Source organism: Syngnathus floridae, chromosome 4, assembly GCF_059516105.1.
Source record: "Syngnathus floridae isolate MCC-2025c chromosome 4, RoL_Sflo_1.0, whole genome shotgun sequence".
Lineage (NCBI taxonomy): Eukaryota > Metazoa > Chordata > Actinopteri > Syngnathiformes > Syngnathidae > Syngnathus > Syngnathus floridae.
The window spans coordinates 92,848-237,026 of record NC_142416.1 but is presented as its reverse complement, the minus strand read 5'-3'; positions in this window follow the sequence as shown (position 1 = coordinate 237,026).

Genomic DNA, 144,179 nt, shown 5'->3' with positions numbered 1-144,179 from the left:
AACATACTCTGTAACAGATTAGGCAGTATAATCACATATGTTAACTTGAGAGTGCCCACACTCAATCTACTTATCGTGATGTGTTAAATCAATTACTGTTAGACATTATTTGTCTGATAATCTACCAAATCTTTGAATTGAAGAATTTGTGATTTAATTAATAGCTTGTTCAGGGTAATCAGACTTGTATATAATTCTAATGGCCTTCTTTTGAAAACTATTCTGAATTACAACTTTGGATCTTATATTACTTTGCAACAATCTACTCGGTGACAGATTAGGCAGTATAATCACATATGTTAACTTCAGTGCCCACACTGTATTTATTTATGGTTATTTGTTAAATCAAGTACTGTTAGACATGAAATAGGAAGTGTTTAACATAAATGTTATGGCTACTCACCATTGTAGCTCGCTCCTGGTCAATGATATGAGCCTCTTCTTGCAGTGGAAACCTTGCAGCCAACAAACACCGTGGAACCTAAAGGAATGAAATTAAACATTAACATTTCGCCTGGACCAACATTCACACGTACAACGCAACGCGGCTACACTTCTGCTATTACAAACGTAAATCTCCTTAAACACAACGAGTGTTACTTACCGTGTACGCTCTAGGCAAAATTGGATGTGATGCAATTCCAAATCTAGCTGAAACGGCAGTTAAAAGTAGAGTTACATCAAGTTTTCTTTTTTAATCAACACAATCATTTACAACCGTTGACCAGAAAGAATCGTCGAAATTCGACGTCCCCCACAAACGCCACGCTCACTCGCTTTTCAGGGCAACAAAAGTACTTCTTTTTAAAAACGATGAGTTGTACTTACCGTGTACGCTCTGGACGGTCCAGTTGCAAGCAGAAAATAAAAATATTTCTCTTGTTAGTCGTATGTTACCATCCGCTGTGTCTTTGTCAACATCGCCGCCATTTTCCTACTTCCTGCTGCGAGCCACGCCCACGGATTTAAATTTGGGCGGAAGCTCTTTCCATTGGCGTCGTTTTCGCGTATAGCAAATCCGATTGGTTGGGAAGGGGGCACGGTTATGCAGCCGAGGGGTCCTGTGATCGGTGGGATGTAAAGTAGGCGTCGACGTCACATCCGCGTCACGTGACCACGACGTGGCAAACGTCATATAGCAACCGCTGTTTTGTTTAGTAGACTTACAGTTGTTATGCATTGACATAATGGCGCACACACCAAATAGATTTAAATAAATTAAATAATTCTTCTGCCCACTCTCTTTTAAACAAGTTAACTCTCCCCGCGGATTTGAATTCTGGCGAAAGTTACGCCCATCGACGTCACGTATGTCACGTGACCACGACGTGGCAGATGTCATATAGCAACCGCTGGTTTGTTTAGTAGATTTACAGTTGTTATGCATTGGCATAATGGTGTGCACTCAAAATAGATTTAAATAAATTAAATATTTCTTCTGCCCACTCCCTTTTAAACAAGTTAACTCTGCCCACGTCCATTGACGTCTTGTCTGCGTCACGTGACCACGACGTAGCGACGTCATATAGTAACCGCTGTTTTGATCAGTAGACTTAGTTATTATGCGTTGACATAATGGCGCATAGTGAGCTGAAGTGCATGGCGCTGAAGATTTGAATCTTTGAAATGCGCTGAGGTCTGACATATCAGGCAGAATGGTTTGCCATCACGTTCAACAAAAAATAGAAACTTTCCCACTCTGATTAAAACGTCCTGTGTTCATCTACGTATTTTCGTTTTGCTGTGCATCTTTTCCCTGCCATTTCGAGAGCCCAATTGACACTCATAGTTTAAAGAAATGTGTTTGCCCATCCTACTTTGTGGAATTTCACCACATGCGCTTTTGACCAAAATACCAAATTGAACTCAAGTGAAGCCAACACGCACAACCCCCCCCCCCCCCCCCCCCCCCACACACACACACACACACACACACACAAATGTTGATATGAACATAAAAGAGCCGCATGCGGTTCGGGAGTTGCGGCTTGGCCAAACCTGTACTATACAACTTTATTTGTATAAAATTTTCACAACAGCTGTCACACAAACAAAGCGGGAAAAACCGAAGACGTGCGTGTTCCGCCCACGCTGGATTTATTTGCACCTTTGAAAAGACACCGTATTGCCGCAGATGTGGCAAAGAGTACTTTTGGGCATCTGAGACGGAAGGATGTCCAAAGCATCACGTCACCTGCTCTGGTAGGCATGGTGGTGGGACGTTGAGGTCAACCGCTTTGGGGTTGGCTGAATCTTTGATCGCAGGATGCAAAACACTTGAAGACAGAAGCAGAAAAGCAGAGCTAAATGCAAAATGTACTCACCGGTGACTCCAATTTTTTTCCCCCCTGAAGAAACAGCTGGACGGGTGGCCCCGGCTGGCCAGTGGGACTCTTGTTATTCTGACCCTTTTTAGTGCGCGTTTGGGGCAACAACCGTTTTTTGTGGCGCTCTTTTCTGGTTCAAAAGTGCCCTGCATGTGAATTTGCTTTTCCTGCCTTCTGATTGGATGAGCGCCGGTGTGACGCGGTGCCTCTGTCACCGTGGCGGGGGGTATACGTTGGCATCGGAGCGTCTGCCAACGTCTGAGACCGGCTGGCAGTGTATCGGAGGTGTCGAGTGCGGTGCCGATGGAGCTCACTCACCAGCTGGTGTTAGGGCCACAGAATGAAGGCCAAGGAGAAGAATAGAAAGAGAAACAGAAACTTCTCCTCCAATTGTTTGATTTGTCTCTTCTGAGCTTCAATGAATTCTTTCAGCTCTTTGTAAGCGTGCAAGTAAGTGCCGGGCTGGCTTTGGGCCCTTACCTGTTGCGCGCTGTGCAGCAGATCCATTCTCTCTTGGAGGATGCAAGCGTCGCGCTCCCTCAACTCGCACATCAGGGCTCGCTTCCATTGGTCCACGGCGCTCCTAAGCTCTTCTCTCTGATCCGCCGTCAGCACGTCATTCACGCCAGCGTGGCTGGCTTTTTCGCCGTCCGTGGCGGGGCAGTCCCGCTGCGGTAGCGCCTCGTACAACATGGCCTCCAGCTCCAGGATCCTCTGGGCCGCAATCCTCGTCCATCAGTGGTCCGGCGGGAGATTTGAGGGAGGCTTACCTTATGAGCCTGGTCCATGGAACACTTCCTGAAGTCCAACTCTTCATCCAGGTAGCCCTTCTGCTTGCAGAACATAGAAGAGCCCAAAGGCACAGCGTCAACAAGCTTCTTTCAGCGCAAAGCCTTCCAAAAGTCACATTTGAGCCGCCGAGTCTCGTGGAGTGCGAACATAAGGAGTTCGACATACACTTACGGCGTTATAGCCCAGGATGTCCATCTTCTTCATCAGATCACTGATGTTGATGTCCGGGGGAAAGGCGCAAGGAGCAATGTAAGGTGTTCTGGGACCTCGGGTTAAGGTTAGGGTTGCGAGGGACGCCTTACGTACGCTCACGCCCTCGGCCTCGCAGTAGATCTGCAAAGGGCTGAGGCCGTCTGGGAAACGGACTTGCAGAAACTTCAAGACGGGGGAGCGCCACTCCCTCTCCTGAAAGGCAGAGGCATGCATCCGTCCGTCCGTCCGTCCGTCACATCTCTGGCCTCAACACGCTTGTGCGAGTCTTCCCACCTCCAGCTCCAGGATGCGGAACTCAAGCAGTTCGTTTTGGTCTCGGATATCCTGGATGTGCTCTTTCAGACGCGCTTCTTCCGCCTCCATCCGCCTGACCTGAAAAGACAGTCAGACCTCATCTGCGGGGCTTCCCGACGGGTGTGACGCCAAGCGACTCCGCCCAGCGCCTTTCTTTCCGTCACCTTTTCGGCCAACTGCTGATTGCTCTGACGCAGCAGCTGCTTCTCCTCCACCCACTTGACATTCTAGAAGAGACAAACGCGTGGACAGCTTTGGAATGTTGTGTCATTTTCATCCACAAATTCTTTGGTTGACTGGAAAATGACATTTGCTTTTCTCCGCATTTTCCCAGCCACATTCGGGGGGGGGGTTGGTCCAGTAATGCCAGACGAATGAGTGACTGAAGAATGTAGCTATTTTGTCTGAGAAAAAGGTGTGCTCATTGATGAGCTTACCTGTCCTTGTTGCTTCAGCGCTGACTCCAGATCTGCTACTCTGCTTTGATAGTGACCCATTTCTACCATCAGCTTTTCTCTGGTCTGAAAGGAGGAGGAGGGAGGCTCCTCCTCCTCCTTTCAGACCAGAGAACACCCGAGGCTGGGTGAGAACGGGGAGGCTGCGACCCGGCCGGGGGTTGCGGGAAGGGGCGCCACCTTGATCTCCTTCTCGGCGTCGTAGTCCCCTTCGCTGGTCTGGGCTAGCAGAGCGTAGGCTCGTTGCAGCGCTTGATATTCTTGCGTCAGCTGGCGGTAGCGAAGCTCCGCCTCTTCATGCACACACCAATGCAACACAGCACTAGTACCAGAATCAGTCAGACCGGCGACAAAGCACCCGCGACGCAAAGACGAGTCCGATTCCAGGCTGAAGAGGAATGTTTGGTGCCAATACGCTGGCAGAAATGGCGGGCTACCTCTTCGGGTTCCGTGTCGGGGGTTCTGTCGGTGTGAAAAGACAAGGACGATCCGTCCGAGTCCACCAACACGTCTTCGTCGTAGCCGTAAAATGTTTCGATGACCTGCGGGCGCGGAAGCAAACATCTCTCTGAACAAACTGAAGCGACACCTCACGATGAATCGACGATAGGAACGATAGCGAGAAAAAGGCCATTTCATCTTGCGCAACACCAAGCAGCCGCAAACAAACAGACTCACCTTGCAGGACCTCACGCTTTGTTCCTCCTCAGAGATTCTCGACGTCGGTATCGTAGCAGCAAATCTCTCTCCTGTCGACACAAATAATCCGCCTTTGAGATTCTTTGGATGCAAAGGGAACGAACGGCTCCGGCGCAGAAACAAACGCGACTCACAATGACATTTCTGACATGAGCTCCTGTCTCCAGAGCCTGAAAAACACGTCACCGGCGATGATTGGAGGGACGCTCGTCTTTTCCAAAAGTGACAACTACAGGGTGTGTCAGGGTTTTCCAGATTATCTTTATCGTATCATTATGTTGCTTTGACTTTGACTGCAACCTGTAATAAATAATATTATTTATCCCTTATTTATCCCTATCGCTTATCCCTTCCTACACAAAGTCGTAAAACACCCCTTGCTATGTTTTGACTAGAGGTCAAGGGCTTCCTCTATTCAATCCACTCTTACACCCACCCTGTTTCTCTTAATTGAAATGCTCGTGCAGGAGCCGAGAGTCAGACTTCATTCGTACAACGGATGGACTCTCCACCTGCAGGTGTCCAAAAGAACTTACTTGTCTCCCGTGTGGTTCTTGCAAAATAAGTTGGAGCGAGCGCAACTCTAACAGGGTGCATTTTGCCACTAGCTGCCTACAGACAATGATGTCGCGCTCGCGGCTCATGGTTGACGGGCTGAGCAGCCGGGCAAGTCCGTCGTTTTCAGCGCACAGCGAGTGGCAAAGGCGCTGACAAAACGGGAGCTTTGAGCTGCTGAAAACGGCAAAACAAGTCTAAAGCGTGTTCAAACGCGTGCGCACAATGCTCCTGCTTGAAAGGTCGGAATTTAAGGGGCCAATTTTTTGGATGGCGGCCGCCGGCCAAGCTTTGGACGGAAAAGGTTTCCTGGCGACAGCGAGCGAGCGTGGCGCTGCCGTACGTGCACCGAGTCGCCTGCCTGAAGACGTTGGACAAGTCGTCGATGATGTGCCGCTGCTCCACAACTTGAAGGAACTCCATTTCACCGTCCTGCTGGCCGCAACCGCGGTCCAGGTCATTGAGCGAACTAGGCCTTCTCTGTGGAACACAAATGCAGTGGACTCTGTTGGCACGCCGCCGTTGTCCGCGTCGACTTACCAAGCTTGCCATCTCCTCGTTCTCCTGGGTGACAAAGCGCACTTTGTTTTCAAGGCGACACAGCACCAGCGAGAGTTCTTCATTCTTCCTGCTCAGGCGTTTGTTTTTGTACAGGAGTGGCAGAAACTGGCTTTCTGTTTCTCTCAGTCGCTTTAGCTGCAAGCATGAAGTGCGGGATGTGAAAGACGCACAACACGCGGGCCAGAACGTATCCATTCCTTTTGCATCGGTTTGAACGGAATCGTGGCTTTGGCTCCCAATAAAAGACATCTACCAGGCAACCGACTCGACGCGCCGCTCAACTAATAAGCAAGCGCAATGGGTGCCTCGCTGGATGGCGCGCATCAAACGTAGCGCAAACCTTCAAGCGTGCCGTCAATAAATTACCAGTTCATTGCGCTCTTCAGAAAGCAGGGCGTTTCGATCCTCCAGGTTCCTGATGACTGCGCTGAGCTCAGCGATTTTCAGATGAAACCGTCGCGTGTCCCGATCCTCCTGAGACTGAAAACGCCCCGCAACACACACACACAAGCACTCGTTCAAAGTTCAAAACTGTTTTTGTGCTACCTTCCTCCAGCAACGAACTAAGTCATGCGTACTGCAAGTGTGTGATGAGGTGGCTTACGCAATGAAGAGGATTGCTAGTAGCGGCGTTGACCCCACTTCCAGGGTAGTTTAGGCCCGCCCTTTGGGAATCCCTCAGGGCAGCGATCTGCTGCTCGGCAGCCTGAGTCTGCAGCTGAAGGCGGTGGACGTGGCCGGCCCCAGGGCTTCATCCAAAACACTAACCGCTCTGTCTTTCAGCTTGATCTCATCCGTCTGGATGTACAAACGGGGAGCGCTCAGGCAGGCGGGCAAACTCATTTGCCAGAATTGTGACAAAAACAAAGAGAGCAACCGGCCAATTTTTTTTCTTGAATCGACTAGAACACCTTTGCTGTGACAAAAGCGAAGCGAGCAACCGGACATTTTCTTCTTGTGAAATAGAATAGAATAGAATGCCTTAGGTGTCATTGCACTGCAGGTATACAACGAAATTGGGAACATAGCCACGCACCGCGCATCTGATCAGTCCTACCAGTCGGCGGATCTCCCTCTCGCAGTCTCTCTTGGTTCGGCTCAGCTCCTCCCGATGCTGGTGATGAGCCGATCGGAGCTCGGCCGCTCGGGACTGCCAGGCCTGCTGGGCCGCTGCCAGGGCTTCTTCCGCGCTCCTGGTGGAGGCGACACCGCTCGGTCTCCCGACACCGCCGCGTCTCCTCCACCTCCGCCAGCAAAGCGCCCCCCCTCCTCACCTGAGCAGACATTGCGCCACACCGGGCCGTTGAGACCGCAACGGAGCGCCGCGACGCTTACTGGGGACAAGCTACACAATACGGTAGCGGCCGCATCGAAGCCCGACGTGGCGTGCGGATAGTCAGACACGGATAGAGCGGATCACCTTGTCCATGGAGCCGTCCCTCAGGCTGAGGACCAAGGCATTCAGTTGCTGGATCTCTCCATCTTTGATTTTGATCACTCTCATCAGCTCCATTTCATGCTGCCGCAGTAATGTCTCCCTGGTAATGGCTAACTCTTTCTGCTTCTCCTCATGGAGTTTGCTTTTGAGTTCCGTCATGGCGGCGGTGGCACGGTGGTGCTCCGCCCGCAGGTCCTGACTTCTCTCTCTCTCCAGACAGCTGACCTGACATGACTTAGACTTAGACTTAGACAAACTTTATTGTCATCTTGTCTGCACATGGTGCATACAAAACGAAATTCCGTTGCATACGTCTTACAACAAAGTAGTGATATTGCAGTTGAATAGAAGTAACATATCCTATGAAAATATATATATATACATATACTATATATATATATATATATATTAAAAATAAGTATAAAGTGCAGCAGTGATAATTATGCAATAGTGCAAGTAGGCAAAACAGTATTCAAGAGTGTGCAGAGGAATGCTAAACCATGTATTAAACTTCTATTTAAAGGGTTTATACAAGTTCAGTAAAGTTGGTAGTGCGAGATAGTGCAAGATAGAGGTCCGTAGTGTCATAAAGTACAGTTCTGTGAATGTGTGATGCAGAGTTCAGTTTAGAGCTCAACAGTTCTAGTGTTCAACAGTCTGATGACAGCAGGGAAAAAGCTGTTGCAGAACCTGGTGGACCTGCAGCGGATGCTGCAAACCTCTTCCCAGAGGGCAGCAGGGAGAACAGTCCATGGTGGGGGTGTGATGGGTCATTGATGATGTTACGGGCACGGGACATGCAGCGCTGAGATGAAATGTCCTGAATGGAGGGAAGAGGAGCCCCTATGATCCTCTCTGCTGTCCTCACCACTCTCCTCACGTTCTTCCAATCGGAGGCGGTGCAGCCTCCACACCACACAGAGAGACAGCTTGTCAGAATGCTCTCTATGGTGCTCCTGTAGAACGTCCTCATGATGGGTGGGGGCAGGTGGGCTCTCCTCATCCTCCGCTGTAAGTACAAGCGCTTCTGTGCCCTCTTGACCAGTGCCGTAGTGTTCATAGTCCAGGTGAGGTCTTCTGTGATGTGGACCCCCAGGAATTTGGTGGTGCTGACCACCTCCACAGCTGAGCTGTTGATGATCAGTGGAGCGTGGTGAGGCTGTTTTTTCCTGAAGTCGACGATGATCTCCTTCATCTTCTCCTCATTCAGGATCAGGCTGTTTTCTCTGCACCAGCCCACCAGCTGCTCCACCTCCTCTCTGTAGTCCAGGTCGTTGTTGTCTCTGATGAGCCCCACCACCGTTGTGTCGTCTGCTGACTTCACGATGTGATTGGTGGTGAACCTGAGGACGCAGTCGTGTGTCATCAGGGTGAACAGCAGGGGGCTCAGGACGCAGCCCTGAAGGGAGCCTGTGCTGAGGGTGATGACATCAGAGGTGTTCTGTCCGACCCGGACTGACTGAGGTCTGTTGCTGAGGAAGTCTAGCAGCCAGTTGCGAAGGGGGGTGTTGAAGCCCAGGTGTTCCAATTTTCCTACCAGATGCTGTGGGATGATGGTGTTAAACGCTGAGCTGAAGTCCAGGAACAGCCTCCGCACATGGGTGTTCTTCTCCTCCAGGTGAGCCAGGCTCAGGTGAAGAACGGAGGAGATGGCGTCCTGAGTGGAGCGGTTTTGCCGGTCGGCAAACTGGAACGGGTCAAATAATAGGGGGAGTCTGGAAACGATGTGACCTTTAAGCAGCCTTTCGAAGCACTTCATCATAACCGGAGTCAGTGCAACAGGCCGGTAATCATTAAATGAGGTGATTTGAGGTTTCTTCGGCACCGGAATGATGGAGGCAGTCTTAAAGCACGCCGGCACTGTGGCTTGGCCCAGCGAGGTGTTAAAAATGTCTGTGATGACCCCAGCCAGATGACTTGCACATTCCCTGAACACACGCCCAGGAATGTTGTCGGGGCCAGGGGCCTTACAGGGGTTGACTCTCCTCAGGGTCTTCAACACATCGGCGGAGTCAAGGCAGAGTACCTCCTCTTCCTGATGGGGGACAGTTTTAACTGCTGGAGTGCCGTTTAGTGCCTCGAACCTCCCAAAGAAGTTATTTAGACCATTTAGAAAGTCAGCATCAACTACACCCACCGGGGGGGGGGGAGAGTGAGTTGTAGTCTGTAATCGCCCGTATGCCTTGCCACATACTCCTGATGTTTTTGACGTCGTGGAAACGATCCTGAAATTTTCGACTGCGGTCTCGCTTCGCTATCCTGATGGCACGGTTCAAGTTGGCTCTCGCTGTCCTCAGTGTCTCCTTGTCGCCAGACTTGAAGGCAGAGTTCCGCGCTCGTAGCGTTTGACGTACCTCCTCAGTCATCCAGGGTCGTTGGTTGCCCCGGGTGATGATATTCTTAGTGGTGCTGACGTCCTCGGTGCATTTGTTGATGTAGGCTGACACAGTCATGGCACACGCATGTCTAATCTACATCGGGAAAACTGGGAGGGAGGGAGGGAGGGAGGCAGGCAGGGAGGCAGGCAGGGAGGCAGGCAGTGTCTGTCTGTTGAGGTTTTCACCTTGTTCTTCTCCTGCTGAAGTTCTAACTGGACGTCCATCAGTTTGGTTCTCAGCTCGTCATTGGCGGCCTGAAGGGCGTCCGTTCGCTCCGCCTTGGCCCGCCCTGCCGGAGCTCGTTTGGACATCTCTTACTCGAGTCTCGCCCGGTCGTCAGTCAGAGATCACAACATTTGTACCTGGAGAGCACAAACGCAGCGCTGTTTTCCACTGGCTTCGAACTCAACTTCAATCGGTACCGTAACTTACAACATCATAAACATAGAACTAGCTTGACTTATTCATTGAATAAATGCATTTGGTTCTTCAAAACTGCATCACGCAACATAGCGTGACCGAGACGGCCGTTATCCACCTGCGTGAAGTTATTTGGTGAAATGAATGAGATGTTTAAGACACCATCGTTCTGTCTCTATGTAGATGAAGGGAAATAATCGATTGCTGAAGGTCCAAAGGTGTTGTGATAAACAAATAAACATATTAGTGATTAGTGACATATTTGTGATAAACATATTAGGCAGGATAATCACATATGTTAACGTGACTGCCCACACTGTATTTATTTATGGTTATTTGTTAAATCGAGTACTGTTAGACATGAAATAGGAAGTGTTTAACATAAATGGAAGACGAAAGGGGTACTCACCATTGTAGCTCCTGCTGGTCAATGATACGAGCCTCTTCTTGCAGTGGAAAACATACAGCCAACAAACACCGTGGAACCTAAAGGAATGAAATTAAACATTAACATTTAGCCTCAACCAACATTCACAGATACAACGCAACGCAAACTACACAAACGTAAATCTTTTTAAACACAATGAGTTGTACTTACCGTGTACGCTCTAGACGGTCCACTTGCAAGCAGAAAATAAAGATATTTCTGTTGATAATCGTCGTGTTTGTATCCGGTGTCTCGCTCAAGGCCATTGCGCCCACAGATTTGAATTTTGGCGAGAGTTCAGCCTATTGACGTCATTTCCGCGGTGTAATACCCGCATATCTGAAACGGCAAAGTTAAGAGTAGAGTTAAATAAAGTTTTTAGTCAACGCAATAATTTACAACCGTTGACCAGTCGAAATAATCGTCGAAATTTGGCGTCTGTGGCTGGAAGCAGACGCCGAGTTCGACATTCCTCCCAAACGCCACACTCCCTCGCTTTTCAGGGCTAAAAAAAAACAGTTGTAATTACCTTGTACGCTCTAGACGGTCAAGTTGCAAGCTGAAAACAAAAATATTTGCCTTGTTAGTCATCGTGTTACTAACCGCTGTGTCTTGTTTGCCAGAATTGCCGCTTTCCTACTTCCTGTTGCAAGCCACGCCCACGGATTATAATTTTGCCGTGAGTTCCGCCTATTGACGTCATGTCCGCGCCACATGACTGCGACGTAATATTATCTAAAACTGTTTGTGCGGTATTGTGTTGTTCTGTGCGGTATTGTTATTCTGTGCGGCGTCGTGTTGTTCTGTGCGGCGTCGTGTTGTTCAGTGCGACGTCGTGTTGTTCAGTGCGGCATGGTGTTGTTCAGTGCGGCATGGTGTTGTTCAGTGCGGCATGGTGTTGTTCAGTGCGGCATGGTGTTGTTCAGTGCGGAATGGTGTTGTTCAGTGCAGCATGGTGTTGTTCAGTCCGGGATGGTGTTGTTCAATGCGGGATGGTGTTGTTCAGTGCGGGGTGGTGTTGTTCAGTGCGGGATGGTGTTGTTCAGTGCGGCATGGTGTTGTTCAATGCGGCATGGTGTTGTTCAGTGCGGGATGGTGTTGTTCATTGCGGCATGGTGTTGTTCAGTGCGGCATGGTGTTGTTCAGTGCGGCATGGTGTTGTTCAGTGCGGCATGGTGTTGTTCAGTGCGGCATAATGTTGTTCAGTGCGGCATGGTGTTGTTCAGTGCAGGATGGTGTTGTTCAGTGCGGCATGGTGTTGTTCAATGCAGGATCGTGTTGTTCAGTGCAGCATAATGTTGTTCAGTGCAGCATGGTGTTGTTCAGTGCGGCATGGTGTTGTTCAATGCGGCATGGTGTTGTTCACTGCGGGATGGTGTTGTTCAATGCGGGATCGTGTTGTTCAGTGCGGCATAATGTTGTTCAGTGCGGCATGGTGTTGTTCAGTGCGGCATGGTGTTGTTCAGTGCGACATAATGTTGTTTAGTGCGGCATAATGTTGTTCAGTGCGGCATAATGTTGTTCAGTGCGGCATGGTGTTGTTCAGTGCGGCATGGTGTTGTTCAGTGCGGCATGGTGTTGTTCAGTGCAGGATGGTGTTGTTCAGTGCGGCATGGTGTTGTTCAATGCGGCATGGTGTTGTGCAGTGCGGGATGGTGTTGTTCAGTGCGGGATGGTGTTGTTCAGTGCGGCATGGTGTTGTTCAGTGCGGAATGGTGTTGTTCAGTGCGGCATGGTGTTGTTCAGTGCGGCATGGTGTTGTTCAGTGCAGGATGGTGTTGTTCAATGCGGGATCGTGTTGTTCAGTGCGGCATGGTGTTGTTCAGTGCGGCATGGTGTTGTTCAGTGCGGCATAATGTTGTTCAGTGCGGCATGGTGTTGTTCAGTGCGGCATGGTGTTGTTCAGTGCGGCATGGTGTTGTTCAGTGCGGCATGGTGTTGTTCAGTGCGCCATAATGTTGTTCAGTGCGGCATGGTGTTGTTCAGTGCGGGATGGTGTTGTTCAGTGCGGCATGGTGTTGTTCAATGCGGCATAGTGTTGTTCAGTGCGGGATGGTGTTGTTCAGTGCAGGATGGTGTTGTTCAGTGCGGCATGGTGTTGTTCAATGCGTCAGTGCGGCATAATGTTGTTCAGTGCGGCATGGTGTTGTTCAGTGCGGCATGGTGTTGTTCAGTGCGGCATGGTGTTGTTCAGTGCAGGATGGTGTTGTTCAGTGCGGCATGGTGTTGTTCAATGCGGCATGGTGTTGTTCAGTGCGGGATGGTGTTGTTCAGTGCAGGATGGTGTTGTTCAGTGCGGCATGGTGTTGTTCAGTGCGGAATGGTGCTGTTCAGTGCGGCATGGTGTTGTTCAGTGCGGCATGGTGTTGTTCAGTGCAGGATGGTGTTGTTCAATGCGGGATCGTGTTGTTCAGTGCGGCATGGTGTTGTTCAGTGCGGCATGATGTTGTTCAGTGCGGCATAATGTTGTTCAGTGCGGCATGGTGTTGTTCAGTGCGGCATGGTGTTGTTCAGTGCGGCATGGTGTTGTTCAGTGCGGCATGGTGTTGTTCAGTGCGGCATAATGTTGTCCAGTGCGCCATAATGTTGTTCAGTGCGGCATGGTGTTGTTCAGTGCGGGATGGTGTTGTTCAGTGCGGCATGGTGTTGTTCAATGCGGCATGGTGTTGTTCAGTGCGGGATGGTGTTGTTCAGTGCGGGATAGTGTTGTTCAGTGCGGCATGGTGTTGTTCAATGCGGCATGGTGTTGTTCAGTGCGGGATGGTGTTGTTCAGTGCGGCATGGTGTTGTTCAGTGCGGCATGGTGTTGTTCAGTGCGGCATGGTGTTGTTCAGTGCGGCATGGTGTTGTTCAGTGCGGCATGGTGTTGTTCAGTGCGGCATGGTGTTGTTCAGTGCGGAATGGTGTTGTTCAGTGCGGCATGGTGTTGTTCAGTGCGGGATGGTGTTGTTCAATGCGGGATCGTGTGTTCAGTGCGGGGTGGTGTTGTTCAGTGCAGGATGGTGTTGTTCAGTGCAGGATGGTGTTGTTCAGTGCGGCATGGTGTTGTTCAATGCAGGATCGTGTTGTTCAGTGCAGCATAATGTTGTTCAGTGCAGCATGGTGTTGTTCAGTGCGGCATGGTGTTGTTCAATGCGGCATGGTGTTGTTCAGTGCGGGATGGTGTTGTTCAGTGCGGCATGGTGTTTTTCAGTGCGGCATAATGTTGTTCAGTGCAGCATGGTGTTGTTCAGTGCGGCATGGTGTTGTTCAGTGCGACATAATGTTGTTCAGTGCGGCATAATGTTGTTCAGTGCGGCATGGTGTTGTTCAGTGCGGCATGGTGTTGTTCAGTGCGGCATGGTGTTGTTCAGTGCGGCATGGTGTTGTTCAGTGCAGGATGGTGTTGTTCAGTGCAGGATGGTGTTGTTCAATGCGGCATGGTGTTGTTCAGTGCGGGATGGTGTTGTTCAGTGCGGGATGGTGTTGTTCATTGCGGCATGGTGTTGTTCAGTGCGGCATGGTGTTGTTCAGTGCGGCATGGTGTTGTTCAGTGCGGCATAATGTTGTTCAGTGCGGCATAATGTTGTTCAGTGCGGCATGGTGTTGTTCAGTGCGGGATGGTGTTGTTCAGTGCAGGATGGTGTTGTTCAGTGCGGCATGGTGTTGTTCAATGCGGGATCGTGTTGTTCAGTGCGGCATGGTGTTGTTCAGTGCGGCATGGTGTTGTTCAGTGCGGCATGGTGTTGTTCAGTGCGGCATGGTGTTGTTCAGTGCGGCATAATGTTGTTCAGTGCGGCATAATGTTGTTCAGTGCGGCATAATGTTGTTCAGTGCGGCATAATGTTGTTCAGTGCGGCATAATGTTGTTCAGTGCGGCATAATGTTGTTCAGTGCGGGATGGTGTTGTTCATTGAGGCATGGTGTTGTTCAGTGCGGCATGGTGTTGTTCAGTGCGGCATGGTGTTGTTCAGTGCGGGATGGTGTTGTTCAGTGCAGGATGGTGTTGTTCAGTGCGGCATGGTGTTGTTCAATGCGGCATGGTGTTGTTCAGTTCGGGATGGTGTTGTTCAGTGCGGCATGGTGTTGTTCAGTGCGGCATAATGTTTTTCAGTGCGGCATGGTGTTGTTCAGTGCGGCATGGTGTTGTTCAGTGCAGCATAATGTTGTTCAGTGCGGCATGGTGTTGTTCAGTGCGGAATGGTGTTGTTCAGTGCGGCATGGTGTTGTTCAGTGCGGCATGGTGTTGTTCAGTGCGGCATGGTGTTGTTCAGTGCGGCATGGTGTTGTTCAGTGCGGGATGGTGTTCAATGCGGGATCGTGTTGTTCAGTGCGGCATGGTGTTGTTCAGTGCGGCATGGTGTTGTTCAGTGCGGCATGGTGTTGTTCAGTGCGGCATGGTGTTGTTCATTTCGGCATAATGTTGTTCAGTGCGGCATATTGTTGTTTAGTGCGGCATGGTGTTGTTCAGTGCGGGATGGTGTTGTTCAGTGCGTTACAATGTTGTTCAGTGCGGCATGGTGTTGTTCAGTGCGGCATGGTGTTGTTCAGTGCGGCATGGTGTTGTTCAGTGCGGCATAATGTTGTTCAGTGCGGCATAATGTTGTTCAGTGCGGCATGGTGTTGTTCAGTGCGGGATGATGTTGTTCAGTGCGGGATGGTGTTGTTCAGTGCGGCATGGTGTTCAATGCGGAATGGTGTTGTTCAGTGCAGGATGGTGTTGTTCAGTGCGGCATGGTGTTGTTCAGTGCGGCATAATGTTGTTCAGTGCGGCATGGTGTTGTTCAGTGCGGCATGGTGTTGTTCAGTGCGGCATGGTGTTGTTCAGTGCGGCATGGTGTTGTTCAGTGCGGCATAATGTTGTTCAGTGCGGCATGGTGTTGTTCAGTGCGGCATGGTGTTGTTCAGTGCGGCATAATGTTCAGTGCGGCATAATGTTGTTCAGTGCGGCATGGTGTTGTTCAGTGCGGGATGGTGTTGTTCAGTGCAGGATGGTGTTGTTCAGTGCGGCATGGTGTTCAGTGCGGGATGGTGTCTTTCAGTGCGGCATGGTGTCGTTCAGTGCGGCATGGTGTCTTTCAGTGCGGCATGGTGTCGTTCAGTGAGGCATGGTGTTGTTCAGTGCGGCATGGTGTTATTTAGTGCGGCATGGTGTTGTTCAGTGCGGGATGGTGTTGTTCAGTGTGGCATGGTGTTCAGTGCGGCATGGTGTTGTTCAGTGCGGTATCGTGTTGTTCAGTGCGGTATCGTGTTTCTCAGTGCGGTATCGTGTTGTTCAGTGCAGTATCGTTGTGTTGTTCGTATTGTGTTGTGTTGTTCGTAATGTGTTGTGTTGTTCGTATTGTGTTGTGTTGTTCATATTGTGTTGTTCATATTGTGTTGAGTTATTCGTATTGTGTTGTGTTGTTCGTATTGTGTTGCCTTTAACACTTAGCCTCTAACACTTAGCCTCTAACACTTAGCCTCTAACACTTAGCCTCTAGCATCTAGAAGGTAAATAAATAGGAAGGAAGGACTCACCAGTGACGTCTTCGCCCACGTCCAAGCGTTGTACTTTGTATTTTCATCCTTCTGACAGTGGAAAACATAGCCAACAAACACCGTGGAACCTAAACGAATGAAAGAAAACTATCATTTGGCCACAACCAACATTCACAGATACAACACAATGTGACGTGCGGGGTTGAGGTTAAAGGTTGAGTGAAGGGCCCTCGTTTTAAACTACTTTTTTGAAAAGGATTGGGAACAAGTAAGACGTATTTAATTTATTTAATGGGAAGTAGTAAGAGCTATTGAATTTAATCTATGTATTATATTCTATTGTATTGTATTCTGTTGTATTCTTTTGGATTGTATTCACACTAACCCCACTAAAACTTCAGCCCACAAAAACTCGCCTCTGGCGCCTAGCCTCTGGCACTTAGCCTCTAACACTTAGCCTTTAACACTTAGCCTTTAACACTTAGCCTTTAACACTTAGCCTAGAAGGTGAATAAATAGGGTTAAAGGTTGAGTGAAGGGACCTCGTTTTAAACTACTTTTTTGAAAAGGAGTGGGAACAAGTAAGACGTATTTAATTTATTTAATGGGAAGTAGTAAGACTTATTAAATTTATTTAATCTACTTTTCTTCCCAGGCAAAATTTGATGTGCTGCAATTCCAAATTTCCAAAGTGAATGAAGGAATGAAGTCCTTTAAATTATGATTTTGTATAAATACTAGGCATTAACACAAAATCGACGGCACAAAATGGGCAGACTTTACTTGTTTGAAAAGGACTGGTTACAAGACAGACTTTTTTAATTTATTTAATGGGAAGAAGACTTATTTAGTTTAATTGATCTATTTTTGTTCCCTGGCAAAATTCGATTTGCTGCAATTCCAAATTTCCAAAGTGAATGAAGGAAAGAAGTCGTTTAAATTATGATTTTGTTTAAATACTAGGCATAGACACAAAATCTACGGCACAAAATGGGCAGACTTTACTTGTTTGAAGAGGACTGGTTACAAGACAGACTTTTCTGATTTATTTAATGGGAAGAAGACTTATTTAGTTTATTTAATCTATTTTTGTTCCCTGGCAAAATTGGATTTGCTGAAATTGTATTTTGCCAAATCTTGCCTTGAGACCTGATAGGAAGTATTAAACGCTTAGTTAAATCAATACAAGTTGGTAATAAGAGCGAGTAATGTTGGTTGAACCGATGAATGAAGGTTGAAAGCAATTTAAATTATGACTTTGTATAAATACTAGATATTAACAGAACATCTACTGCGCGAAATGGGCAGAGTTTACTTGTTTGAGAAGGAGTGGCTTATTCAAAACTAAGATTTATTTAATCTGTTTGTTCCCAGGCAAAATTGGATGTGATGCAATTCCAAATTTCACCACATGATGGTGCCCAATTTTGACTTCATAGGACATATTAAACACTTAGCTTGTTATTATGTTCAAGGTAATCAGATTTGTTTATTATTATAATGGCCTCTTCAAAACTATTCTGGATTACTACTTTGGATCTATTCTACATTACTTGGCAACAACATACTCTGTAACAGATTAGGCAGTATAATCATATATGTTAACTTGAGAGTGTCCACACTCAATCTACTTATCGTGATGTGTTAAATCAATTACTGTTAGACATTATTTGTCTGATAATCTACCAAATCTTTGAATTGAAGAATTTGTGATTTAATTAATAGCTTGTTGTTATGTTCAGGGTAATCAGACTTGTATATAATTCTAATGGCCTTCTTTTGAAAACTATTCTGAATTACAACTTTGGATCTTATATTACTTTGCAACAATCTACTCGGTGACAGATTAGGCAGTATAATCACATATGTTAACTTCAGTGCCCACACTGTATTTATTTATGGTTATTTGTTAAATCAAGTACTGTTACACATGAAATAGGAAGTGTTTAACATAAATGTTATGGCTACTCACCATTGTAGCTCGCTCCTGGTCAATGATACGAGCCTCTTCTTGCAGTGGAAAACTTGCAGCCAACAAACACCGTGGAACCTAAAGGAATGAAATTAAACATTAACATTTCGCCTCGACCAATTTTCACACGTACAACGCAACGCGGCTACACTTCTGCTATTACAAACGTAAATCTCCTTAAACACAATGAGTGTTACTTACCGTGTACGCTCTAGACGGTCCAGTTGCAAGCAGAAAATAAAGATATTTCCGTTGATAATCGTCGCTGCTCAGTGGCTCACGGCCATCGCGCCAACAGATTTGAATTTTGGCGGAGGTTCGGGCAATTACGTCATATCCGCGGCACATGACTGCGACGTAATACCCGCTTATCTGAAACGGCAGTTAAAAGTAGAGTTACATCAAGTTTTCTTGGAACCTAAACGAATGAAAGAAAACTATCATTTGGCCACAACCAACATTCACAGATACAACACAACGTGCGGGGTTGAGGTTAAAGATTGAGTGAAGGGCCCTCGTTTTAAACTACTGTTTTGAAAAGGAGTGGAAACAAGTAAGACGTATTTAATTTATTTAATGGGAAGTAGTAAGACTTATTAGATTTATTTAATCTACTTTTCTTCCCAGGCAAAATTTGATGTGCTGCAATTCCAAATTTCCAAAGTGAATGAAGGAATGAAGTCCTTTAAATTATGATTTTGTATAAATACTAGGCATAAACACAAAATCGACGGCACAAAATGGGCAGACTTTACTTGTTTGAAAAGGACTGGTTACAAGACAGACTTTTTTAATTTATTTAATGGGAAGAAGACTTATTTAGTTTAATTGATCTATTTTTGTTCCCTGGCAAAATTCGATTTGCTGCAATTCCAAATTTCCAAAGTGAATGAAGGAAAGAAGTCGTTTAAATTATGATTTTGTTTAAATACTAGGCATAGACACAAAATCTACGGCACAAAATGGGCAGACTTTACTTGTTTGAAGAGGACTGGTTACAAGACAGACTTTTCTGATTTATTTAATGGGAAGAGGACTTATTTAGTTTATTTAATCTATTTTTGTTCCCTGGCAAAATTGGATTTGCTGAAATTGTATTTTGCCAAATCTCGATTTGAGACCTGATAGGAAGTGTTAAACGCTTAGTTAAATCAATACAAGTTGGTAATAAGAGCGAGTAATGTTGGTTGAACCGATGAATGAAGGTTGAAAGCAATTTAAATTATGACTTTGTATAAATACTAGATATTAAAAGAACATCTACTGCGCAAAATGGGCAGAGTTTACTTGTTTGAGAAGGAGTGGCTTATTCAAAACTAAGATTTATTTAATCTGTTTGTTCCCAGGCAAAATTGGATGTGATGCAATTCCAAATTTCACCATATGATGGTGCCCAATTTTGACTTCATAGGACATATTAAACACTTAGCTTGTTATTATGTTCAAGGTAATCAGATTTGTTTATCATTCTAATGGCCTCTTCAAAACTATTCTGGATTACTACTTTGGATCTATTCTACATTACTTGGCAACAACATACTCTGTAACAGATTAGGCAGTATAATCACATATGTTAACTTGAGAGTGCCCACACTCAATCTACTTATCGTGATGTGTTAAATCAATTACTGTTAGACATTATTTGTCTGATAATCTACCAAATCTTTGAATTGAAGAATTTGTGATTTAATTAATAGCTTGTTCAGGGTAATCAGACTTGTATATAATTCTAATGGCCTTCTTTTGAAAACTATTCTGAATTACAACTTTGGATCTTATATTACTTTGCAACAATCTACTCGGTGACAGATTAGGCAGTATAATCACATATGTTAACTTCAGTGCCCACACTGTATTTATTTATGGTTATTTGTTAAATCAAGTACTGTTAGACATGAAATAGGAAGTGTTTAACATAAATGTTATGGCTACTCACCATTGTAGCTCGCTCCTGGTCAATGATATGAGCCTCTTCTTGCAGTGGAAACCTTGCAGCCAACAAACACCGTGGAACCTAAAGGAATGAAATTAAACATTAACATTTCGCCTGGACCAACATTCACACGTACAACGCAACGCGGCTACACTTCTGCTATTACAAACGTAAATCGCCTTAAACACAACGAGTGTTACTTACCGTGTACGCTCTAGGCAAAATTGGATGTGATGCAATTCCAAATCTAGCTGAAACGGCAGTTAAAAGTAGAGTTACATCAAGTTTTCTTTTTTAATCAACACAATCATTTACAACCGTTGACCAGAAAGAATCGTCGAAATTCGACGTCCCCCACAAACGCCACGCTCACTCGCTTTTCAGGGCAACAAAAGTACTTCTTTTTAAAAACGATGAGTTGTACTTACCGTGTACGCTCTGGACGGTCCAGTTGCAAGCAGAAAATAAAAATATTTCTCTTGTTAGTCGTATGTTACCATCCGCTGTGTCTTTGTCAACATCGCCGCCATTTTCCTACTTCCTGCTGCGAGCCACGCCCACGGATTTAAATTTGGGCGGAAGCTCTTTCCATTGGCGTCGTTTTCGCGTATAGCAAATCCGATTGGTTGGGAAGGGGGCACGGTTATGCAGCCGAGGGGTCCTGTGATCGGTGGGATGTAAAGTAGGCGTCGACGTCACGTCCGCGTCACGTGACCACGACGTGGCAAACGTCATATAGCAACCGCTGTTTTGTTTAGTAGACTTACAGTTGTTATGCATTGACATAATGGCGCACACACCAAATAGATTTAAATAAATTAAATAATTCTTCTGCCCACTCTCTTTTAAACAAGTTAACTCTCCCCGCGGATTTGAATTCTGGCGAAAGTTACGCCCATCGACGTCACGTATGTCACGTGACCACGACGTGGCAGATGTCATATAGCAACCGCTGGTTTGTTTAGTAGATTTACAGTTGTTATGCATTGGCATAATGGTGTGCACTCAAAATAGATTTAAATAAATTAAATATTTCTTCTGCCCACTCCCTTTTAAACAAGTTAACTCTGCCCACGTCCATTGACGTCTTGTCTGCGTCACGTGACCACGACGTAGCGACGTCATATAGTAACCGCTGTTTTGATCAGTAGACTTAGTTATTATGCGTTGACATAATGGCGCATAGTGAGCTGAAGTGCATGGCGCTGAAGATTTGAATCTTTGAAATGCGCTGAGGTCTGACATATCAGGCAGAATGGTTTGCCATCACGTTCAACAAAAAATAGAAACTTTCCCACTCTGATTAAAACGTCCTGTGTTCATCTACGTATTTTCGTTTTGCTGTGCATCTTTTCCCTGCCATTTCGAGAGCCCAATTGACACTCATAGTTTAAAGAAATGTGTTTGCCCATCCTACTTTGTGGAATTTCACCACATGCGCTTTTGACCAAAATACCAAATTGAACTCAAGTGAAGCCAACACGCACAACCCCACCCCCCCCCCCCCCCCCACACACACACACACACACACACACAAATGTTGATATGAACATAAAAGAGCCGCATGCGGTTCGGGAGTTGCGGCTTGGCCAAACCTGTACTATACAACTTTATTTGTATAAAATTTTCACAACAGCTGTCACACAAACAAAGCGGGAAAAACCGAAGACGTGCGTGTTCCGCCCACGCTGGATTTATTTGCACCTTTGAAAAGACACCGTATTGCCGCAGATGTGGCAAAGAGTACTTTTGGGCATCTGAGACGGAAGGATGTCCAAAGCATCACGTCACCTGCTCTGGTAGGCATGGTGGTGGGACGTTGAGGTCAACCGCTTTGGGGTTGGCTGAATCTTTGATCGCAGGATGCAAAACACTTGAAGACAGAAGCAGAAAAGCAGAGCTAAATGCAAAATGTACTCACCGGTGACTCCAATTTTTTTCCCCCCTGAAGAAACAGCTGGACGGGTGGCCCCGGCTGGCCAGTGGGACTCTTGTTATTCTGACCCTTTTTAGTGCGCGTTTGGGGCAACAACCGTTTTTTGTGGCGCTCTTTTCTGGTTCAAAAGTGCCCTGCATGTGAATTTGCTTTTCCTGCCTTCTGATTGGATGAGCGCCGGTGTGACGCGGTGCCTCTGTCACCGTGGCGGGGGGTATACGTTGGCATCGGAGCGTCTGCCAACGTCTGAGACCGGCTGGCAGTGTATCGGAGGTGTCGAGTGCGGTGCCGATGGAGCTCACTCACCAGCTGGTGTTAGGGCCACAGAATGAAGGCCAAGGAGAAGAATAGAAAGAGAAACAGAAACTTCTCCTCCAATTGTTTGATTTGTCTCTTCTGAGCTTCAATGAATTCTTTCAGCTCTTTGTAAGCGTGCAAGTAAGTGCCGGGCTGGCTTTGGGCCCTTACCTGTTGCGCGCTGTGCAGCAGATCCATTCTCTCTTGGAGGATGCAAGCGTCGCGCTCCCTCAACTCGCACATCAGGGCTCGCTTCCATTGGTCCACGGCGCTCCTAAGCTCTTCTCTCTGATCCGCCGTCAGCACGTCATTCACGCCAGCGTGGCTGGCTTTTTCGCCGTCCGTGGCGGGGCAGTCCCGCTGCGGTAGCGCCTCGTACAACATGGCCTCCAGCTCCAGGATCCTCTGGGCCGCAATCCTCGTCCATCAGTGGTCCGGCGGGAGATTTGAGGGAGGCTTACCTTATGAGCCTGGTCCATGGAACACTTCCTGAAGTCCAACTCTTCATCCAGGTAGCCCTTCTGCTTGCAGAACATAGAAGAGCCCAAAGGCACAGCGTCAACAAGCTTCTTTCAGCGCAAAGCCTTCCAAAAGTCACATTTGAGCCGCCGAGTCTCGTGGAGTGCGAACATAAGGAGTTCGACATACACTTACGGCGTTATAGCCCAGGATGTCCATCTTCTTCATCAGATCACTGATGTTGATGTCCGGGGGAAAGGCGCAAGGAGCAATGTAAGGTGTTCTGGGACCTCGGGTTAAGGTTAGGGTTGCGAGGGACGCCTTACGTACGCTCACGCCCTCGGCCTCGCAGTAGATCTGCAAAGGGCTGAGGCCGTCTGGGAAACGGACTTGCAGAAACTTCAAGACGGGGGAGCGCCACTCCCTCTCCTGAAAGGCAGAGGCATGCATCCGTCCGTCCGTCCGTCCGTCACATCTCTGGCCTCAACACGCTTGTGCGAGTCTTCCCACCTCCAGCTCCAGGATGCGGAACTCAAGCAGTTCGTTTTGGTCTCGGATATCCTGGATGTGCTCTTTCAGACGCGCTTCTTCCGCCTCCATCCGCCTGACCTGAAAAGACAGTCAGACCTCATCTGCGGGGCTTCCCGACGGGTGTGACGCCAAGCGACTCCGCCCAGCGCCTTTCTTTCCGTCACCTTTTCGGCCAACTGCTGATTGCTCTGACGCAGCAGCTGCTTCTCCTCCACCCACTTGACATTCTAGAAGAGACAAACGCGTGGACAGCTTTGGAATGTTGTGTCATTTTCATCCACAAATTCTTTGGTTGACTGGAAAATGACATTTGCTTTTCTCCGCATTTTCCCAGCCACATTCGGGGGGGGGGTTGGTCCAGTAATGCCAGACGAATGAGTGACTGAAGAATGTAGCTATTTTGTCTGAGAAAAAGGTGTGCTCATTGATGAGCTTACCTGTCCTTGTTGCTTCAGCGCTGACTCCAGATCTGCTACTCTGCTTTGATAGTGACCCATTTCTACCATCAGCTTTTCTCTGGTCTGAAAGGAGGAGGAGGGAGGCTCCTCCTCCTCCTTTCAGACCAGAGAACACCCGAGGCTGGGTGAGAACGGGGAGGCTGCGACCCGGCCGGGGGTTGCGGGAAGGGGCGCCACCTTGATCTCCTTCTCGGCGTCGTAGTCCCCTTCGCTGGTCTGGGCTAGCAGAGCGTAGGCTCGTTGCAGCGCTTGATATTCTTGCGTCAGCTGGCGGTAGCGAAGCTCCGCCTCTTCATGCACACACCAATGCAACACAGCACTAGTACCAGAATCAGTCAGACCGGCGACAAAGCACCCGCGACGCAAAGACGAGTCCGATTCCAGGCTGAAGAGGAATGTTTGGTGCCAATACGCTGGCAGAAATGGCGGGCTACCTCTTCGGGTTCCGTGTCGGGGGTTCTGTCGGTGTGAAAAGACAAGGACGATCCGTCCGAGTCCACCAACACGTCTTCGTCGTAGCCGTAAAATGTTTCGATGACCTGCGGGCGCGGAAGCAAACATCTCTCTGAACAAACTGAAGCGACACCTCACGATGAATCGACGATAGGAACGATAGCGAGAAAAAGGCCATTTCATCTTGCGCAACACCAAGCAGCCGCAAACAAACAGACTCACCTTGCAGGACCTCACGCTTTGTTCCTCCTCAGAGATTCTCGACGTCGGTATCGTAGCAGCAAATCTCTCTCCTGTCGACACAAATAATCCGCCTTTGAGATTCTTTGGATGCAAAGGGAACGAACGGCTCCGGCGCAGAAACAAACGCGACTCACAATGACATTTCTGACATGAGCTCCTGTCTCCAGAGCCTGAAAAACACGTCACCGGCGATGATTGGAGGGACGCTCGTCTTTTCCAAAAGTGACAACTACAGGGTGTGTCAGGGTTTTCCAGATTATCTTTATCGTATCATTATGTTGCTTTGACTTTGACTGCAACCTGTAATAAATAATATTATTTATCCCTTATTTATCCCTATCGCTTATCCCTTCCTACACAAAGTCGTAAAACACCCCTTGCTATGTTTTGACTAGAGGTCAAGGGCTTCCTCTATTCAATCCACTCTTACACCCACCCTGTTTCTCTTAATTGAAATGCTCGTGCAGGAGCCGAGAGTCAGACTTCATTCGTACAACGGATGGACTCTCCACCTGCAGGTGTCCAAAAGAACTTACTTGTCTCCCGTGTGGTTCTTGCAAAATAAGTTGGAGCGAGCGCAACTCTAACAGGGTGCATTTTGCCACTAGCTGCCTACAGACAATGATGTCGCGCTCGCGGCTCATGGTTGACGGGCTGAGCAGCCGGGCAAGTCCGTCGTTTTCAGCGCACAGCGAGTGGCAAAGGCGCTGACAAAACGGGAGCTTTGAGCTGCTGAAAACGGCAAAACAAGTCTAAAGCGTGTTCAAACGCGTGCGCACAATGCTCCTGCTTGAAAGGTCGGAATTTAAGGGGCCAATTTTTTGGATGGCGGCCGCCGGCCAAGCTTTGGACGGAAAAGGTTTCCTGGCGACAGCGAGCGAGCGTGGCGCTGCCGTACGTGCACCGAGTCGCCTGCCTGAAGACGTTGGACAAGTCGTCGATGATGTGCCGCTGCTCCACAACTTGAAGGAACTCCATTTCACCGTCCTGCTGGCCGCAACCGCGGTCCAGGTCATTGAGCGAACTAGGCCTTCTCTGTGGAACACAAATGCAGTGGACTCTGTTGGCACGCCGCCGTTGTCCGCGTCGACTTACCAAGCTTGCCATCTCCTCGTTCTCCTGGGTGACAAAGCGCACTTTGTTTTCAAGGCGACACAGCACCAGCGAGAGTTCTTCATTCTTCCTGCTCAGGCGTTTGTTTTTGTACAGGAGTGGCAGAAACTGGCTTTCTGTTTCTCTCAGTCGCTTTAGCTGCAAGCATGAAGTGCGGGATGTGAAAGACGCACAACACGCGGGCCAGAACGTATCCATTCCTTTTGCATCGGTTTGAACGGAATCGTGGCTTTGGCTCCCAATAAAAGACATCTACCAGGCAACCGACTCGACGCGCCGCTCAACTAATAAGCAAGCGCAATGGGTGCCTCGCTGGATGGCGCGCATCAAACGTAGCGCAAACCTTCAAGCGTGCCGTCAATAAATTACCAGTTCATTGCGCTCTTCAGAAAGCAGGGCGTTTCGATCCTCCAGGTTCCTGATGACTGCGCTGAGCTCAGCGATTTTCAGATGAAACCGTCGCGTGTCCCGATCCTCCTGAGACTGAAAACGCCCCGCAACACACACACACAAGCACTCGTTCAAAGTTCAAAACTGTTTTTGTGCTACCTTCCTCCAGCAACGAACTAAGTCATGCGTACTGCAAGTGTGTGATGAGGTGGCTTACGCAATGAAGAGGATTGCTAGTAGCGGCGTTGACCCCACTTCCAGGGTAGTTTAGGCCCGCCCTTTGGGAATCCCTCAGGGCAGCGATCTGCTGCTCGGCAGCCTGAGTCTGCAGCTGAAGGCGGTGGACGTGGCCGGCCCCAGGGCTTCATCCAAAACACTAACCGCTCTGTCTTTCAGCTTGATCTCATCCGTCTGGATGTACAAACGGGGAGCGCTCAGGCAGGCGGGCAAACTCATTTGCCAGAATTGTGACAAAAACAAAGAGAGCAACCGGCCAATTTTTTTTCTTGAATCGACTAGAACACCTTTGCTGTGACAAAAGCGAAGCGAGCAACCGGACATTTTCTTCTTGTGAAATAGAATAGAATAGAATGCCTTAGGTGTCATTGCACTGCAGGTATACAACGAAATTGGGAACATAGCCACGCACCGCGCATCTGATCAGTCCTACCAGTCGGCGGATCTCCCTCTCGCAGTCTCTCTTGGTTCGGCTCAGCTCCTCCCGATGCTGGTGATGAGCCGATCGGAGCTCGGCCGCTCGGGACTGCCAGGCCTGCTGGGCCGCTGCCAGGGCTTCTTCCGCGCTCCTGGTGGAGGCGACACCGCTCGGTCTCCCGACACCGCCGCGTCTCCTCCACCTCCGCCAGCAAAGCGCCCCCCCTCCTCACCTGAGCAGACATTGCGCCACACCGGGCCGTTGAGACCGCAACGGAGCGCCGCGACGCTTACTGGGGACAAGCTACACAATACGGTAGCGGCCGCATCGAAGCCCGACGTGGCGTGCGGATAGTCAGACACGGATAGAGCGGATCACCTTGTCCATGGAGCCGTCCCTCAGGCTGAGGACCAAGGCATTCAGTTGCTGGATCTCTCCATCTTTGATTTTGATCACTCTCATCAGCTCCATTTCATGCTGCCGCAGTAATGTCTCCCTGGTAATGGCTAACTCTTTCTGCTTCTCCTCATGGAGTTTGCTTTTGAGTTCCGTCATGGCGGCGGTGGCACGGTGGTGCTCCGCCCGCAGGTCCTGACTTCTCTCTCTCTCCAGACAGCTGACCTGACATGACTTAGACTTAGACTTAGACAAACTTTATTGTCATCTTGTCTGCACATGGTGCATACAAAACGAAATTCCGTTGCATACGTCTTACAACAAAGTAGTGATATTGCAGTTGAATAGAAGTAACATATCCTATGAAAATATATATATATACATATACTATATATATATATATATATATTAAAAATAAGTATAAAGTGCAGCAGTGATAATTATGCAATAGTGCAAGTAGGCAAAACAGTATTCAAGAGTGTGCAGAGGAATGCTAAACCATGTATTAAACTTCTATTTAAAGGGTTTATACAAGTTCAGTAAAGTTGGTAGTGCGAGATAGTGCAAGATAGAGGTCCGTAGTGTCATAAAGTACAGTTCTGTGAATGTGTGATGCAGAGTTCAGTTTAGAGCTCAACAGTTCTAGTGTTCAACAGTCTGATGACAGCAGGGAAAAAGCTGTTGCAGAACCTGGTGGACCTGCAGCGGATGCTGCAAACCTCTTCCCAGAGGGCAGCAGGGAGAACAGTCCATGGTGGGGGTGTGATGGGTCATTGATGATGTTACGGGCACGGGACATGCAGCGCTGAGATGAAATGTCCTGAATGGAGGGAAGAGGAGCCCCTATGATCCTCTCTGCTGTCCTCACCACTCTCCTCACGTTCTTCCAATCGGAGGCGGTGCAGCCTCCACACCACACAGAGAGACAGCTTGTCAGAATGCTCTCTATGGTGCTCCTGTAGAACGTCCTCATGATGGGTGGGGGCAGGTGGGCTCTCCTCATCCTCCGCTGTAAGTACAAGCGCTTCTGTGCCCTCTTGACCAGTGCCGTAGTGTTCATAGTCCAGGTGAGGTCTTCTGTGATGTGGACCCCCAGGAATTTGGTGGTGCTGACCACCTCCACAGCTGAGCTGTTGATGATCAGTGGAGCGTGGTGAGGCTGTTTTTTCCTGAAGTCGACGATGATCTCCTTCATCTTCTCCTCATTCAGGATCAGGCTGTTTTCTCTGCACCAGCCCACCAGCTGCTCCACCTCCTCTCTGTAGTCCAGGTCGTTGTTGTCTCTGATGAGCCCCACCACCGTTGTGTCGTCTGCTGACTTCACGATGTGATTGGTGGTGAACCTGAGGACGCAGTCGTGTGTCATCAGGGTGAACAGCAGGGGGCTCAGGACGCAGCCCTGAAGGGAGCCTGTGCTGAGGGTGATGACATCAGAGGTGTTCTGTCCGACCCGGACTGACTGAGGTCTGTTGCTGAGGAAGTCTAGCAGCCAGTTGCGAAGGGGGGTGTTGAAGCCCAGGTGTTCCAATTTTCCTACCAGATGCTGTGGGATGATGGTGTTAAACGCTGAGCTGAAGTCCAGGAACAGCCTCCGCACATGGGTGTTCTTCTCCTCCAGGTGAGCCAGGCTCAGGTGAAGAACGGAGGAGATGGCGTCCTGAGTGGAGCGGTTTTGCCGGTCGGCAAACTGGAACGGGTCAAATAATAGGGGGAGTCTGGAAACGATGTGACCTTTAAGCAGCCTTTCGAAGCACTTCATCATAACCGGAGTCAGTGCAACAGGCCGGTAATCATTAAATGAGGTGATTTGAGGTTTCTTCGGCACCGGAATGATGGAGGCAGTCTTAAAGCACGCCGGCACTGTGGCTTGGCCCAGCGAGGTGTTAAAAATGTCTGTGATGACCCCAGCCAGATGACTTGCACATTCCCTGAACACACGCCCAGGAATGTTGTCGGGGCCAGGGGCCTTACAGGGGTTGACTCTCCTCAGGGTCTTCAACACATCGGCGGAGTCAAGGCAGAGTACCTCCTCTTCCTGATGGGGGACAGTTTTAACTGCTGGAGTGCCGTTTAGTGCCTCGAACCTCCCAAAGAAGTTATTTAGACCATTTAGAAAGTCAGCATCAACTACACCCACCGGGGGGGGGGGAGAGTGAGTTGTAGTCTGTAATCGCCCGTATGCCTTGCCACATACTCCTGATGTTTTTGACGTCGTGGAAACGATCCTGAAATTTTCGACTGCGGTCTCGCTTCGCTATCCTGATGGCACGGTTCAAGTTGGCTCTCGCTGTCCTCAGTGTCTCCTTGTCGCCAGACTTGAAGGCAGAGTTCCGCGCTCGTAGCGTTTGACGTACCTCCTCAGTCATCCAGGGTCGTTGGTTGCCCCGGGTGATGATATTCTTAGTGGTGCTGACGTCCTCGGTGCATTTGTTGATGTAGGCTGACACAGTCATGGCACACGCATGTCTAATCTACATCGGGAAAACTGGGAGGGAGGGAGGGAGGGAGGCAGGCAGGGAGGCAGGCAGGGAGGCAGGCAGTGTCTGTCTGTTGAGGTTTTCACCTTGTTCTTCTCCTGCTGAAGTTCTAACTGGACGTCCATCAGTTTGGTTCTCAGCTCGTCATTGGCGGCCTGAAGGGCGTCCGTTCGCTCCGCCTTGGCCCGCCCTGCCGGAGCTCGTTTGGACATCTCTTACTCGAGTCTCGCCCGGTCGTCAGTCAGAGATCACAACATTTGTACCTGGAGAGCACAAACGCAGCGCTGTTTTCCACTGGCTTCGAACTCAACTTCAATCGGTACCGTAACTTACAACATCATAAACATAGAACTAGCTTGACTTATTCATTGAATAAATGCATTTGGTTCTTCAAAACTGCATCACGCAACATAGCGTGACCGAGACGGCCGTTATCCACCTGCGTGAAGTTATTTGGTGAAATGAATGAGATGTTTAAGACACCATCGTTCTGTCTCTATGTAGATGAAGGGAAATAATCGATTGCTGAAGGTCCAAAGGTGTTGTGATAAACAAATAAACATATTAGTGATTAGTGACATATTTGTGATAAACATATTAGGCAGGATAATCACATATGTTAACGTGACTGCCCACACTGTATTTATTTATGGTTATTTGTTAAATCGAGTACTGTTAGACATGAAATAGGAAGTGTTTAACATAAATGGAAGACGAAAGGGGTACTCACCATTGTAGCTCCTGCTGGTCAATGATACGAGCCTCTTCTTGCAGTGGAAAACATACAGCCAACAAACACCGTGGAACCTAAAGGAATGAAATTAAACATTAACATTTAGCCTCAACCAACATTCACAGATACAACGCAACGCAAACTACACAAACGTAAATCTTTTTAAACACAATGAGTTGTACTTACCGTGTACGCTCTAGACGGTCCACTTGCAAGCAGAAAATAAAGATATTTCTGTTGATAATCGTCGTGTTTGTATCCGGTGTCTCGCTCAAGGCCATTGCGCCCACAGATTTGAATTTTGGCGAGAGTTCAGCCTATTGACGTCATTTCCGCGGTGTAATACCCGCATATCTGAAACGGCAAAGTTAAGAGTAGAGTTAAATAAAGTTTTTAGTCAACGCAATAATTTACAACCGTTGACCAGTCGAAATAATCGTCGAAATTTGGCGTCTGTGGCTGGAAGCAGACGCCGAGTTCGACATTCCTCCCAAACGCCACACTCCCTCGCTTTTCAGGGCTAAAAAAAAACAGTTGTAATTACCTTGTACGCTCTAGACGGTCAAGTTGCAAGCTGAAAACAAAAATATTTGCCTTGTTAGTCATCGTGTTACTAACCGCTGTGTCTTGTTTGCCAGAATTGCCGCTTTCCTACTTCCTGTTGCAAGCCACGCCCACGGATTATAATTTTGCCGTGAGTTCCGCCTATTGACGTCATGTCCGCGCCACATGACTGCGACGTAATATTATCTAAAACTGTTTGTGCGGTATTGTGTTGTTCTGTGCGGTATTGTTATTCTGTGCGGCGTCGTGTTGTTCTGTGCGGCGTCGTGTTGTTCAGTGCGACGTCGTGTTGTTCAGTGCGGCATGGTGTTGTTCAGTGCGGCATGGTGTTGTTCAGTGCGGCATGGTGTTGTTCAGTGCGGCATGGTGTTGTTCAGTGCGGAATGGTGTTGTTCAGTGCAGCATGGTGTTGTTCAGTCCGGGATGGTGTTGTTCAATGCGGGATGGTGTTGTTCAGTGCGGGGTGGTGTTGTTCAGTGCGGGATGGTGTTGTTCAGTGCGGCATGGTGTTGTTCAATGCGGCATGGTGTTGTTCAGTGCGGGATGGTGTTGTTCATTGCGGCATGGTGTTGTTCAGTGCGGCATGGTGTTGTTCAGTGCGGCATGGTGTTGTTCAGTGCGGCATGGTGTTGTTCAGTGCGGCATAATGTTGTTCAGTGCGGCATGGTGTTGTTCAGTGCAGGATGGTGTTGTTCAGTGCGGCATGGTGTTGTTCAATGCAGGATCGTGTTGTTCAGTGCAGCATAATGTTGTTCAGTGCAGCATGGTGTTGTTCAGTGCGGCATGGTGTTGTTCAATGCGGCATGGTGTTGTTCACTGCGGGATGGTGTTGTTCAATGCGGGATCGTGTTGTTCAGTGCGGCATAATGTTGTTCAGTGCGGCATGGTGTTGTTCAGTGCGGCATGGTGTTGTTCAGTGCGACATAATGTTGTTTAGTGCGGCATAATGTTGTTCAGTGCGGCATAATGTTGTTCAGTGCGGCATGGTGTTGTTCAGTGCGGCATGGTGTTGTTCAGTGCGGCATGGTGTTGTTCAGTGCAGGATGGTGTTGTTCAGTGCGGCATGGTGTTGTTCAATGCGGCATGGTGTTGTGCAGTGCGGGATGGTGTTGTTCAGTGCGGGATGGTGTTGTTCAGTGCGGCATGGTGTTGTTCAGTGCGGAATGGTGTTGTTCAGTGCGGCATGGTGTTGTTCAGTGCGGCATGGTGTTGTTCAGTGCAGGATGGTGTTGTTCAATGCGGGATCGTGTTGTTCAGTGCGGCATGGTGTTGTTCAGTGCGGCATGGTGTTGTTCAGTGCGGCATAATGTTGTTCAGTGCGGCATGGTGTTGTTCAGTGCGGCATGGTGTTGTTCAGTGCGGCATGGTGTTGTTCAGTGCGGCATGGTGTTGTTCAGTGCGCCATAATGTTGTTCAGTGCGGCATGGTGTTGTTCAGTGCGGGATGGTGTTGTTCAGTGCGGCATGGTGTTGTTCAATGCGGCATAGTGTTGTTCAGTGCGGGATGGTGTTGTTCAGTGCAGGATGGTGTTGTTCAGTGCGGCATGGTGTTGTTCAATGCGTCAGTGCGGCATAATGTTGTTCAGTGCGGCATGGTGTTGTTCAGTGCGGCATGGTGTTGTTCAGTGCGGCATGGTGTTGTTCAGTGCAGGATGGTGTTGTTCAGTGCGGCATGGTGTTGTTCAATGCGGCATGGTGTTGTTCAGTGCGGGATGGTGTTGTTCAGTGCAGGATGGTGTTGTTCAGTGCGGCATGGTGTTGTTCAGTGCGGAATGGTGCTGTTCAGTGCGGCATGGTGTTGTTCAGTGCGGCATGGTGTTGTTCAGTGCAGGATGGTGTTGTTCAATGCGGGATCGTGTTGTTCAGTGCGGCATGGTGTTGTTCAGTGCGGCATGATGTTGTTCAGTGCGGCATAATGTTGTTCAGTGCGGCATGGTGTTGTTCAGTGCGGCATGGTGTTGTTCAGTGCGGCATGGTGTTGTTCAGTGCGGCATGGTGTTGTTCAGTGCGGCATAATGTTGTCCAGTGCGCCATAATGTTGTTCAGTGCGGCATGGTGTTGTTCAGTGCGGGATGGTGTTGTTCAGTGCGGCATGGTGTTGTTCAATGCGGCATGGTGTTGTTCAGTGCGGGATGGTGTTGTTCAGTGCGGGATAGTGTTGTTCAGTGCGGCATGGTGTTGTTCAATGCGGCATGGTGTTGTTCAGTGCGGGATGGTGTTGTTCAGTGCGGCATGGTGTTGTTCAGTGCGGCATGGTGTTGTTCAGTGCGGCATGGTGTTGTTCAGTGCGGCATGGTGTTGTTCAGTGCGGCATGGTGTTGTTCAGTGCGGCATGGTGTTGTTCAGTGCGGAATGGTGTTGTTCAGTGCGGCATGGTGTTGTTCAGTGCGGGATGGTGTTGTTCAATGCGGGATCGTGTGTTCAGTGCGGGGTGGTGTTGTTCAGTGCAGGATGGTGTTGTTCAGTGCAGGATGGTGTTGTTCAGTGCGGCATGGTGTTGTTCAATGCAGGATCGTGTTGTTCAGTGCAGCATAATGTTGTTCAGTGCAGCATGGTGTTGTTCAGTGCGGCATGGTGTTGTTCAATGCGGCATGGTGTTGTTCAGTGCGGGATGGTGTTGTTCAGTGCGGCATGGTGTTTTTCAGTGCGGCATAATGTTGTTCAGTGCAGCATGGTGTTGTTCAGTGCGGCATGGTGTTGTTCAGTGCGACATAATGTTGTTCAGTGCGGCATAATGTTGTTCAGTGCGGCATGGTGTTGTTCAGTGCGGCATGGTGTTGTTCAGTGCGGCATGGTGTTGTTCAGTGCGGCATGGTGTTGTTCAGTGCAGGATGGTGTTGTTCAGTGCAGGATGGTGTTGTTCAATGCGGCATGGTGTTGTTCAGTGCGGGATGGTGTTGTTCAGTGCGGGATGGTGTTGTTCATTGCGGCATGGTGTTGTTCAGTGCGGCATGGTGTTGTTCAGTGCGGCATGGTGTTGTTCAGTGCGGCATAATGTTGTTCAGTGCGGCATAATGTTGTTCAGTGCGGCATGGTGTTGTTCAGTGCGGGATGGTGTTGTTCAGTGCAGGATGGTGTTGTTCAGTGCGGCATGGTGTTGTTCAATGCGGGATCGTGTTGTTCAGTGCGGCATGGTGTTGTTCAGTGCGGCATGGTGTTGTTCAGTGCGGCATGGTGTTGTTCAGTGCGGCATGGTGTTGTTCAGTGCGGCATAATGTTGTTCAGTGCGGCATAATGTTGTTCAGTGCGGCATAATGTTGTTCAGTGCGGCATAATGTTGTTCAGTGCGGCATAATGTTGTTCAGTGCGGCATAATGTTGTTCAGTGCGGGATGGTGTTGTTCATTGAGGCATGGTGTTGTTCAGTGCGGCATGGTGTTGTTCAGTGCGGCATGGTGTTGTTCAGTGCGGGATGGTGTTGTTCAGTGCAGGATGGTGTTGTTCAGTGCGGCATGGTGTTGTTCAATGCGGCATGGTGTTGTTCAGTTCGGGATGGTGTTGTTCAGTGCGGCATGGTGTTGTTCAGTGCGGCATAATGTTTTTCAGTGCGGCATGGTGTTGTTCAGTGCGGCATGGTGTTGTTCAGTGCAGCATAATGTTGTTCAGTGCGGCATGGTGTTGTTCAGTGCGGAATGGTGTTGTTCAGTGCGGCATGGTGTTGTTCAGTGCGGCATGGTGTTGTTCAGTGCGGCATGGTGTTGTTCAGTGCGGCATGGTGTTGTTCAGTGCGGGATGGTGTTCAATGCGGGATCGTGTTGTTCAGTGCGGCATGGTGTTGTTCAGTGCGGCATGGTGTTGTTCAGTGCGGCATGGTGTTGTTCAGTGCGGCATGGTGTTGTTCATTTCGGCATAATGTTGTTCAGTGCGGCATAATGTTGTTTAGTGCGGCATGGTGTTGTTCAGTGCGGGATGGTGTTGTTCAGTGCGTTACAATGTTGTTCAGTGCGGCATGGTGTTGTTCAGTGCGGCATGGTGTTGTTCAGTGCGGCATGGTGTTGTTCAGTGCGGCATAATGTTGTTCAGTGCGGCATAATGTTGTTCAGTGCGGCATGGTGTTGTTCAGTGCGGGATGATGTTGTTCAGTGCGGGATGGTGTTGTTCAGTGCGGCATGGTGTTCAATGCGGAATGGTGTTGTTCAGTGCAGGATGGTGTTGTTCAGTGCGGCATGGTGTTGTTCAGTGCGGCATAATGTTGTTCAGTGCGGCATGGTGTTGTTCAGTGCGGCATGGTGTTGTTCAGTGCGGCATGGTGTTGTTCAGTGCGGCATGGTGTTGTTCAGTGCGGCATAATGTTGTTCAGTGCGGCATGGTGTTGTTCAGTGCGGCATGGTGTTGTTCAGTGCGGCATAATGTTCAGTGCGGCATAATGTTGTTCAGTGCGGCATGGTGTTGTTCAGTGCGGGATGGTGTTGTTCAGTGCAGGATGGTGTTGTTCAGTGCGGCATGGTGTTCAGTGCGGGATGGTGTCTTTCAGTGCGGCATGGTGTCGTTCAGTGCGGCATGGTGTCTTTCAGTGCGGCATGGTGTCGTTCAGTGAGGCATGGTGTTGTTCAGTGCGGCATGGTGTTATTTAGTGCGGCATGGTGTTGTTCAGTGCGGGATGGTGTTGTTCAGTGTGGCATGGTGTTCAGTGCGGCATGGTGTTGTTCAGTGCGGTATCGTGTTGTTCAGTGCGGTATCGTGTTTCTCAGTGCGGTATCGTGTTGTTCAGTGCAGTATCGTTGTGTTGTTCGTATTGTGTTGTGTTGTTCGTAATGTGTTGTGTTGTTCGTATTGTGTTGTGTTGTTCATATTGTGTTGTTCATATTGTGTTGAGTTATTCGTATTGTGTTGTGTTGTTCGTATTGTGTTGCCTTTAACACTTAGCCTCTAACACTTAGCCTCTAACACTTAGCCTCTAACACTTAGCCTCTAGCATCTAGAAGGTAAATAAATAGGAAGGAAGGACTCACCAGTGACGTCTTCGCCCACGTCCAAGCGTTGTACTTTGTATTTTCATCCTTCTGACAGTGGAAAACATAGCCAACAAACACCGTGGAACCTAAACGAATGAAAGAAAACTATCATTTGGCCACAACCAACATTCACAGATACAACACAATGTGACGTGCGGGGTTGAGGTTAAAGGTTGAGTGAAGGGCCCTCGTTTTAAACTACTTTTTTGAAAAGGATTGGGAACAAGTAAGACGTATTTAATTTATTTAATGGGAAGTAGTAAGAGCTATTGAATTTAATCTATGTATTATATTCTATTGTATTGTATTCTGTTGTATTCTTTTGGATTGTATTCACACTAACCCCACTAAAACTTCAGCCCACAAAAACTCGCCTCTGGCGCCTAGCCTCTGGCACTTAGCCTCTAACACTTAGCCTTTAACACTTAGCCTTTAACACTTAGCCTTTAACACTTAGCCTAGAAGGTGAATAAATAGGGTTAAAGGTTGAGTGAAGGGACCTCGTTTTAAACTACTTTTTTGAAAAGGAGTGGGAACAAGTAAGACGTATTTAATTTATTTAATGGGAAGTAGTAAGACTTATTAAATTTATTTAATCTACTTTTCTTCCCAGGCAAAATTTGATGTGCTGCAATTCCAAATTTCCAAAGTGAATGAAGGAATGAAGTCCTTTAAATTATGATTTTGTATAAATACTAGGCATTAACACAAAATCGACGGCACAAAATGGGCAGACTTTACTTGTTTGAAAAGGACTGGTTACAAGACAGACTTTTTTAATTTATTTAATGGGAAGAAGACTTATTTAGTTTAATTGATCTATTTTTGTTCCCTGGCAAAATTCGATTTGCTGCAATTCCAAATTTCCAAAGTGAATGAAGGAAAGAAGTCGTTTAAATTATGATTTTGTTTAAATACTAGGCATAGACACAAAATCTACGGCACAAAATGGGCAGACTTTACTTGTTTGAAGAGGACTGGTTACAAGACAGACTTTTCTGATTTATTTAATGGGAAGAAGACTTATTTAGTTTATTTAATCTATTTTTGTTCCCTGGCAAAATTGGATTTGCTGAAATTGTATTTTGCCAAATCTTGCCTTGAGACCTGATAGGAAGTATTAAACGCTTAGTTAAATCAATACAAGTTGGTAATAAGAGCGAGTAATGTTGGTTGAACCGATGAATGAAGGTTGAAAGCAATTTAAATTATGACTTTGTATAAATACTAGATATTAACAGAACATCTACTGCGCGAAATGGGCAGAGTTTACTTGTTTGAGAAGGAGTGGCTTATTCAAAACTAAGATTTATTTAATCTGTTTGTTCCCAGGCAAAATTGGATGTGATGCAATTCCAAATTTCACCACATGATGGTGCCCAATTTTGACTTCATAGGACATATTAAACACTTAGCTTGTTATTATGTTCAAGGTAATCAGATTTGTTTATTATTATAATGGCCTCTTCAAAACTATTCTGGATTACTACTTTGGATCTATTCTACATTACTTGGCAACAACATACTCTGTAACAGATTAGGCAGTATAATCATATATGTTAACTTGAGAGTGTCCACACTCAATCTACTTATCGTGATGTGTTAAATCAATTACTGTTAGACATTATTTGTCTGATAATCTACCAAATCTTTGAATTGAAGAATTTGTGATTTAATTAATAGCTTGTTGTTATGTTCAGGGTAATCAGACTTGTATATAATTCTAATGGCCTTCTTTTGAAAACTATTCTGAATTACAACTTTGGATCTTATATTACTTTGCAACAATCTACTCGGTGACAGATTAGGCAGTATAATCACATATGTTAACTTCAGTGCCCACACTGTATTTATTTATGGTTATTTGTTAAATCAAGTACTGTTACACATGAAATAGGAAGTGTTTAACATAAATGTTATGGCTACTCACCATTGTAGCTCGCTCCTGGTCAATGATACGAGCCTCTTCTTGCAGTGGAAAACTTGCAGCCAACAAACACCGTGGAACCTAAAGGAATGAAATTAAACATTAACATTTCGCCTCGACCAATTTTCACACGTACAACGCAACGCGGCTACACTTCTGCTATTACAAACGTAAATCTCCTTAAACACAATGAGTGTTACTTACCGTGTACGCTCTAGACGGTCCAGTTGCAAGCAGAAAATAAAGATATTTCCGTTGATAATCGTCGCTGCTCAGTGGCTCACGGCCATCGCGCCAACAGATTTGAATTTTGGCGGAGGTTCGGGCAATTACGTCATATCCGCGGCACATGACTGCGACGTAATACCCGCTTATCTGAAACGGCAGTTAAAAGTAGAGTTACATCAAGTTTTCTTGGAACCTAAACGAATGAAAGAAAACTATCATTTGGCCACAACCAACATTCACAGATACAACACAACGTGCGGGGTTGAGGTTAAAGATTGAGTGAAGGGCCCTCGTTTTAAACTACTGTTTTGAAAAGGAGTGGAAACAAGTAAGACGTATTTAATTTATTTAATGGGAAGTAGTAAGACTTATTAGATTTATTTAATCTACTTTTCTTCCCAGGCAAAATTTGATGTGCTGCAATTCCAAATTTCCAAAGTGAATGAAGGAATGAAGTCCTTTAAATTATGATTTTGTATAAATACTAGGCATAAACACAAAATCGACGGCACAAAATGGGCAGACTTTACTTGTTTGAAAAGGACTGGTTACAAGACAGACTTTTTTAATTTATTTAATGGGAAGAAGACTTATTTAGTTTAATTGATCTATTTTTGTTCCCTGGCAAAATTCGATTTGCTGCAATTCCAAATTTCCAAAGTGAATGAAGGAAAGAAGTCGTTTAAATTATGATTTTGTTTAAATACTAGGCATAGACACAAAATCTACGGCACAAAATGGGCAGACTTTACTTGTTTGAAGAGGACTGGTTACAAGACAGACTTTTCTGATTTATTTAATGGGAAGAGGACTTATTTAGTTTATTTAATCTATTTTTGTTCCCTGGCAAAATTGGATTTGCTGAAATTGTATTTTGCCAAATCTCGATTTGAGACCTGATAGGAAGTATTAAACGCTTAGTTAAATCAATACAAGTTGGTAATAAGAGCGAGTAATGTTGGTTGAACCGATGAATGAAGGTTGAAAGCAATTTAAATTATGACTTTGTATAAATACTAGATATTAAAAGAACATCTACTGCGCAAAATGGGCAGAGTTTACTTGTTTGAGAAGGAGTGGCTTATTCAAAACTAAGATTTATGTAATCTGTTTGTTCCCAGGCAAAATTGGATGTGATGCAATTCCAAATTTCACCATATGATGGTGCCCAATTTTGACTTCATAGGACATATTAAACACTTAGCTTGTTATTATGTTCAAGGTAATCAGATTTGTTTATCATTCTAATGGCCTCTTCAAAACTATTCTGGATTACTACTTTGGATCTATTCTACATTACTTGGCAACAACATACTCTGTAACAGATTAGGCAGTATAATCACATATGTTAACTTGAGAGTGCCCACACTCAATCTACTTATCGTGATGTGTTAAATCAATTACTGTTAGACATTATTTGTCTGATAATCTACCAAATCTTTGAATTGAAGAATTTGTGATTTAATTAATAGCTTGTTCAGGGTAATCAGACTTGTATATAATTCTAATGGCCTTCTTTTGAAAACTATTCTGAATTACAACTTTGGATCTTATATTACTTTGCAACAATCTACTCGGTGACAGATTAGGCAGTATAATCACATATGTTAACTTCAGTGCCCACACTGTATTTATTTATGGTTATTTGTTAAATCAAGTACTGTTAGACATGAAATAGGAAGTGTTTAACATAAATGTTATGGCTACTCACCATTGTAGCTCGCTCCTGGTCAATGATATGAGCCTCTTCTTGCAGTGGAAACCTTGCAGCCAACAAACACCGTGGAACCTAAAGGAATGAAATTAAACATTAACATTTCGCCTGGACCAACATTCACACGTACAACGCAACGCGGCTACACTTCTGCTATTACAAACGTAAATCTCCTTTAACACAACGAGTGTTACTTACCGTGTACGCTCTAGGCAAAATTGGATGTGATGCAATTCCAAATCTAGCTGAAACGGCAGTTAAAAGTAGAGTTACATCAAGTTTTCTTTTTTAATCAACACAATCATTTACAACCGTTGACCAGAAAGAATCGTCGAAATTCGACGTCCCCCACAAACGCCACGCTCACTCGCTTTTCAGGGCAACAAAAGTACTTCTTTTTAAAAACGATGAGTTGTACTTACCGTGTACGCTCTGGACGGTCCAGTTGCAAGCAGAAAAGAAAAATATTTCTCTTGTTAGTCGTATGTTACCATCCGCTGTGTCTTTGTCAACATCGCCGCCATTTTCCTACTTCCTGCTGCGAGCCACGCCCACGGATTTAAATTTGGGCGGAAGCTCTTTCCATTGGCGTCGTTTTCGCGTATAGCAAATCCGATTGGTTGGGAAGGGGGCACGGTTATGCAGCCGAGGGGTCCTGTGATCGGTGGGATGTAAAGTAGGCGTCGACGTCACATCCGCGTCACGTGACCACGACGTGGCAAACGTCATATAGCAACCGCTGTTTTGTTTAGTAGACTTACAGTTGTTATGCATTGACATAATGGCGCACACACCAAATAGATTTAAATAAATTAAATAATTCTTCTGCCCACTCTCTTTTAAACAAGTTAACTCTCCCCGCGGATTTGAATTCTGGCGAAAGTTACGCCCATCGACGTCACGTATGTCACGTGACCACGACGTGGCAGATGTCATATAGCAACCGCTGGTTTGTTTAGTAGATTTACAGTTGTTATGCATTGGCATAATGGTGTGCACTCAAAATAGATTTAAATAAATTAAATATTTCTTCTGCCCACTCCCTTTTAAACAAGTTAACTCTGCCCACGTCCATTGACGTCTTGTCTGCGTCACGTGACCACGACGTAGCGACGTCATATAGTAACCGCTGTTTTGATCAGTAGACTTAGTTATTATGCGTTGACATAATGGCGCATAGTGAGCTGAAGTGCATGGCGCTGAAGATTTGAATCTTTGAAATGCGCTGAGGTCTGACATATCAGGCAGAATGGTTTGCCATCACGTTCAACAAAAAATAGAAACTTTCCCACTCTGATTAAAACGTCCTGTGTTCATCTACGTATTTTCGTTTTGCTGTGCATCTTTTCCCTGCCATTTCGAGAGCCCAATTGACACTCATAGTTTAAAGAAATGTGTTTGCCCATCCTACTTTGTGGAATTTCACCACATGCGCTTTTGACCAAAATACCAAATTGAACTCAAGTGAAGCCAACACGCACAACCCCCCCCCCCCCCCCCCCCCCACACACACACACACACACACACACACACACAAATGTTGATATGAACATAAAAGAGCCGCATGCGGTTCGGGAGTTGCGGCTTGGCCAAACCTGTACTATACAACTTTATTTGTATAAAATTTTCACAACAGCTGTCACACAAACAAAGCGGGAAAAACCGAAGACGTGCGTGTTCCGCCCACGCTGGATTTATTTGCACCTTTGAAAAGACACCGTATTGCCGCAGATGTGGCAAAGAGTACTTTTGGGCATCTGAGACGGAAGGATGTCCAAAGCATCACGTCACCTGCTCTGGTAGGCATGGTGGTGGGACGTTGAGGTCAACCGCTTTGGGGTTGGCTGAATCTTTGATCGCAGGATGCAAAACACTTGAAGACAGAAGCAGAAAAGCAGAGCTAAATGCAAAATGTACTCACCGGTGACTCCAATTTTTTTCCCCCCTGAAGAAACAGCTGGACGGGTGGCCCCGGCTGGCCAGTGGGACTCTTGTTATTCTGACCCTTTTTAGTGCGCGTTTGGGGCAACAACCGTTTTTTGTGGCGCTCTTTTCTGGTTCAAAAGTGCCCTGCATGTGAATTTGCTTTTCCTGCCTTCTGATTGGATGAGCGCCGGTGTGACGCGGTGCCTCTGTCACCGTGGCGGGGGGTATACGTTGGCATCGGAGCGTCTGCCAACGTCTGAGACCGGCTGGCAGTGTATCGGAGGTGTCGAGTGCGGTGCCGATGGAGCTCACTCACCAGCTGGTGTTAGGGCCACAGAATGAAGGCCAAGGAGAAGAATAGAAAGAGAAACAGAAACTTCTCCTCCAATTGTTTGATTTGTCTCTTCTGAGCTTCAATGAATTCTTTCAGCTCTTTGTAAGCGTGCAAGTAAGTGCCGGGCTGGCTTTGGGCCCTTACCTGTTGCGCGCTGTGCAGCAGATCCATTCTCTCTTGGAGGATGCAAGCGTCGCGCTCCCTCAACTCGCACATCAGGGCTCGCTTCCATTGGTCCACGGCGCTCCTAAGCTCTTCTCTCTGATCCGCCGTCAGCACGTCATTCACGCCAGCGTGGCTGGCTTTTTCGCCGTCCGTGGCGGGGCAGTCCCGCTGCGGTAGCGCCTCGTACAACATGGCCTCCAGCTCCAGGATCCTCTGGGCCGCAATCCTCGTCCATCAGTGGTCCGGCGGGAGATTTGAGGGAGGCTTACCTTATGAGCCTGGTCCATGGAACACTTCCTGAAGTCCAACTCTTCATCCAGGTAGCCCTTCTGCTTGCAGAACATAGAAGAGCCCAAAGGCACAGCGTCAACAAGCTTCTTTCAGCGCAAAGCCTTCCAAAAGTCACATTTGAGCCGCCGAGTCTCGTGGAGTGCGAACATAAGGAGTTCGACATACACTTACGGCGTTATAGCCCAGGATGTCCATCTTCTTCATCAGATCACTGATGTTGATGTCCGGGGGAAAGGCGCAAGGAGCAATGTAAGGTGTTCTGGGACCTCGGGTTAAGGTTAGGGTTGCGAGGGACGCCTTACGTACGCTCACGCCCTCGGCCTCGCAGTAGATCTGCAAAGGGCTGAGGCCGTCTGGGAAACGGACTTGCAGAAACTTCAAGACGGGGGAGCGCCACTCCCTCTCCTGAAAGGCAGAGGCATGCATCCGTCCGTCCGTCCGTCCGTCACATCTCTGGCCTCAACACGCTTGTGCGAGTCTTCCCACCTCCAGCTCCAGGATGCGGAACTCAAGCAGTTCGTTTTGGTCTCGGATATCCTGGATGTGCTCTTTCAGACGCGCTTCTTCCGCCTCCATCCGCCTGACCTGAAAAGACAGTCAGACCTCATCTGCGGGGCTTCCCGACGGGTGTGACGCCAAGCGACTCCGCCCAGCGCCTTTCTTTCCGTCACCTTTTCGGCCAACTGCTGATTGCTCTGACGCAGCAGCTGCTTCTCCTCCACCCACTTGACATTCTAGAAGAGACAAACGCGTGGACAGCTTTGGAATGTTGTGTCATTTTCATCCACAAATTCTTTGGTTGACTGGAAAATGACATTTGCTTTTCTCCGCATTTTCCCAGCCACATTCGGGGGGGGGGTTGGTCCAGTAATGCCAGACGAATGAGTGACTGAAGAATGTAGCTATTTTGTCTGAGAAAAAGGTGTGCTCATTGATGAGCTTACCTGTCCTTGTTGCTTCAGCGCTGACTCCAGATCTGCTACTCTGCTTTGATAGTGACCCATTTCTACCATCAGCTTTTCTCTGGTCTGAAAGGAGGAGGAGGGAGGCTCCTCCTCCTCCTTTCAGACCAGAGAACACCCGAGGCTGGGTGAGAACGGGGAGGCTGCGACCCGGCCGGGGGTTGCGGGAAGGGGCGCCACCTTGATCTCCTTCTCGGCGTCGTAGTCCCCTTCGCTGGTCTGGGCTAGCAGAGCGTAGGCTCGTTGCAGCGCTTGATATTCTTGCGTCAGCTGGCGGTAGCGAAGCTCCGCCTCTTCATGCACACACCAATGCAACACAGCACTAGTACCAGAATCAGTCAGACCGGCGACAAAGCACCCGCGACGCAAAGACGAGTCCGATTCCAGGCTGAAGAGGAATGTTTGGTGCCAATACGCTGGCAGAAATGGCGGGCTACCTCTTCGGGTTCCGTGTCGGGGGTTCTGTCGGTGTGAAAAGACAAGGACGATCCGTCCGAGTCCACCAACACGTCTTCGTCGTAGCCGTAAAATGTTTCGATGACCTGCGGGCGCGGAAGCAAACATCTCTCTGAACAAACTGAAGCGACACCTCACGATGAATCGACGATAGGAACGATAGCGAGAAAAAGGCCATTTCATCTTGCGCAACACCAAGCAGCCGCAAACAAACAGACTCACCTTGCAGGACCTCACGCTTTGTTCCTCCTCAGAGATTCTCGACGTCGGTATCGTAGCAGCAAATCTCTCTCCTGTCGACACAAATAATCCGCCTTTGAGATTCTTTGGATGCAAAGGGAACGAACGGCTCCGGCGCAGAAACAAACGCGACTCACAATGACATTTCTGACATGAGCTCCTGTCTCCAGAGCCTGAAAAACACGTCACCGGCGATGATTGGAGGGACGCTCGTCTTTTCCAAAAGTGACAACTACAGGGTGTGTCAGGGTTTTCCAGATTATCTTTATCGTATCATTATGTTGCTTTGACTTTGACTGCAACCTGTAATAAATAATATTATTTATCCCTTATTTATCCCTATCGCTTATCCCTTCCTACACAAAGTCGTAAAACACCCCTTGCTATGTTTTGACTAGAGGTCAAGGGCTTCCTCTATTCAATCCACTCTTACACCCACCCTGTTTCTCTTAATTGAAATGCTCGTGCAGGAGCCGAGAGTCAGACTTCATTCGTACAACGGATGGACTCTCCACCTGCAGGTGTCCAAAAGAACTTACTTGTCTCCCGTGTGGTTCTTGCAAAATAAGTTGGAGCGAGCGCAACTCTAACAGGGTGCATTTTGCCACTAGCTGCCTACAGACAATGATGTCGCGCTCGCGGCTCATGGTTGACGGGCTGAGCAGCCGGGCAAGTCCGTCGTTTTCAGCGCACAGCGAGTGGCAAAGGCGCTGACAAAACGGGAGCTTTGAGCTGCTGAAAACGGCAAAACAAGTCTAAAGCGTGTTCAAACGCGTGCGCACAATGCTCCTGCTTGAAAGGTCGGAATTTAAGGGGCCAATTTTTTGGATGGCGGCCGCCGGCCAAGCTTTGGACGGAAAAGGTTTCCTGGCGACAGCGAGCGAGCGTGGCGCTGCCGTACGTGCACCGAGTCGCCTGCCTGAAGACGTTGGACAAGTCGTCGATGATGTGCCGCTGCTCCACAACTTGAAGGAACTCCATTTCACCGTCCTGCTGGCCGCAACCGCGGTCCAGGTCATTGAGCGAACTAGGCCTTCTCTGTGGAACACAAATGCAGTGGACTCTGTTGGCACGCCGCCGTTGTCCGCGTCGACTTACCAAGCTTGCCATCTCCTCGTTCTCCTGGGTGACAAAGCGCACTTTGTTTTCAAGGCGACACAGCACCAGCGAGAGTTCTTCATTCTTCCTGCTCAGGCGTTTGTTTTTGTACAGGAGTGGCAGAAACTGGCTTTCTGTTTCTCTCAGTCGCTTTAGCTGCAAGCATGAAGTGCGGGATGTGAAAGACGCACAACACGCGGGCCAGAACGTATCCATTCCTTTTGCATCGGTTTGAACGGAATCGTGGCTTTGGCTCCCAATAAAAGACATCTACCAGGCAACCGACTCGACGCGCCGCTCAACTAATAAGCAAGCGCAATGGGTGCCTCGCTGGATGGCGCGCATCAAACGTAGCGCAAACCTTCAAGCGTGCCGTCAATAAATTACCAGTTCATTGCGCTCTTCAGAAAGCAGGGCGTTTCGATCCTCCAGGTTCCTGATGACTGCGCTGAGCTCAGCGATTTTCAGATGAAACCGTCGCGTGTCCCGATCCTCCTGAGACTGAAAACGCCCCGCAACACACACACACAAGCACTCGTTCAAAGTTCAAAACTGTTTTTGTGCTACCTTCCTCCAGCAACGAACTAAGTCATGCGTACTGCAAGTGTGTGATGAGGTGGCTTACGCAATGAAGAGGATTGCTAGTAGCGGCGTTGACCCCACTTCCAGGGTAGTTTAGGCCCGCCCTTTGGGAATCCCTCAGGGCAGCGATCTGCTGCTCGGCAGCCTGAGTCTGCAGCTGAAGGCGGTGGACGTGGCCGGCCCCAGGGCTTCATCCAAAACACTAACCGCTCTGTCTTTCAGCTTGATCTCATCCGTCTGGATGTACAAACGGGGAGCGCTCAGGCAGGCGGGCAAACTCATTTGCCAGAATTGTGACAAAAACAAAGAGAGCAACCGGCCAATTTTTTTTCTTGAATCGACTAGAACACCTTTGCTGTGACAAAAGCGAAGCGAGCAACCGGACATTTTCTTCTTGTGAAATAGAATAGAATAGAATGCCTTAGGTGTCATTGCACTGCAGGTATACAACGAAATTGGGAACATAGCCACGCACCGCGCATCTGATCAGTCCTACCAGTCGGCGGATCTCCCTCTCGCAGTCTCTCTTGGTTCGGCTCAGCTCCTCCCGATGCTGGTGATGAGCCGATCGGAGCTCGGCCGCTCGGGACTGCCAGGCCTGCTGGGCCGCTGCCAGGGCTTCTTCCGCGCTCCTGGTGGAGGCGACACCGCTCGGTCTCCCGACACCGCCGCGTCTCCTCCACCTCCGCCAGCAAAGCGCCCCCCCTCCTCACCTGAGCAGACATTGCGCCACACCGGGCCGTTGAGACCGCAACGGAGCGCCGCGACGCTTACTGGGGACAAGCTACACAATACGGTAGCGGCCGCATCGAAGCCCGACGTGGCGTGCGGATAGTCAGACACGGATAGAGCGGATCACCTTGTCCATGGAGCCGTCCCTCAGGCTGAGGACCAAGGCATTCAGTTGCTGGATCTCTCCATCTTTGATTTTGATCACTCTCATCAGCTCCATTTCATGCTGCCGCAGTAATGTCTCCCTGGTAATGGCTAACTCTTTCTGCTTCTCCTCATGGAGTTTGCTTTTGAGTTCCGTCATGGCGGCGGTGGCACGGTGGTGCTCCGCCCGCAGGTCCTGACTTCTCTCTCTCTCCAGACAGCTGACCTGACATGACTTAGACTTAGACTTAGACAAACTTTATTGTCATCTTGTCTGCACATGGTGCATACAAAACGAAATTCCGTTGCATACGTCTTACAACAAAGTAGTGATATTGCAGTTGAATAGAAGTAACATATCCTATGAAAATATATATATATACATATACTATATATATATATATATATATATTAAAAATAAGTATAAAGTGCAGCAGTGATAATTATGCAATAGTGCAAGTAGGCAAAACAGTATTCAAGAGTGTGCAGAGGAATGCTAAACCATGTATTAAACTTCTATTTAAAGGGTTTATACAAGTTCAGTAAAGTTGGTAGTGTGAGATAGTGCAAGATAGAGGTCCGTAGTGTCATAAAGTACAGTTCTGTGAATGTGTGATGCAGAGTTCAGTTTAGAGCTCAACAGTTCTAGTGTTCAACAGTCTGATGACAGCAGGGAAAAAGCTGTTGCAGAACCTGGTGGACCTGCAGCGGATGCTGCAAACCTCTTCCCAGAGGGCAGCAGGGAGAACAGTCCATGGTGGGGGTGTGATGGGTCATTGATGATGTTACGGGCACGGGACATGCAGCGCTGAGATGAAATGTCCTGAATGGAGGGAAGAGGAGCCCCTATGATCCTCTCTGCTGTCCTCACCACTCTCCTCACGTTCTTCCAATCGGAGGCGGTGCAGCCTCCACACCACACAGAGAGACAGCTTGTCAGAATGCTCTCTATGGTGCTCCTGTAGAACGTCCTCATGATGGGTGGGGGCAGGTGGGCTCTCCTCATCCTCCGCTGTAAGTACAAGCGCTTCTGTGCCCTCTTGACCAGTGCCGTAGTGTTCATAGTCCAGGTGAGGTCTTCTGTGATGTGGACCCCCAGGAATTTGGTGGTGCTGACCACCTCCACAGCTGAGCTGTTGATGATCAGTGGAGCGTGGTGAGGCTGTTTTTTCCTGAAGTCGACGATGATCTCCTTCATCTTCTCCTCATTCAGGATCAGGCTGTTTTCTCTGCACCAGCCCACCAGCTGCTCCACCTCCTCTCTGTAGTCCAGGTCGTTGTTGTCTCTGATGAGCCCCACCACCGTTGTGTCGTCTGCTGACTTCACGATGTGATTGGTGGTGAACCTGAGGACGCAGTCGTGTGTCATCAGGGTGAACAGCAGGGGGCTCAGGACGCAGCCCTGAAGGGAGCCTGTGCTGAGGGTGATGACATCAGAGGTGTTCTGTCCGACCCGGACTGACTGAGGTCTGTTGCTGAGGAAGTCTAGCAGCCAGTTGCGAAGGGGGGTGTTGAAGCCCAGGTGTTCCAATTTTCCTACCAGATGCTGTGGGATGATGGTGTTAAACGCTGAGCTGAAGTCCAGGAACAGCCTCCGCACATGGGTGTTCTTCTCCTCCAGGTGAGCCAGGCTCAGGTGAAGAACGGAGGAGATGGCGTCCTGAGTGGAGCGGTTTTGCCGGTCGGCAAACTGGAACGGGTCAAATAATAGGGGGAGTCTGGAAACGATGTGACCTTTAAGCAGCCTTTCGAAGCACTTCATCATAACCGGAGTCAGTGCAACAGGCCGGTAATCATTAAATGAGGTGATTTGAGGTTTCTTCGGCACCGGAATGATGGAGGCAGTCTTAAAGCACGCCGGCACTGTGGCTTGGCCCAGCGAGGTGTTAAAAATGTCTGTGATGACCCCAGCCAGATGACTTGCACATTCCCTGAACACACGCCCAGGAATGTTGTCGGGGCCAGGGGCCTTACAGGGGTTGACTCTCCTCAGGGTCTTCAACACATCGGCGGAGTCAAGGCAGAGTACCTCCTCTTCCTGATGGGGGACAGTTTTAACTGCTGGAGTGCCGTTTAGTGCCTCGAACCTCCCAAAGAAGTTATTTAGACCATTTAGAAAGTCAGCATCAACTACACCCACCGGGGGGGGGGGAGAGTGAGTTGTAGTCTGTAATCGCCCGTATGCCTTGCCACATACTCCTGATGTTTTTGACGTCGTGGAAACGATCCTGAAATTTTCGACTGCGGTCTCGCTTCGCTATCCTGATGGCACGGTTCAAGTTGGCTCTCGCTGTCCTCAGTGTCTCCTTGTCGCCAGACTTGAAGGCAGAGTTCCGCGCTCGTAGCGTTTGACGTACCTCCTCAGTCATCCAGGGTCGTTGGTTGCCCCGGGTGATGATATTCTTAGTGGTGCTGACGTCCTCGGTGCATTTGTTGATGTAGGCTGACACAGTCATGGCACACGCATGTCTAATCTACATCGGGAAAACTGGGAGGGAGGGAGGGAGGCAGGCAGGGAGGCAGGCAGGGAGGCAGGCAGTGTCTGTCTGTTGAGGTTTTCACCTTGTTCTTCTCCTGCTGAAGTTCTAACTGGACGTCCATCAGTTTGGTTCTCAGCTCGTCATTGGCGGCCTGAAGGGCGTCCGTTCGCTCCGCCTTGGCCCGCCCTGCCGGAGCTCGTTTGGACATCTCTTACTCGAGTCTCGCCCGGTCGTCAGTCAGAGATCACAACATTTGTACCTGGAGAGCACAAACGCAGCGCTGTTTTCCACTGGCTTCGAACTCAACTTCAATCGGTACCGTAACTTACAACATCATAAACATAGAACTAGCTTGACTTATTCATTGAATAAATGCATTTGGTTCTTCAAAACTGCATCACGCAACATAGCGTGACCGAGACGGCCGTTATCCACCTGCGTGAAGTTATTTGGTGAAATGAATGAGATGTTTAAGACACCATCGTTCTGTCTCTATGTAGATGAAGGGAAATAATCGATTGCTGAAGGTCCAAAGGTGTTGTGATAAACAAATAAACATATTAGTGATTAGTGACATATTTGTGATAAACATATTAGGCAGGATAATCACATATGTTAACGTGACTGCCCACACTGTATTTATTTATGGTTATTTGTTAAATCGAGTACTGTTAGACATGAAATAGGAAGTGTTTAACATAAAAGGAAGACGAAAGGGGTACTCACCATTGTAGCTCCTGCTGGTCAATGATACGAGCCTCTTCTTGCAGTGGAAAACATACAGCCAACAAACACCGTGGAACCTAAAGGAATGAAATTAAACATTAACATTTAGCCTCAACCAACATTCACAGATACAACGCAACGCAAACTACACAAACGTAAATCTTTTTAAACACAATGAGTTGTACTTACCGTGTACGCTCTAGACGGTCCACTTGCAAGCAGAAAATAAAGATATTTCTGTTGATAATCGTCGTGTTTGTATCCGGTGTCTCGCTCAAGGCCATTGCGCCCACAGATTTGAATTTTGGCGAGAGTTCAGCCTATTGACGTCATTTCCGCGGTGTAATACCCGCATATCTGAAACGGCAAAGTTAAGAGTAGAGTTAAATAAAGTTTTTAGTCAACGCAATAATTTACAACCGTTGACCAGTCGAAATAATCGTCGAAATTTGGCGTCTGTGGCTGGAAGCAGACGCCGAGTTCGACATTCCTCCCAAACGCCACACTCCCTCGCTTTTCAGGGCTAAAAAAAAACAGTTGTAATTACCTTGTACGCTCTAGACGGTCAAGTTGCAAGCTGAAAACAAAAATATTTGCCTTGTTAGTCATCGTGTTACTAACCGCTGTGTCTTGTTTGCCAGAATTGCCGCTTTCCTACTTCCTGTTGCAAGCCACGCCCACGGATTATAATTTTGCCGTGAGTTCCGCCTATTGACGTCATGTCCGCGCCACATGACTGCGACGTAATATTATCTAAAACTGTTTGTGCGGTATTGTGTTGTTCTGTGCGGTATTGTTATTCTGTGCGGCGTCGTGTTGTTCTGTGCGGCGTCGTGTTGTTCAGTGCGACGTCGTGTTGTTCAGTGCGGCATGGTGTTGTTCAGTGCGGCATGGTGTTGTTCAGTGCGGCATGGTGTTGTTCAGTGCGGCATGGTGTTGTTCAGTGCGGAATGGTGTTGTTCAGTGCAGCATGGTGTTGTTCAGTCCGGGATGGTGTTGTTCAATGCGGGATGGTGTTGTTCAGTGCGGGGTGGTGTTGTTCAGTGCGGGATGGTGTTGTTCAGTGCGGCATGGTGTTGTTCAATGCGGCATGGTGTTGTTCAGTGCGGGATGGTGTTGTTCATTGCGGCATGGTGTTGTTCAGTGCGGCATGGTGTTGTTCAGTGCGGCATGGTGTTGTTCAGTGCGGCATGGTGTTGTTCAGTGCGGCATAATGTTGTTCAGTGCGGCATGGTGTTGTTCAGTGCAGGATGGTGTTGTTCAGTGCGGCATGGTGTTGTTCAATGCAGGATCGTGTTGTTCAGTGCAGCATAATGTTGTTCAGTGCAGCATGGTGTTGTTCAGTGCGGCATGGTGTTGTTCAATGCGGCATGGTGTTGTTCACTGCGGGATGGTGTTGTTCAATGCGGGATCGTGTTGTTCAGTGCGGCATAATGTTGTTCAGTGCGGCATGGTGTTGTTCAGTGCGGCATGGTGTTGTTCAGTGCGACATAATGTTGTTTAGTGCGGCATAATGTTGTTCAGTGCGGCATAATGTTGTTCAGTGCGGCATGGTGTTGTTCAGTGCGGCATGGTGTTGTTCAGTGCGGCATGGTGTTGTTCAGTGCAGGATGGTGTTGTTCAGTGCGGCATGGTGTTGTTCAATGCGGCATGGTGTTGTGCAGTGCGGGATGGTGTTGTTCAGTGCGGGGTGGTGTTGTTCAGTGCGGCATGGTGTTGTTCAGTGCGGAATGGTGTTGTTCAGTGCGGCATGGTGTTGTTCAGTGCGGCATGGTGTTGTTCAGTGCAGGATGGTGTTGTTCAATGCGGGATCGTGTTGTTCAGTGCGGCATGGTGTTGTTCAGTGCGGCATGGTGTTGTTCAGTGCGGCATAATGTTGTTCAGTGCGGCATGGTGTTGTTCAGTGCGGCATGGTGTTGTTCAGTGCGGCATGGTGTTGTTCAGTGCGGCATGGTGTTGTTCAGTGCGCCATAATGTTGTTCAGTGCGGCATGGTGTTGTTCAGTGCGGGATGGTGTTGTTCAGTGCGGCATGGTGTTGTTCAATGCGGCATAGTGTTGTTCAGTGCGGGATGGTGTTGTTCAGTGCAGGATGGTGTTGTTCAGTGCGGCATGGTGTTGTTCAATGCGTCAGTGCGGCATAATGTTGTTCAGTGCGGCATGGTGTTGTTCAGTGCGGCATGGTGTTGTTCAGTGCGGCATGGTGTTGTTCAGTGCAGGATGGTGTTGTTCAGTGCGGCATGGTGTTGTTCAATGCGGCATGGTGTTGTTCAGTGCGGGATGGTGTTGTTCAGTGCAGGATGGTGTTGTTCAGTGCGGCATGGTGTTGTTCAGTGCGGAATGGTGCTGTTAAGTGCGGCATGGTGTTGTTCAGTGCGGCATGGTGTTGTTCAGTGCAGGATGGTGTTGTTCAATGCGGGATCGTGTTGTTCAGTGCGGCATGGTGTTGTTCAGTGCGGCATGATGTTGTTCAGTGCGGCATAATGTTGTTCAGTGCGGCATGGTGTTGTTCAGTGCGGCATGGTGTTGTTCAGTGCGGCATGGTGTTGTTCAGTGCGGCATGGTGTTGTTCAGTGCGGCATAATGTTGTCCAGTGCGCCATAATGTTGTTCAGTGCGGCATGGTGTTGTTCAGTGCGGGATGGTGTTGTTCAGTGCGGCATGGTGTTGTTCAATGCGGCATGGTGTTGTTCAGTGCGGGATGGTGTTGTTCAGTGCGGGATAGTGTTGTTCAGTGCGGCATGGTGTTGTTCAATGCGGCATGGTGTTGTTCAGTGCGGGATGGTGTTGTTCAGTGCGGCATGGTGTTGTTCAGTGCGGCATGGTGTTGTTCAGTGCGGCATGGTGTTGTTCAGTGCGGCATGGTGTTGTTCAGTGCGGCATGGTGTTGTTCAGTGCGGCATGGTGTTGTTCAGTGCGGAATGGTGTTGTTCAGTGCGGCATGGTGTTGTTCAGTGCGGGATGGTGTTGTTCAATGCGGGATCGTGTGTTCAGTGCGGGGTGGTGTTGTTCAGTGCAGGATGGTGTTGTTCAGTGCAGGATGGTGTTGTTCAGTGCGGCATGGTGTTGTTCAATGCAGGATCGTGTTGTTCAGTGCAGCATAATGTTGTTCAGTGCAGCATGGTGTTGTTCAGTGCGGCATGGTGTTGTTCAATGCGGCATGGTGTTGTTCAGTGCGGGATGGTGTTGTTCAGTGCGGCATGGTGTTTTTCAGTGCGGCATAATGTTGTTCAGTGCAGCATGGTGTTGTTCAGTGCGGCATGGTGTTGTTCAGTGCGACATAATGTTGTTCAGTGCGGCATAATGTTGTTCAGTGCGGCATGGTGTTGTTCAGTGCGGCATGGTGTTGTTCAGTGCGGCATGGTGTTGTTCAGTGCGGCATGGTGTTGTTCAGTGCAGGATGGTGTTGTTCAGTGCAGGATGGTGTTGTTCAATGCGGCATGGTGTTGTTCAGTGCGGGATGGTGTTGTTCAGTGCGGGATGGTGTTGTTCATTGCGGCATGGTGTTGTTCAGTGCGGCATGGTGTTGTTCAGTGCGGCATGGTGTTGTTCAGTGCGGCATAATGTTGTTCAGTGCGGCATAATGTTGTTCAGTGCGGCATGGTGTTGTTCAGTGCGGGATGGTGTTGTTCAGTGCAGGATGGTGTTGTTCAGTGCGGCATGGTGTTGTTCAATGCGGGATCGTGTTGTTCAGTGCGGCATGGTGTTGTTCAGTGCGGCATGGTGTTGTTCAGTGCGGCATGGTGTTGTTCAGTGCGGCATGGTGTTGTTCAGTGCGGCATAATGTTGTTCAGTGCGGCATAATGTTGTTCAGTGCGGCATAATGTTGTTCAGTGCGGCATAATGTTGTTCAGTGCGGCATAATGTTGTTCAGTGCGGCATAATGTTGTTCAGTGCGGGATGGTGTTGTTCATTGAGGCATGGTGTTGTTCAGTGCGGCATGGTGTTGTTCAGTGCGGCATGGTGTTGTTCAGTGCGGGATGGTGTTGTTCAGTGCAGGATGGTGTTGTTCAGTGCGGCATGGTGTTGTTCAATGCGGCATGGTGTTGTTCAGTTCGGGATGGTGTTGTTCAGTGCGGCATGGTGTTGTTCAGTGCGGCATAATGTTTTTCAGTGCGGCATGGTGTTGTTCAGTGCGGCATGGTGTTGTTCAGTGCAGCATAATGTTGTTCAGTGCGGCATGGTGTTGTTCAGTGCGGAATGGTGTTGTTCAGTGCGGCATGGTGTTGTTCAGTGCGGCATGGTGTTGTTCAGTGCGGCATGGTGTTGTTCAGTGCGGCATGGTGTTGTTCAGTGCGGGATGGTGTTCAATGCGGGATCGTGTTGTTCAGTGCGGCATGGTGTTGTTCAGTGCGGCATGGTGTTGTTCAGTGCGGCATGGTGTTGTTCAGTGCGGCATGGTGTTGTTCAGTGCGGCATGGTGTTGTTCATTTCGGCATAATGTTGTTCAGTGCGGCATAATGTTGTTTAGTGCGGCATGGTGTTGTTCAGTGCGGGATGGTGTTGTTCAGTGCGTTACAATGTTGTTCAGTGCGGCATGGTGTTGTTCAGTGCGGCATGGTGTTGTTCAGTGCGGCATGGTGTTGTTCAGTGCGGCATAATGTTGTTCAGTGCGGCATAATGTTGTTCAGTGCGGCATGGTGTTGTTCAGTGCGGGATGATGTTGTTCAGTGCGGGATGGTGTTGTTCAGTGCGGCATGGTGTTCAATGCGGAATGGTGTTGTTCAGTGCAGGATGGTGTTGTTCAGTGCGGCATGGTGTTGTTCAGTGCGGCATAATGTTGTTCAGTGCGGCATGGTGTTGTTCAGTGCGGCATGGTGTTGTTCAGTGCGGCATGGTGTTGTTCAGTGCGGCATGGTGTTGTTCAGTGCGGCATAATGTTGTTCAGTGCGGCATGGTGTTGTTCAGTGCGGCATGGTGTTGTTCAGTGCGGCATAATGTTCAGTGCGGCATAATGTTGTTCAGTGCGGCATGGTGTTGTTCAGTGCGGGATGGTGTTGTTCAGTGCAGGATGGTGTTGTTCAGTGCGGCATGGTGTTCAGTGCGGGATGGTGTCTTTCAGTGCGGCATGGTGTCGTTCAGTGCGGCATGGTGTCTTTCAGTGCGGCATGGTGGCGTTCAGTGAGGCATGGTGTTGTTCAGTGCGGCATGGTGTTATTTAGTGCGGCATGGTGTTGTTCAGTGCGGGATGGTGTTGTTCAGTGTGGCATGGTGTTCAGTGCGGCATGGTGTTGTTCAGTGCGGTATCGTGTTGTTCAGTGCGGTATCGTGTTTCTCAGTGCGGTATCGTGTTGTTCAGTGCAGTATCGTTGTGTTGTTCGTATTGTGTTGTGTTGTTCGTAATGTGTTGTGTTGTTCGTATTGTGTTGTGTTGTTCATATTGTGTTGTTCATATTGTGTTGAGTTATTCGTATTGTGTTGTGTTGTTCGTATTGTGTTGCCTTTAACACTTAGCCTCTAACACTTAGCCTCTAACACTTAGCCTCTAACACTTAGCCTCTAGCATCTAGAAGGTAAATAAATAGGAAGGAAGGACTCACCAGTGACGTCTTCGCCCACGTCCAAGCGTTGTACTTTGTATTTTCATCCTTCTGACAGTGGAAAACATAGCCAACAAACACCGTGGAACCTAAACGAATGAAAGAAAACTATCATTTGGCCACAACCAACATTCACAGATACAACACAATGTGACGTGCGGGGTTGAGGTTAAAGGTTGAGTGAAGGGCCCTCGTTTTAAACTACTTTTTTGAAAAGGATTGGGAACAAGTAAGACGTATTTAATTTATTTAATGGGAAGTAGTAAGAGCTATTGAATTTAATCTATGTATTATATTCTATTGTATTGTATTCTGTTGTATTCTTTTGGATTGTATTCACACTAACCCCACTAAAACTTCAGCCCACAAAAACTCGCCTCTGGCGCCTAGCCTCTGGCACTTAGCCTCTAACACTTAGCCTTTAACACTTAGCCTTTAACACTTAGCCTTTAACACTTAGCCTAGAAGGTGAATAAATAGGGTTAAAGGTTGAGTGAAGGGACCTCGTTTTAAACTACTTTTTTGAAAAGGAGTGGGAACAAGTAAGACGTATTTAATTTATTTAATGGGAAGTAGTAAGACTTATTAAATTTATTTAATCTACTTTTCTTCCCAGGCAAAATTTGATGTGCTGCAATTCCAAATTTCCAAAGTGAATGAAGGAATGAAGTCCTTTAAATTATGATTTTGTATAAATACTAGGCATTAACACAAAATCGACGGCACAAAATGGGCAGACTTTACTTGTTTGAAAAGGACTGGTTACAAGACAGACTTTTTTAATTTATTTAATGGGAAGAAGACTTATTTAGTTTAATTGATCTATTTTTGTTCCCTGGCAAAATTCGATTTGCTGCAATTCCAAATTTCCAAAGTGAATGAAGGAAAGAAGTCGTTTAAATTATGATTTTGTTTAAATACTAGGCATAGACACAAAATCTACGGCACAAAATGGGCAGACTTTACTTGTTTGAAGAGGACTGGTTACAAGACAGACTTTTCTGATTTATTTAATGGGAAGAAGACTTATTTAGTTTATTTAATCTATTTTTGTTCCCTGGCAAAATTGGATTTGCTGAAATTGTATTTTGCCAAATCTTGCCTTGAGACCTGATAGGAAGTATTAAACGCTTAGTTAAATCAATACAAGTTGGTAATAAGAGCGAGTAATGTTGGTTGAACCGATGAATGAAGGTTGAAAGCAATTTAAATTATGACTTTGTATAAATACTAGATATTAACAGAACATCTACTGCGCGAAATGGGCAGAGTTTACTTGTTTGAGAAGGAGTGGCTTATTCAAAACTAAGATTTATTTAATCTGTTTGTTCCCAGGCAAAATTGGATGTGATGCAATTCCAAATTTCACCACATGATGGTGCCCAATTTTGACTTCATAGGACATATTAAACACTTAGCTTGTTATTATGTTCAAGGTAATCAGATTTGTTTATTATTCTAATGGCCTCTTCAAAACTATTCTGGATTACTACTTTGGATCTATTCTACATTACTTGGCAACAACATACTCTGTAACAGATTAGGCAGTATAATCATATATGTTAACTTGAGAGTGTCCACACTCAATCTACTTATCGTGATGTGTTAAATCAATTACTGTTAGACATTATTTGTCTGATAATCTACCAAATCTTTGAATTGAAGAATTTGTGATTTAATTAATAGCTTGTTGTTATGTTCAGGGTAATCAGACTTGTATATAATTCTAATGGCCTTCTTTTGAAAACTATTCTGAATTACAACTTTGGATCTTATATTACTTTGCAACAATCTACTCGGTGACAGATTAGGCAGTATAATCACGTATGTTAACTTCAGTGCCCACACCGTATTTATTTATGGTTATTTGTTAAATCAAGTACTGTTAGACATGAAATAGGAAGTGTTTAACATAAATGTTATGGCTACTCACCATTGTAGCTCGCTCCTGGTCAATGATACGAGCCTCTTCTTGCAGTGGAAAACTTGCAGCCAACAAACACCGTGGAACCTAAAGGAATGAAATTAAACATTAACATTTCGCCTCGACCAATTTTCACACGTACAACGCAACGCGGCTACACTTCTGCTATTACAAACGTAAATCTCCTTAAACACAATGAGTGTTACTTACCGTGTACGCTCTAGACGGTCCAGTTGCAAGCAGAAAATAAAGATATTTCCGTTGATAATCGTCGCTGCTCAGTGGCTCACGGCCATCGCGCCAACAGATTTGAATTTTGGCGGAGGTTCGGGCAATTACGTCATATCCGCGGCACATGACTGCGACGTAATACCCGCTTATCTGAAACGGCAGTTAAAAGTAGAGTTACATCAAGTTTTCTTGGAACCTAAACGAATGAAAGAAAACTATCATTTGGCCACAACCAACATTCACAGATACAACACAACGTGCGGGGTTGAGGTTAAAGATTGAGTGAAGGGCCCTCGTTTTAAACTACTGTTTTGAAAAGGAGTGGGAACAAGTAAGACGTATTTAATTTATTTAATGGGAAGTAGTAAGACTTATTAAATTTATTTAATCTACTTTTCTTCCCAGGCAAAATTTGATGTGCTGCAATTCCAAATTTCCAAAGTGAATGAAGGAATGAAGTCCTTTAAATTATGATTTTGTATAAATACTAGGCATTAACACAAAATCGACGGCACAAAATGGGCAGACTTTACTTGTTTGAAAAGGACTGGTTACAAGACAGACTTTTTTAATTTATTTAATGGGAAGAAGACTTATTTAGTTTAATTGATCTATTTTTGTTCCCTGGCAAAATTCGATTTGCTGCAATTCCAAATTTCCAAAGTGAATGAAGGAAAGAAGTCGTTTAAATTATGATTTTGTTTAAATACTAGGCATAGACACAAAATCTACGGCACAAAATGGGCAGACTTTACTTGTTTGAAGAGGACTGGTTACAAGACAGACTTTTCTGATTTATTTAATGGGAAGAAGACTTATTTAGTTTATTTAATCTATTTTTGTTCCCTGGCAAAATTGGATTTGCTGAAACTGTATTTTGCCAAATCTTGCCTTGAGACCTGATAGGAAGTATTAAACGCTTAGTTAAATCAATACAAGTTGGTAATAAGAGCGAGTAATGTTGGTTGAACCGATGAATGAAGGTTGAAAGCAATTTAAATTATGACTTTGTATAAATACTAGATATTAACAGAACATCTACTGCGCGAAATGGGCAGAGTTTACTTGTTTGAGAAGGAGTGGCTTATTCAAAACTAAGATTTATTTAATCTGTTTGTTCCCAGGCAAAATTGGATGTGATGCAATTCCAAATTTCACCACATGATGGTGCCCAATTTTGACTTCATAGGACATATTAAACACTTAGCTTGTTATTATGTTCAAGGTAATCAGATTTGTTTATTATTCTAATGGCCTCTTCAAAACTATTCTGGATTACTACTTTGGATCTATTCTACATTACTTGGCAACAACATACTCTGTAACAGATTAGGCAGTATAATCATATATGTTAACTTGAGAGTGCCCACACTCAATCTACTTATCGTGATGTGTTAAATCAATTACTGTTAGACATTATTTGTCTGATAATCTACCAAATCTTTGAATTGAAGAATTTGTGATTTAATTAATAGCTTGTTCAGGGTAATCAGACTTGTATATAATTCTAATGGCCTTCTTTTGAAAACTATTCTGAATTACAACTTTGGATCTTATATTACTTTGCAACAATCTACTCGGTGACAGATTAGGCAGTATAATCACATATGTTAACTTCAGTGCCCACACTGTATTTATTTATGGTTATTTGTTAAATCAAGTACTGTTACACATGAAATAGGAAGTGTTTAACATAAATGTTATGGCTACTCACCATTGTAGCTCGCTCCTGGTCAATGATACGAGCCTCTTCTTGCAGTGGAAAACTTGCAGCCAACAAACACCGTGGAACCTAAAGGAATGAAATTAAACATTAACATTTCGCCTCGACCAATTTTCACACGTACAACGCAACGCGGCTACACTTCTGCTATTACAAACGTAAATCTCCTTAAACACAATGAGTGTTACTTACCGTGTACGCTCTAGACGGTCCAGTTGCAAGCAGAAAATAAAGATATTTCCGTTGATAATCGTCGCTGCTCAGTGGCTCACGGCCATCGCGCCAACAGATTTGAATTTTGGCGGAGGTTCGGGCAATTACGTCATATCCGCGGCACATGACTGCGACGTAATACCCGCTTATCTGAAACGGCAGTTAAAAGTAGAGTTACATCAAGTTTTCTTGGAACCTAAACGAATGAAAGAAAACTATCATTTGGCCACAACCAACATTCACAGATACAACACAACGTGCGGGGTTGAGGTTAAAGATTGAGTGAAGGGCCCTCGTTTTAAACTACTGTTTTGAAAAGGAGTGGAAACAAGTAAGACGTATTTAATTTATTTAATGGGAAGTAGTAAGACTTATTAAATTTATTTAATCTACTTTTCTTCCCAGGCAAAATTTGATGTGCTGCAATTCCAAATTTCCAAAGTGAATGAAGGAATGAAGTCCTTTAAATTATGATTTTGTATAAATACTAGGCATAAACACAAAATCGACGGCACAAAATGGGCAGACTTTACTTGTTTGAAAAGGACTGGTTACAAGACAGACTTTTTTAATTTATTTAATGGGAAGAAGACTTATTTAGTTTAATTGATCTATTTTTGTTCCCTGGCAAAATTCGATTTGCTGCAATTCCAAATTTCCAAAGTGAATGAAGGAAAGAAGTCGTTTAAATTATGATTTTGTTTAAATACTAGGCATAGACACAAAATCTACGGCACAAAATGGGCAGACTTTACTTGTTTGAAGAGGACTGGTTACAAGACAGACTTTTCTGATTTATTTAATGGGAAGAGGACTTATTTAGTTTATTTAATCTATTTTTGTTCCCTGGCAAAATTGGATTTGCTGAAATTGTATTTTGCCAAATCTCGATTTGAGACCTGATAGGAAGTATTAAACGCTTAGTTAAATCAATACAAGTTGGTAATAAGAGCGAGTAATGTTGGTTGAACCGATGAATGAAGGTTGAAAGCAATTTAAATTATGACTTTGTATAAATACTAGATATTAAAAGAACATCTACTGCGCAAAATGGGCAGAGTTTACTTGTTTGAGAAGGAGTGGCTTATTCAAAACTAAGATTTATGTAATCTGTTTGTTCCCAGGCAAAATTGGATGTGATGCAATTCCAAATTTCACCATATGATGGTGCCCAATTTTGACTTCATAGGACATATTAAACACTTAGCTTGTTATTATGTTCAAGGTAATCAGATTTGTTTATCATTCTAATGGCCTCTTCAAAACTATTCTGGATTACTACTTTGGATCTATTCTACATTACTTGGCAACAACATACTCTGTAACAGATTAGGCAGTATAATCACATATGTTAACTTGAGAGTGCCCACACTCAATCTACTTATCGTGATGTGTTAAATCAATTACTGTTAGACATTATTTGTCTGATAATCTACCAAATCTGTGAATTGAAGAATTTGTGATTTAATTAATAGCTTGTTCAGGGTAATCAGACTTGTATATAATTCTAATGGCCTTCTTTTGAAAACTATTCTGAATTACAACTTTGGATCTTATATTACTTTGCAACAATCTACTCGGTGACAGATTAGGCAGTATAATCACATATGTTAACTTCAGTGCCCACACTGTATTTATTTATGGTTATTTGTTAAATCAAGTACCGTTAGACATGCAATAGGAAGTGTTTAACATAAATGTTATGGCTACTCACCATTGTAGCTCGCTCCTGGTCAATGATATGAGCCTCTTCTTGCAGTGGAAACCTTGCAGCCAACAAACACCGTGGAACCTAAAGGAATGAAATTAAACATTAACATTTCGCCTGGACCAACATTCACACGTACAACGCAACGCGGCTACACTTCTGCTATTACAAACGTAAATCTCCTTAAACACAACGAGTGTTACTTACCGTGTACGCTCTAGGCAAAATTGGATGTGATGCAATTCCAAATCTAGCTGAAACGGCAGTTAAAAGTAGAGTTACATCAAGTTTTCTTTTTTAATCAACACAATCATTTACAACCGTTGACCAGAAAGAATCGTCGAAATTCGACGTCCCCCACAAACGCCACGCTCACTCGCTTTTCAGGGCAACAAAAGTACTTCTTTTTAAAAACGATGAGTTGTACTTACCGTGTACGCTCTGGACGGTCCAGTTGCAAGCAGAAAATAAAAACATTTCTCTTGTTAGTCGTATGTTACCATCCGCTGTGTCTTTGTCAACATCGCCGCCATTTTCCTACTTCCTGCTGCGAGCCACGCCCACGGATTTAAATTTGGGCGGAAGCTCTTTCCATTGGCGTCGTTTTCGCGTATAGCAAATCCGATTGGTTGGGAAGGGGGCACGGTTATGCAGCCGAGGGGTCCTGTGATCGGTGGGATGTAAAGTAGGCGTCGACGTCACGTCCGCGTCACGTGACCACGACGTGGCAAACGTCATATAGCAACCGCTGTTTTGTTTAGTAGACTTACAGTTGTTATGCATTGACATAATGGCGCACACACCAAATAGATTTAAATAAATTAAATAATTCTTCTGCCCACTCTCTTTTAAACAAGTTAACTCTCCCCGCGGATTTGAATTCTGGCGAAAGTTACGCCCATCGACGTCACGTATGTCACGTGACCACGACGTGGCAGATGTCATATAGCAACCGCTGGTTTGTTTAGTAGATTTACAGTTGTTATGCATTGGCATAATGGTGTGCACTCAAAATAGATTTAAATAAATTAAATATTTCTTCTGCCCACTCCCTTTTAAACAAGTTAACTCTGCCCACGTCCATTGACGTCTTGTCTGCGTCACGTGACCACGACGTAGCGACGTCATATAGTAACCGCTGTTTTGATCAGTAGACTTAGTTATTATGCGTTGACATAATGGCGCATAGTGAGCTGAAGTGCATGGCGCTGAAGATTTGAATCTTTGAAATGCGCTGAGGTCTGACATATCAGGCAGAATGGTTTGCCATCACGTTCAACAAAAAATAGAAACTTTCCCACTCTGATTAAAACGTCCTGTGTTCATCTACGTATTTTCGTTTTGCTGTGCATCTTTTCCCTGCCATTTCGAGAGCCCAATTGACACTCATAGTTTAAAGAAATGTGTTTGCCCATCCTACTTTGTGGAATTTCACCACATGCGCTTTTGACCAAAATACCAAATTGAACTCAAGTGAAGCCAACACGCACAACCCCCCCCCCACACACACACACACACAAATGTTGATATGAACATAAAAGAGCCGCATGCGGTTCGGGAGTTGCGGCTTGGCCAAACCTGTACTATACAACTTTATTTGTATAAAATTTTCACAACAGCTGTCACACAAACAAAGCGGGAAAAACCGAAGACGTGCGTGTTCCGCCCACGCTGGATTTATTTGCACCTTTGAAAAGACACCGTATTGCCGCAGATGTGGCAAAGAGTACTTTTGGGCATCTGAGACGGAAGGATGTCCAAAGCATCACGTCACCTGCTCTGGTAGGCATGGTGGTGGGACGTTGAGGTCAACCGCTTTGGGGTTGGCTGAATCTTTGATCGCAGGATGCAAAACACTTGAAGACAGAAGCAGAAAAGCAGAGCTAAATGCAAAATGTACTCACCGGTGACTCCAATTTTTTTCCCCCCTGAAGAAACAGCTGGACGGGTGGCCCCGGCTGGCCAGTGGGACTCTTGTTATTCTGACCCTTTTTAGTGCGCGTTTGGGGCAACAACCGTTTTTTGTGGCGCTCTTTTCTGGTTCAAAAGTGCCCTGCATGTGAATTTGCTTTTCCTGCCTTCTGATTGGATGAGCGCCGGTGTGACGCGGTGCCTCTTTCACCGTGGCGGGGGGTATACGTTGGCATCGGAGCGTCTGCCAACGTCTGAGACCGGCTGGCAGTGTATCGGAGGTGTCGAGTGCGGTGCCGATGGAGCTCACTCACCAGCTGGTGTTAGGGCCACAGAATGAAGGCCAAGGAGAAGAATAGAAAGAGAAACAGAAACTTCTCCTCCAATTGTTTGATTTGTCTCTTCTGAGCTTCAATGAATTCTTTCAGCTCTTTGTAAGCGTGCAAGTAAGTGCCGGGCTGGCTTTGGGCCCTTACCTGTTGCGCGCTGTGCAGCAGATCCATTCTCTCTTGGAGGATGCAAGCGTCGCGCTCCCTCAACTCGCACATCAGGGCTCGCTTCCATTGGTCCACGGCGCTCCTAAGCTCTTCTCTCTGATCCGCCGTCAGCACGTCATTCACGCCAGCGTGGCTGGCTTTTTCGCCGTCCGTGGCGGGGCAGTCCCGCTGCGGTAGCGCCTCGTACAACATGGCCTCCAGCTCCAGGATCCTCTGGGCCGCAATCCTCGTCCATCAGTGGTCCGGCGGGAGATTTGAGGGAGGCTTACCTTATGAGCCTGGTCCATGGAACACTTCCTGAAGTCCAACTCTTCATCCAGGTAGCCCTTCTGCTTGCAGAACATAGAAGAGCCCAAAGGCACAGCGTCAACAAGCTTCTTTCAGCGCAAAGCCTTCCAAAAGTCACATTTGAGCCGCCGAGTCTCGTGGAGTGCGAACATAAGGAGTTCGACATACACTTACGGCGTTATAGCCCAGGATGTCCAGCTTCTTCATCAGATCACTGATGTTGATGTCCGGGGGAAAGGCGCAAGGAGCAATGTAAGGTGTTCTGGGACCTCGGGTTAAGGTTAGGGTTGCGAGGGACGCCTTACGTACGCTCACGCCCTCGGCCTCGCAGTAGATCTGCAAAGGGCTGAGGCCGTCTGGGAAACGGACTTGCAGAAACTTCAAGACGGGGGAGCGCCACTCCCTCTCCTGAAAGGCAGAGGCATGCATCCGTCCGTCCGTCCGTCCGTCACATCTCTGGCCTCAACACGCTTGTGCGAGTCTTCCCACCTCCAGCTCCAGGATGCGGAACTCAAGCAGTTCGTTTTGGTCTCGGATATCCTGGATGTGCTCTTTCAGACGCGCTTCTTCCGCCTCCATCCGCCTGACCTGAAAAGACAGTCAGACCTCATCTGCGGGGCTTCCCGACGGGTGTGACGCCAAGCGACTCCGCCCAGCGCCTTTCTTTCCGTCACCTTTTCGGCCAACTGCTGATTGCTCTGACGCAGCAGCTGCTTCTCCTCCACCCACTTGACATTCTAGAAGAGACAAACGCGTGGACAGCTTTGGAATGTTGTGTCATTTTCATCCACAAATTCTTTGGTTGACTGGAAAATGACATTTGCTTTTCTCCGCATTTTCCCAGCCACATTCGGGGGGGGGGGGTTGGTCCAGTAATGCCAGACGAATGAGTGACTGAAGAAGAATGTAGCTATTTTGTCTGAGAAAAAGGTGTGCTCATTGATGAGCTTACCTGTCCTTGTTGCTTCAGCGCTGACTCCAGATCTGCTACTCTGCTTTGATAGTGACCCATTTCTACCATCAGCTTTTCTCTGGTCTGAAAGGAGGAGGAGGGAGGCTCCTCCTCCTCCTTTCAGACCAGAGAACACCCGAGGCTGGGTGAGAACGGGGAGGCTGCGACCCGGCCGGGGGTTGCGGGAAGGGGCGCCACCTTGATCTCCTTCTCGGCGTCGTAGTCCCCTTCGCTGGTCTGGGCTAGCAGAGCGTAGGCTCGTTGCAGCGCTTGATATTCTTGCGTCAGCTGGCGGTAGCGAAGCTCCGCCTCTTCATGCACACACCAATGCAACACAGCACTAGTACCAGAATCAGTCAGACCGGCGACAAAGCACCCGCGACGCAAAGACGAGTCCGATTCCAGGCTGAAGAGGAATGTTTGGTGCCAATACGCTGGCAGAAATGGCGGGCTACCTCTTCGGGTTCCGTGTCGGGGGTTCTGTCGGTGTGAAAAGACAAGGACGATCCGTCCGAGTCCACCAACACGTCTTCGTCGTAGCCGTAAAATGTTTCGATGACCTGCGGGCGCGGAAGCAAACATCTCTCTGAACAAACTGAAGCGACACCTCACGATGAATCGACGATAGGAACGATAGCGAGAAAAAGGCCATTTCATCTTGCGCAACACCAAGCAGCCGCAAACAAACAGACTCACCTTGCAGGACCTCACGCTTTGTTCCTCCTCAGAGATTCTCGACGTCGGTATCGTAGCAGCAAATCTCTCTCCTGTCGACACAAATAATCCGCCTTTGAGATTCTTTGGATGCAAAGGGAACGAACGGCTCCGGCGCAGAAACAAACGCGACTCACAATGACATTTCTGACATGAGCTCCTGTCTCCAGAGCCTGAAAAACACGTCACCGGCGATGATTGGAGGGACGCTCGTCTTTTCCAAAAGTGACAACTACAGGGTGTGTCAGGGTTTTCCAGATTATCTTTATCGTATCATTATGTTGCTTTGACTTTGACTGCAACCTGTAATAAATAATATTATTTATCCCTTATTTATCCCTATCGCTTATCCCTTCCTACACAAAGTCGTAAAACACCCCTTGCTATGTTTTGACTAGAGGTCAAGGGCTTCCTCTATTCAATCCACTCTTACACCCACCCTGTTTCTCTTAATTGAAATGCTCGTGCAGGAGCCGAGAGTCAGACTTCATTCGTACAACGGATGGACTCTCCACCTGCAGGTGTCCAAAAGAACTTACTTGTCTCCCGTGTGGTTCTTGCAAAATAAGTTGGAGCGAGCGCAACTCTAACAGGGTGCATTTTGCCACTAGCTGCCTACGGACAATGATGTCGCGCTCGCGGCTCATGGTTGACGGGCTGAGCAGCCGGGCAAGTCCGTCGTTTTCAGCGCACAGCGAGTGGCAAAGGCGCTGACAAAACGGGAGCTTTGAGCTGCTGAAAACGGCAAAACAAGTCTAAAGCGTGTTCAAACGCGTGCGCACAATGCTCCTGCTTGAAAGGTCGGAATTTAAGGGGCCAATTTTTTGGATGGCGGCCGCCGGCCAAGCTTTGGACGGAAAAGGTTTCCTGGCGACAGCGAGCGAGCGTGGCGCTGCCGTACGTGCACCGAGTCGCCTGCCTGAAGACCTTGGACAAGTCGTCGATGATGTGCCGCTGCTCCACAACTTGAAGGAACTCCATTTCACCGTCCTGCTGGCCGCAACCGCGGTCCAGGTCATTGAGCGAACTAGGCCTTCTCTGTGGAACACAAATGCAGTGGACTCTGTTGGCACGCCGCCGTTGTCCGCGTCGACTTACCAAGCTTGCCATCTCCTCGTTCTCCTGGGTGACAAAGCGCACTTTGTTTTCAAGGCGACACAGCACCAGCGAGAGTTCTTCATTCTTCCTGCTCAGGCGTTTGTTTTTGTACAGGAGTGGCAGAAACTGGCTTTCTGTTTCTCTCAGTCGCTTTAGCTGCAAGCATGAAGTGCGGGATGTGAAAGACGCACAACACGCGGGCCAGAACGTATCCATTCCTTTTGCATCGGTTTGAACGGAATCGTGGCTTTGGCTCCCAATAAAAGACATCTACCAGGCAACCGACTCGACGCGCCGCTCAACTAATAAGCAAGCGCAATGGGTGCCTCGCTGGATGGCGCGCATCAAACGTAGCGCAAACCTTCAAGCGTGCCGTCAATAAATTACCAGTTCATTGCGCTCTTCAGAAAGCAGGGCGTTTCGATCCTCCAGGTTCCTGATGACTGCGCTGAGCTCAGCGATTTTCAGATGAAACCGTCGCGTGTCCCGATCCTCCTGAGACTGAAAACGCCCCGCAACACACACACACAAGCACTCGTTCAAAGTTCAAAACTGTTTTTGTGCTACCTTCCTCCAGCAACGAACTAAGTCATGCGTACTGCAAGTGTGTGATGAGGTGGCTTACGCAATGAAGAGGATTGCTAGTAGCGGCGTTGACCCCACTTCCAGGGTAGTTTAGGCCCGCCCTTTGGGAATCCCTCAGGGCAGCGATCTGCTGCTCGGCAGCCTGAGTCTGCAGCTGAAGGCGGTGGACGTGGCCGGCCCCAGGGCTTCATCCAAAACACTAACCGCTCTGTCTTTCAGCTTGATCTCATCCGTCTGGATGTACAAACGGGGAGCGCTCAGGCAGGCGGGCAAACTCATTTGCCAGAATTGTGACAAAAACAAAGAGAGCAACCGGCCAATTTTTTTTCTTGAATCGACTAGAACACCTTTGCTGTGACAAAAGCGAAGCGAGCAACCGGACATTTTCTTCTTGTGAAATAGAATAGAATAGAATGCCTTAGGTGTCATTGCACTGCAGGTATACAACGAAATTGGGAACATAGCCACGCACCGCGCATCTGATCAGTCCTACCAGTCGGCGGATCTCCCTCTCGCAGTCTCTCTTGGTTCGGCTCAGCTCCTCCCGATGCTGGTGATGAGCCGATCGGAGCTCGGCCGCTCGGGACTGCCAGGCCTGCTGGGCCGCTGCCAGGGCTTCTTCCGCGCTCCTGGTGGAGGCGACACCGCTCGGTCTCCCGACACCGCCGCGTCTCCTCCACCTCCGCCAGCAAAGCGCCCCCCCTCCTCACCTGAGCAGACATTGCGCCACACCGGGCCGTTGAGACCGCAACGGAGCGCCACGACGCTTACTGGGGACAAGCTACACAATACGGTAGCGGCCGCATCGAAGCCCGACGTGGCGTGCGGATAGTCAGACACGGATAGAGCGGATCACCTTGTCCATGGAGCCGTCCCTCAGGCTGAGGACCAAGGCATTCAGTCGCTGGATCTCTCCATCTTTGATTTTGATCACTCTCATCAGCTCCATTTCATGCTGCCGCAGTAATGTCTCCCTGGTAATGGCTAACTCTTTCTGCTTCTCCTCATGGAGTTTGCTTTTGAGTTCCGTCATGGCGGCGGTGGCACGGTGGTGCTCCGCCCGCAGGTCCTGACTTCTCTCTCTCTCCAGACAGCTGACCTGACATGACTTAGACTTAGACTTAGACAAACTTTATTGTCATCTTGTCTGCACATGGTGCATACAAAACGAAATTCCGTTGCATACGTCTTACAACAAAGTAGTGATATTGCAGTTGAATAGAAGTAACATATCCTATGAAAAAATATATATATACATATACTATATATATATATATATATATTAAAAATAAGTATAAAGTGCAGCAGTGATAATTATGCAATAGTGCAAGTAGGCAAAACAGTATTCAAGAGTGTGCAGAGGAATGCTAAACCATGTATTAAACTTCTATTTAAAGGGTTTATACAAGTTCAGTAAAGTTGGTAGTGCGAGATAGTGCAAGATAGAGGTCCGTAGTGTCATAAAGTACAGTTCTGTGAATGTGTGATGCAGAGTTCAGTTTAGAGCTCAACAGTTCTAGTGTTCAACAGTCTGATGACAGCAGGGAAAAAGCTGTTGCAGAACCTGGTGGACCTGCAGCGGATGCTGCAAACCTCTTCCCAGAGGGCAGCAGGGAGAACAGTCCATGGTGGGGGTGTGATGGGTCATTGATGATGTTACGGGCACGGGACATGCAGCGCTGAGATGAAATGTCCTGAATGGAGGGAAGAGGAGCCCCTATGATCCTCTCTGCTGTCCTCACCACTCTCCTCACGTTCTTCCAATCGGAGGCGGTGCAGCCTCCACACCACACAGAGAGACAGCTTGTCAGAATGCTCTCTATGGTGCTCCTGTAGAACGTCCTCATGATGGGTGGGGGCAGGTGGGCTCTCCTCATCCTCCGCTGTAAGTACAAGCGCTTCTGTGCCCTCTTGACCAGTGCCGTAGTGTTCATAGTCCAGGTGAGGTCTTCTGTGATGTGGACCCCCAGGAATTTGGTGGTGCTGACCACCTCCACAGCTGAGCTGTTGATGATCAGTGGAGCGTGGTGAGGCTGTTTTTTCCTGAAGTCGACGATGATCTCCTTCATCTTCTCCTCATTCAGGATCAGGCTGTTTTCTCTGCACCAGCCCACCAGCTGCTCCACCTCCTCTCTGTAGTCCAGGTCGTTGTTGTCTCTGATGAGCCCCACCACCGTTGTGTCGTCTGCTGACTTCACGATGTGATTGGTGGTGAACCTGAGGACGCAGTCGTGTGTCATCAGGGTGAACAGCAGGGGGCTCAGGACGCAGCCCTGAAGGGAGCCTGTGCTGAGGGTGATGACATCAGAGGTGTTCTGTCCGACCCGGACTGACTGAGGTCTGTTGCTGAGGAAGTCTAGCAGCCAGTTGCGAAGGGGGGTGTTGAAGCCCAGGTGTTCCAATTTTCCTACCAGATGCTGTGGGATGATGGTGTTAAACGCTGAGCTGAAGTCCAGGAACAGCCTCCGCACATGGGTGTTCTTCTCCTCCAGGTGAGCCAGGCTCAGGTGAAGAACGGAGGAGATGGCGTCCTGAGTGGAGCGGTTTTGCCGGTCGGCAAACTGGAACGGGTCAAATAATAGGGGGAGTCTGGAAACGATGTGACCTTTAAGCAGCCTTTCGAAGCACTTCATCATAACCGGAGTCAGTGCAACAGGCCGGTAATCATTAAATGAGGTGATTTGAGGTTTCTTCGGCACCGGAATGATGGAGGCAGTCTTAAAGCACGCCGGCACTGTGGCTTGGCCCAGCGAGGTGTTAAAAATGTCTGTGATGACCCCAGCCAGATGACTTGCACATTCCCTGAACACACGCCCAGGAATGTTGTCGGGGCCAGGGGCCTTACAGGGGTTGACTCTCCTCAGGGTCTTCAACACATCGGCGGAGTCAAGGCAGAGTACCTCCTCTTCCTGATGGGGGACAGTTTTAACTGCTGGAGTGCCGTTTAGTGCCTCGAACCTCCCAAAGAAGTTATTTAGACCATTTAGAAAGTCAGCATCAACTACACCCACCGGGGGGGGGGGGGAGAGTGAGTTGTAGTCTGTAATCGCCCGTATGCCTTGCCACATACTCCTGATGTTTTTGACGTCGTGGAAACGATCCTGAAATTTTCGACTGCGGTCTCGCTTCGCTATCCTGATGGCACGGTTCAAGTTGGCTCTCGCTGTCCTCAGTGTCTCCTTGTCGCCAGACTTGAAGGCAGAGTTCCGCGCTCGTAGCGTTTGACGTACCTCCTCAGTCATCCAGGGTCGTTGGTTGCCCCGGGTGATGATATTCTTAGTGGTGCTGACGTCCTCGGTGCATTTGTTGATGTAGGCTGACACAGTCATGGCACACGCATGTCTAATCTACATCGGGAAAACTGGGAGGGAGGGAGGGAGGCAGGCAGGGAGGCAGGCAGGGAGGCAGGCAGTGTCTGTCTGTTGAGGTTTTCACCTTGTTCTTCTCCTGCTGAAGTTCTAACTGGACGTCCATCAGTTTGGTTCTCAGCTCGTCATTGGCGGCCTGAAGGGCGTCCGTTCGCTCCGCCTTGGCCCGCCCTGCCGGAGCTCGTTTGGACATCTCTTACTCGAGTCTCGCCCGGTCGTCAGTCAGAGATCACAACATTTGTACCTGGAGAGCACAAACGCAGCGCTGTTTTCCACTGGCTTCGAACTCAACTTCAATCGGTACCGTAACTTACAACATCATAAACATAGAACTAGCTTGACTTATTCATTGAATAAATGCATTTGGTTCTTCAAAACTGCATCACGCAACATAGCGTGACCGAGACGGCCGTTATCCACCTGCGTGAAGTTATTTGGTGAAATGAATGAGATGTTTAAGACACCATCGTTCTGTCTCTATGTAGATGAAGGGAAATAATCGATTGCTGAAGGTCCAAAGGTGTTGTGATAAACAAATAAACATATTAGTGATTAGTGACATATTTGTGATAAACATATTAGGCAGGATAATCACATATGTTAACGTGACTGCCCACACTGTATTTATTTATGGTTATTTGTTAAATCGAGTACTGTTAGACATGAAATAGGAAGTGTTTAACATAAATGGAAGACGAAAGGGGTACTCACCATTGTAGCTCCTGCTGGTCAATGATACGAGCCTCTTCTTGCAGTGGAAAACATACAGCCAACAAACACCGTGGAACCTAAAGGAATGAAATTAAACATTAACATTTAGCCTCAACCAACATTCACAGATACAACGCAACGCAAACTACACAAACGTAAATCTTTTTAAACACAATGAGTTGTACTTACCGTGTACGCTCTAGACGGTCCACTTGCAAGCAGAAAATAAAGATATTTCTGTTGATAATCGTCGTGTTTGTATCCGGTGTCTCGCTCAAGGCCATTGCGCCCACAGATTTGAATTTTGGCGAGAGTTCAGCCTATTGACGTCATTTCCGCGGTGTAATACCCGCATATCTGAAACGGCAAAGTTAAGAGTAGAGTTAAATAAAGTTTTTAGTCAACGCAATAATTTACAACCGTTGACCAGTCGAAATAATCGTCGAAATTTGGCGTCTGTGGCTGGAAGCAGACGCCGAGTTCGACATTCCTCCCAAACGCCACACTCCCTCGCTTTTCAGGGCTAAAAAAAAACAGTTGTAATTACCTTGTACGCTCTAGACGGTCAAGTTGCAAGCTGAAAACAAAAATATTTGCCTTGTTAGTCATCGTGTTACTAACCGCTGTGTCTTGTTTGCCAGAATTGCCGCTTTCCTACTTCCTGTTGCAAGCCACGCCCACGGATTATAATTTTGCCGTGAGTTCCGCCTATTGACGTCATGTCCGCGTCACATGACTGCGACGTAATATTATCTAAAACTGTTTGTGCGGTATTGTGTTGTTCTGTGCGGTATTGTTATTCTGTGCGGCGTCGTGTTGTTCTGTGCGGCGTCGTGTTGTTCAGTGCGACGTCGTGTTGTTCAGTGCGGCATGGTGTTGTTCAGTAAGGCATGGTGTTGTTCAGTGCGGCATGGTGTTGTTCAGTGCGGCATGGTGTTGTTCAGTGCGGAATGGTGTTGTTCAGTGCAGCATGGTGTTGTTCAGTCCGGGATGGTGTTGTTCAATGCGGGATGGTGTTGTTCAGTGCGGGGTGGTGTTGTTCAGTGCGGGATGGTGTTGTTCAGTGCGGCATGGTGTTGTTCAATGCGGCATGGTGTTGTTCAGTGCGGGATGGTGTTGTTCATTGCGGCATGGTGTTGTTCAGTGCGGCATGGTGTTGTTCAGTGCGGCATGGTGTTGTTCAGTGCGGCATGGTGTTGTTCAGTGCGGCATAATGTTGTTCAGTGCGGCATGGTGTTGTTCAGTGCAGGATGGTGTTGTTCAGTGCGGCATGGTGTTGTTAGATGCAGGATCGTGTTGTTCAGTGCAGCATAATGTTGTTCAGTGCAGCATGGTGTTGTTCAGTGCGGCATGGTGTTGTTCAATGCGGCATGGTGTTGTTCACTGCGGGATGGTGTTGTTCAATGCGGGATCGTGTTGTTCAGTGCGGCATAATGTTGTTCAGTGCGGCATGGTGTTGTTCAGTGCGGCATGGTGTTGTTCAGTGCGACATAATGTTGTTTAGTGCGGCATAATGTTGTTCAGTGCGGCATAATGTTGTTCAGTGCGGCATGGTGTTGTTCAGTGCGGCATGGTGTTGTTCAGTGCGGCATGGTGTTGTTCAGTGCAGGATGGTGTTGTTCAGTGCGGCATGGTGTTGTTCAATGCGGCATGGTGTTGTGCAGTGCGGGATGGTGTTGTTCAGTGCGGGATGGTGTTGTTCAGTGCGGCATGGTGTTGTTCAGTGCGGAATGGTGTTGTTCAGTGCGGCATGGTGTTGTTCAGTGCGGCATGGTGTTGTTCAGTGCAGGATGGTGTTGTTCAATGCGGGATCGTGTTGTTCAGTGCGGCATGGTGTTGTTCAGTGCGGCATGGTGTTGTTCAGTGCGGCATAATGTTGTTCAGTGCGGCATGGTGTTGTTCAGTGCGGCATGGTGTTGTTCAGTGCAGCATGGTGTTGTTCAGTGCGGCATGGTGTTGTTCAGTGCGCCATAATGTTGTTCAGTGCGGCATGGTGTTGTTCAGTGCGGGATGGTGTTGTTCAGTGCGGCATGGTGTTGTTCAATGCGGCATAGTGTTGTTCAGTGCGGGATGGTGTTGTTCAGTGCAGGATGGTGTTGTTCAGTGCGGCATGGTGTTGTTCAATGCGTCAGTGCGGCATAATGTTGTTCAGTGCGGCATGGTGTTGTTCAGTGCGGCATGGTGTTGTTCAGTGCGGCATGGTGTTGTTCAGTGCAGGATGGTGTTGTTCAGTGCGGCATGGTGTTGTTCAATGCGGCATGGTGTTGTTCAGTGCGGGATGGTGTTGTTCAGTGCAGGATGGTGTTGTTCAGTGCGGCATGGTGTTGTTCAGTGCGGAATGGTGCTGTTCAGTGCGGCATGGTGTTGTTCAGTGCGGCATGGTGTTGTTCAGTGCAGGATGGTGTTGTTCAATGCGGGATCGTGTTGTTCAGTGCGGCATGGTGTTGTTCAGTGCGGCATGGTGTTGTTCAGTGCGGCATAATGTTGTTCAGTGCGGCATGGTGTTGTTCAGTGCGGCATGGTGTTGTTCAGTGCGGCATGGTGTTGTTCAGTGCGGCATGGTGTTGTTCAGTGCGGCATAATGTTGTCCAGTGCGCCATAATGTTGTTCAGTGCGGCATGGTGTTGTTCAGTGCGGGATGGTGTTGTTCAGTGCGGCATGGTGTTGTTCAATGCGGCATGGTGTTGTTCAGTGCGGGATGGTGTTGTTCAGTGCGGGATAGTGTTGTTCAGTGCGGCATGGTGTTGTTCAATGCGGCATGGTGTTGTTCAGTGCGGGATGGTGTTGTTCAGTGCGGCATGGTGTTGTTCAGTGCGGCATGGTGTTGTTCAGTGCGGCATGGTGTTGTTCAGTGCGGTATGGTGTTGTTCAGTGCGGCATGGTGTTGTTCAGTGCGGCATGGTGTTGTTCAGTGCGGAATGGTGTTGTTCAGTGCGGCATGGTGTTGTTCAGTGCGGGATGGTGTTGTTCAATGCGGGATCGTGTTGTTCAGTGCGGGGTGGTGTTGTTCAGTGCGGCATGGTGTTGTTCAGTGCAGGATGGTGTTGTTCAGTGCGGCATGGTGTTGTTCAATGCAGGATCGTGTTGTTCAGTGCAGCATAATGTTGTTCAGTGCAGCATGGTGTTGTTCAGTGCGGCATGGTGTTGTTCAATGCGGCATGGTGTTGTTCAGTGCGGGATGGTGTTGTTCAGTGCGGCATGGTGTTTTTCAGTGCGGCATAATGTTGTTCAGTGCAGCATGGTGTTGTTCAGTGCGGCATGGTGTTGTTCAGTGCGACATAATGTTGTTCAGTGCGGCATAATGTTGTTCAGTGCGGCATGGTGTTGTTCAGTGCGGCATGGTGTTGTTCAGTGCGGCATGGTGTTGTTCAGTGCGGCATGGTGTTGTTCAGTGCAGGATGGTGTTGTTCAGTGCAGGATGGTGTTGTTCAATGCGGCATGGTGTTGTTCAGTGCGGGATGGTGTTGTTCAGTGCGGGATGGTGTTGTTCATTGCGGCATGGTGTTGTTCAGTGCGGCATGGTGTTGTTCAGTGCGGCATGGTGTTGTTCAGTGCGGCATAATGTTGTTCAGTGCGGCATAATGTTGTTCAGTGCGGCATGGTGTTGTTCAGTGCGGGATGGTGTTGTTCAGTGCAGGATGGTGTTGTTCAGTGCGGCATGGTGTTGTTCAATGCGGGATCGTGTTGTTCAGTGCGGCATGGTGTTGTTCAGTGCGGCATGGTGTTGTTCAGTGCGGCATGGTGTTGTTCAGTGCGGCATGGTGTTGTTCAGTGCGGCATAATGTTGTTCAGTGCGGCATAATGTTGTTCAGTGCGGCATAATGTTGTTCAGTGCGGCATAATGTTGTTCAGTGCGGCATAATGTTGTTCAGTGCGGGATGGTGTTGTTCATTGAGGCATGGTGTTGTTCAGTGCGGCATGGTGTTGTTCAGTGCGGCATGGTGTTGTTCAGTGCGGGATGGTGTTGTTCAGTGCAGGATGGTGTTGTTCAGTGCGGCATGGTGTTGTTCAATGCGGCATGGTGTTGTTCAGTTCGGGATGGTGTTGTTCAGTGCGGCATGGTGTTGTTCAGTGCGGCATAATGTTTTTCAGTGCGGCATGGTGTTGTTCAGTGCGGCATGGTGTTGTTCAGTGCAGCATAATGTTGTTCAGTGCGGCATGGTGTTGTTCAGTGCGGAATGGTGTTGTTCAGTGCGGCATGGTGTTGTTCAGTGCGGCATGGTGTTGTTCAGTGCGGCATGGTGTTGTTCAGTGCGGCATGGTGTTGTTCAGTGCGGGATGGTGTTCAATGCGGGATCGTGTTGTTCAGTGCGGCATGGTGTTGTTCAGTGCGGCATGGTGTTGTTCAGTGCGGCATGGTGTTGTTCAGTGCGGCATGGTGTTGTTCAGTGCGGCATGGTGTTGTTCATTTCGGCATAATGTTGTTCAGTGCGGCATAATGTTGTTTAGTGCGGCATGGTGTTGTTCAGTGCGGGATGGTGTTGTTCAGTGCGTTATAATGTTGTTCAGTGCGGCATGGTGTTGTTCAGTGCGGCATGGTGTTGTTCAGTGCGGCATGGTGTTGTTCAGTGCGGCATAATGTTGTTCAGTGCGGCATAATGTTGTTCAGTGCGGCATGGTGTTGTTCAGTGCGGGATGGTGTTGTTCAGTGCGGGATGGTGTTGTTCAGTGCGGCATGGTGTTCAATGCGGAATGGTGTTGTTCAGTGCAGGATGGTGTTGTTCAGTGCGGCATGGTGTTGTTCAGTGCGGCATAATGTTGTTCAGTGCGGCATGGTGTTGTTCAGTGCGGCATGGTGTTGTTCAGTGCGGCATGGTGTTGTTCAGTGCGGCATGGTGTTGTTCAGTGCGGCATAATGTTCAGTGCGGCATGGTGTTGTTCAGTGCGGCATGGTGTTGTTCAGTGCGGCATAATGTTCAGTGCGGCATAATGTTGTTCAGTGCGGCATGGTGTTGTTCAGTGCGGGATGGTGTTGTTCAGTGCAGGATGGTGTTGTTCAGTGCGGCATGGTGTTCAGTGCGGGATGGTGTCTTTCAGTGCGGCATGGTGTCGTTCAGTGCGGCATGGTGTCTTTCAGTGCGGCATGGTGTCGTTCAGTGAGGCATGGTGTTGTTCAGTGCGGCATGGTGTTATTTAGTGCGGCATGGTGTTGTTCAGTGCGGGATGGTGTTGTTCAGTGTGGCATGGTGTTCAGTGCGGCATGGTGTTGTTCAGTGCGGTATCGTGTTGTTCAGTGCGGTATCGTGTTTCTCAGTGCGGTATCGTGTTGTTCAGTGCAGTATCGTTGTGTTGTTCGTATTGTGTTGTGTTGTTCGTAATGTGTTGTGTTGTTCGTATTGTGTTGTGTTGTTCATATTGTGTTGTTCATATTGTGTTGAGTTATTCGTATTGTGTTGTGTTGTTCGTATTGTGTTGCCTTTAACACTTAGCCTCTAACACTTAGCCTCTAACACTTAGCCTCTAACACTTAGCCTCTAGCATCTAGAAGGTAAATAAATAGGAAGGAAGGACTCACCAGTGACGTCTTCGCCCACGTCCAAGCGTTGTACTTTGTATTTTCATCCTTCTGACAGTGGAAAACATAGCCAACAAACACCGTGGAACCTAAACGAATGAAAGAAAACTATCATTTGGCCACAACCAACATTCACAGATACAACACAATGTGACATGCGGGGTTGAGGTTAAAGGTTGAGTGAAGGGCCCTCGTTTTAAACTACTTTTTTGAAAAGGATTGGGAACAAGTAAGACGTATTTAATTTATTTAATGGGAAGTAGTAAGAGCTATTGAATTTAATCTATGTATTATATTCTATTGTATTGTATTCTGTTGTATTCTTTTGGATTGTATTCACACTAACCCCACTAAAACTTCAGCCCACAAAAACTCGCCTCTGGCGCCTAGCCTCTGGCACTTAGCCTCTAACACTTAGCCTTTAACACTTAGCCTTTAACACTTAGCCTTTAACACTTAGCCTAGAAGGTGAATAAATAGGGTTAAAGGTTGAGTGAAGGGCCCTCGTTTTAAACTACTGTTTTGAAAAGGAGTGGGAACAAGTAAGACGTATTTAATTTATTTAATGGGAAGTAGTAAGACTTATTAAATTTATTTAATCTACTTTTCTTCCCAGGCAAAATTTGATGTGCTGCAATTCCAAATTTCCAAAGTGAATGAAGGAATGAAGTCCTTTAAATTATGATTTTGTATAAATACTAGGCATTAACACAAAATCGACGGCACAAAATGGGCAGACTTTACTTGTTTGAAAAGGACTGGTTACAAGACAGACTTTTTTAATTTATTTAATGGGAAGAAGACTTATTTAGTTTAATTGATCTATTTTTGTTCCCTGGCAAAATTCGATTTGCTGCAATTCCAAATTTCCAAAGTGAATGAAGGAAAGAAGTCGTTTAAATTATGATTTTGTTTAAATACTAGGCATAGACACAAAATCTACGGCACAAAATGGGCAGACTTTACTTGTTTGAAGAGGACTGGTTACAAGACAGACTTTTCTGATTTATTTAATGGGAAGAGGACTTATTTAGTTTATTTAATCTATTTTTGTTCCCTGGCAAAATTGGATTTGCTGAAATTGTATTTTGCCAAATCTCGATTTGAGACCTGATAGGAAGTATTAAACGCTTAGTTAAATCAATACAAGTTGGTAATAAGAGCGAGTAATGTTGGTTGAACCGATGAATGAAGGTTGAAAGCAATTTAAATTATGACTTTGTATAAATACTAGATATTAAAAGAACATCTACTGCGCAAAATGGGCAGAGTTTACTTGTTTGAGAAGGAGTGGCTTATTCAAAACTAAGATTTATGTAATCTGTTTGTTCCCAGGCAAAATTGGATGTGATGCAATTCCAAATTTCACCATATGATGGTGCCCAATTTTGACTTCATAGGACATATTAAACACTTAGCTTGTTATTATGTTCAAGGTAATCAGATTTGTTTATCATTCTAATGGCCTCTTCAAAACTATTCTGGATTACTACTTTGGATCTATTCTACATTACTTGGCAACAACATACTCTGTAACAGATTAGGCAGTATAATCACATATGTTAACTTGAGAGTGCCCACACTCAATCTACTTATCGTGATGTGTTAAATCAATTACTGTTAGACATTATTTGTCTGATAATCTACCAAATCTTTGAATTGAAGAATTTGTGATTTAATTAATAGCTTGTTCAGGGTAATCAGACTTGTATATAATTCTAATGGCCTTCTTTTGAAAACTATTCTGAATTACAACTTTGGATCTTATATTACTTTGCAACAATCTACTCGGTGACAGATTAGGCAGTATAATCACATATGTTAACTTCAGTGCCCACACTGTATTTATTTATGGTTATTTGTTAAATCAAGTACTGTTAGACATGAAATAGGAAGTGTTTAACATAAATGTTATGGCTACTCACCATTGTAGCTCGCTCCTGGTCAATGATATGAGCCTCTTCTTGCAGTGGAAACCTTGCAGCCAACAAACACCGTGGAACCTAAAGGAATGAAATTAAACATTAACATTTCGCCTGGACCAACATTCACACGTACAACGCAACGCGGCTACACTTCTGCTATTACAAACGTAAATCTCCTTAAACACAACGAGTGTTACTTACCGTGTACGCTCTAGGCAAAATTGGATGTGATGCAATTCCAAATCTAGCTGAAACGGCAGTTAAAAGTAGAGTTACATCAAGTTTTCTTTTTTAATCAACACAATCATTTACAACCGTTGACCAGAAAGAATCGTCGAAATTCGACGTCCCCCACAAACGCCACGCTCACTCGCTTTTCAGGGCAACAAAAGTACTTCTTTTTAAAAACGATGAGTTGTACTTACCGTGTACGCTCTGGACGGTCCAGTTGCAAGCAGAAAATAAAAATATTTCTCTTGTTAGTCGTATGTTACCATCCGCTGTGTCTTTGTCAACATCGCCGCCATTTTCCTACTTCCTGCTGCGAGCCACGCCCACGGATTTAAATTTGGGCGGAAGCTCTTTCCATTGGCGTCGTTTTCGCGTATAGCAAATCCGATTGGTTGGGAAGGGGGCATGGTTATGCAGCCGAGGGGTCCTGTGATCGGTGGGATGTAAAGTAGGCGTCGACGTCACGTCCGCGTCACGTGACCACGACGTGGCAAACGTCATATAGCAACCGCTGTTTTGTTTAGTAGACTTACAGTTGTTATGCATTGACATAATGGCGCACACACCAAATAGATTTAAATAAATTAAATAATTCTTCTGCCCACTCTCTTTTAAACAAGTTAACTCTCCCCGCGGATTTGAATTCTGGCGAAAGTTACGCCCATCGACGTCACGTATGTCACGTGACCACGACGTGGCAGATGTCATATAGCAACCGCTGGTTTGTTTAGTAGATTTACAGTTGTTATGCATTGGCATAATGGTGTGCACTCAAAATAGATTTAAATAAATTAAATATTTCTTCTGCCCACTCCCTTTTAAACAAGTTAACTCTGCCCACGTCCATTGACGTCTTGTCTGCGTCACGTGACCACGACGTAGCGACGTCATATAGTAACCGCTGTTTTGATCAGTAGACTTAGTTATTATGCGTTGACATAATGGCGCATAGTGAGCTGAAGTGCATGGCGCTGAAGATTTGAATCTTTGAAATGCGCTGAGGTCTGACATATCAGGCAGAATGGTTTGCCATCACGTTCAACAAAAAATAGAAACTTTCCCACTCTGATTAAAACGTCCTGTGTTCATCTACGTATTTTCGTTTTGCTGTGCATCTTTTCCCTGCCATTTCGAGAGCCCAATTGACACTCATAGTTTAAAGAAATGTGTTTGCCCATCCTACTTTGTGGAATTTCACCACATGCGCTTTTGACCAAAATACCAAATTGAACTCAAGTGAAGCCAACACGCACAACCCCCCCCCACACACACACACACACACACACACACAAATGTTGATATGAACATAAAAGAGCCGCATGCGGTTCGGGAGTTGCGGCTTGGCCAAACCTGTACTATACAACTTTATTTGTATAAAATTTTCACAACAGCTGTCACACAAACAAAGCGGGAAAAACCGAAGACGTGCGTGTTCCGCCCACGCTGGATTTATTTGCACCTTTGAAAAGACACCGTATTGCCGCAGATGTGGCAAAGAGTACTTTTGGGCATCTGAGACGGAAGGATGTCCAAAGCATCACGTCACCTGCTCTGGTAGGCATGGTGGTGGGACGTTGAGGTCAACCGCTTTGGGGTTGGCTGAATCTTTGATCGCAGGATGCAAAACACTTGAAGACAGAAGCAGAAAAGCAGAGCTAAATGCAAAATGTACTCACCGGTGACTCCAATTTTTTTCCCCCCTGAAGAAACAGCTGGACGGGTGGCCCCGGCTGGCCAGTGGGACTCTTGTTATTCTGACCCTTTTTAGTGCGCGTTTGGGGCAACAACCGTTTTTTGTGGCGCTCTTTTCTGGTTCAAAAGTGCCCTGCATGTGAATTTGCTTTTCCTGCCTTCTGATTGGATGAGCGCCGGTGTGACGCGGTGCCTCTTTCACCGTGGCGGGGGGTATACGTTGGCATCGGAGCGTCTGCCAACGTCTGAGACCGGCTGGCAGTGTATCGGAGGTGTCAAGTGCGGTGCCGATGGAGCTCACTCACCAGCTGGTGTTAGGGCCACAGAATGAAGGCCAAGGAGAAGAATAGAAAGAGAAACAGAAACTTCTCCTCCAATTGTTTGATTTGTCTCTTCTGAGCTTCAATGAATTCTTTCAGCTCTTTGTAAGCGTGCAAGTAAGTGCCGGGCTGGCTTTGGGCCCTTACCTGTTGCGCGCTGTGCAGCAGATCCATTCTCTCTTGGAGGATGCAAGCGTCGCGCTCCCTCAACTCGCACATCAGGGCTCGCTTCCATTGGTCCACGGCGCTCCTAAGCTCTTCTCTCTGATCCGCCGTCAGCACGTCATTCACGCCAGCGTGGCTGGCTTTTTCGCCGTCCGTGGCGGGGCAGTCCCGCTGCGGTAGCGCCTCGTACAACATGGCCTCCAGCTCCAGGATCCTCTGGGCCGCAATCCTCGTCCATCAGTGGTCCGGCGGGAGATTTGAGGGAGGCTTACCTTATGAGCCTGGTCCATGGAACACTTCCTGAAGTCCAACTCTTCATCCAGGTAGCCCTTCTGCTTGCAGAACATAGAAGAGCCCAAAGGCACAGCGTCAACAAGCTTCTTTCAGCGCAAAGCCTTCCAAAAGTCACATTTGAGCCGCCGAGTCTCGTGGAGTGCGAACATAAGGAGTTCGACATACACTTACGGCGTTATAGCCCAGGATGTCCAGCTTCTTCATCAGATCACTGATGTTGATGTCCGGGGGAAAGGCGCAAGGAGCAATGTAAGGTGTTCTGGGACCTCGGGTTAAGGTTAGGGTTGCGAGGGACGCCTTACGTACGCTCACGCCCTCGGCCTCGCAGTAGATCTGCAAAGGGCTGAGGCCGTCTGGGAAACGGACTTGCAGAAACTTCAAGACGGGGGAGCGCCACTCCCTCTCCTGAAAGGCAGAGGCATGCATCCGTCCGTCCGTCCGTCCGTCACATCTCTGGCCTCAACACGCTTGTGCGAGTCTTCCCACCTCCAGCTCCAGGATGCGGAACTCAAGCAGTTCGTTTTGGTCTCGGATATCCTGGATGTGCTCTTTCAGACGCGCTTCTTCCGCCTCCATCCGCCTGACCTGAAAAGACAGTCAGACCTCATCTGCGGGGCTTCCCGACGGGTGTGACGCCAAGCGACTCCGCCCAGCGCCTTTCTTTCCGTCACCTTTTCGGCCAACTGCTGATTGCTCTGACGCAGCAGCTGCTTCTCCTCCACCCACTTGACATTCTAGAAGAGACAAACGCGTGGACAGCTTTGGAATGTTGTGTCATTTTCATCCACAAATTCTTTGGTTGACTGGAAAATGACATTTGCTTTTCTCCGCATTTTCCCAGCCACATTCGGGGGGGGGGTTGGTCCAGTAATGCCAGACGAATGAGTGACTGAAGAATGTAGCTATTTTGTCTGAGAAAAAGGTGTGCTCATTGATGAGCTTACCTGTCCTTGTTGCTTCAGCGCTGACTCCAGATCTGCTACTCTGCTTTGATAGTGACCCATTTCTACCATCAGCTTTTCTCTGGTCTGAAAGGAGGAGGAGGGAGGCTCCTCCTCCTCCTTTCAGACCAGAGAACACCCGAGGCTGGGTGAGAACGGGGAGGCTGCGACCCGGCCGGGGGTTGCGGGAAGGGGCGCCACCTTGATCTCCTTCTTGGCGTCGTAGTCCCCTTCGCTGGTCTGGGCTAGCAGAGCGTAGGCTCGTTGCAGCGCTTGATATTCTTGCGTCAGCTGGCGGTAGCGAAGCTCCGCCTCTTCATGCACACACCAATGCAACACAGCACTAGTACCAGAATCAGTCAGACCGGCGACAAAGCACCCGCGACGCAAAGACGAGTCCGATTCCAGGCTGAAGAGGAATGTTTGGTGCCAATACGCTGGCAGAAATGGCGGGCTACCTCTTCGGGTTCCGTGTCGGGGGTTCTGTCGGTGTGAAAAGACAAGGACGATCCGTCCGAGTCCACCAACACGTCTTCGTCGTAGCCGTAAAATGTTTCGATGACCTGCGGGCGCGGAAGCAAACATCTCTCTGAACAAACTGAAGCGACACCTCACGATGAATCGACGATAGGAACGATAGCGAGAAAAAGGCCATTTCATCTTGCGCAACACCAAGCAGCCGCAAACAAACAGACTCACCTTGCAGGACCTCACGCTTTGTTCCTCCTCAGAGATTCTCGACGTCGGTATCGTAGCAGCAAATCTCTCTCCTGTCGACACAAATAATCCGCCTTTGAGATTCTTTGGATGCAAAGGGAACGAACGGCTCCGGCGCAGAAACAAACGCGACTCACAATGACATTTCTGACATGAGCTCCTGTCTCCAGAGCCTGAAAAACACGTCACCGGCGATGATTGGAGGGACGCTCGTCTTTTCCAAAAGTGACAACTACAGGGTGTGTCAGGGTTTTCCAGATTATCTTTATCGTATCATTATGTTGCTTTGACTTTGACTGCAACCTGTAATAAATAATATTATTTATCCCTTATTTATCCCTATCGCTTATCCCTTCCTACACAAAGTCGTAAAACACCCCTTGCTATGTTTTGACTAGAGGTCAAGGGCTTCCTCTATTCAATCCACTCTTACACCCACCCTGTTTCTCTTAATTGAAATGCTCGTGCAGGAGCCGAGAGTCAGACTTCATTCGTACAACGGATGGACTCTCCACCTGCAGGTGTCCAAAAGAACTTACTTGTCTCCCGTGTGGTTCTTGCAAAATAAGTTGGAGCGAGCGCAACTCTAACAGGGTGCATTTTGCCACTAGCTGCCTACGGACAATGATGTCGCGCTCGCGGCTCATGGTTGACGGGCTGAGCAGCCGGGCAAGTCCGTCGTTTTCAGCGCACAGCGAGTGGCAAAGGCGCTGACAAAACGGGAGCTTTGAGCTGCTGAAAACGGCAAAACAAGTCTAAAGCGTGTTCAAACGCGTGCGCACAATGCTCCTGCTTGAAAGGTCGGAATTTAAGGGGCCAATTTTTTGGATGGCGGCCGCCGGCCAAGCTTTGGACGGAAAAGGTTTCCTGGCGACAGCGAGCGAGCGTGGCGCTGCCGTACGTGCACCGAGTCGCCTGCCTGAAGACCTTGGACAAGTCGGCGATGATGTGCCGCTGCTCCACAACTTGAAGGAACTCCATTTCACCGTCCTGCTGGCCGCAACCGCGGTCCAGGTCATTGAGCGAACTAGGCCTTCTCTGTGGAACACAAATGCAGTGGACTCTGTTGGCACGCCGCCGTTGTCCGCGTCGACTTACCAAGCTTGCCATCTCCTCGTTCTCCTGGGTGACAAAGCGCACTTTGTTTTCAAGGCGACACAGCACCAGCGAGAGTTCTTCATTCTTCCTGCTCAGGCGTTTGTTTTTGTACAGGAGTGGCAGAAACTGGCTTTCTGTTTCTCTCAGTCGCTTTAGCTGCAAGCATGAAGTGCGGGATGTGAAAGACGCACAACACGCGGGCCAGAACGTATCCATTCCTTTTGCATCGGTTTGAACGGAATCGTGGCTTTGGCTCCCAATAAAAGACATCTACCAGGCAACCGACTCGACGCGCCGCTCAACTAATAAGCAAGCGCAATGGGTGCCTCGCTGGATGGCGCGCATCAAACGTAGCGCAAACCTTCAAGCGTGCCGTCAATAAATTACCAGTTCATTGCGCTCTTCAGAAAGCAGGGCGTTTCGATCCTCCAGGTTCCTGATGACTGCGCTGAGCTCAGCGATTTTCAGATGAAACCGTCGCGTGTCCCGATCCTCCTGAGACTGAAAACGCCCCGCAACACACACACACAAGCACTCGTTCAAAGTTCAAAACTGTTTTTGTGCTACCTTCCTCCAGCAACGAACTAAGTCATGCGTACTGCAAGTGTGTGATGAGGTGGCTTACGCAATGAAGAGGATTGCTAGTAGCGGCGTTGACCCCACTTCCAGGGTAGTTTAGGCCCGCCCTTTGGGAATCCCTCAGGGCAGCGATCTGCTGCTCGGCAGCCTGAGTCTGCAGCTGAAGGCGGTGGACGTGGCCGGCCCCAGGGCTTCATCCAAAACACTAACCGCTCTGTCTTTCAGCTTGATCTCATCCGTCTGGATGTACAAACGGGGAGCGCTCAGGCAGGCGGGCAAACTCATTTGCCAGAATTGTAACAAAAACAAAGAGAGCAACCGGCCAATTTTTTTTCTTGAATCAACTAGAACACCTTTGCTGTGACAAAAGCGAAGCGAGCAACCGGACATTTTCTTCTTGTGAAATAGAATAGAATAGAATGCCTTAGGTGTCATTGCACTGCAGGTATACAACGAAATTGGGAACATAGCCACGCACCGCGCATCTGATCAGTCCTACCAGTCGGCGGATCTCCCTCTCGCAGTCTCTCTTGGTTCGGCTCAGCTCCTCCCGATGCTGGTGATGAGCCGATCGGAGCTCGGCCGCTCGGGACTGCCAGGCCTGCTGGGCCGCTGCCAGGGCTTCTTCCGCGCTCCTGGTGGAGGCGACACCGCTCGGTCTCCCGACACCGCCGCGTCTCCTCCACCTCCGCCAGCAAAGCGCCCCCCCTCCTCACCTGAGCAGACATTGCGCCACACCGGGCCGTTGAGACCGCAACGGAGCGCCGCGACGCTTACTGGGGACAAGCTACACAATACGGTAGCGGCCGCATCGAAGCCCGACGTGGCGTGCGGATAGTCAGACACGGATAGAGCGGATCACCTTGTCCATGGAGCCGTCCCTCAGGCTGAGGACCAAGGCATTCAGTCGCTGGATCTCTCCATCTTTGATTTTGATCACTCTCATCAGCTCCATTTCATGCTGCCGCAGTAATGTCTCCCTGGTAATGGCTAACTCTTTCTGCTTCTCCTCATGGAGTTTGCTTTTGAGTTCCGTCATGGCGGCGGTGGCACGGTGGTGCTCCGCCCGCAGGTCCTGACTTCTCTCTCTCTCCAGACAGCTGACCTGACATGACTTAGACTTAGACTTAGACAAACTTTATTGTCATCTTGTCTGCACATGGTGCATACAAAACGAAATTCCGTTGCATACGTCTTACAACAAAGTAGTGATATTGCAGTTGAATAGAAGTAACATATCCTATGAAAATATATATATATACATATACTATATATATATATATATATATTAAAAATAAGTATAAAGTGCAGCAGTGATAATTATGCAATAGTGCAAGTAGGCAAAACAGTATTCAAGAGTGTGCAGAGGAATGCTAAACCATGTATTAAACTTCTATTTAAAGGGTTTATACAAGTTCAGTAAAGTTGGTAGTGCGAGATAGTGCAAGATAGAGGTCCGTAGTGTCATAAAGTACAGTTCTGTGAATGTGTGATGCAGAGTTCAGTTTAGAGCTCAACAGTTCTAGTGTTCAACAGTCTGATGACAGCAGGGAAAAAGCTGTTGCAGAACCTGGTGGACCTGCAGCGGATGCTGCAAACCTCTTCCCAGAGGGCAGCAGGGAGAACAGTCCATGGTGGGGGTGTGATGGGTCATTGATGATGTTACGGGCACGGGACATGCAGCGCTGAGATGAAATGTCCTGAATGGAGGGAAGAGGAGCCCCTATGATCCTCTCTGCTGTCCTCACCACTCTCCTCACGTTCTTCCAATCGGAGGCGGTGCAGCCTCCACACCACACAGAGAGACAGCTTGTCAGAATGCTCTCTATGGTGCTCCTGTAGAACATCCTCATGATGGGTGGGGGCAGGTGGGCTCTCCTCATCCTCCGCTGTAAGTACAAGCGCTTCTGTGCCCTCTTGACCAGTGCCGTAGTGTTCATAGTCCAGGTGAGGTCTTCTGTGATGTGGACCCCCAGGAATTTGGTGGTGCTGACCACCTCCACAGCTGAGCTGTTGATGATCAGTGGAGCGTGGTGAGGCTGTTTTTTCCTGAAGTCGACGATGATCTCCTTCATCTTCTCCTCATTCAGGATCAGGCTGTTTTCTCTGCACCAGCCCACCAGCTGCTCCACCTCCTCTCTGTAGTCCAGGTCGTTGTTGTCTCTGATGAGCCCCACCACCGTTGTGTCGTCTGCTGACTTCACGATGTGATTGGTGGTGAACCTGAGGACGCAGTCGTGTGTCATCAGGGTGAACAGCAGGGGGCTCAGGACGCAGCCCTGAAGGGAGCCTGTGCTGAGGGTGATGACATCAGAGGTGTTCTGTCCGACCCGGAGTGACTGAGGTCTGTTGCTGAGGAAGTCTAGCAGCCAGTTGCGAAGGGGGGTGTTGAAGCCCAGGTGTTCCAATTTTCCTACCAGATGCTGTGGGATGATGGTGTTAAACGCTGAGCTGAAGTCCAGGAACAGCCTCCGCACATGGGTGTTCTTCTCCTCCAGGTGAGCCAGGCTCAGGTGAAGAACGGAGGAGATGGCGTCCTGAGTGGAGCGGTTTTGCCGGTCGGCAAACTGGAACGGGTCAAATAATAGGGGGAGTCTGGAAACGATGTGACCTTTAAGCAGCCTTTCGAAGCACTTCATCATAACCGGAGTCAGTGCAACAGGCCGGTAATCATTAAATGAGGTGATTTGAGGTTTCTTCGGCACCGGAATGATGGAGGCAGTCTTAAAGCACGCCGGCACTGTGGCTTGGCCCAGCGAGGTGTTAAAAATGTCTGTGATGACCCCAGCCAGATGACTTGCACATTCCCTGAACACACGCCCAGGAATGTTGTCGGGGCCAGGGGCCTTACAGGGGTTGACTCTCCTCAGGGTCTTCAACACATCGGCGGAGTCAAGGCAGAGTACCTCCTCTTCCTGATGGGGGACAGTTTTAACTGCTGGAGTGCCGTTTAGTGCCTCGAACCTCCCAAAGAAGTTATTTAGACCATTTAGAAAGTCAGCATCAACTACACCCACCGGGGGGGGGGGAGAGTGAGTTGTAGTCTGTAATCGCCCGTATGCCTTGCCACATACTCCTGATGTTTTTGACGTCGTGGAAACGATCCTGAAATTTTCGACTGCGGTCTCGCTTCGCTATCCTGATGGCACGGTTCAAGTTGGCTCTCGCTGTCCTCAGTGTCTCCTTGTCGCCAGACTTGAAGGCAGAGTTCCGCGCTCGTAGCGTTTGACGTACCTCCTCAGTCATCCAGGGTCGTTGGTTGCCCCGGGTGATGATATTCTTAGTGGTGCTGACGTCCTCGGTGCATTTGTTGATGTAGGCTGACACAGTCATGGCACACGCATGTCTAATCTACATCGGGAAAACTGGGAGGGAGGGAGGGAGGGAGGCAGGCAGGGAGGCAGGCAGGGAGGCAGGCAGTGTCTGTCTGTTGAGGTTTTCACCTTGTTCTTCTCCTGCTGAAGTTCTAACTGGACGTCCATCAGTTTGGTTCTCAGCTCGTCATTGGCGGCCTGAAGGGCGTCCGTTCGCTCCGCCTTGGCCCGCCCTGCCGGAGCTCGTTTGGACATCTCTTACTCGAGTCTCGCCCGGTCGTCAGTCAGAGATCACAACATTTGTACCTGGAGAGCACAAACGCAGCGCTGTTTTCCACTGGCTTCGAACTCAACTTCAATCGGTACCGTAACTTACAACATCATAAACATAGAACTAGCTTGACTTATTCATTGAATAAATGCATTTGGTTCTTCAAAACTGCATCACGCAACATAGCGTGACCGAGACGGCCGTTATCCACCTGCGTGAAGTTATTTGGTGAAATGAATGAGATGTTTAAGACACCATCGTTCTGTCTCTATGTAGATGAAGGGAAATAATCGATTGCTGAAGGTCCAAAGGTGTTGTGATAAACAAATAAACATATTAGTGATTAGTGACATATTTGTGATAAACATATTAGGCAGGATAATCACATATGTTAACGTGACTGCCCACACTGTATTTATTTATGGTTATTTGTTAAATCGAGTACTGTTAGACATGAAATAGGAAGTGTTTAACATAAATGGAAGACGAAAGGGGTACTCACCATTGTAGCTCCTGCTGGTCAATGATACGAGCCTCTTCTTGCAGTGGAAAACATACAGCCAACAAACACCGTGGAACCTAAAGGAATGAAATTAAACATTAACATTTAGCCTCAACCAACATTCACAGATACAACGCAACGCAAACTACACAAACGTAAATCTTTTTAAACACAATGAGTTGTACTTACCGTGTACGCTCTAGACGGTCCACTTGCAAGCAGAAAATAAAGATATTTCTGTTGATAATCGTCGTGTTTGTATCCGGTGTCTCGCTCAAGGCCATTGCGCCCACAGATTTGAATTTTGGCGAGAGTTCAGCCTATTGACGTCATTTCCGCGGTGTAATACCCGCATATCTGAAACGGCAAAGTTAAGAGTAGAGTTAAATAAAGTTTTTAGTCAACGCAATAATTTACAACCGTTGACCAGTCGAAATAATCGTCGAAATTTGGCGTCTGTGGCTGGAAGCAGACGCCGAGTTCGACATTCCTCCCAAACGCCACACTCCCTCGCTAAAAAAAAACAGTTGTAATTACCTTGTACGCTCTAGACGGTCAAGTTGCAAGCTGAAAACAAAAATATTTGCCTTGTTAGTCATCGTGTTACTAACCGCTGTGTCTTGTTTGCCAGAATTGCCGCTTTCCTACTTCCTGTTGCAAGCCACGCCCACGGATTATAATTTTGCCGTGAGTTCCGCCTATTGACGTCATGTCCGCGTCACATGACTGCGACGTAATATTATCTAAAACTGTTTGTGCGGTATTGTGTTGTTCTGTGCGGTATTGTTATTCTGTGCGGCGTCGTGTTGTTCTGTGCGGCGTCGTGTTGTTCAGTGCGACGTCGTGTTGTTCAGTGCGGCATGGTGTTGTTCAGTAAGGCATGGTGTTGTTCAGTGCGGCATGGTGTTGTTCAGTGCGGCATGGTGTTGTTCAGTGCGGAATGGTGTTGTTCAGTGCAGCATGGTGTTGTTCAGTCCGGGATGGTGTTGTTCAATGCGGGATGGTGTTGTTCAGTGCGGGGTGGTGTTGTTCAGTGCGGGATGGTGTTGTTCAGTGCGGCATGGTGTTGTTCAATGCGGCATGGTGTTGTTCAGTGCGGGATGGTGTTGTTCATTGCGGCATGGTGTTGTTCAGTGCGGCATGGTGTTGTTCAGTGCGGCATGGTGTTGTTCAGTGCGGCATGGTGTTGTTCAGTGCGGCATAATGTTGTTCAGTGCGGCATGGTGTTGTTCAGTGCAGGATGGTATTGTTCAGTGCGGCATGGTGTTGTTCAATGCAGGATCGTGTTGTTCAGTGCAGCATAATGTTGTTCAGTGCAGCATGGTGTTGTTCAGTGCGGCATGGTGTTGTTCAATGCGGCATGGTGTTGTTCACTGCGGGATGGTGTTGTTCAATGCGGGATCGTGTTGTTCAGTGCGGCATAATGTTGTTCAGTGCGGCATGGTGTTGTTCAGTGCGACATAATGTTGTTCAGTGCGACATAATGTTGTTTAGTGCGGCATAATGTTGTTCAGTGCGGCATAATGTTGTTCAGTGCGGCATGGTGTTGTTCAGTGCGGCATGGTGTTGTTCAGTGCGGCATGGTGTTGTTCAGTGCAGGATGGTGTTGTTCAGTGCGGCATGGTGTTGTTCAATGCGGCATGGTGTTGTGCAGTGCGGGATGGTGTTGTTCAGTGCGGGATGGTGTTGTTCAGTGCGGCATGGTGTTGTTCAGTGCGGAATGGTGTTGTTCAGTGCGGCATGGTGTTGTTCAGTGCGGCATGGTGTTGTTCAGTGCAGGATGGTGTTGTTCAATGCGGGATCGTGTTGTTCAGTGCGGCATGGTGTTGTTCAGTGCGGCATGGTGTTGTTCAGTGCGGCATAATGTTGTTCAGTGCGGCATGGTGTTGTTCAGTGCGGCATGGTGTTGTTCAGTGCGGCATGGTGTTGTTCAGTGCGGCATGGTGTTGTTCAGTGCGCCATAATGTTGTTCAGTGCGGCATGGTGTTGTTCAGTGCGGGATGGTGTTGTTCAGTGCGGCATGGTGTTGTTCAATGCGGCATGGTGTTGTTCAGTGCGGGGTGGTGTTGTTCAGTGCAGGATGGTGTTGTTCAGTGCAGGATGGTGTTGTTCAGTGCGGCATGGTGTTGTTCAATGCAGGATCGTGTTGTTCAGTGCAGCATAATGTTGTTCAGTGCAGCATGGTGTTGTTCAGTGCGGCATGGTGTTGTTCAGTGCGGCATGGTGTTGTTCAGTGCGGCATGGTGTTGTTCATTTCGGCATAATGTTGTTCAGTGCGGCATAATGTTGTTTAGTGCGGCATGGTGTTGTTCAGTGCGGGATGGTGTTGTTCAGTGCGTTATAATGTTGTTCAGTGCGGCATGGTGTTGTTCAGTGCGGCATGGTGTTGTTCAGTGCGGCATGGTGTTGTTCAGTGCGGCATAATGTTGTTCAGTGCGGGATGGTGTTGTTCAGTGCAGGATGGTGTTGTTCAGTGCGGCATGGTGTTGTTCAATGCGGCATGGTGTTGTTCAGTTCGGGATGGTGTTGTTCAGTGCGGCATAATGTTGTTCAGTGCGGCATGGTGTTGTTCAGTGCGGCATGGTGTTGTTCAGTGCGGCATGGTGTTGTTCAGTGCGGAATGGTGTTGTTCAGTGCGGCATGGTGTTGTTCAGTGCGGCATGGTGTTGTTCAGTGCAGGATGGTGTTGTTCAGTGCGGCATGGTGTTGTTCAGTGCGGCATGGTGTTGTTCAGTGCGGCATGGTGTTGTTCAGTGCAGGATGGTGTTGTTCAGTGCAGGATGGTGTTGTTCAATGCGGCATGGTGTTGTTCAGTGCGGGATGGTGTTGTTCATTGCGGGATGGTGTTGTTCATTGCGGCATGGTGTTGTTCAGTGCGGCATGGTGTTGTTCAGTGCGGCATGGTGTTGTTCAGTGCGGCATGGTGTTGTTCAGTGCGGCATAATGTTGTTCAGTGCGGCATGGTGTTGTTCAGTGCGGGATGGTGTTGTTCAGTGCAGGATGGTGTTGTTCAGTGCGGCATGGTGTTGTTCAATGCGGGATCGTGTTGTTCAGTGCGGCATGGTGTTGTTCAGTGCGGCATGGTGTTGTTCAGTGCGGCATGGTGTTGTTCAGTGCGGCATGGTGTTGTTCAGTGCGGCATAATGTTGTTCAGTGCGGCATAATGTTGTTCAGTGCGGCATAATGTTGTTCAGTGCGGCATAATGTTGTTCAGTGCGTCATAATGTTGTTCAGTGCGGCATAATGTTGTTCAGTGCGGGATGGTGTTGTTCATTGAGGCATGGTGTTGTTCAGTGCGGCATGGTGTTGTTCAGTGCGGCATGGTGTTGTTCAGTGCGGGATGGTGTTGTTCAGTGCAGGATGGTGTTGTTCAGTGCGGCATGGTGTTGTTCAATGCGGCATGGTGTTGTTCAGTTCGGGATGGTGTTGTTCAGTGCGGCATGGTGTTGTTCAGTGCGGCATAATGTTTTTCAGTGCGGCATGGTGTTGTTCAGTGCGGCATGGTGTTGTTCAGTGCAGCATAATGTTGTTCAGTGCGGCATGGTGTTGTTCAGTGCGGAATGGTGTTGTTCAGTGCGGCATGGTGTTGTTCAGTGCGGCATGGTGTTGTTCAGTGCGGCATGGTGTTGTTCAGTGCGGCATGGTGTTGTTCAGTGCGGGATGGTGTTCAATGCGGGATCGTGTTGTTCAGTGCGGCATGGTGTTGTTCAGTGCGGCATGGTGTTGTTCAGTGCGGCATGGTGTTGTTCAGTGCGGCATGGTGTTGTTCAGTGCGGCATGGTGTTGTTCATTTCGGCATAATGTTGTTCAGTGCGGCATAATGTTGTTTAGTGCGGCATGGTGTTGTTCAGTGCGGGATGGTGTTGTTCAGTGCGTTATAATGTTGTTCAGTGCGGCATGGTGTTGTTCAGTGCGGCATGGTGTTGTTCAGTGCGGCATGGTGTTGTTCAGTGCGGCATAATGTTGTTCAGTGCGGCATAATGTTGTTCAGTGCGGCATGGTGTTGTTCAGTGCGGGATGGTGTTGTTCAGTGCGGGATGGTGTTGTTCATTGAGGCATGGTGTTGTTCAGTGCGGCATGGTGTTGTTCAGTGCGGCATGGTGTTGTTCAGTGCGGGATGGTGTTGTTCAGTGCAGGATGGTGTTGTTCAGTGCGGCATGGTGTTGTTCAATGCGGCATGGTGTTGTTCAGTTCGGGATGGTGTTGTTCAGTGCGGCATGGTGTTGTTCAGTGCGGCATAATGTTTTTCAGTGCGGCATGGTGTTGTTCAGTGCGGCATGGTGTTGTTCAGTGCAGCATAATGTTGTTCAGTGCGGCATGGTGTTGTTCAGTGCGGAATGGTGTTGTTCAGTGCGGCATGGTGTTGTTCAGTGCGGCATGGTGTTGTTCAGTGCGGCATGGTGTTGTTCAGTGCGGCATGGTGTTGTTCAGTGCGGGATGGTGTTCATTGCGGGATCGTGTTGTTCAGTGCGGCATGGTGTTGTTCAGTGCGGCATGGTGTTGTTCAGTGCGGCATGGTGTTGTTCAGTGCGGCATGGTGTTGTTCAGTGCGGCATGGTGTTGTTCATTTCGGCATAATGTTGTTCAGTGCGGCATAATGTTTAGTGCGGCATGGTGTTGTTCAGTGCGGGATGGTGTTGTTCAGTGCGTTATAATGTTGTTCAGTGCGGCATGGTGTTGTTCAGTGCGGCATGGTGTTGTTCAGTGCGGCATGGTGTTGTTCAGTGCGGCATAATGTTGTTCAGTGCGGCATAATGTTGTTCAGTGCGGCATGGTGTTGTTCAGTGCGGGATGGTGTTGTTCAGTGCGGGATGGTGTTGTTCAGTGCGGCATGGTGTTCAATGCGGAATGGTGTTGTTCAGTGCAGGATGGTGTTGTTCAGTGCGGCATGGTGTTGTTCAGTGCGGCATAATGTTGTTCAGTGCGGCATGGTGTTGTTCAGTGCGGCATGGTGTTGTTCAGTGCGGCATGGTGTTGTTCAGTGCGGCATGGTGTTGTTCAGTGCGGCATAATGTTCAGTGCGGCATGGTGTTGTTCAGTGCGGCATGGTGTTGTTCAGTGCGGCATAATGTTCAGTGCGGCATAATGTTGTTCAGTGCGGCATGGTGTTGTTCAGTGCGGGATGGTGTTGTTCAGTGCAGGATGGTGTTGTTCAGTGCGGCATGGTGTTCAGTGCGGGATGGTGTCTTTCAGTGCGGCATGGTGTCGTTCAGTGCGGCATGGTGTCTTTCAGTGCGGCATGGTGTCGTTCAGTGAGGCATGGTGTTGTTCAGTGCGGCATGGTGTTATTTAGTGCGGCATGGTGTTGTTCAGTGCGGGATGGTGTTGTTCAGTGTGGCATGGTGTTCAGTGCGGCATGGTGTTGTTCAGTGCAGTATCGTGTTGTTCAGTGCGGTATCGTGTTTCTCAGTGCGGTATCGTGTTGTTCAGTGCAGTATCGTTGTGTTGTTCGTATTGTGTTGTGTTGTTCGTAATGTGTTGTGTTGTTCGTATTGTGTTGTGTTGTTCATATTGTGTTGTTCATATTGTGTTGAGTTATTCGTATTGTGTTGTGTTGTTCGTATTGTGTTGCCTTTAACACTTAGCCTCTAACACTTAGCCTCTAACACTTAGCCTCTAACACTTAGCCTCTAGCATCTAGAAGGTAAATAAATAGGAAGGAAGGACTCACCAGTGACGTCTTCGCCCACGTCCAAGCGTTGTACTTTGTATTTTCATCCTTCTGACAGTGGAAAACATAGCCAACAAACACCGTGGAACCTAAACGAATGAAAGAAAACTATCATTTGGCCACAACCAACATTCACAGATACAACACAATGTGACGTGCGGGGTTGAGGTTAAAGGTTGAGTGAAGGGCCCTCGTTTTAAACTACTTTTTTGAAAAGGATTGGGAACAAGACGTATTTAATTTATTTAATGGGAAGTAGTAAGAGCTATTGAATTTAATCTATGTATTATATTCTATTGTATTGTATTCTGTTGTATTCTTTTGGATTGTATTCACACTAACCCCACTAAAACTTCAGCCCACAAAAACTCGCCTCTGGCGCCTAGCCTCTGGCACTTAGCCTCTAACACTTAGCCTTTAACACTTAGCCTTTAACACTTAGCCTTTAACACTTAGCCTAGAAGGTGAATAAATAGGGTTAAAGGTTGAGTGAAGGGACCTCGTTTTAAACTACTTTTTTGAAAAGGAGTGGGAACAAGTAAGACGTATTTAATTTATTTAATGGGAAGTAGTAAGACTTATTAAATTTATTTAATCTACTTTTCTTCCCAGGCAAAATTTGATGTGCTGCAATTCCAAATTTCTAAAGTGAATGAAGGAATGAAGTCCTTTAAATTATGATTTTGTATAAATACTAGGCATTAACACAAAATCGACGGCACAAAATGGGCAGACTTTACTTGTTTGAAAAGGACTGGTTACAAGACAGACTTTTTTAATTTATTTAATGGGAAGAAGACTTATTTAGTTTAATTGATCTATTTTTGTTCCCTGGCAAAATTCGATTTGCTGCAATTCCAAATTTCCAAAGTGAATGAAGGAAAGAAGTCGTTTAAATTATGATTTTGTTTAAATACTAGGCATAGACACAAAATCTACGGCACAAAATGGGCAGACTTTACTTGTTTGAAGAGGACTGGTTACAAGACAGACTTTTCTGATTTATTTAATGGGAAGAAGACTTATTTAGTTTATTTAATCTATTTTTGTTCCCTGGCAAAATTGGATTTGCTGAAATTGTATTTTGCCAAATCTTGCCTTGAGACCTGATAGGAAGTATTAAACGCTTAGTTAAATCAATACAAGTTGGTAATAAGAGCGAGTAATGTTGGTTGAACCGATGAATGAAGGTTGAAAGCAATTTAAATTATGACTTTGTATAAATACTAGATATTAACAGAACATCTACTGCGCGAAATGGGCAGAGTTTACTTGTTTGAGAAGGAGTGGCTTATTCAAAACTAAGATTTATTTAATCTGTTTGTTCCCAGGCAAAATTGGATGTGATGCAATTCCAAATTTCACCACATGATGGTGCCCAATTTTGACTTCATAGGACATATTAAACACTTAGCTTGTTATTATGTTCAAGGTAATCAGATTTGTTTATTATTCTAATGGCCTCTTCAAAACTATTCTGGATTACTACTTTGGATCTATTCTACATTACTTGGCAACAACATACTCTGTAACAGATTAGGCAGTATAATCATATATGTTAACTTGAGAGTGTCCACACTCAATCTACTTATCGTGATGTGTTAAATCAATTACTGTTAGACATTATTTGTCTGATAATCTACCAAATCTTTGAATTGAAGAATTTGTGATTTAATTAATAGCTTGTTGTTATGTTCAGGGTAATCAGACTTGTATATAATTCTAATGGCCTTCTTTTGAAAACTATTCTGAATTACAACTTTGGATCTTATATTACTTTGCAACAATCTACTCGGTGACAGATTAGGCAGTATAATCACATATGTTAACTTCAGTGCCCACACCGTATTTATTTATGGTTATTTGTTAAATCAAATACTGTTAGACATGAAATAGGAAGTGTTTAACATAAATGTTATGGCTACTCACCATTGTAGCTCGCTCCTGGTCAATGATACGAGCCTCTTCTTGCAGTGGAAAACTTGCAGCCAACAAACACCGTGGAACCTAAAGGAATGAAATTAAACATTAACATTTCGCCTCGAACAATTTTCACACGTACAACGCAACGCGGCTACACTTCTGCTATTACAAACGTAAATCTCCTTAAACACAATGAGTGTTACTTACCGTGTACGCTCTAGACGGTCCAGTTGCAAGCAGAAAATAAAGATATTTCCGTTGATAATCGTCGCTGCTCAGTGGCTCACGGCCATCGCGCCAACAGATTTGAATTTTGGCGGAGGTTCGGGCAATTACGTCATATCCGCGGCACATGACTGCGACGTAATACCCGCTTATCTGAAACGGCAGTTAAAAGTAGAGTTACATCAAGTTTTCTTGGAACCTAAACGAATGAAAGAAAACTATCATTTGGCCACAACCAACATTCACAGATACAACACAACGTGCGGGGTTGAGGTTAAAGATTGAGTGAAGGGCCCTCGTTTTAAACTACTGTTTTGAAAAGGAGTGGGAACAAGTAAGACGTATTTAATTTATTTAATGGGAAGTAGTAAGACTTATTAAATTTATTTAATCTACTTTTCTTCCCAGGCAAAATTTGATGTGCTGCAATTCCAAATTTCCAAAGTGAATGAAGGAATGAAGTCCTTTAAATTATGATTTTGTATAAATACTAGGCATTAACACAAAATCGACGGCACAAAATGGGCAGACTTTACTTGTTTGAAAAGGACTGGTTACAAGACAGACTTTTTTAATTTATTTAATGGGAAGAAGACTTATTTAGTTTAATTGATCTATTTTTGTTCCCTGGCAAAATTCGATTTGCTGCAATTCCAAATTTCCAAAGTGAATGAAGGAAAGAAGTCGTTTAAATTATGATTTTGTTTAAATACTAGGCATAGACACAAAATCTACGGCACAAAATGGGCAGACTTTACTTGTTTGAAGAGGACTGGTTACAAGACAGACTTTTCTGATTTATTTAATGGGAAGAAGACTTATTTAGTTTATTTAATCTATTTTTGTTCCCTGGCAAAATTGGATTTGCTGAAACTGTATTTTGCCAAATCTTGCCTTGAGACCTGATAGGAAGTATTAAACGCTTAGTTCAATCAATACAAGTTGGTAATAAGAGCGAGTAATGTTGGTTGAACCGATGAATGAAGGTTGAAAGCAATTTAAATTATGACTTTGTATAAATACTAGATATTAACAGAACATCTACTGCGCGAAATGGGCAGAGTTTACTTGTTTGAGAAGGAGTGGCTTATTCAAAACTAAGATTTATTTAATCTGTTTGTTCCCAGGCAAAATTGGATGTGATGCAATTCCAAATTTCACCACATGATGGTGCCCAATTTTGACTTCATAGGACATATTAAACACTTAGCTTGTTATTATGTTCAAGGTAATCAGATTTGTTTATTATTCTAATGGCCTCTTCAAAACTATTCTGGATTACTACTTTGGATCTATTCTACATTACTTGGCAACAACATACTCTGTAACAGATTAGGCAGTATAATCATATATGTTAACTTGAGAGTGCCCACACTCAATCTACTTATCGTGATGTGTTAAATCAATTACTGTTAGACATTATTTGTCTGATAATCTACCAAATCTTTGAATTGAAGAATTTGTGATTTAATTAATAGCTTGTTCAGGGTAATCAGACTTGTATATAATTCTAATGGCCTTCTTTTGAAAACTATTCTGAATTACAACTTTGGATCTTATATTACTTTGCAACAATCTACTCGGTGACAGATTAGGCAGTATAATCACATATGTTAACTTCAGTGCCCACACTGTATTTATTTATGGTTATTTGTTAAATCAAGTACTGTTACACATGAAATAGGAAGTGTTTAACATAAATGTTATGGCTACTCACCATTGTAGCTCGCTCCTGGTCAATGATACGAGCCTCTTCTTGCAGTGGAAAACTTGCAGCCAACAAACACCGTGGAACCTAAAGGAATGAAATTAAACATTAACATTTCGCCTCGACCAATTTTCACACGTACAACGCAACGCGGCTACACTTCTGCTATTACAAACGTAAATCTCCTTAAACACAATGAGTGTTACTTACCGTGTACGCTCTAGACGGTCCAGTTGCAAGCAGAAAATAAAGATATTTCCGTTGATAATCGTCGCTGCTCAGTGGCTCACGGCCATCGCGCCAACAGATTTGAATTTTGGCGGAGGTTCGGGCAATTACGTCATATCCGCGGCACATGACTGCGACGTAATACCCGCTTATCTGAAACGGCAGTTAAAAGTAGAGTTACATCAAGTTTTCTTGGAACCTAAACGAATGAAAGAAAACTATCATTTGGCCACAACCAACATTCACAGATACAACACAACGTGCGGGGTTGAGGTTAAAGATTGAGTGAAGGGCCCTCGTTTTAAACTACTGTTTTGAAAAGGAGTGGAAACAAGTAAGACGTATTTAATTTATTTAATGGGAAGTAGTAAGACTTATTAGATTTATTTAATCTACTTTTCTTCCCAGGCAAAATTTGATGTGCTGCAATTCCAAATTTCCAAAGTGAATGAAGGAATGAAGTCCTTTAAATTATGATTTTGTATAAATACTAGGCATAAACACAAAATCGACGGCACAAAATGGGCAGACTTTACTTGTTTGAAAAGGACTGGTTACAAGACAGACTTTTTAAATTTATTTAATGGGAAGAAGACTTATTTAGTTTAATTGATCTATTTTTGTTCCCTGGCAAAATTCGATTTGCTGCAATTCCAAATTTCCAAAGTGAATGAAGGAAAGAAGTCGTTTAAATTATGATTTTGTTTAAATACTAGGCATAGACACAAAATCTACGGCACAAAATGGGCAGACTTTACTTGTTTGAAGAGGACTGGTTACAAGACAGACTTTTCTGATTTATTTAATGGGAAGAGGACTTATTTAGTTTATTTAATCTATTTTTGTTCCCTGGCAAAATTGGATTTGCAGAAATTGTATTTTGCCAAATCTCGATTTGAGACCTGATAGGAAGTATTAAACGCTTAGTTAAATCAATACAAGTTGGTAATAAGAGCGAGTAATGTTGGTTGAACCGATGAATGAAGGTTGAAAGCAATTTAAATTATGACTTTGTATAAATACTAGATATTAAAAGAACATCTACTGCGCAAAATGGGCAGAGTTTACTTGTTTGAGAAGGAGTGGCTTATTCAAAACTAAGATTTATGTAATCTGTTTGTTCCCAGGCAAAATTGGATGTGATGCAATTCCAAATTTCACCATATGATGGTGCCCAATTTTGACTTCATAGGACATATTAAACACTTAGCTTGTTATTATGTTCAAGGTAATCAGATTTGTTTATCATTCTAATGGCCTCCGTTAGACATGAAATAGGAAGTGTTTAACATAAATGTTATGGCTACTCACCATTGTAGCTCGCTCCTGGTCAATGATATGAGCCTCTTCTTGCAGTGGAAACCTTGCAGCCAACAAACACCGTGGAACCTAAAGGAATGAAATTAAACATTAACATTTCGCCTGGACCAACATTCACACGTACAACGCAACGCGGCTACACTTCTGCTATTACAAACGTAAATCGCCTTAAACACAACGAGTGTTACTTACCGTGTACGCTCTAGGCAAAATTGGATGTGATGCAATTCCAAATCTAGCTGAAACGGCAGTTAAAAGTAGAGTTACATCAAGTTTTCTTTTTTAATCAACACAATCATTTACAACCGTTGACCAGAAAGAATCGTCGAAATTCGACGTCCCCCACAAACGCCACGCTCACTCGCTTTTCAGGGCAACAAAAGTACTTCTTTTTAAAAACGATGAGTTGTACTTACCGTGTACGCTCTGGACGGTCCAGTTGCAAGCAGAAAATAAAAATATTTCTCTTGTTAGTCGTATGTTACCATCCGCTGTGTCTTTGTCAACATCGCCGCCATTTTCCTACTTCCTGCTGCGAGCCACGCCCACGGATTTAAATTTGGGCGGAAGCTCTTTCCATTGGCGTCGTTTTCGCGTATAGCAAATCCGATTGGTTGGGAAGGGGGCACGGTTATGCAGCCGAGGGGTCCTGTGATCGGTGGGATGTAAAGTAGGCGTCGACGTCACGTCCGCGTCACGTGACCACGACGTGGCAAACGTCATATAGCAACCGCTGTTTTGTTTAGTAGACTTACAGTTGTTATGCATTGACATAATGGCGCACACACCAAATAGATTTAAATAAATTAAATAATTCTTCTGCCCACTCTCTTTTAAACAAGTTAACTCTCCCCGCGGATTTGAATTCTGGCGAAAGTTACGCCCATCGACGTCACGTATGTCACGTGACCACGACGTGGCAGATGTCATATAGCAACCGCTGGTTTGTTTAGTAGATTTACAGTTGTTATGCATTGGCATAATGGTGTGCACTCAAAATAGATTTAAATAAATTAAATATTTCTTCTGCCCACTCCCTTTTAAACAAGTTAACTCTGCCCACGTCCATTGACGTCTTGTCTGCGTCACGTGACCACGACGTAGCGACGTCATATAGTAACCGCTGTTTTGATCAGTAGACTTAGTTATTATGCGTTGACATAATGGCGCATAGTGAGCTGAAGTGCATGGCGCTGAAGATTTGAATCTTTGAAATGCGCTGAGGTCTGACATATCAGGCAGAATGGTTTGCCATCACGTTCAACAAAAAATAGAAACTTTCCCACTCTGATTAAAACGTCCTGTGTTCATCTACGTATTTTCGTTTTGCTGTGCATCTTTTCCCTGCCATTTCGAGAGCCCAATTGACACTCATAGTTTAAAGAAATGTGTTTGCCCATCCTACTTTGTGGAATTTCACCACATGCGCTTTTGACCAAAATACCAAATTGAACTCAAGTGAAGCCAACACGCACAACCCCCCCCCCCACACACACACACACACAAATGTTGATATGAACATAAAAGAGCCGCATGCGGTTCGGGAGTTGCGGCTTGGCCAAACCTGTACTATACAACTTTATTTGTATAAAATTTTCACAACAGCTGTCACACAAACAAAGCGGGAAAAACCGAAGACGTGCGTGTTCCGCCCACGCTGGATTTATTTGCACCTTTGAAAAGACACCGTATTGCCGCAGATGTGGCAAAGAGTACTTTTGGGCATCTGAGACGGAAGGATGTCCAAAGCATCACGTCACCTGCTCTGGTAGGCATGGTGGTGGGACGTTGAGGTCAACCGCTTTGGGGTTGGCTGAATCTTTGATCGCAGGATGCAAAACACTTGAAGACAGAAGCAGAAAAGCAGAGCTAAATGCAAAATGTACTCACCGGTGACTCCAATTTTTTTCCCCCCTGAAGAAACAGCTGGACGGGTGGCCCCGGCTGGCCAGTGGGACTCTTGTTATTCTGACCCTTTTTAGTGCGCGTTTGGGGCAACAACCGTTTTTTGTGGCGCTCTTTTCTGGTTCAAAAGTGCCCTGCATGTGAATTTGCTTTTCCTGCCTTCTGATTGGATGAGCGCCGGTGTGACGCGGTGCCTCTTTCACCGTGGCGGGGGGTATACGTTGGCATCGGAGCGTCTGCCAACGTCTGAGACCGGCTGGCAGTGTATCGGAGGTGTCGAGTGCGGTGCCGATGGAGCTCACTCACCAGCTGGTGTTAGGGCCACAGAATGAAGGCCAAGGAGAAGAATAGAAAGAGAAACAGAAACTTCTCCTCCAATTGTTTGATTTGTCTCTTCTGAGCTTCAATGAATTCTTTCAGCTCTTTGTAAGCGTGCAAGTAAGTGCCGGGCTGGCTTTGGGCCCTTACCTGTTGCGCGCTGTGCAGCAGATCCATTCTCTCTTGGAGGATGCAAGCGTCGCGCTCCCTCAACTCGCACATCAGGGCTCGCTTCCATTGGTCCACGGCGCTCCTAAGCTCTTCTCTCTGATCCGCCGTCAGCACGTCATTCACGCCAGCGTGGCTGGCTTTTTCGCCGTCCGTGGCGGGGCAGTCCCGCTGCGGTAGCGCCTCGTACAACATGGCCTCCAGCTCCAGGATCCTCTGGGCCGCAATCCTCGTCCATCAGTGGTCCGGCGGGAGATTTGAGGGAGGCTTACCTTATGAGCCTGGTCCATGGAACACTTCCTGAAGTCCAACTCTTCATCCAGGTAGCCCTTCTGCTTGCAGAACATAGAAGAGCCCAAAGGCACAGCGTCAACAAGCTTCTTTCAGCGCAAAGCCTTCCAAAAGTCACATTTGAGCCGCCGAGTCTCGTGGAGTGCGAACATAAGGAGTTCGACATACACTTACGGCGTTATAGCCCAGGATGTCCAGCTTCTTCATCAGATCACTGATGTTGATGTCCGGGGGAAAGGCGCAAGGAGCAATGTAAGGTGTTCTGGGACCTCGGGTTAAGGTTAGGGTTGCGAGGGACGCCTTACGTACGCTCACGCCCTCGGCCTCGCAGTAGATCTGCAAAGGGCTGAGGCCGTCTGGGAAACGGACTTGCAGAAACTTCAAGACGGGGGAGCGCCACTCCCTCTCCTGAAAGGCAGAGGCATGCATCCGTCCGTCCGTCCGTCCGTCACATCTCTGGCCTCAACACGCTTGTGCGAGTCTTCCCACCTCCAGCTCCAGGATGCGGAACTCAAGCAGTTCGTTTTGGTCTCGGATATCCTGGATGTGCTCTTTCAGACGCGCTTCTTCCGCCTCCATCCGCCTGACCTGAAAAGACAGTCAGACCTCATCTGCGGGGCTTCCCGACGGGTGTGACGCCAAGCGACTCCGCCCAGCGCCTTTCTTTCCGTCACCTTTTCGGCCAACTGCTGATTGCTCTGACGCAGCAGCTGCTTCTCCTCCACCCACTTGACATTCTAGAAGAGACAAACGCGTGGACAGCTTTGGAATGTTGTGTCATTTTCATCCACAAATTCTTTGGTTGACTGGAAAATGACATTTGCTTTTCTCCGCATTTTCCCAGCCACATTCGGGGGGGGGGGTTGGTCCAGTAATGCCAGACGAATGAGTGACTGAAGAATGTAGCTATTTTGTCTGAGAAAAAGGTGTGCTCATTGATGAGCTTACCTGTCCTTGTTGCTTCAGCGCTGACTCCAGATCTGCTACTCTGCTTTGATAGTGACCCATTTCTACCATCAGCTTTTCTCTGGTCTGAAAGGAGGAGGAGGGAGGCTCCTCCTCCTCCTTTCAGACCAGAGAACACCCGAGGCTGGGTGAGAACGGGGAGGCTGCGACCCGGCCGGGGGTTGCGGGAAGGGGCGCCACCTTGATCTCCTTCTCGGCGTCGTAGTCCCCTTCGCTGGTCTGGGCTAGCAGAGCGTAGGCTCGTTGCAGCGCTTGATATTCTTGCGTCAGCTGGCGGTAGCGAAGCTCCGCCTCTTCATGCACACACCAATGCAACACAGCACTAGTACCAGAATCAGTCAGACCGGCGACAAAGCACCCGCGACGCAAAGACGAGTCCGATTCCAGGCTGAAGAGGAATGTTTGGTGCCAATACGCTGGCAGAAATGGCGGGCTACCTCTTCGGGTTCCGTGTCGGGGGTTCTGTCGGTGTGAAAAGACAAGGACGATCCGTCCGAGTCCACCAACACGTCTTCGTCGTAGCCGTAAAATGTTTCGATGACCTGCGGGCGCGGAAGCAAACATCTCTCTGAACAAACTGAAGCGACACCTCACGATGAATCGACGATAGGAACGATAGCGAGAAAAAGGCCATTTCATCTTGCGCAACACCAAGCAGCCGCAAACAAACAGACTCACCTTGCAGGACCTCACGCTTTGTTCCTCCTCAGAGATTCTCGACGTCGGTATCGTAGCAGCAAATCTCTCTCCTGTCGACACAAATAATCCGCCTTTGAGATTCTTTGGATGCAAAGGGAACGAACGGCTCCGGCGCAGAAACAAACGCGACTCACAATGACATTTCTGACATGAGCTCCTGTCTCCAGAGCCTGAAAAACACGTCACCGGCGATGATTGGAGGGACGCTCGTCTTTTCCAAAAGTGACAACTACAGGGTGTGTCAGGGTTTTCCAGATTATCTTTATCGTATCATTATGTTGCTTTGACTTTGACTGCAACCTGTAATAAATAATATTATTTATCCCTTATTTATCCCTATCGCTTATCCCTTCCTACACAAAGTCGTAAAACACCCCTTGCTATGTTTTGACTAGAGGTCAAGGGCTTCCTCTATTCAATCCACTCTTACACCCACCCTGTTTCTCTTAATTGAAATGCTCGTGCAGGAGCCGAGAGTCAGACTTCATTCGTACAACGGATGGACTCTCCACCTGCAGGTGTCCAAAAGAACTTACTTGTCTCCCGTGTGGTTCTTGCAAAATAAGTTGGAGCGAGCGCAACTCTAACAGGGTGCATTTTGCCACTAGCTGCCTACGGACAATGATGTCGCGCTCGCGGCTCATGGTTGACGGGCTGAGCAGCCGGGCAAGTCCGTCGTTTTCAGCGCACAGCGAGTGGCAAAGGCGCTGACAAAACGGGAGCTTTGAGCTGCTGAAAACGGCAAAACAAGTCTAAAGCGTGTTCAAACGCGTGCGCACAATGCTCCTGCTTGAAAGGTCGGAATTTAAGGGGCCAATTTTTTGGATGGCGGCCGCCGGCCAAGCTTTGGACGGAAAAGGTTTCCTGGCGACAGCGAGCGAGCGTGGCGCTGCCGTACGTGCACCGAGTCGCCTGCCTGAAGACCTTGGACAAGTCGTCGATGATGTGCCGCTGCTCCACAACTTGAAGGAACTCCATTTCACCGTCCTGCTGGCCGCAACCGCGGTCCAGGTCATTGAGCGAACTAGGCCTTCTCTGTGGAACACAAATGCAGTGGACTCTGTTGGCACGCCGCCGTTGTCCGCGTCGACTTACCAAGCTTGCCATCTCCTCGTTCTCCTGGGTGACAAAGCGCACTTTGTTTTCAAGGCGACACAGCACCAGCGAGAGTTCTTCATTCTTCCTGCTCAGGCGTTTGTTTTTGTACAGGAGTGGCAGAAACTGGCTTTCTGTTTCTCTCAGTCGCTTTAGCTGCAAGCATGAAGTGCGGGATGTGAAAGACGCACAACACGCGGGCCAGAACGTATCCATTCCTTTTGCATCGGTTTGAACGGAATCGTGGCTTTGGCTCCCAATAAAAGACATCTACCAGGCAACCGACTCGACGCGCCGCTCAACTAATAAGCAAGCGCAATGGGTGCCTCGCTGGATGGCGCGCATCAAACGTAGCGCAAACCTTCAAGCGTGCCGTCAATAAATTACCAGTTCATTGCGCTCTTCAGAAAGCAGGGCGTTTCGATCCTCCAGGTTCCTGATGACTGCGCTGAGCTCAGCGATTTTCAGATGAAACCGTCGCGTGTCCCGATCCTCCTGAGACTGAAAACGCCCCGCAACACACACACACAAGCACTCGTTCAAAGTTCAAAACTGTTTTTGTGCTACCTTCCTCCAGCAACGAACTAAGTCATGCGTACTGCAAGTGTGTGATGAGGTGGCTTACGCAATGAAGAGGATTGCTAGTAGCGGCGTTGACCCCACTTCCAGGGTAGTTTAGGCCCGCCCTTTGGGAATCCCTCAGGGCAGCGATCTGCTGCTCGGCAGCCTGAGTCTGCAGCTGAAGGCGGTGGACGTGGCCGGCCCCAGGGCTTCATCCAAAACACTAACCGCTCTGTCTTTCAGCTTGATCTCATCCGTCTGGATGTACAAACGGGGAGCGCTCAGGCAGGCGGGCAAACTCATTTGCCAGAATTGTGACAAAAACAAAGAGAGCAACCGGCCAATTTTTTTTCTTGAATCGACTAGAACACCTTTGCTGTGACAAAAGCGAAGCGAGCAACCGGACATTTTCTTCTTGTGAAATAGAATAGAATAGAATGCCTTAGGTGTCATTGCACTGCAGGTATACAACGAAATTGGGAACATAGCCACGCACCGCGCATCTGATCAGTCCTACCAGTCGGCGGATCTCCCTCTCGCAGTCTCTCTTGGTTCGGCTCAGCTCCTCCCGATGCTGGTGATGAGCCGATCGGAGCTCGGCCGCTCGGGACTGCCAGGCCTGCTGGGCCGCTGCCAGGGCTTCTTCCGCGCTCCTGGTGGAGGCGACACCGCTCGGTCTCCCGACACCGCCGCGTCTCCTCCACCTCCGCCAGCAAAGCGCCCCCCCTCCTCACCTGAGCAGACATTGCGCCACACCGGGCCGTTGAGACCGCAACGGAGCGCCGCGACGCTTACTGGGGACAAGCTACACAATACGGTAGCGGCCGCATCGAAGCCCGACGTGGCGTGCGGATAGTCAGACACGGATAGAGCGGATCACCTTGTCCATGGAGCCGTCCCTCAGGCTGAGGACCAAGGCATTCAGTCGCTGGATCTCTCCATCTTTGATTTTGATCACTCTCATCAGCTCCATTTCATGCTGCCGCAGTAATGTCTCCCTGGTAATGGCTAACTCTTTCTGCTTCTCCTCATGGAGTTTGCTTTTGAGTTCCGTCATGGCGGCGGTGGCACGGTGGTGCTCCGCCCGCAGGTCCTGACTTCTCTCTCTCTCCAGACAGCTGACCTGACATGACTTAGACTTAGACTTAGACAAACTTTATTGTCATCTTGTCTGCACATGGTGCATACAAAACGAAATTCCGTTGCATACGTCTTACAACAAAGTAGTGATATTGCAGTTGAATAGAAGTAACATATCCTATGAAAATATATATATATACATATACTATTTATATATATATATATATTAAAAATAAGTATAAAGTGCAGCAGTGATAATTATGCAATAGTGCAAGTAGGCAAAACAGTATTCAAGAGTGTGCAGAGGAATGCTAAACCATGTATTAAACTTCTATTTAAAGGGTTTATACAAGTTCAGTAAAGTTGGTAGTGCGAGATAGTGCAAGATAGAGGTCCGTAGTGTCATAAAGTACAGTTCTGTGAATGTGTGATGCAGAGTTCAGTTTAGAGCTCAACAGGTCTAGTGTTCAACAGTCTGATGACAGCAGGGAAAAAGCTGTTGCAGAACCTGGTGGACCTGCAGCGGATGCTGCAAACCTCTTCCCAGAGGGCAGCAGGGAGAACAGTCCATGGTGGGGGTGTGATGGGTCATTGATGATGTTACGGGCACGGGACATGCAGCGCTGAGATGAAATGTCCTGAATGGAGGGAAGAGGAGCCCCTATGATCCTCTCTGCTGTCCTCACCACTCTCCTCACGTTCTTCCAATCGGAGGCGGTGCAGCCTCCACACCACACAGAGAGACAGCTTGTCAGAATGCTCTCTATGGTGCTCCTGTAGAACGTCCTCATGATGGGTGGCGGCAGGTGGGCTCTCCTCATCCTCCGCTGTAAGTACAAGCGCTTCTGTGCCCTCTTGACCAGTGCCGTAGTGTTCATAGTCCAGGTGAGGTCTTCTGTGATGTGGACCCCCAGGAATTTGGTGGTGCTGACCACCTCCACAGCTGAGCTGTTGATGATCAGTGGAGCGTGGTGAGGCTGTTTTTTCCTGAAGTCGACGATGATCTCCTTCATCTTCTCCTCATTCAGGATCAGGCTGTTTTCTCTGCACCAGCCCACCAGCTGCTCCACCTCCTCTCTGTAGTCCAGGTCGTTGTTGTCTCTGATGAGCCCCACCACCGTTGTGTCGTCTGCTGACTTCACGATGTGATTGGTGGTGAACCTGAGGACGCAGTCGTGTGTCATCAGGGTGAACAGCAGGGGGCTCAGGACGCAGCCCTGAAGGGAGCCTGTGCTGAGGGTGATGACATCAGAGGTGTTCTGTCCGACCCGGACTGACTGAGGTCTGTTGCTGAGGAAGTCTAGCAGCCAGTTGCGAAGGGGGGTGTTGAAGCCCAGGTGTTCCAATTTTCCTACCAGATGCTGTGGGATGATGGTGTTAAACGCTGAGCTGAAGTCCAGGAACAGCCTCCGCACATGGGTGTTCTTCTCCTCCAGGTGAGCCAGGCTCAGGTGAAGAACGGAGGAGATGGCGTCCTGAGTGGAGCGGTTTTGCCGGTCGGCAAACTGGAACGGGTCAAATAATAGGGGGAGTCTGGAAACGATGTGACCTTTAAGCAGCCTTTCGAAGCACTTCATCATAACCGGAGTCAGTGCAACAGGCCGGTAATCATTAAATGAGGTGATTTGAGGTTTCTTCGGCACCGGAATGATGGAGGCAGTCTTAAAGCACGCCGGCACTGTGGCTTGGCCCAGCGAGGTGTTAAAAATGTCTGTGATGACCCCAGCCAGATGACTTGCACATTCCCTGAACACACGCCCAGGAATGTTGTCGGGGCCAGGGGCCTTACAGGGGTTGACTCTCCTCAGGGTCTTCAACACATCGGCGGAGTCAAGGCAGAGTACCTCCTCTTCCTGATGGGGGACAGTTTTAACTGCTGGAGTGCCGTTTAGTGCCTCGAACCTCCCAAAGAAGTTATTTAGACCATTTAGAAAGTCAGCATCAACTACACCCACCGGGGGGGGGGGAGAGTGAGTTGTAGTCTGTAATCGCCCGTATGCCTTGCCACATACTCCTGATGTTTTTGACGTCGTGGAAACGATCCTGAAATTTTCGACTGCGGTCTCGCTTCGCTATCCTGATGGCACGGTTCAAGTTGGCTCTCGCTGTCCTCAGTGTCTCCTTGTCGCCAGACTTGAAGGCAGAGTTCCGCGCTCGTAGCGTTTGACGTACCTCCTCAGTCATCCAGGGTCGTTGGTTGCCCCGGGTGATGATATTCTTAGTGGTGCTGACGTCCTCGGTGCATTTGTTGATGTAGGCTGACACAGTCATGGCACACGCATGTCTAATCTACATCGGGAAAACTGGGAGGGAGGGAGGGAGGCAGGCAGGGAGGCAGGCAGGGAGGCAGGCAGTGTCTGTCTGTTGAGGTTTTCACCTTGTTCTTCTCCTGCTGAAGTTCTAACTGGACGTCCATCAGTTTGGTTCTCAGCTCGTCATTGGCGGCCTGAAGGGCGTCCGTTCGCTCCGCCTTGGCCCGCCCTGCCGGAGCTCGTTTGGACATCTCTTACTCGAGTCTCGCCCGGTCGTCAGTCAGAGATCACAACATTTGTACCTGGAGAGCACAAACGCAGCGCTGTTTTCCACTGGCTTCGAACTCAACTTCAATCGGTACCGTAACTTACAACATCATAAACATAGAACTAGCTTGACTTATTCATTGAATAAATGCATTTGGTTCTTCAAAACTGCATCACGCAACATAGCGTGACCGAGACGGCCGTTATCCACCTGCGTGAAGTTATTTGGTGAAATGAATGAGATGTTTAAGACACCATCGTTCTGTCTCTATGTAGATGAAGGGAAATAATCGATTGCTGAAGGTCCAAAGGTGTTGTGATAAACAAATAAACATATTAGTGATTAGTGACATATTTGTGATAAACATATTAGGCAGGATAATCACATATGTTAACGTGACTGCCCACACTGTATTTATTTATGGTTATTTGTTAAATCGAGTACTGTTAGACATGAAATAGGAAGTGTTTAACATAAATGGAAGACGAAAGGGGTACTCACCATTGTAGCTCCTGCTGGTCAATGATACGAGCCTCTTCTTGCAGTGGAAAACATACAGCCAACAAACACCGTGGAACCTAAAGGAATGAAATTAAACATTAACATTTAGCCTCAACCAACATTCACAGATACAACGCAACGCAAACTACACAAACGTAAATCTTTTTAAACACAATGAGTTGTACTTACCGTGTACGCTCTAGACGGTCCACTTGCAAGCAGAAAATAAAGATATTTCTGTTGATAATCGTCGTGTTTGTATCCGGTGTCTCGCTCAAGGCCATTGCGCCCACAGATTTGAATTTTGGCGAGAGTTCAGCCTATTGACGTCATTTCCGCGGTGTAATACCCGCATATCTGAAACGGCAAAGTTAAGAGTAGAGTTAAATAAAGTTTTTAGTCAACGCAATAATTTACAACCGTTGACCAGTCGAAATAATCGTCGAAATTTGGCGTCTGTGGCTGGAAGCAGACGCCGAGTTCGACATTCCTCCCAAACGCCACACTCCCTCGCTTTTCAGGGCTAAAAAAAAACAGTTGTAATTACCTTGTACGCTCTAGACGGTCAAGTTGCAAGCTGAAAACAAAAATATTTGCCTTGTTAGTCATCGTGTTACTAACCGCTGTGTCTTGTTTGCCAGAATTGCCGCTTTCCTACTTCCTGTTGCAAGCCACGCCCACGGATTATAATTTTGCCGTGAGTTCCGCCTATTGACGTCATGTCCGCGTCACATGACTGCGACGTAATATTATCTAAAACTGTTTGTGCGGTATTGTGTTGTTCTGTGCGGTATTGTTATTCTGTGCGGCGTCGTGTTGTTCTGTGCGGCGTCGTGTTGTTCAGTGCGACGTCGTGTTGTTCAGTGCGGCATGGTGTTGTTCAGTAAGGCATGGTGTTGTTCAGTGCGGCATGGTGTTGTTCAGTGCGGCATGGTGTTGTTCAGTGCGGAATGGTGTTGTTCAGTGCAGCATGGTGTTGTTCAGTCCGGGATGGTGTTGTTCAATGCGGGATGGTGTTGTTCAGTGCGGGGTGGTGTTGTTCAGTGCGGGATGGTGTTGTTCAGTGCGGCATGGTGTTGTTCAATGCGGCATGGTGTTGTTCAGTGCGGGATGGTGTTGTTCATTGCGGCATGGTGTTGTTCAGTGCGGCATGGTGTTGTTCAGTGCGGCATGGTGTTGTTCAGTGCGGCATGGTGTTGTTCAGTGCGGCATAATGTTGTTCAGTGCGGCATGGTGTTGTTCAGTGCAGGATGGTGTTGTTCAGTGCGGCATGGTGTTGTTCAATGCAGGATCGTGTTGTTCAGTGCAGCATAATGTTGTTCAGTGCAGCATGGTGTTGTTCAGTGCGGCATGGTGTTGTTCAATGCGGCATGGTGTTGTTCACTGCGGGATGGTGTTGTTCAATGCGGGATCGTGTTGTTCAGTGCGGCATAATGTTGTTCAGTGCGGCATGGTGTTGTTCAGTGCGGCATGGTGTTGTTCAGTGCGACATAATGTTGTTTAGTGCGGCATAATGTTGTTCAGTGCGGCATAATGTTGTTCAGTGCGGCATGGTGTTGTTCAGTGCGGCATGGTGTTGTTCAGTGCGGCATAATGTTGTTCAGTGCGGCATGGTGTTGTTCAGTGCGGAATGGTGTTGTTCAGTGCGGCATGGTGTTGTTCAGTGCGGCATGGTGTTGTTCAGTGCGGCATGGTGTTGTTCAGTGCGGGATGGTGTTGTTCATTGCGGCATGGTGTTGTTCAGTGCGGCATGGTGTTGTTCAGTGCGGCATAATGTTGTTCAGTGCGGCATAATGTTGTTCAGTGCGGGATGGTGTTGTTCATTGAGGCATGGTGTTGTTCAGTGCGGCATGGTGTTGTTCAGTGCGGCATGGTGTTGTTCAGTGCGGGATGGTGTTGTTCAGTGCAGGATGGTGTTGTTCAGTGCGGCATGGTGTTGTTCAATGCGGCATGGTGTTGTTCAGTTCGGGATGGTGTTGTTCAGTGCGGCATGGTGTTGTTCAGTGCGGCATAATGTTTTTCAGTGCGGCATGGTGTTGTTCAGTGCGGCATGGTGTTGTTCAGTGCGGCATAATGTTGTTCAGTGCGGCATGGTGTTGTTCAGTGCGGAATGGTGTTGTTCAGTGCGGCATGGTGTTGTTCAGTGCGGCATGGTGTTGTTCAGTGCGGCATGGTGTTGTTCAGTGCGGCATGGTGTTGTTCAGTGCGGGATGGTGTTCATTGCGGGATCGTGTTGTTCAGTGCGGCATGGTGTTGTTCAGTGCGGCATGGTGTTGTTCAGTGCGGCATGGTGTTGTTCAGTGCGGCATGGTGTTGTTCAGTGCGGCATGGTGTTGTTCAGTGCGGCATGGTGTTGTTCATTTCGGCATAATGTTGTTCAGTGCGGCATAATGTTGTTTAGTGCGGCATGGTGTTGTTCAGTGCGGGATGGTGTTGTTCAGTGCGTTATAATGTTGTTCAGTGCGGCATGGTGTTGTTCAGTGCGGCATGGTGTTGTTCAGTGCGGCATGGTGTTGTTCAGTGCGGCATAATGTTGTTCAGTGCGGCATAATGTTGTTCAGTGCGGCATGGTGTTGTTCAGTGCGGGATGGTGTTGTTCAGTGCGGGATGGTGTTGTTCAGTGCGGCATGGTGTTCAATGCGGAATGGTGTTGTTCAGTGCAGGATGGTGTTGTTCAGTGCGGCATGGTGTTGTTCAGTGCGGCATAATGTTGTTCAGTGCGGCATGGTGTTGTTCAGTGCGGCATGGTGTTGTTCAGTGCGGCATGGTGTTGTTCAGTGCGGCATGGTGTTGTTCAGTGCGGCATAATGTTGTTCAGTGCGGCATGGTGTTGTTCAGTGCGGCATGGTGTTGTTCAGTGCGGCATAATGTTCAGTGCGGCATAATGTTGTTCAGTGCGGCATGGTGTTGTTCAGTGCGGGATGGTGTTGTTCAGTGCAGGATGGTGTTGTTCAGTGCGGCATGGTGTTCAGTGCGGGATGGTGTCTTTCAGTGCGGCATGGTGTCGTTCAGTGCGGCATGGTGTCTTTCAGTGCGGCATGGTGTCGTTCAGTGAGGCATGGTGTTGTTCAGTGCGGCATGGTGTTATTTAGTGCGGCATGGTGTTGTTCAGTGCGGGATGGTGTTGTTCAGTGTGGCATGGTGTTCAGTGCGGCATGGTGTTGTTCAGTGCGGTATCGTGTTGTTCAGTGCGGTATCGTGTTTCTCAGTGCGGTATCGTGTTGTTCAGTGCAGTATCGTTGTGTTGTTCGTATTGTGTTGTGTTGTTCGTAATGTGTTGTGTTGTTCGTATTGTGTTGTGTTGTTCATATTGTGTTGTTCATATTGTGTTGAGTTATTCGTATTGTGTTGTGTTGTTCGTATTGTGTTGCCTTTAACACTTAGCCTCTAACACTTAGCCTCTAACACTTAGCCTCTAACACTTAGCCTCTAGCATCTAGAAGGTAAATAAATAGGAAGGAAGGACTCACCAGTGACGTCTTCGCCCACGTCCAAGCGTTGTACTTTGTATTTTCATCCTTCTGACAGTGGAAAACATAGCCAACAAACACCGTGGAACCTAAACGAATGAAAGAAAACTATCATTTGGCCACAACCAACATTCACAGATACAACACAATGTGACGTGCGGGGTTGAGGTTAAAGGTTGAGTGAAGGGCCCTCGTTTTAAACTACTTTTTTGAAAAGGATTGGGAACAAGTAAGACGTATTTAATTTATTTAATGGGAAGTAGTAAGAGCTATTGAATTTAATCTATGTATTATATTCTATTGTATTGTATTCTGTTGTATTCTTTTGGATTGTATTCACACTAACCCCACTAAAACTTCAGCCCACAAAAACTCGCCTCTGGCGCCTAGCCTCTGGCACTTAGCCTCTAACACTTAGCCTTTAACACTTAGCCTTTAACACTTAGCCTTTAACACTTAGCCTAGAAGGTGAATAAATAGGGTTTTTAGGTTGAGTGAAGGGACCTCGTTTTAAACTACTTTTTTGAAAAGGAGTGGGAACAAGTAAGACGTATTTAATTTATTTAATGGGAAGTAGTAAGACTTATTAAATTTATTTAATCTACTTTTCTTCCCAGGCAAAATTTGATGTGCTGCAATTCCAAATTTCCAAAGTGAATGAAGGAATGAAGTCCTTTAAATTATGATTTTGTATAAATACTAGGCATTAACACAAAATCGACGGCACAAAATGGGCAGACTTTACTTGTTTGAAAAGGACTGGTTACAAGACAGACTTTTTTAATTTATTTAATGGGAAGAAGACTTATTTAGTTTAATTGATCTATTTTTGTTCCCTGGCAAAATTCGATTTGCTGCAATTCCAAATTTCCAAAGTGAATGAAGGAAAGAAGTCGTTTAAATTATGATTTTGTTTAAATACTAGGCATAGACACAAAATCTACGGCACAAAATGGGCAGACTTTACTTGTTTGAAGAGGACTGGTTACAAGACAGACTTTTCTGATTTATTTAATGGGAAGAGGACTTATTTAGTTTATTTAATCTATTTTTGTTCCCTGGCAAAATTGGATTTGCTGAAATTGTATTTTGCCAAATCTCGATTTGAGACCTGATAGGAAGTATTAAACGCTTAGTTAAATCAATACAAGTTGGTAATAAGAGCGAGTAATGTTGGTTGAACCGATGAATGAAGGTTGAAAGCAATTTAAATTATGACTTTGTATAAATACTAGATATTAAAAGAACATCTACTGCGCAAAATGGGCAGAGTTTACTTGTTTGAGAAGGAGTGGCTTATTCAAAACTAAGATTTATGTAATCTGTTTGTTCCCAGGCAAAATTGGATGTGATGCAATTCCAAATTTCACCATATGATGGTGCCCAATTTTGACTTCATAGGACACATTAAACACTTAGCTTGTTATTATGTTCAAGGTAATCAGATTTGTTTATCATTCTAATGGCCTCTTCAAAACTATTCTGGATTACTACTTTGGATCTATTCTACATTACTTGGCAACAACATACTCTGTAACAGATTAGGCAGTATAATCACATATGTTAACTTGAGAGTGCCCACACTCAATCTACTTATCGTGATGTGTTAAATCAATTACTGTTAGACATTATTTGTCTGATAATCTACCAAATCTTTGAATTGAAGAATTTGTGATTTAATTAATAGCTTGTTCAGGGTAATCAGACTTGTATATAATTCTAATGGCCTTCTTTTGAAAACTATTCTGAATTACAACTTTGGATCTTATATTACTTTGCAACAATCTACTCGGTGACAGATTAGGCAGTATAATCACATATGTTAACTTCAGTGCCCACACTGTATTTATTTATGGTTATTTGTTAAATCAAGTACCGTTAGACATGAAATAGGAAGTGTTTAACATAAATGTTATGGCTACTCACCATTGTAGCTCGCTCCTGGTCAATGATATGAGCCTCTTCTTGCAGTGGAAACCTTGCAGCCAACAAACACCGTGGAACCTAAAGGAATGAAATTAAACATTAACATTTCGCCTGGACCAACATTCACACGTACAACGCAACGCGGCTACACTTCTGCTATTACAAACGTAAATCTCCTTAAACACAACGAGTGTTACTTACCGTGTACGCTCTAGGCAAAATTGGATGTGATGCAATTCCAAATCTAGCTGAAACGGCAGTTAAAAGTAGAGTTACATCAAGTTTTCTTTTTTAATCAACACAATCATTTACAACCGTTGACCAGAAAGAATCGTCGAAATTCGACGTCCCCCACAAACGCCACGCTCACTCGCTTTTCAGGGCAACAAAAGTACTTCTTTTTAAAAACGATGAGTTGTACTTACCGTGTACGCTCTGGACGGTCCAGTTGCAAGCAGAAAATAAAAATATTTCTCTTGTTAGTCGTATGTTACCATCCGCTGTGTCTTTGTCAACATCGCCGCCATTTTCCTACTTCCTGCTGCGAGCCACACCCACGGATTTAAATTTGGGCGGAAGCTCTTTCCATTGGCGTCGTTTTCGCGTATAGCAAATCCGATTGGTTGGGAAGGGGGCACGGTTATGCAGCCGAGGGGTCCTGTGATCGGTGGGATGTAAAGTAGGCGTCGACGTCACGTCCGCGTCACGTGACCACGACGTGGCAAACGTCATATAGCAACCGCTGTTTTGTTTAGTAGACTTACAGTTGTTATGCATTGACATAATGGCGCACACACCAAATAGATTTAAATAAATTAAATAATTCTTCTGCCCACTCTCTTTTAAACAAGTTAACTCTCCCCGCGGATTTGAATTCTGGCGAAAGTTACGCCCATCGACGTCACGTATGTCACGTGACCACGACGTGGCAGATGTCATATAGCAACCGCTGGTTTGTTTAGTAGATTTACAGTTGTTATGCATTGGCATAATGGTGTGCACTCAAAATAGATTTAAATAAATTAAATATTTCTTCTGCCCACTCCCTTTTAAACAAGTTAACTCTGCCCACGTCCATTGACGTCTTGTCTGCGTCACGTGACCACGACGTAGCGACGTCATATAGTAACCGCTGTTTTGATCAGTAGACTTAGTTATTATGCGTTGACATAATGGCGCATAGTGAGCTGAAGTGCATGGCGCTGAAGATTTGAATCTTTGAAATGCGCTGAGGTCTGACATATCAGGCAGAATGGTTTGCCATCACGTTCAACAAAAAATAGAAACTTTCCCACTCTGATTAAAACGTCCTGTGTTCATCTACGTATTTTCGTTTTGCTGTGCATCTTTTCCCTGCCATTTCGAGAGCCCAATTGACACTCATAGTTTAAAGAAATGTGTTTGCCCATCCTACTTTGTGGAATTTCACCACATGCGCTTTTGACCAAAATACCAAATTGAACTCAAGTGAAGCCAACACGCACAACCCCCCCCCCCACACACACACACACACACACACACAAATGTTGATATGAACATAAAAGAGCCGCATGCGGTTCGGGAGTTGCGGCTTGGCCAAACCTGTACTATACAACTTTATTTGTATAAAATTTTCACAACAGCTGTCACACAAACAAAGCGGGAAAAACCGAAGACGTGCGTGTTCCGCCCACGCTGGATTTATTTGCACCTTTGAAAAGACACCGTATTGCCGCAGATGTGGCAAAGAGTACTTTTGGGCATCTGAGACGGAAGGATGTCCAAAGCATCACGTCACCTGCTCTGGTAGGCATGGTGGTGGGACGTTGAGGTCAACCGCTTTGGGGTTGGCTGAATCTTTGATCGCAGGATGCAAAACACTTGAAGACAGAAGCAGAAAAGCAGAGCTAAATGCAAAATGTACTCACCGGTGACTCCAATTTTTTTCCCCCCTGAAGAAACAGCTGGACGGGTGGCCCCGGCTGGCCAGTGGGACTCTTGTTATTCTGACCCTTTTTAGTGCGCGTTTGGGGCAACAACCGTTTTTTGTGGCGCTCTTTTCTGGTTCAAAAGTGCCCTGCATGTGAATTTGCTTTTCCTGCCTTCTGATTGGATGAGCGCCGGTGTGACGCGGTGCCTCTGTCACCGTGGCGGGGGGTATACGTTGGCATCGGAGCGTCTGCCAACGTCTGAGACCGGCTGGCAGTGTATCGGCGGTGTCGAGTGCGGTGCCGATGGAGCTCACTCACCAGCTGGTGTTAGGGCCACAGAATGAAGGCCAAGGAGAAGAATAGAAAGAGAAACAGAAACTTCTCCTCCAATTGTTTGATTTGTCTCTTCTGAGCTTCAATGAATTCTTTCAGCTCTTTGTAAGCGTGCAAGTAAGTGCCGGGCTGGCTTTGGGCCCTTACCTGTTGCGCGCTGTGCAGCAGATCCATTCTCTCTTGGAGGATGCAAGCGTCGCGCTCCCTCAACTCGCACATCAGGGCTCGCTTCCATTGGTCCACGGCGCTCCTAAGCTCTTCTCTCTGATCCGCCGTCAGCACGTCATTCACGCCAGCGTGGCTGGCTTTTTCGCCGTCCGTGGCGGGGCAGTCCCGCTGCGGTAGCGCCTCGTACAACATGGCCTCCAGCTCCAGGATCCTCTGGGCCGCAATCCTCGTCCATCAGTGGTCCGGCGGGAGATTTGAGGGAGGCTTACCTTATGAGCCTGGTCCATGGAACACTTCCTGAAGTCCAACTCTTCATCCAGGTAGCCCTTCTGCTTGCAGAACATAGAAGAGCCCAAAGGCACAGCGTCAACAAGCTTCTTTCAGCGCAAAGCCTTCCAAAAGTCACATTTGAGCCGCCGAGTCTCGTGGAGTGCGAACATAAGGAGTTCGACATACACTTACGGCGTTATAGCCCAGGATGTCCAGCTTCTTCATCAGATCACTGATGTTGATGTCCGGGGGAAAGGCGCAAGGAGCAATGTAAGGTGTTCTGGGACCTCGGGTTAAGGTTAGGGTTGCGAGGGACGCCTTACGTACGCTCACGCCCTCGGCCTCGCAGTAGATCTGCAAAGGGCTGAGGCCGTCTGGGAAACGGACTTGCAGAAACTTCAAGACGGGGGAGCGCCACTCCCTCTCCTGAAAGGCAGAGGCATGCATCCGTCCGTCCGTCCGTCCGTCACATCTCTGGCCTCAACACGCTTGTGCGAGTCTTCCCACCTCCAGCTCCAGGATGCGGAACTCAAGCAGTTCGTTTTGGTCTCGGATATCCTGGATGTGCTCTTTCAGACGCGCTTCTTCCGCCTCCATCCGCCTGACCTGAAAAGACAGTCAGACCTCATCTGCGGGGCTTCCCGACGGGTGTGACGCCAAGCGACTCCGCCCAGCGCCTTTCTTTCCGCCACCTTTGCTCTGACGCAGCAGCTGCTTCTCCTCCACCCACTTGACATTCTAGAAGAGACAAACGCGTGGACAGCTTTGGAATGTTGTGTCATTTTCATCCACAAATTCTTTGGTTGACTGGAAAATGACATTTGCTTTTCTCCGCATTTTCCCAGCCACATTCGGGGGGGGGGGTTGGTCCAGTAATGCCAGACGAATGAGTGACTGAAGAATGTAGCTATTTTGTCTGAGAAAAAGGTGTGCTCATTGATGAGCTTACCTGTCCTTGTTGCTTCAGCGCTGACTCCAGATCTGCTACTCTGCTTTGATAGTGACCCATTTCTACCATCAGCTTTTCTCTGGTCTGAAAGGAGGAGGAGGGAGGCTCCTCCTCCTCCTTTCAGACCAGAGAACACCCGAGGCTGGGTGAGAACGGGGAGGCTGCGACCCGGCCGGGGGTTGCGGGAAGGGGCGCCACCTTGATCTCCTTCTCGGCGTCGTAGTCCCCTTCGCTGGTCTGGGCTAGCAGAGCGTAGGCTCGTTGCAGCGCTTGATATTCTTGCGTCAGCTGGCGGTAGCGAAGCTCCGCCTCTTCATGCACACACCAATGCAACACAGCACTAGTACCAGAATCAGTCAGACCGGCGACAAAGCACCCGCGACGCAAAGACGAGTCCGATTCCAGGCTGAAGAGGAATGTTTGGTGCCAATACGCTGGCAGAAATGGCGGGCTACCTCTTCGGGTTCCGTGTCGGGGGTTCTGTCGGTGTGAAAAGACAAGGACGATCCGTCCGAGTCCACCAACACGTCTTCGTCGTAGCCGTAAAATGTTTCGATGACCTGCGGGCGCGGAAGCAAACATCTCTCTGAACAAACTGAAGCGACACCTCACGATGAATCGACGATAGGAACGATAGCGAGAAAAAGGCCATTTCATCTTGCGCAACACCAAGCAGCCGCAAACAAACAGACTCACCTTGCAGGACCTCACGCTTTGTTCCTCCTCAGAGATTCTCGACGTCGGTATCGTAGCAGCAAATCTCTCTCCTGTCGACACAAATAATCCGCCTTTGAGATTCTTTGGATGCAAAGGGAACGAACGGCTCCGGCGCAGAAACAAACGCGACTCACAATGACATTTCTGACATGAGCTCCTGTCTCCAGAGCCTGAAAAACACGTCACCGGCGATGATTGGAGGGACGCTCGTCTTTTCCAAAAGTGACAACTACAGGGTGTGTCAGGGTTTTCCAGATTATCTTTATCGTATCATTATGTTGCTTTGACTTTGACTGCAACCTGTAATAAATAATATTATTTATCCCTTATTTATCCCTATCGCTTATCCCTTCCTACACAAAGTCGTAAAACACCCCTTGCTATGTTTTGACTAGAGGTCAAGGGCTTCCTCTATTCAATCCACTCTTACACCCACCCTGTTTCTCTTAATTGAAATGCTCGTGCAGGAGCCGAGAGTCAGACTTCATTCGTACAACGGATGGACTCTCCACCTGCAGGTGTCCAAAAGAACTTACTTGTCTCCCGTGTGGTTCTTGCAAAATAAGTTGGAGCGAGCGCAACTCTAACAGGGTGCATTTTGCCACTAGCTGCCTACGGACAATGATGTCGCGCTCGCGGCTCATGGTTGACGGGCTGAGCAGCCGGGCAAGTCCGTCGTTTTCAGCGCACAGCGAGTGGCAAAGGCGCTGACAAAACGGGAGCTTTGAGCTGCTGAAAACGGCAAAACAAGTCTAAAGCGTGTTCAAACGCGTGCGCACAATGCTCCTGCTTGAAAGGTCGGAATTTAAGGGGCCAATTTTTTGGATGGCGGCCGCCAGCCAAGCTTTGGACGGAAAAGGTTTCCTGGCGACAGCGAGCGAGCGTGGCGCTGCCGTACGTGCACCGAGTCGCCTGCCTGAAGACCTTGGACAAGTCGTCGATGATGTGCCGCTGCTCCACAACTTGAAGGAACTCCATTTCACCGTCCTGCTGGCCGCAACCGCGGTCCAGGTCATTGAGCGAACTAGGCCTTCTCTGTGGAACACAAATGCAGTGGACTCTGTTGGCACGCCGCCGTTGTCCGCGTCGACTTACCAAGCTTGCCATCTCCTCGTTCTCCTGGGTGACAAAGCGCACTTTGTTTTCAAGGCGACACAGCACCAGCGAGAGTTCTTCATTCTTCCTGCTCAGGCGTTTGTTTTTGTACAGGAGTGGCAGAAACTGGCTTTCTGTTTCTCTCAGTCGCTTTAGCTGCAAGCATGAAGTGCGGGATGTGAAAGACGCACAACACGCGGGCCAGAACGTATCCATTCCTTTTGCATCGGTTTGAACGGAATCGTGGCTTTGGCTCCCAATAAAAGACATCTACCAGGCAACCGACTCGACGCGCCGCTCAACTAATAAGCAAGCGCAATGGGTGCCTCGCTGGATGGCGCGCATCAAACGTAGCGCAAACCTTCAAGCGTGCCGTCAATAAATTACCAGTTCATTGCGCTCTTCAGAAAGCAGGGCGTTTCGATCCTCCAGGTTCCTGATGACTGCGCTGAGCTCAGCGATTTTCAGATGAAACCGTCGCGTGTCCCGATCCTCCTGAGACTGAAAACGCCCCGCAACACACACACACAAGCACTCGTTCAAAGTTCAAAACTGTTTTTGTGCTACCTTCCTCCAGCAACGAACTAAGTCATGCGTACTGCAAGTGTGTGATGAGGTGGCTTACGCAATGAAGAGGATTGCTAGTAGCGGCGTTGACCCCACTTCCAGGGTAGTTTAGGCCCGCCCTTTGGGAATCCCTCAGGGCAGCGATCTGCTGCTCGGCAGCCTGAGTCTGCAGCTGAAGGCGGTGGACGTGGCCGGCCCCAGGGCTTCATCCAAAACACTAACCGCTCTGTCTTTCAGCTTGATCTCATCCGTCTGGATGTACAAACGGGGAGCGCTCAGGCAGGCGGGCAAACTCATTTGCCAGAATTGTGACAAAAACAAAGAGAGCAACCGGCCAATTTTTTTTCTTGAATCGACCTTTGCTGTGACAAAAGCGAAGCGAGCAACCGGACATTTTCTTCTTGTGAAATAGAATAGAATAGAATGCCTTAGGTGTCATTGCACTGCAGGTATACAACGAAATTGGGAACATAGCCACGCACCGCGCATCTGATCAGTCCTACCAGTCGGCGGATCTCCCTCTCGCAGTCTCTCTTGGTTCGGCTCAGCTCCTCCCGATGCTGGTGATGAGCCGATCGGAGCTCGGCCGCTCGGGACTGCCAGGCCTGCTGGGCCGCTGCCAGGGCTTCTTCCGCGCTCCTGGTGGAGGCGACACCGCTCGGTCTCCCGACACCGCCGCGTCTCCTCCACCTCCGCCAGCAAAGCGCCCCCCCTCCTCACCTGAGCAGACATTGCGCCACACCGGGCCGTTGAGACCGCAACGGAGCGCCGCGACGCTTACTGGGGACAAGCTACACAATACGGTAGCGGCCGCATCGAAGCCCGACGTGGCGTGCGGATAGTCAGACACGGATAGAGCGGATCACCTTGTCCATGGAGCCGTCCCTCAGGCTGAGGACCAAGGCATTCAGTCGCTGGATCTCTCCATCTTTGATTTTGATCACTCTCATCAGCTCCATTTCATGCTGCCGCAGTAATGTCTCCCTGGTAATGGCTAACTCTTTCTGCTTCTCCTCATGGAGTTTGCTTTTGAGTTCCGTCATGGCGGCGGTGGCACGGTGGTGCTCCGCCCGCAGGTCCTGACTTCTCTCTCTCTCCAGACAGCTGACCTGACATGACTTAGACTTAGACTTAGACAAACTTTATTGTCATCTTGTCTGCACATGGTGCATACAAAACGAAATTCCGTTGCATACGTCTTACAACAAAGTAGTGATATTGCAGTTGAATAGAAGTAACATATCCTATGAAAATATATATATATACATATACTATATATATATATATATATATTAAAAATAAGTATAAAGTGCAGCAGTGATAATTATGCAATAGTGCAAGTAGGCAAAACAGTATTCAAGAGTGTGCAGAGGAATGCTAAACCATGTATTAAACTTCTATTTAAAGGGTTTATACAAGTTCAGTAAAGTTGGTAGTGCGAGATAGTGCAAGATAGAGGTCCGTAGTGTCATAAAGTACAGTTCTGTGAATGTGTGATGCAGAGTTCAGTTTAGAGCTCAACAGTTCTAGTGTTCAACAGTCTGATGACAGCAGGGAAAAAGCTGTTGCAGAACCTGGTGGACCTGCAGCGGATGCTGCAAACCTCTTCCCAGAGGGCAGCAGGGAGAACAGTCCATGGTGGGGGTGTGATGGGTCATTGATGATGTTACGGGCACGGGACATGCAGCGCTGAGATGAAATGTCCTGAATGGAGGGAAGAGGAGCCCCTATGATCCTCTCTGCTGTCCTCACCACTCTCCTCACGTTCTTCCAATCGGAGGCGGTGCAGCCTCCACACCACACAGAGAGACAGCTTGTCAGAATGCTCTCTATGGTGCTCCTGTAGAACGTCCTCATGATGGGTGGGGGCAGGTGGGCTCTCCTCATCCTCCGCTGTAAGTACAAGCGCTTCTGTGCCCTCTTGACCAGTGCCGTAGTGTTCATAGTCCAGGTGAGGTCTTCTGTGATGTGGACCCCCAGGAATTTGGTGGTGCTGACCACCTCCACAGCTGAGCTGTTGATGATCAGTGGAGCGTGGTGAGGCTGTTTTTTCCTGAAGTCGACGATGATCTCCTTCATCTTCTCCTCATTCAGGATCAGGCTGTTTTCTCTGCACCAGCCCACCAGCTGCTCCACCTCCTCTCTGTAGTCCAGGTCGTTGTTGTCTCTGATGAGCCCCACCACCGTTGTGTCGTCTGCTGACTTCACGATGTGATTGGTGGTGAACCTGAGGACGCAGTCGTGTGTCATCAGGGTGAACAGCAGGGGGCTCAGGACGCAGCCCTGAAGGGAGCCTGTGCTGAGGGTGATGACATCAGAGGTGTTCTGTCCGACCCGGACTGACTGAGGTCTGTTGCTGAGGAAGTCTAGCAGCCAGTTGCGAAGGGGGGTGTTGAAGCCCAGGTGTTCCAATTTTCCTACCAGATGCTGTGGGATGATGGTGTTAAACGCTGAGCTGAAGTCCAGGAACAGCCTCCGCACATGGGTGTTCTTCTCCTCCAGGTGAGCCAGGCTCAGGTGAAGAACGGAGGAGATGGCGTCCTGAGTGGAGCGGTTTTGCCGGTCGGCAAACTGGAACGGGTCAAATAATAGGGGGAGTCTGGAAACGATGTGACCTTTAAGCAGCCTTTCGAAGCACTTCATCATAACCGGAGTCAGTGCAACAGGCCGGTAATCATTAAATGAGGTGATTTGAGGTTTCTTCGGCACCGGAATGATGGAGGCAGTCTTAAAGCACGCCGGCACTGTGGCTTGGCCCAGCGAGGTGTTAAAAATGTCTGTGATGACCCCAGCCAGATGACTTGCACATTCCCTGAACACACGCCCAGGAATGTTGTCGGGGCCAGGGGCCTTACAGGGGTTGACTCTCCTCAGGGTCTTCAACACATCGGCGGAGTCAAGGCAGAGTACCTCCTCTTCCTGATGGGGGACAGTTTTAACTGCTGGAGTGCCGTTTAGTGCCTCGAACCTCCCAAAGAAGTTATTTAGACCATTTAGAAAGTCAGCATCAACTACACCCACCGGGGGGGGGGGAGAGTGAGTTGTAGTCTGTAATCGCCCGTATGCCTTGCCACATACTCCTGATGTTTTTGACGTCGTGGAAACGATCCTGAAATTTTCGACTGCGGTCTCGCTTCGCTATCCTGATGGCACGGATCAAGTTGGCTCTCGCTGTCCTCAGTGTCTCCTTGTCGCCAGACTTGAAGGCAGAGTTCCGCGCTCGTAGCGTTTGACGTACCTCCTCAGTCATCCAGGGTCGTTGGTTGCCCCGGGTGATGATATTCTTAGTGGTGCTGACGTCCTCGGTGCATTTGTTGATGTAGGCTGACACAGTCATGGCACACGCATGTCTAATCTACATCGGGAAAACTGGGAGGGAGGGAGGGAGGCAGGCAGGGAGGCAGGCAGGGAGGCAGGCAGTGTCTGTCTGTTGAGGTTTTCACCTTGTTCTTCTCCTGCTGAAGTTCTAACTGGACGTCCATCAGTTTGGTTCTCAGCTCGTCATTGGCGGCCTGAAGGGCGTCCGTTCGCTCCGCCTTGGCCCGCCCTGCCGGAGCTCGTTTGGACATCTCTTACTCGAGTCTCGCCCGGTCGTCAGTCAGAGATCACAACATTTGTACCTGGAGAGCACAAACGCAGCGCTGTTTTCCACTGGCTTCGAACTCAACTTCAATCGGTACCGTAACTTACAACATCATAAACATAGAACTAGCTTGACTTATTCATTGAATAAATGCATTTGGTTCTTCAAAACTGCATCACGCAACATAGCGTGACCGAGACGGCCGTTATCCACCTGCGTGAAGTTATTTGGTGAAATGAATGAGATGTTTAAGACACCATCGTTCTGTCTCTATGTAGATGAAGGGAAATAATCGATTGCTGAAGGTCCAAAGGTGTTGTGATAAACAAATAAACATATTAGTGATTAGTGACATATTTGTGATAAACATATTAGGCAGGATAATCACATATGTTAACGTGACTGCCCACACTGTATTTATTTATGGTTATTTGTTAAATTGAGTACTGTTAGACATGAAATAGGAAGTGTTTAACATAAATGGAAGACGAAAGGGGTACTCACCATTGTAGCTCCTGCTGGTCAATGATACGAGCCTCTTCTTGCAGTGGAAAACATACAGCCAACAAACACCGTGGAACCTAAAGGAATGAAATTAAACATTAACATTTAGCCTCAACCAACATTCACAGATACAACGCAACGCAAACTACACAAACGTAAATCTTTTTAAACACAATGAGTTGTACTTACCGTGTACGCTCTAGACGGTCCACTTGCAAGCAGAAAATAAAGATATTTCTGTTGATAATCGTCGTGTTTGTATCCGGTGTCTCGCTCAAGGCCATTGCGCCCACAGATTTGAATTTTGGCGAGAGTTCAGCCTATTGACGTCATTTCCGCGGTGTAATACCCGCATATCTGAAACGGCAAAGTTAAGAGTAGAGTTAAATAAAGTTTTTAGTCAACGCAATAATTTACAACCGTTGACCAGTCGAAATAATCGTCGAAATTTGGCGTCTGTGGCTGGAAGCAGACGCCGAGTTCGACATTCCTCCCAAACGCCACACTCCCTCGCTTTTCAGGGCTAAAAAAAAACAGTTGTAATTACCTTGTACGCTCTAGACGGTCAAGTTGCAAGCTGAAAACAAAAATATTTGCCTTGTTAGTCATCGTGTTACTAACCGCTGTGTCTTGTTTGCCAGAATTGCCGCTTTCCTACTTCCTGTTGCAAGCCACGCCCACGGATTATAATTTTGCCGTGAGTTCCGCCTATTGACGTCATGTCCGCGTCACATGACTGCGACGTAATATTATCTAAAACTGTTTGTGCGGTATTGTGTTGTTCTGTGCGGTATTGTTATTCTGTGCGGCGTCGTGTTGTTCTGTGCGGCGTCGTGTTGTTCAGTGCGACGTCGTGTTGTTCAGTGCGGCATGGTGTTGTTCAGTAAGGCATGGTGTTGTTCAGTGCGGCATGGTGTTGTTCAGTGCGGCATGGTGTTGTTCAGTGCGGAATGGTGTTGTTCAGTGCAGCATGGTGTTGTTCAGTCCGGGATGGTGTTGTTCAATGCGGGATGGTGTTGTTCAGTGCGGGGTGGTGTTGTTCAGTGCGGGATGGTGTTGTTCAGTGCGGCATGGTGTTGTTCAATGCGGCATGGTGTTGTTCAGTGCGGGATGGTGTTGTTCATTGCGGCATGGTGTTGTTCAGTGCGGAATGGTGTTGTTCAGTGCGGGATGGTGTTGTTCAGTGCAGGATGGTGTTGTTCAGTGCGGCATGGTGTTGTTCAATGCGTCAGTGCGGCATAATGTTGTTCAGTGCGGCATGGTGTTGTTCAGTGCGGCATGGTGTTGTTCAGTGCGGCATGGTGTTGTTCAGTGCGGCATGGTGTTGTTCAGTGCGGCATGGTGTTGTTCATTTCGGCATAATGTTGTTCAGTGCGGCATAATGTTGTTTAGTGCGGCATGGTGTTGTTCAGTGCGGGATGGTGTTGTTCAGTGCGTTATAATGTTGTTCAGTGCGGCATGGTGTTGTTCAGTGCGGCATGGTGTTGTTCAGTGCGGCATGGTGTTGTTCAGTGCGGCATAATGTTGTTCAGTGCGGCATAATGTTGTTCAGTGCGGCATGGTGTTGTTCAGTGCGGGATGGTGTTGTTCAGTGCGGGATGGTGTTGTTCAGTGCGGCATGGTGTTCAATGCGGAATGGTGTTGTTCAGTGCAGGATGGTGTTGTTCAGTGCGGCATGGTGTTGTTCAGTGCGGCATAATGTTGTTCAGTGCGGCATGGTGTTGTTCAGTGCGGCATGGTGTTGTTCAGTGCGGCATGGTGTTGTTCAGTGCGGCATGGTGTTGTTCAGTGCGGCATGGTGTTGTTCAGTGCGGGATGGTGTTCAATGCGGGATCGTGTTGTTCAGTGCGGCATGGTGTTGTTCAGTGCGGCATGGTGTTGTTCAGTGCGGCATGGTGTTGTTCAGTGCGGCATGGTGTTGTTCAGTGCGGCATGGTGTTGTTCATTTCGGCATAATGTTGTTCAGTGCGGCATAATGTTGTTTAGTGCGGCATGGTGTTGTTCAGTGCGGGATGGTGTTGTTCAGTGCGTTATAATGTTGTTCAGTGCGGCATGGTGTTGTTCAGTGCGGCATGGTGTTGTTCAGTGCGGCATGGTGTTGTTCAGTGCGGCATAATGTTGTTCAGTGCGGCATAATGTTGTTCAGTGCGGCATGGTGTTGTTCAGTGCGGGATGGTGTTGTTCAGTGCGGGATGGTGTTGTTCAGTGCGGCATGGTGTTCAATGCGGAATGGTGTTGTTCAGTGCAGGATGGTGTTGTTCAGTGCGGCATGGTGTTGTTCAGTGCGGCATAATGTTGTTCAGTGCGGCATGGTGTTGTTCAGTGCGGCATGGTGTTGTTCAGTGCGGCATGGTGTTGTTCAGTGCGGCATGGTGTTGTTCAGTGCGGCATAATGTTCAGTGCGGCATGGTGTTGTTCAGTGCGGCATGGTGTTGTTCAGTGCGGCATAATGTTCAGTGCGGCATAATGTTGTTCAGTGCGGCATGGTGTTGTTCAGTGCGGGATGGTGTTGTTCAGTGCAGGATGGTGTTGTTCAGTGCGGCATGGTGTTCAGTGCGGGATGGTGTCTTTCAGTGCGGCATGGTGTCGTTCAGTGCGGCATGGTGTCTTTCAGTGCGGCATGGTGTCGTTCAGTGAGGCATGGTGTTGTTCAGTGCGGCATGGTGTTATTTAGTGCGGCATGGTGTTGTTCAGTGCGGGATGGTGTTGTTCAGTGTGGCATGGTGTTCAGTGCGGCATGGTGTTGTTCAGTGCGGTATCGTGTTGTTCAGTGCAGTATCGTTGTGTTGTTCGTATTGTGTTGTGTTGTTCGTAATGTGTTGTGTTGTTCGTATTGTGTTGTGTTGTTCATATTGTGTTGTTCATATTGTGTTGAGTTATTCGTATTGTGTTGTGTTGTTCGTATTGTGTTGCCTTTAACACTTAGCCTCTAACACTTAGCCTCTAACACTTAGCCTCTAACACTTAGCCTCTAGCATCTAGAAGGTAAATAAATAGGAAGGAAGGACTCACCAGTGACGTCTTCGCCCACGTCCAAGCGTTGTACTTTGTATTTTCATCCTTCTGACAGTGGAAAACATAGCCAACAAACACCGTGGAACCTAAACGAATGAAAGAAAACTATCATTTGGCCACAACCAACATTCACAGATACAACACAATGTGACGTGCGGGGTTGAGGTTAAAGGTTGAGTGAAGGGCCCTCGTTTTAAACTACTTTTTTGAAAAGGATTGGGAACAAGTAAGACGTATTTAATTTATTTAATGGGAAGTAGTAAGAGCTATTGAATTTAATCTATGTATTATATTCTATTGTATTGTATTCTGTTGTATTCTTTTGGATTGTATTCACACTAACCCCACTAAAACTTCAGCCCACAAAAACTCGCCTCTGGCGCCTAGCCTCTGGCACTTAGCCTCTAACACTTAGCCTTTAACACTTAGCCTTTAACACTTAGCCTTTAACACTTAGCCTAGAAGGTGAATAAATAGGGTTAAAGGTTGAGTGAAGGGACCTCGTTTTAAACTACTTTTTTGAAAAGGAGTGGGAACAAGTAAGACGTATTTAATTTATTTAATGGGAAGTAGTAAGACTTATTAAATTTATTTAATCTACTTTTCTTCCCAGGCAAAATTTGATGTGCTGCAATTCCAAATTTCCAAAGTGAATGAAGGAATGAAGTCCTTTAAATTATGATTTTGTATAAATACTAGGCATTAACACAAAATCGACGGCACAAAATGGGCAGACTTTACTTGTTTGAAAAGGACTGGTTACAAGACAGACTTTTTTAATTTATTTAATGGGAAGAAGACTTATTTAGTTTAATTGATCTATTTTTGTTCCCTGGCAAAATTCGATTTGCTGCAATTCCAAATTTCCAAAGTGAATGAAGGAAAGAAGTCGTTTAAATTATGATTTTGTTTAAATACTAGGCATAGACACAAAATCTACGGCACAAAATGGGCAGACTTTACTTGTTTGAAGAGGACTGGTTACAAGACAGACTTTTCTGATTTATTTAATGGGAAGAAGACTTATTTAGTTTATTTAATCTATTTTTGTTCCCTGGCAAAATTGGATTTGCTGAAATTGTATTTTGCCAAATCTTGCCTTGAGACCTGATAGGAAGTATTAAACGCTTAGTTAAATCAATACAAGTTGGTAATAAGAGCGAGTAATGTTGGTTGAACCGATGAATGAAGGTTGAAAGCAATTTAAATTATGACTTTGTATAAATACTAGATATTAACAGAACATCTACTGCGCGAAATGGGCAGAGTTTACTTGTTTGAGAAGGAGTGGCTTATTCAAAACTAAGATTTATTTAATCTGTTTGTTCCCAGGCAAAATTGGATGTGATGCAATTCCAAATTTCACCACATGATGGTGCCCAATTTTGACTTCATAGGACATATTAAACACTTAGCTTGTTATTATGTTCAAGGTAATCAGATTTGTTTATTATTCTAATGGCCTCTTCAAAACTATTCTGGATTACTACTTTGGATCTATTCTACATTACTTGGCAACAACATACTCTGTAACAGATTAGGCAGTATAATCATATATGTTAACTTGAGAGTGTCCACACTCAATCTACTTATCGTGATGTGTTAAATCAATTACTGTTAGACATTATTTGTCTGATAATCTACCAAATCTTTGAATTGAAGAATTTGTGATTTAATTAATAGCTTGTTGTTATGTTCAGGGTAATCAGACTTGTATATAATTCTAATGGCCTTCTTTTGAAAACTATTCTGAATTACAACTTTGGATCTTATATTACTTTGCAACAATCTACTCGGTGACAGATTAGGCAGTATAATCACATATGTTAACTTCAGTGCCCACACCGTATTTATTTATGGTTATTTGTTAAATCAAATACTGTTAGACATGAAATAGGAAGTGTTTAACATAAATGTTATGGCTACTCACCATTGTAGCTCGCTCCTGGTCAATGATACGAGCCTCTTCTTGCAGTGGAAAACTTGCAGCCAACAAACACCGTGGAACCTAAAGGAATGAAATTAAACATTAACATTTCGCCTCGACCAATTTTCACACGTACAACGCAACGCGGCTACACTTCTGCTATTACAAACGTAAATCTCCTTAAACACAATGAGTGTTACTTACCGTGTACGCTCTAGACCAGGGGTCACCAACACGTTGCCCGCGGGCACCAGGTCGCCCGTGAGGACCGCACGAGTCGCCCGCAGGACTGTTCTAAAATTAGCTCAAATAGCGGCACTTGTCACTGAGCTGCATCTATTTATTTTGCAGTCAAACCTCGGTTTTTGAACGTCCCTGTTCTCGAAATAATCGGAATTCGAACAAAAAATTCGAGATTTTTTTGCTTCGGTTGAAGAACAAAATTCGGAGGTCGAACCTCGCGAGATGAGCCGGGAGGACCCGAGAAAACCCGACCGCGCGGCCCGGATGCCGACTGACTCCGTTGTTATTGTATTTTCGTTACTTTGAGGATTGTATTAACCCCTAATCATGCCTCCAAAGACAGCAAGTGGGAGCAGTAAAGAAATTCTGAAACACAAAGACGCTCTTAAAGCAATGTGACAGTGAGCGCCCGGCGCGCTGCGGATGCGTGATCGGACAAAATTAAGATTCCTGCGCACTGAGGTCCACTTAAATTTTGGAAAGTACATCAAAACTTTTAAAATATTTTCCAAATTTTAGCGACGGCTCTGTCACAGTAACGCGCCCAGCGCGGTGTAGTTGCGGGGTGGGCGACGTTGCGCGTTCGGCGGTGCGCTGCGGTTAAGCGATCGGACCAAATTAAGCTCCCTGCGCACTGAGGTCCACTTAGATTTTTTAAAGTACATCAGGACTTTAAAAATATTTTCTAAATTTTGGCGACCGCTCTGTCACAATAATGCGACCAGCACGGTGCAGTTGCGCGGTCGGCGACGCGCTACGGTTGCGTGTTCGGCGGTGCGCTGCTGTTGCGCGATCGGACAAAATTAAGCTCCCTGCGCACTTAGGTCCACTTAAATTTTGGAAAGTACCTCAGGACTTTAGAAATATTTTCTAAATTTCAGCGACGGCTCTGTGACAATAATGCGACCGGCGCGGTGCAGTTGCGCGGTGGGCGACGCGCTACGGTTTACGCGTTCGGCGGTGCGCTGATGTTGCGCGATCGGACAAATATGCGCAAATGAAAAAATGCTTAAGAAAGGCGGGGTTTTTTGTCTTGAAACGGATTATATTTTTTCCCATTATTTGTAAAAATAGATTCGGAATTCGACCGATTTGCTTCTCGAACCGCCTTCTGGAACGGATTGTGGTCAAAAACCAAGGTTTGACTGTATTTTTGCTATTCTTGTTAAAATCACACTTACATGTGAACTGGAAATGACAATAATAACACATAGTGAAAGCCAAATTGAGCAAATTGACTATTTCAGAAGTATGTGTCAAACTGGTAGCCCTTTGCTTTAATCAGTACCCAGGAAGTAGCTCTCCGTTTAAGAAAGGTTGGTGACCCCTGCTCTAGACGGTCCAGTTGCAAGCAGAAAATAAAGATATTTCCGTTGATAATCGTCGCTGCTCAGTGGCTCACGGCCATCGCGCCAACAGATTTGAATTTTGGCGGAGGTTCGGGCAATTACGTCATATCCGCGGCACATGACTGCGACGTAATACCCGCTTATCTGAAACGGCAGTTAAAAGTAGAGTTACATCAAGTTTTCTTGGAACCTAAACGAATGAAAGAAAACTATCATTTGGCCACAACCAACATTCACAGATACAACACAACGTGCGGGGTTGAGGTTAAAGATTGAGTGAAGGGCCCTCGTTTTAAACTACTGTTTTGAAAAGGAGTGGGAACAAGTAAGACGTATTTAATTTATTTAATGGGAAGTAGTAAGACTTATTAAATTTATTTAATCTACTTTTCTTCCCAGGCAAAATTTGATGTGCTGCAATTCCAAATTTCCAAAGTGAATGAAGGAATGAAGTCCTTTAAATTATGATTTTGTATAAATACTAGGCATTAACACAAAATCGACGGCACAAAATGGGCAGACTTTACTTGTTTGAAAAGGACTGGTTACAAGACAGACTTTTTTAATTTATTTAATGGGAAGAAGACTTATTTAGTTTAATTGATCTATTTTTGTTCCCTGGCAAAATTCGATTTGCTGCAATTCCAAATTTCCAAAGTGAATGAAGGAAAGAAGTCGTTTAAATTATGATTTTGTTTAAATACTAGGCATAGACACAAAATCTACGGCACAAAATGGGCAGACTTTACTTGTTTGAAGAGGACTGGTTACAAGACAGACTTTTCTGATTTATTTAATGGGAAGAAGACTTATTTAGTTTATTTAATCTATTTTTGTTCCCTGGCAAAATTGGATTTGCTGAAACTGTATTTTGCCAAATCTTGCCTTGAGACCTGATAGGAAGTATTAAACGCTTAGTTAAATCAATACAAGTTGGTAATAAGAGCGAGTAATGTTGGTTGAACCGATGAATGAAGGTTGAAAGCAATTTAAATTATGACTTTGTATAAATACTAGATATTAACAGAACATCTACTGCGCGAAATGGGCAGAGTTTACTTGTTTGAGAAGGAGTGGCTTATTCAAAACTAAGATTTATTTAATCTGTTTGTTCCCAGGCAAAATTGGATGTGATGCAATTCCAAATTTCACCACATGATGGTGCCCAATTTTGACTTCATAGGACATATTAAACACTTAGCTTGTTATTATGTTCAAGGTAATCAGATTTGTTTATTATTCTAATGGCCTCTTCAAAACTATTCTGGATTACTACTTTGGATCTATTCTACATTACTTGGCAACAACATACTCTGTAACAGATTAGGCAGTATAATCATATATGTTAACTTGAGAGTGCCCACACTCAATCTACTTATCGTGATGTGTTAAATCAATTACTGTTAGACATTATTTGTCTGATAATCTACCAAATCTTTGAATTGAAGAATTTGTGATTTAATTAATAGCTTGTTCAGGGTAATCAGACTTGTATATAATTCTAATGGCCTTCTTTTGAAAACTATTCTGAATTACAACTTTGGATCTTATATTACTTTGCAACAATCTACTCGGTGACAGATTAGGCAGTATAATCACATATGTTAACTTCAGTGCCCACACTGTATTTATTTATGGTTATTTGTTAAATCAAGTACTGTTAGACATGAAATAGGAAGTGTTTAACATAAATGTTATGGCTACTCACCATTGTAGCTCGCTCCTGGTCAATGATACGAGCCTCTTCTTGCAGTGGAAAACTTGCAGCCAACAAACACCGTGGAACCTAAAGGAATGAAATTAAACATTAACATTTCGCCTCGACCAATTTTCACACGTACAACGCAACGCGGCTACACTTCTGCTATTACAAACGTAAATCTCCTTAAACACAATGAGTGTTACTTACCGTGTACGCTCTAGACGGTCCAGTTGCAAGCAGAAAATAAAGATATTTCCGTTGATAATCGTCGCTGCTCAGTGGCTCACGGCCATCGCGCCAACAGATTTGAATTTTGGCGGAGGTTCGGGCAATTACGTCATATCCGCGGCACATGACTGCGACGTAATACCCGCATATCTGAAACGGCAGTTAAAAGTAGAGTTACATCAAGTTTTCTTGGAACCTAAACGAATGAAAGAAAACTATCATTTGGCCACAACCAACATTCACAGATACAACACAACGTGCGGGGTTGAGGTTAAAGATTGAGTGAAGGGCCCTCGTTTTAAACTACTGTTTTGAAAAGGAGTGGGAACAAGTAAGACGTATTTAATTTATTTAATGGGAAGTAGTAAGACTTATTAAATTTATTTAATCTACTTTTCTTCCCAGGCAAAATTTGATGTGCTGCAATTCCAAATTTCCAAAGTGAATGAAGGAATGAAGTCCTTTAAATTATGATTTTGTATAAATACTAGGCATTAACACAAAATCGACGGCACAAAATGGGCAGACTTTACTTGTTTGAAAAGGACTGGTTACAAGACAGACTTTTTTAATTTATTTAATGGGAAGAAGACTTATTTAGTTTAATTGATCTATTTTTGTTCCCTGGCAAAATTCGATTTGCTGCAATTCCAAATTTCCAAAGTGAATGAAGGAAAGAAGTCGTTTAAATTATGATTTTGTTTAAATACTAGGCATAGACACAAAATCTACGGCACAAAATGGGCAGACTTTACTTGTTTGAAGAGGACTGGTTACAAGACAGACTTTTCTGATTTATTTAATGGGAAGAAGACTTATTTAGTTTATTTAATCTATTTTTGTTCCCTGGCAAAATTGGATTTGCTGAAACTGTATTTTGCCAAATCTTGCCTTGAGACCTGATAGGAAGTATTAAACGCTTAGTTAAATCAATACAAGTTGGTAATAAGAGCGAGTAATGTTGGTTGAACCGATGAATGAAGGTTGAAAGCAATTTAAATTATGACTTTGTATAAATACTAGATATTAACAGAACATCTACTGCGCGAAATGGGCAGAGTTTACTTGTTTGAGAAGGAGTGGCTTATTCAAAACTAAGATTTATTTAATCTGTTTGTTCCCAGGCAAAATTGGATGTGATGCAATTCCAAATTTCACCACATGATGGTGCCCAATTTTGACTTCATAGGACATATTAAACACTTAGCTTGTTATTATGTTCAAGGTAATCAGATTTGTTTATTATTCTAATGGCCTCTTCAAAACTATTCTGGATTACTACTTTGGATCTATTCTACATTACTTGGCAACAACATACTCTGTAACAGATTAGGCAGTATAATCAAATATGTTAACTTGAGAGGGCCCACACTCAATCTACTTATCGTGATGTGTTAAATCAATTACTGTTAGACATTATTTGTCTGATAATCTACCAAATCTTTGAATTGAAGAATTTGTGATTTAATTAATAGCTTGTTCAGGGTAATCAGACTTGTATATAATTCTAATGGCCTTCTTTTGAAAACTATTCTGAATTACAACTTTGGATCTTATATTACTTTGCAACAATCTACTCGGTGACAGATTAGGCAGTATAATCACATATGTTAACTTCAGTGCCCACACTGTATTTATTTATGGTTATTTGTTAAATCAAGTACTGTTAGACATGAAATAGGAAGTGTTTAACATAAATGTTATGGCTACTCACCATTGTAGCTCGCTCCTGGTCAATGATATGAGCCTCTTCTTGCAGTGGAAAACTTGCAGCCAACAAACACCGTGGAACCTAAAGGAATGAAATTAAACATTAACATTTCGCCTGGACCAACATTCACACGTACAACGCAACGCGGCTACACTTCTGCTATTACAAACGTAAATCTCCTTAAACACAACGAGTGTTACTTACCGTGTACGCTCTAGGCAAAATTGGATGTGATGCAATTCCAAATCTATCTGAAACGGCAGTTAAAAGTAGAGTTACATCAAGTTTTCTTTTTTAATCAACACAATCATTTACAACCGTTGACCAGAAAGAATCGTCGAAATTCGACGTCCCCCACAAACGCCACGCTCACTCGCTTTTCAGGGCAACAAAAGTACTTCTTTTTAAAAACGATGAGTTGTACTTACCGTGTACGCTCTGGACGGTCCAGTTGCAAGCAGAAAATAAAAATATTTCTCTTGTTAGTCGTATGTTACCATCCGCCGTGTCTTTGTCAACATCGCCGCCATTTTCCTACTTCCTGCTGCGAGCCACGCCCACGGATTTAAATTTGGGCGGAAGCTCTTTCCATTGGCGTCGTTTTCGCGTATAGCAAATCCGATTGGTTGGGAAGGGGGCACGGTTATGCAGCCGAGGGGTCCTGTGATCGGTGGGATGTAAAGTAGGCGTCGACGTCACGTCCGCGTCACGTGACCACGACGTGGCAGACGTCATATAGCAACCGCTGTTTTGTTTAGTAGACTTACAGTTGTTATGCATTGACATAATGGCGCACACACCAAATAGATTTAAATAAATTAAATAGTTCTTCTGCCCACTCTCTTTTAAACAAGTTAACTCTCCCCGCGGATTTGAATTCCGGCGAAAGTTACGCCCATCGACGTCACGTATGTCACGTGACCACGACGTGGCAGATGTCATATAGCAACCGCTGTTTTGTTTAGTAGATTTACAGTTGTTATGCATTGGCATAATGGTGTGCACTCAAAATAGATTTAAATAAATTAAATATTTCTTCTGCCCACTCCCTTTTAAACAAGTTAACTCTGCCCACGTCCATTGACGTCTTGTCTGCGTCACGTGACCACGACGTAGCGACGTCATATAGTAACCGCTGTTTTGATCAGTAGACTTAGTTATTATGCGTTGACATAATGGCGCACTGGTTAGCATGGCCACCTCTTAAGCATGATGTTGCGGGTTCGACGCCTGATCAATGTTAGCATGGAGTGAGCTGAAGTGCATGGCGCTGAAGATTTGAATCTTTGAAATGCGCTGAGGTCTGACATATCAGGCAGAATGGTTTGCCATCACGTTCAACAAAAAATAGAAACTTTCCCACTCTGATTAAAACGTCCTGTGTTCATCTACGTATTTTCGTTTTGCTGTGCATCTTTTCCCTGCCATTTCGAGAGCCCAATTGACACTCATAGTTTAAAGAAATGTGTTTGCCCATCCTACTTTGTGGAATTTCACCACATGCGCTTATGACCAAAATACCAAATTGAACTCAAGTGAAGCCAACACGCACAACCCCCCCCACACACACACACACAAATGTTGATATGAACATAAAAGAGCCGCATGCGGTTCGGGAGTTGCGGCTTGGCCAAACCTGTACTATACAACTTTATTTGTATAAAATTTTCACAACAGCTGTCACACAAACAAAGCGGGAAAAACCGAAGACGTGCGTGTTCCGCCCACGCTGGATTTATTTGCACCTTTGAAAAGACACCGTATTGCCGCAGATGTGGCAAAGAGTACTTTTGGGCATCTGAGACGGAAGGATGTCCAAAGCATCACGTCACCTGCTCTGGTAGGCATGGTGGTGGGACGTTGAGGTCAACCGCTTTGGGGTTGGCTGAATCTTTGATCGCAGGATGCCACACACTTGAAGACAGAAGCAGAAAAGCAGAGCTAAATGCAAAATGTACTCACCGGTGACTCCAATTTTTTTCCCCCCTGAAGAAACAGCTGGACGGGTGGCCCCGGCTGGCCAGTGGGACTCTTGTTATTCTGACCCTTTTTAGTGCGCGTTTGGGGCAACAACCGTTTTTTGTGGCGCTCTTTTCTGGTTCAAAAGTGCCCTGCATGTGAATTTGCTTTTCCTGCCTTCTGATTGGATGAGCGCCGGTGTGACGCGGTGCCTCTGTCACCGTGGCGGGGGGTATACGTTGGCATCGGAGCGTCTGCCAACGTCTGAGACCGGCTGGCAGTGTATCGGAGGTGTCGAGTGCGGTGCCGATGGAGCTCACTCACCAGCTGGTGTTAGGGCCACAGAATGAAGGCCAAGGAGAAGAATAGAAAGAGAAACAGAAACTTCTCCTCCAATTGTTTGATTTGTCTCTTCTGAGCTTCGATGAATTCTTTCAGCTCTTTGTTCCTCTAGGACGGACAAATGGAAAGTGGCATTCAAAAGCCAGTAAGCGTGCAAGTAAGTGCCGGGCTGGCTTTGGGCCCTTACCTGTTGCGCGCTGTGCAGCAGATCCATTCTCTCTTGGAGGATGCAAGCGTCGCGCTCCCTCAACTCGCACATCAGGGCTCGCTTCCATTGGTCCACGGCGCTCCTAAGCTCTTCTCTCTGATCCGCCGTCAGCACGTCATTCACGCCAGCGTGGCTGGCTTTTTCGCCGTCCGTGGCGGGGCAGTCCCGCTGCGGTAGCGCCTCGTACAACATGGCCTCCAGCTCCAGGATCCTCTGGGCCGCAATCCTCGTCCATCAGTGGTCCGGCGGGAGATTTGAGGGAGGCTTACCTTATGAGCCTGGTCCATGGAACACTTCCTGAAGTCCAACTCTTCATCCAGGTAGCCCTTCTGCTTGCAGAACATAGAAGAGCCCAAAGGCACAGCGTCAACAAGCTTCTTTCAGCGCAAAGCCTTCCAAAAGTCACATTTGAGCCGCCGAGTCTCGTGGAGTGCGAACATAAGGAGTTCGACATACACTTACGGCGTTATAGCCCAGGATGTCCAGCTTCTTCATCAGATCACTGATGACGATGTCCGGGGGAAAGGCGCAAGGAGCAATGTAAGGTGTTCTGGGACCTCGGGTTAAGGTTAGGGTTGCGAGGGACGCCTTACGTACGCTCACGCCCTCGGCCTCGCAGTAGATCTGCAAAGGGCTGAGGCCGTCTGGGAAACGGACTTGCAGAAACTTCAAGACGGGGGAGCGCCACTCCCTCTCCTGAAAGGCAGAGGCATGCATCCGTCCGTCCGTCCGTCCGTCCGTCACATCTCTGGCCTCAACACGCTTGTGCGAGTCTTCCCACCTCCAGCTCCAGGATGCGGAACTCAAGCAGTTCGTTTTGGTCTCGGATATCCTGGATGTGCTCTTTCAGACGCGCTTCTTCCGCCTCCATCCGCCTGACCTGAAAAGACAGTCAGACCTCATCTGCGGGGCTTCCCGACGGGTGTGACGCCAAGCGACTCCGCCCAGCGCCTTTCTTTCCGTCACCTTTTCGGCCAACTGCTGATTGCTCTGACGCAGCAGCTGCTTCTCCTCCACCCACTTGACATTCTAGAAGAGACAAACGCGTGGACAGCTTTGGAATGTTGTGTCATTTTCATCCACAAATTCTTTGGTTGACTGGAAAATGACATTTGCTTTTCTCCGCATTTTCCCAGCCACATTCGGGGGGGGGTTGGTCCAGTAATGCCAGACGAATGAGTGACTGAAGAATGTAGCTATTTTGTCTGAGAAAAAGGTGTGCTCATTGATGAGCTTACCTGTCCTTGTTGCTTCAGCGCTGACTCCAGATCTGCTACTCTGCTTTGATAGTGACCCATTTCTACCATCAGCTTTTCTCTGGTCTGAAAGGAGGAGGAGGGAGGCTCCTCCTCCTCCTTTCAGACCAGAGAACACCCGAGGCTGGGTGAGAACGGGGAGGCTGCGACCCGGCCGGGGGTTGCGGGAAGGGGCGCCACCTTGATCTCCTTCTCGGCGTCGTAGTCCCCTTCGCTGGTCTGGGCTAGCAGAGCGTAGGCTCGTTGCAGCGCTTGATATTCTTGCGTCAGCTGGCGGTAGCGAAGCTCCGCCTCTTCATGCACACACCAATGCAACACAGCACTAGTACCAGAATCAGTCAGACCGGCGACAAAGCACCCGCGACGCAAAGACGAGTCCGATTCCAGGCTGAAGAGGAATGTTTGGTGCCAATACGCTGGCAGAAATGGCGGGCTACCTCTTCGGGTTCCGTGTCGGGGGTTCTGTCGGTGTGAAAAGACAAGGACGATCCGTCCGAGTCCACCAACACGTCTTCGTCGTAGCCGTAAAATGTTTCGATGACCTGCGGGCGCGGAAGCAAACATCTCTCTGAACAAACTGAAGCGACACCTCACGATGAATCGACGAGAGGAACGATAGCGAGAAAAAGGCCATTTCATCTTGCGCAACACCAAGCAGCCGCAAACAAACAGACTCACCTTGCAGGACCTCACGCTTTGTTCCTCCTCAGAGATTCTCGACGTCGGTATCGTAGCAGCAAATCTCTCTCCTGTCGACACAAATAATCCGCCTTTGAGATTCTTTGGATGCAAAGGGAACGAACGGCTCCGGCGCAGAAACAAACGCGACTCACAATGACATTTCTGACATGAGCTCCTGTCTCCAGAGCCTGAAAAACACGTCACCGGCGATGATTGGAGGGACGCTCGTCTTTTCCAAAAGTGACAACTACAGGGTGTGTCAGGGTTTTCCAGATTATCTTTATCGTATCATTATGTTGCTTTGACTTTGACTGCAACCTGTAATAAATAATATTATTTATCCCTTATTTATCCCTATCGCTTATCCCTTCCTACACAAAGTCGTAAAACACCCCTTGCTATGTTTTGACTAGAGGTCAAGGGCTTCCTCTATTCAATCCACTCTTACACCCACCCTGTTTCTCTTAATTAAAATGCTCGTGCAGGAGCCGAGAGTCAGACTTCATTCGTACAACGGATGGACTCTCCACCTGCAGGTGTCCAAAAGAACTTACTTGTCTCCCGTGTGGTTCTTGCAAAATAAGTTGGAGCGAGCGCAACTCTAACAGGGTGCATTTTGCCACTAGCTGCCTACGGACAATGATGTCGCGCTCGCGGCTCATGGTTGACGGGCTGAGCAGCCGGGCAAGTCCGTCGTTTTCAGCGCACAGCGAGTGGCAAAGGCGCTGACAAAACGGGAGCTTTGAGCTGCTGAAAACGGCAAAACAAGTCTAAAGCGTGTTCAAACGCGTGCGCACAATGCTCCTGCTTGAAAGGTCGGAATTTAAGGGGCCAATTTTTTGGATGGCGGCCGCCGGCCAAGCTTTGGACGGAAAAGGTTTCCTGGCGACAGCGAGCGAGCGTGGCGCTGCCGTACGTGCACCGAGTCGCCTGCCTGAAGACCTTGGACAAGTCGTCGATGATGTGCCGCTGCTCCACAACTTGAAGGAACTCCATTTCACCGTCCTGCTGGCCGCAACCGCGGTCCAGGTCATTGAGCGAACTAGGCCTTCTCTGTGGAACACAAATGCAGTGGACTCTGTTGGCACGCCGCCGTTGTCCGCGTCGACTTACCAAGCTTGCCATCTCCTCGTTCTCCTGGGTGACAAAGCGCACTTTGTTTTCAAGGCGACACAGCACCAGCGAGAGTTCTTCGTTCTTCCTGCTCAGGCGTTTGTTTTTGTACAGGAGTGGCAGAAACTGGCTTTCTGTTTCTCTCAGTCGCTTTAGCTGCAAGCATGAAGTGCGGGATGTGAAAGACGCACAACACGCGGGCCAGAACGTATCCATTCCTTTTGCATCGGTTTGAACGGAATCGTGGCTTTGGCTCCCAATAAAAGACATCTACCAGGCAACCGACTCGACGCGCCGCTCAACTAATAAGCAAGCGCAATGGGTGCCTCGCTGGATGGCGCGCATCAAACGTAGCGCAAACCTTCAAGCGTGCCGTCAATAAATTACCAGTTCATTGCGCTCTTCAGAAAGCAGGGCGTTTCGATCCTCCAGGTTCCTGATGACTGCGCTGAGCTCAGCGATTTTCAGATGAAACCGTCGCGTGTCCCGATCCTCCTGAGACTGAAAACGCCCCGCAACACACACACACAAGCACTCGTTCAAAGTTCAAAACTGTTTTTGTGCTACCTTCCTCCAGCAACGAACTAAGTCATGCGTACTGCAAGTGTGTGATGAGGTGGCTTACGCAATGAAGAGGATTGCTAGTAGCGGCGTTGACCCCACTTCCAGGGTAGTTTAGGCCCGCCCTTTGGGAATCCCTCAGGGCAGCGATCTGCTGCTCGGCAGCCTGAGTCTGCAGCTGAAGGCGGTGGACGTGGCCGGCCCCAGGGCTTCATCCAAAACACTAACCGCTCTGTCTTTCAGCTTGATCTCATCCGTCTGGATGTACAAACGGGGAGCGCTCAGGCAGGCGGGCAAACTCATTTGCCAGAATTGTGACAAAAACAAAGAGAGCAACCGGCCAATTTTTTTTCTTGAATCGACTGGAACACCTTTGCTGTGACAAAAGCGAAGCGAGCAACCGGACATTTTCTTCTTGTGAAATAGAATAGAATAGAATGCCTTAGGTGTCATTGCACTGCAGGTATACAACGAAATTGGGAACATAGCCACGCACCGCGCATCTGATCAGTCCTACCAGTCGGCGGATCTCCCTCTCGCAGTCTCTCTTGGTTCGGCTCAGCTCCTCCCGATGCTGGTGATGAGCCGATCGGAGCTCGGCCGCTCGGGACTGCCAGGCCTGCTGGGCCGCTGCCAGGGCTTCTTCCGCGCTCCTGGTGGAGGCGACACCGCTCGGTCTCCCGACACCGCCGCGTCTCCTCCACCTCCGCCAGCAAAGCGCCCCCCCTCCTCACCTGAGCAGACATTGCGCCACACCCGGCCGTTGAGACCGCAACGGAGCGCCGCGACGCTTACTGGGGACAAGCTACACAATACGGTAGCGGCCGCATCGAAGCCCGACGTGGCGTGCGGATAGTCAGACACGGATAGAGCGGATCACCTTGTCCATGGAGCCGTCCCTCAGGCTGAGGACCAAGGCATTCAGTCGCTGGATCTCTCCATCTTTGATTTTGATCACTCTCATCAGCTCCATTTCATGCTGCCGCAGTAATGTCTCCCTGGTAATGGCTAACTCTTTCTGCTTCTCCTCATGGAGTTTGCTTTTGAGTTCCGTCATGGCGGCGGTGGCACGGTGGTGCTCCGCCCGCAGGTCCTGACTTCTCTCTCTCTCCAGACAGCTGACCTGACATGACTTAGACTTAGACAAACTTTATTGTCATCTTGTCTGCACATGGTGCATACAAAACGAAATTCCGTTGCATACGTCTTACAACAAAGTAGTGATATTGCAGTTGAATAGAAGTAACATATCCTATGAAAATATATATATATACATATACTATATATATATATATATATATTAAAAATAAGTATAAAGTGCAGCAGTGATAATTATGCAATAGTGCAAGTAGGCAAAACAGTATTCAAGAGTGTGCAGAGGAATGCTAAACCATGTATTAAACTTCTATTTAAAGGGTTTATACAAGTTCAGTAAAGTTGGTAGTGCGAGATAGTGCAAGATAGAGGTCCGTAGTGTCATAAAGTACAGTTCTGTGAATGTGTGATGCAGAGTTCAGTTTAGAGCTCAACAGTTCTAGTGTTCAACAGTCTGATGACAGCAGGGAAAAAGCTGTTGCAGAACCTGGTGGACCTGCAGCGGATGCTGCAAACCTCTTCCCAGAGGGCAGCAGGGAGAACAGTCCATGGTGGGGGTGTGATGGGTCATTGATGATGTTACGGGCACGGGACATGCAGCGCTGAGATGAAATGTCCTGAATGGAGGGAAGAGGAGCCCCTATGATCCTCTCTGCTGTCCTCACCACTCTCCTCACGTTCTTCCAATCGGAGGCGGTGCAGCCTCCACACCACACAGAGAGACAGCTTGTCAGAATGCTCTCTATGGTGCTCCTGTAGAACGTCCTCATGATGGGTGGGGGCAGGTGGGCTCTCCTCATCCTCCGCTGTAAGTACAAGCGCTTCTGTGCCCTCTTGACCAGTGCCGTAGTGTTCATAGTCCAGGTGAGGTCTTCTGTGATGTGGACCCCCAGGAATTTGGTGGTGCTGACCACCTCCACAGCTGAGCTGTTGATGATCAGTGGAGCGTGGTGAGGCTGTTTTTTCCTGAAGTCGACGATGATCTCCTTCATCTTCTCCTCATTCAGGATCAGGCTGTTTTCTCTGCACCAGCCCACCAGCTGCTCCACCTCCTCTCTGTAGTCCAGGTCGTTGTTGTCTCTGATGAGCCCCACCACCGTTGTGTCGTCTGCTGACTTCACGATGTGATTGGTGGTGAACCTGAGGACGCAGTCGTGTGTCATCAGGGTGAACAGCAGGGGGCTCAGGACGCAGCCCTGAAGGGAGCCTGTGCTGAGGGTGATGACATCAGAGGTGTTCTGTCCGACCCGGACTGACTGAGGTCTGTTGCTGAGGAAGTCTAGCAGCCAGTTGCGAAGGGGGGTGTTAAAGCCCAGGTGTTCCAATTTTCCTACCAGATGCTGTGGGATGATGGTGTTAAACGCTGAGCTGAAGTCCAGGAACAGCCTCCGCACATGGGTGTTCTTCTCCTCCAGGTGAGCCAGGCTCAGGTGAAGAACGGAGGAGATGGCGTCCTGAGTGGAGCGGTTTTGCCCGTCGGCAAACTGGAACGGGTCAAATAATAGGG